This window comes from Falco biarmicus, chromosome 10, assembly GCF_023638135.1.
Source record: "Falco biarmicus isolate bFalBia1 chromosome 10, bFalBia1.pri, whole genome shotgun sequence".
Classification (NCBI taxonomy): Eukaryota; Metazoa; Chordata; class Aves; order Falconiformes; family Falconidae; genus Falco; species Falco biarmicus.
The window spans coordinates 15,250,027-15,363,159 of NC_079297.1; the positions used below are offsets into that span (position 1 = coordinate 15,250,027).

The 113,133-nt window shown below is 47.1% G+C and overlaps 5 protein-coding genes across 13 annotated transcripts; 2 read left to right on the top strand and 3 right to left on the bottom strand.

Annotated features, from left to right (window-relative positions):
- The first annotated feature begins 1,162 nt into the window (after positions 1-1,162).
- On the top strand, positions 1,163-60,812 carry ZBTB46 (zinc finger and BTB domain containing 46). Of its 7 annotated transcripts, none has more exons than XM_056353570.1 (11): positions 1,163-1,273; positions 1,759-1,939; positions 8,414-8,541; positions 10,332-10,471; positions 18,168-19,137; positions 35,644-35,925; positions 42,050-42,222; positions 43,383-43,434; positions 43,528-43,839; positions 50,151-50,326; positions 55,613-60,812. In XM_056353570.1, exons 4-11 carry the CDS (start codon positions 10,418-10,420, stop codon positions 55,997-55,999), a joined length of 2,406 nt encoding a protein of 801 aa, XP_056209545.1. In that variant the 5' UTR covers positions 1,163-1,273; positions 1,759-1,939; positions 8,414-8,541; positions 10,332-10,417; the 3' UTR covers positions 56,000-60,812. The 7 variants fall into 7 exon arrangements, with proteins under 7 accessions (XP_056209545.1, XP_056209549.1, XP_056209544.1 ...); XM_056353569.1 differs by having other exon boundaries at positions 1,172-1,619; positions 1,730-1,939; XM_056353568.1 differs by having other exon boundaries at positions 1,172-1,619.
- A 530-nt stretch (positions 60,813-61,342) lies between these two features.
- Positions 61,343-68,249, bottom strand: SLC2A4RG (SLC2A4 regulator). The gene is made up of 8 exons (XM_056354994.1): positions 68,049-68,249; positions 65,684-65,865; positions 64,333-64,442; positions 64,004-64,248; positions 63,299-63,399; positions 62,931-63,186; positions 62,715-62,794; positions 61,343-62,621 (listed from the first exon to the last, which is right to left on the bottom strand). The coding sequence occupies exons 1-8, from the start codon at positions 68,172-68,174 to the stop codon at positions 62,510-62,512; spliced, it is 1,212 nt and encodes a 403-aa protein (XP_056210969.1). The 5' UTR covers positions 68,175-68,249; the 3' UTR covers positions 61,343-62,509.
- A 4,230-nt stretch (positions 68,250-72,479) lies between these two features.
- On the bottom strand, positions 72,480-80,598 carry LIME1 (Lck interacting transmembrane adaptor 1). The gene is made up of 6 exons (XM_056354374.1): positions 80,278-80,598; positions 75,945-76,097; positions 75,405-75,456; positions 75,221-75,308; positions 74,633-75,051; positions 72,480-74,266 (listed from the first exon to the last, which is right to left on the bottom strand). The coding sequence occupies exons 2-6, from the start codon at positions 76,058-76,060 to the stop codon at positions 73,871-73,873; spliced, it is 1,071 nt and encodes a 356-aa protein (XP_056210349.1). The 5' UTR covers positions 76,061-76,097; positions 80,278-80,598; the 3' UTR covers positions 72,480-73,870.
- A 135-nt stretch (positions 80,599-80,733) lies between these two features.
- ZGPAT (zinc finger CCCH-type and G-patch domain containing) lies at positions 80,734-88,558 on the bottom strand. Its single transcript, XM_056354373.1, has 6 exons — positions 87,543-88,558; positions 86,741-86,874; positions 85,804-85,962; positions 84,633-84,764; positions 83,404-83,821; positions 80,734-82,940 (listed from the first exon to the last, which is right to left on the bottom strand). The coding sequence occupies exons 1-6, from the start codon at positions 88,187-88,189 to the stop codon at positions 82,802-82,804; spliced, it is 1,629 nt and encodes a 542-aa protein (XP_056210348.1). The 5' UTR covers positions 88,190-88,558; the 3' UTR covers positions 80,734-82,801.
- Positions 88,559-88,814: 256 nt separating this feature from the next.
- On the top strand, positions 88,815-101,328 carry ARFRP1 (ADP ribosylation factor related protein 1). Of its 3 annotated transcripts, XM_056354623.1 has the most exons (9): positions 88,831-88,892; positions 90,285-90,384; positions 90,777-90,864; positions 91,339-91,421; positions 91,870-91,951; positions 92,448-92,518; positions 98,837-98,937; positions 99,054-99,093; positions 100,431-101,328. In XM_056354623.1, exons 2-8 carry the CDS (start codon positions 90,292-90,294, stop codon positions 99,073-99,075), a joined length of 540 nt encoding a protein of 179 aa, XP_056210598.1. In that variant the 5' UTR covers positions 88,831-88,892; positions 90,285-90,291; the 3' UTR covers positions 99,076-99,093; positions 100,431-101,328. The 3 variants fall into 3 exon arrangements, with proteins under 3 accessions (XP_056210596.1, XP_056210597.1, XP_056210598.1); XM_056354621.1 differs by lacking the exon at positions 99,054-99,093 and having other exon boundaries at positions 88,815-88,892; XM_056354622.1 differs by lacking the exon at positions 99,054-99,093 and having other exon boundaries at positions 88,824-88,876.
- Positions 101,329-113,133: the final 11,805 nt, after the last annotated feature.

Sequence of the window (113,133 nt, forward strand, 5' to 3'; positions counted from 1 at the left end):
ATCCAGCACCCGCGGATTTTAAGAACGATTCCACTGCTCGCCACAGCTATCGTACGATCAGCGCTGACTTCCTCCACGCTCCAGACCTATCCTGTCCTGTTAAGCTCTGTCCTTTGAAATATAGGGCACTTTCTGTCAGATCCTTCAGCACGACAGCCAGAAGGGCAAAATCCTGCCCTTTGTGGCAACAAGAGGTTTTTCATCCCCGGATTTGACGGCCGACAAGGAACCGTGATCTCCATTTCACAGCGGCAGAACCTTTCTCCAGACCTCCCAGCCGTGCTCTCCAGCCATTGAGCCGGGCCAGCGCCCCGCTACCCAGGCTGGTCAGGGGGCTCTCAAGTCTGCAGGGCTGCGATTTATTTTTTTTTTTTCCACTGGGGGTTGCGTGAAATATGACTTGTTTCTTAAGAGAGTGGCGAAGTGGTTTTTTTTTGGCCCCTGCGAGGTGCCGAGGGGGCTATAGTGCGGCCCAGGCAGCGGCCCAGCCCCGCCGGGAGCACAGACTCCCGTGAAGAGCGAAGCCCCGGCCTTCGCCGCGGCTGATGCTCGCCCCGGCCCGGGCGCGGCGCCCAGGGAGGCCGCGCTGGGCCTGAGGGGACGCACCCCGCCGAGGGGAGCCCGCCGGCCGCAGCGGCGCGCCTCCTGCCCGGGCCAGGCGCACCTGCTGCCGCGGCAAGGGCAGGCAAGAGGCGCCCCGGCGGGCCCGGGGCGGCGACCGTCGGGGTGCGGACCCGAGGGGCAGGAGCGGGGGCACCCCCGCCCTCCGCCTCAGCCCTGTCACCGCGCCGTCCCGTCGTGCCCCGCGCAGGCGAGCCCGGGCGCGCGCCCCCACCCTCCCTCACTTCCGGTGTCCGGCAGTGGCAGAGCCGGCGGCGGCGCCCCCGCTCCCCCGGCGCAAGGGGGGGGGGGGGGGGGAGGGGGGGGGCGTAGAAAAGGGCGGTGCTTACGGAGGCCCGTGGCTCCTGCCGCCCAATCATCGGGCGCCGATGGGCGAGAAGGGGCGGGGAAAGCGCCGGCACGCGCCGCACGGCACCACCCCCCCCGCCCGCCGCGGGCTCGCGCCCCGCGCGCCCGAGGGAGCGGCGGGAGCGCGCCCGGGCGCCCCCCCACCCCCCCCCCCCGCCTCCCCCCTCAGCCGGCTTCTCCCCCCCCCCCCCTCCTCCGCCCTCCTCCCCCCTTCCCCTCCCCACCCGGGAGGAGAGGCACGGAGTGACCGACGGAGCCAGAGCTCCGGCCGCTCCGAGACCCCGCTCTCCTCCATGGGGCCCAGGTAAGCGCGCCGCCCCCCGCCCCTGAGGCGAGCGGGGGGTCGCCATGGCCGCCCGCCCCCTGAGGCGGCAGCGCCGGGCCGCCCCCATCCCCGCGGCCGCCCTGAGGCGAGGCGAGGCGGACCGCGCTCCGGGGGCGGCGGGGAGCCCCCCGCCCGCTGCTTCCGCACCGCCGCCTCGTTTATTATCAGCGATATTATCCCCCCCAGCCTGGCACCCTCGGCTGGGGCAGAGCCTGCCGCCCGCCGCGGGGGGAGCGGGGGCCGATCGCGCCCTGCCCGCGGAGGGGGCACGGTGCCTTCTTTGGGACGCGATGTCTTATTTGGTGTGGGTGGATGGCTTAACTTGGTAAGTGGCAGGGTTTAACCCCCCTCCCCCGGCCCTCCCCTCCCCTCGCTCCTCCGCCCGCCCCCCCCCCCCCCCCCCTCCCCGTAACCTCCAAAAGGGGAATTTTCCAGCTGGTAATTTCTGCTGCGTCAACACCCAGCTCAAGGGAGAGGAGAAGAGACAAGGGGGCATTTTAACAGCAGCTCCACTTGCGAATAGCCAGCCTCAATCCCGGCTCCAGCATTAAACCCCTTTCCGCCCCCTAAAAACCAGCATCCGTGCAAGTTGGACCAAGAGTTTGTCAGGAGTGTGGTTCAAAACTGCTTGGAAAAAGGGATGAGGTAATAATACTGGTGAAGCATGTTGTATTTCTCTCCTTCTGCCGGTCTCTCTTTCTCTTTCTCCCTCTCCTCTCCCTCTCTTTCTCTCTCTCTCTTTTTTTTTTTTTTTTTTTTTTTTTTTCTCTCCTTTAAAAGCCAGGCCTGTTTTGGGTTATTGTCTCCCCCTAAAGCCAGACATAGATCGCCTGGCCTTGCCTCCATTTTAATTGCAGGCTGAAATGGGAGAAGTGACCCTTTTTTTTTTTTTTAAAAAAAAAAAAAACAAACCTCAACAAGCAAACAAAAAAAAACCCTTGGAAAAAAAATACTGCTGTTCCTTTGGGGGATATAGGTGATTTTTCATAAGGCCGTAACAAGTGCAAAAGTGGCTGGAAATGTTTTCTGTCATGCTGGGAAACTAGTGAGGTGTCCTCCTCCCTGCTCCCCCAAAGAAAGTGTGTGTAAAATTTGGCTGTGGGAGGAGGAGAGGTGCTGCGAAAGGTGCTGGGAAAAGAAGGGGTTGTGCTGCTGGATTGCCTTTGTGTCTCTGTAAATAGACATGTCAGTTCCCAAAGTAATACAAGTAGTGTCTGATAACTCAATCCCAGATGACAAATAGAGAATGGAGCAGATTTTCAGGACTGTAATAGTGGGAGGATTTCTCTTTTGAAACAGAGGAAAAAAAAGAAACGTTGGTACCTCCTAAGGAGGTTCTTCACCGGCGCTTTATTGTGAAGCAGAGCGTTCGGATGAAATCCAGAGATATAAACTGATATTTATTTATTTTTGCACCTGACATGGGAAAGATAAACAAAGGAGAGTTTAACAGCTTTTTAATGAATTCCTCATGCTTTTTATTTTGCAATCTCAATGATTCATTTGGCAGGCTTTACAGGACCGGATTATTATCAGCATTGTTTAAAGCCATGCTAATTAGGAGATGTGTTTAGCAAACAGTAGTATTGTAGACACCTGTACCAAAGTTCCTGCATGCATTTTAATTGCATCACTGGTATCATTTTTAGCATTTAGTCACTATAATACAGATCTAGGTCTCAGTTCTTGAACTCGATCAAGTACTTATTACAAGTGTGGATTCTCTATGTACATAGAGCAGCCCTGCTACTAATGCACTAAATGTGTTTTCTCAGAAAGGAGGGGGGAATATTTTTTTTTTTTTTTCCCCTGTGGGGATTAAAAGGAAAAGCTGCATTATCCAGGATCGGTGAGAAAAATGAAATTTTGAGGAAGAAGCTTGATGTGGCTGGATAGCTCTTCCACTTTTATCAGTACCTTGCTTGAACATTTTATGTTTTTATAGCATCTTCTGATTGGAAGTAAAATGTGACTTTCCCCTTTTAAATTCTGTCTAGCTTCTCTTACTGTTTGTCAGGTTTTATATTTTGAAACCTTTAGTGATGGAAAAAATGGGTGGAGTGTATTATTAGTCACAATATTTTCAACATGTGGCAAGGAATTACCGCTTTAAGGTGTTTTTGGGGAACTGACAAGAAATGGGCAGAGAAGCCTGCCCCATGGGCTGGAGGGAGAGCTACAAAATGGTATTTAGGGGAGCTCCCAGACATACGTTCCTGAAAAATATTACGTGGTTTGGTATGTGAGTGGGATAACTGTAATTGAAACAGAAAACTAGTCTTTTGGTTTTGATGCAGCCTGTCCAGGAGGGGGAAACTCGCTCACAGCTAAACTTCTCTCACAGTAGTTTTCATAGACTTATCATTGGTGTAACTGAGTTAATTTTAGTGTGATACCAAAAAATGTGGTGTTATAATAATTCTAACATTCGATGTTTATTCATATACTTTAATGCTGCTTCATTGTGGAGTGTGTAGGATTGAGCCTTTGAAAACATGACCTGTACATGGGGTTCTTGGAGACTGAAGAAAATGGGCCAGTTTCTCCCCATGGTCTTGGTTTTCTGGGACAGTTGTACAACAGTGGATATGTTCTTCACAAGAGGATTTTTTTTTTGTTTTTTAATAATTGGAAGTGCTTAGAGGAAAACCAGTTTAGCAGTTTCCCCCCCATCCCCAGCAGTCCTCTGTCAAAAGGAAAAATGCCTCATGTTTGAAAGATGTGTTATTTGCTGTTAATATGCCTGCTTTTCCTCTCTTAACGTGTGGTGTTGCTGTGAGGTTGAGCATATTCTTTCGTCTTTGCTATCCACTTGTGTGGATTTTTTTTAGATATGTGTTTTTGAAGTTTCTATGCAAAGTTTCCTGTCCTCCCAGCAGTGCAGCAGCAGGCTGATGCCCAATCCAAACTGTTATTGCTTGCTTTCAGAGCAGAATTATTTCATAAACAGCTTAGCCTTTTCCCAGGACGTTTTTCCCTGCGTGTTCTTGCCAGTTTTACTGGCTGCTCTGTAACGCTCTCTAGACTCCCCCTAAACTGGTAAAAAGCATTCACAGGGGTTTTCCTTGCTCCTGTGTGCTTAGTTTAATGGGCAAACAAAAGGGCAAGGAGAGGGCTTAGTTTAAGTCTTTGAAGAGCTACCTGCAGTTGTAATGGTTATCCCACATGTCTGTTATAATTCCCAGGAGCCAGCAATTTGTGTCCATTCCTGGCTGTGAGCATACCCTAGAAAATTCTGACACTTTGGCACAAAAGGATTAATGCCGTGTTTATATTTTGCTTTTGGCTTATGACTGGCTAGAATATTTTTAAGTGCATGGCTCTACCTGTGTTTTATGTGTGTGATATTTGAAACTTAAAATGTATTAATAGTGAAAGCATGCATGCTGTAGGGTTGTCTGTAGATAGCAGGGGTCACGTTAGGCGAGAGTACAAGGACCTACCATGGCTGTGAGACAGAGGGAGGTGTTTGGTCTGCGGGAACTGCTGGGATCCTACTCCAGACCTAAGGATCCCCGCGAGCGTTTTTATGGTATTTTGGTCAAGTACAATGACAGTCAGGACTCCAGTGTTAAAATTTGCTGCTTCAAAACGTCACTTTATTCCTTCTTGAGGACTTCTTGTTTCGCTAGGTGATATGTTTGTGTTACAGCTCCCTTAAATACAACCTTCAGTAGTTGGTTTCCTCAATTCCCTCTAGATCCTTAGGCCTTTAGGCGGAATGAGATATAAAAATGTGTGTTGTTTGTTGCAAGACTTCTTTCAGTTGAGATGCAAGAGGAAAGAATCTCAATTTCCCTGAACAGTTCAGTAGGTTTCTGGTTCTTGTTGCCTCAGTGTATTTGGATACACGGGGATGTCCAGTTTGGAGGGATAGGTGCTTGGGATTCAGTTCCCATCCTGCAGCTGTTGCCTGAATGTGCAGGCATCGTAATGGCTTTTTGTTGGTCTCCTCTTCTGTGAAACAGGGGTGCTGGGGTTTACTCAGCTCTTTCAAAGCATTTTCTATTAACACTGATGAAAAATCATAGTTGTGCCAAAAACGCCTACTCTTGGTAAATGAGTCTAATGGGAAGTCCTCCCTGAATTTCCTACACAGTGTGGTAGAGTTCAGAGGCTCGCGGGTGGGGTTTTGTGTCCCTTACCAAGTCAGCTGTGGCGCAGTTATTTTCTGAACAGTTGCTTTAACTTTCTTTCATACCCATGTATTTAAGAAACATCAGACTGCTGTTGAAACGTTGGTTTTGAATAGCTTCTGAGTGCTTTGCAGGCAGGATGAGATCCTTGACGGTAATTCTAATTAGATGGAAATGTGTTCCACTTTGCGGTGTTTTGTTGCGCGGAGGTAAGGGTGTACATGTGCATTGGAGCCGGTGGCGCAGCTGCGGGGAGGAGCGAGGAGGGCCTTGCTGAAATGTAACAGGTAGATGCTGAGTTAGAGGTGAAAAGCACCTTTCTGCCTTGCTTTTTGTGATGTGGCTCCCTTTTATTTCAGCCCATACGGTGATGATCCCTTCTGTCCCGTTACTTGCTTGGATATGCACTCGGGAAGAAAAATATTCTGCAAATGTTGGAAGTTGCCTAGTGTTCACTTTGTAGTAAAACTGAGTTGGGGTCTCCTGTAATGGAGGGAGGTAATGAGGCGTCAGAAATATTTTACAAACACAGCTACTAGCTCGTGTGTGGATTAAAATAAACTTAGTAACAAGAATGTCAGAGTGTGTGCCAGGAACTTAGCTGCTTAAGAACCCTACTTAGAAAAGTGAGTAGGGTTTTACATATTAAGGAATATGTTTATGTCTGTGTATACTTAAATACCTTGTTATCTTTCCTAATTATTTCCTCATCATGTGTTGAACAAACTGCTTATTCCATCCAAGCGAGTTTGCTTCCTGGTATTTCTCACCTTGCGAAGAAGACCTCTGCAGAAAGAGTTGTTATTTCAGGCAGTTAGCTCATTCTCTTTGAGGAAGGGGTTCAAGAAATGTGCACCTTTTGCACTGATATACCATTGGAGGAGATACCTTCCTGACTAGTGCTCAAATCGTCCTCTGAAACAGAAGAATTGATGGTCTGTATTAGCCATTCAGTGCTCAGAATACCCAAACCTGAAACCAACTAATTTAAGTACCGTTAAATGAAGTAGTCAGGATGCAGTACTGCTGAAAGCCCTGCCACTATAGTATTGGAGAATGAGGTGTTGGCTAAATATAAAACTAGTTTATTGACTTCCTTCTTATTACCACTGTATCCTTCTTGGCTTTGCTCCACTGTCTTTTTTTTTTTCTTTTTTTTTTTTTTAATAATAGTTGATCAAATTGGGATTCTGAGATTTACACTAAAAAGTAAAAAGGGATACTTACCCAAGGCACTAAGTGTTTGTATTGCAGATTACACAAACAAAATTAGATTGTTCACAGAGTACCTTGTGTGTTATCTTTAGTTTTGCACTGGTTGATCTTTTCCCTTTTAGATTATTCCTGACCCCTTATGTCTGTCTCTTAGGTGCTCTTTTGGTTCCTCCCACTGCTATACTTCTCTTTAAAAATTACCTCATGATTCTTCCTCCTTTGGCTCCCTCCCTTTCTACGTACTGAGTTTGGGAACTTTAGCAAAGATCCCCTAGTTAAAAATCCAAAAAACAGTGAGAAAGTTTTGGGGGAATCATTCTTCAGGGCAATTCCCAGTGTGATATGCTTGCAGTTCTTCAATACTTTTTTTTTTTCTTTTTCTTTAAGGTGCTTTTTATGTTGTGTCTTGACTAATACGTGCACAAGGGCAAAGTCTTTTGCTTAGCTTTCTTTTGTGACTTTTTTTTAAGTGGAAGCTTAAGATCTTGTAGGAGTTAATGGCACTTGGATGGGTAAGTGTCACAATAGCCACAGGCATTTGGATTTTTTCCAGTTGTTTTTTAATCTTTACTAGAGTAGCAGATACATGTGTAGCTAAATTCTTGTATTTTTTTGGTATCACTAGACTTGTCAAGCCTGGTACCCTGTAAGGTACTTGTTTTGTAAGTGCTGGCTAGCTCTTCCATCTTTTGTGTTCTGCAAGGTCTGTGGCATCGTTCTCTTGGTGCAACCAGATGAGAGAGAATGGAGATCAAAAATAGGAGAATGATACAAGTAACTGTTTCGGTACTGAGATGTAGCTTTTCATGATGGAGAGACAGGCACATGGACATAGTTGGAAGTTACGGAGAAATGAATAAGGGAAATGCAGAGGAAATGCAAGTGCAGTAGAAATATTACTGCAAGTAAGCATTTTGAACTAGAAGCTTGCAGCTAGTGCCCTGTTGGAAAGGTGCATCCTGTTGTATTAGCAAATTGTAACCAGTTGGAATATTGTCTTTTGGAGTATTGTCTTTTGGGCTGTGTAGATTTTACAGGCATGGAAGATAAGACTTTTACCTTCTGTTAGGTATTTGCATCTTTTTTCTGTATCTCTTTGAGTTTTCTTTTTCCAAAATACTTCAGTTTTTGTAAGAGGAGCAAACTGCTTAGTACCGTTGTGCGTACTGCTTTTTAACTTGAAGGTAACACTGACTTTTGAAGACTGCAATTCAGTCAAGTTGGCTGGGAATAGAATTCAGATATCTTTTTTTTTTTGTAATGTGGACACATAATTTTCCTGTAACCTTAGGCAAATGTTTTGATTTGGGGGGGAATCGCTGTAACTGTATGGTTAGATTAATAGTAACCCCATTTAAACTGTGGATGACAGGTGCCACAGAAACATTACCTGAAACTTTTATGATGTTAAGTAGAACAATGTTAATTGTTTGGAATCCTCGTATTTCTGGGGGTTTTACGGTGACTTTATATATACTGGCTCTTTTTAGTGACTTCTTCAGAGCACTTCTGTCTGGAAGCATAGTCAGAAGTTGTTAATAGTCTTAAAATTTGTGTGTTAAACTTCAGTTAACACAGGCTAAATCATTTTTCCTGTATGCTTAGTTATAGAAATCTGTCTGAAGATTTCTTGTTGGAAATGGCAGTGTTGTAAATGTGCAGTTATTTTAACGGCTGCTTGTAATTTTGTGATGCTGAATGTTTTTTCTATGAAGTTAAAGATTAGATTTTAATTTTTGCCACCTATTTTTTCCATTCCCAAATACAGGACATGTGATGAACCTTTTGGAGCTTGTTACCAGGGGCCAGTCTCCTCTCTTCATTAAAACATGCACTGTCCTGCTGTGAAACATTGTGACGTTTATTTTTGCTAACAGGAAACATTTTCAAATATTGGTAAGTTCTCAGCATTTAAACGTATTTTTTGTGATGTGGTAAGGGAAGGAGGAGTAGCTGGAGATAATGTCATGAGGGCTTACTGTTCTTTATAAATTTGGGCTTAACATTGATAACAAGGGCTCATTTAGGAATCTTACCCAGCTGCAAAAGCTGAAGAAATACCTCTGGCTATTCTGCTCCTACCTTGTGGTAGGGGTGCCTCCATTAATCATGGTCATTTGGTTCTCATCTTGTCGATTAGAAGAGGAAAACAGGTGCAGAGCTCAAAGCAAAAAGAAAAAAATGCAGAGCAGTACAAAATAATACAGGTCTCAGCTTTACTGTTCTCACCAGACTATTCTGGCTCATTTTGTGCTCTGGGACAGCAGCATAAATGAGAGTCTTAACAGTAACAGCCCTAAGTCTAAGTGAAAATACGTATTACTTTTACACTTCACTAACAAAGTAATTTCCCATGTGTCTGTTGGTCTGGCTCCTTCGCTCTCCCACTTTATTTTTTTTTTTAACTGTCTAAATAGCAGGACTAAAAAGAACTAGCCAAAACAATTGCTATGGAGAAGCAATCAGAATTAGAGAAAGGCAAGACTTGGCACTCTGAAATAGAAATTGAGAACAAAGTCAATGGTATTTGATTTAGTTGGGTCGTATTTGTTTTCAAGATTTTCAGTTCTGCGTGTTGCCATAAAGAATGCTTGGATTTTCCTTATTACTTCTTTTATTTGTTAGATATGTTACTTCACCATATATTATGACATAAGTTTGTATTGGAAAAGCTTTCTTAATTTTTATCTTCTGATGTTTTCTTTCACAATCTGTTACTACAGAAGGTCGGTCTTGAAATCAACAGTATTGATTTATAGGTCATTTTCGTTAAGAGAGCTAATCTGTATATTCAAGGTGTCTGAAATGCAGAGATGAGAAGTATATGGCAAATACTTTGCTGTAATGGCTAACAGTATATAAGCAGTATAAAGTTTTGAATAAAGCATAGTCAGAAATTTTAGTTGAAGTTAAATGTTGCAAATGTAGTGAATATGCTATTCTGAAGAAAATAAAGCCTGTTTTATATAAGAAAAGCAAGTGTACAAGATGATAGCTACAGTGGATACATCCTCACTGACAAAAGACCTTTGTGTAGGTGAACTACTTCTTTGTACCTTGTCGTCAGAAACAATGTTTCATCTGAGAAGTCTACCTGGGAATGTGCCTTACTACACATAAGTATCTATATTTTACACAGAATTTTCAAAATCTTGGGGCTCTTTAGTCCCTTAAATTAGTATGCTGTTAGCTAGCTGCAGCTGGCAACTGAACATTTCAAGAAGAAATTCTCTTGAATATTCCATTGCAAACTCCTGTCAGGAGTTGTATTGGTAGCTTTTTAACCTTGATATTTTATAGGTCAGATAAGGTGAATTAGTGCCCTTCGGGCCACAAATGTCTCTTCAAAAAGTCATTAAAGTGAGAATGTTTTGAAAAGCTACCAAACAGGAAACCCCGTTTTTTCAAGGATCTGTTTGAAGTTCCATTATCTAAAATTAGACTTTTTTTTTTCCCCCCATACTTTTAAGAAGTAACTCTTGTTTTATTATTGCAAAAATGTAACCAGGCTTTAATTATCTGCAGTGTATTGATATGTTTTGAGTTAAAATTTTTTTAGGGTTCATTAAGTCATAAAAATAGGGGTGTTATAACTGAGCTTGGAGGGAAATGACTTAAAAATGCACCAATCGTTCAGTAATCTTGTAGTTTAATGCTAATAACTTCTGGTTTTCTTTTTGTAATAGTTCTGTCTTTCTCCTACAAGAGTTCACACCAGTGCTATCAGGAGGTCACAGAACAGTGCACTACCTGTGCTGCCCTAGGGCTGTTGATGTCCTCAGCTGTTGTAGGAGAAACACTAGACCTGGAACCCAGTTTGTTACTGGTAAGAAGTAATTGTCTTGGATTTTATTTAATTTTTTAACATAAAAATATTTTCTGGCTGCTTTCACTAACAAAATCAGTAAAAATCTCTTCAGTGCTTATTACTTTAAGAACGCTGTAGCAAAATGCGCATCTCTGGTCTTTTTTGGGTTGTTTTTTTTCCCTCCTATTTCTAGCTTTACAGTTTCTAAATTGCTAATTCTAATTTCTTATTGCCCTCCTTCCAAAATGTGGAGGCTAAGAGTTTTCCCTTAGCTTTCACTTTCAGACCTGATTTTCTCTTTAACTTCTTCAAGTGCTGTCAGAGGTAATGAAGGTTCATAAATGGATTTTTCCAAGATACCTTCAGAAATCCTGTCTTTTGGCTGCACCTTCGCAGTGTTCAGCTTCTACACGCTAACTGGCTGGCCCCATAGCATCAGGTAGACTGTTGGTAGGTCAAAGTCCACAGCCAAATCTTTGGTTTAAAAGTTTTGGAGTAGAGAGTGAAATGTTTAATGATAGCTCCCTGTTATTTTATGTTCTGCTTACTGGAGTTAGGTTTTGATTATGGTTCATGTTTGGCTTGAGGAAACTAAATTTTAACAATACGGTGAATGAGTAAAGCGTGTAGTGTTTTGCACTTGTTCTTTTTGCTGAAATTGGCCACCTTTGAATTCATAATTGCATTGAATCTATGTATTTTCATGGTAGAAGCAATTGTAAAATGATGATATGGTCTTAAATATATTTCCTGACTAAATGTAACCTGGACAGACGGGGAGTCGAAGGCTCTTTGCCTGCCCGGAGAACTAGGAGTTTGAGCAAGTGATTTCCTTGTCAGCGTGTTTACAGCTGCTGAAGGTGCAATGCTTGCCCTGCTGCTGCTGTTTGAACTTCACTTAAGGACTTTCTGGATTTTAACTACTACAGAGATGCTAAATGGAGATGTTGTTTTAATGCTGTTGATGATGGGATAGTGTTGGCTTGAAATCGGAGAAATTTTAGTGAATCATCATCAGGCAGGTGTTAATTAAATATTGGTAGGGGCTTGGTTTTTTTTTTTTCTTTTGCCCTACAATGAGAATTGAGTGGGCCTCTCAAACTTGATAATAAAAATATTAACTAGTATTTTTCTTAAAGTTCACTGAAAATCATTTGCCTCCCAAATTCTTGCCTTTTCTGTAATTCCGTAGTATTTCTTGAATTGAATGACAGCACACTTATTTTCTTTCTGTGACTCTTAACTCGTAAGGATGAACACACGCTGTTGGGCTGTAATTAAACATTCTTATCCCCAGTCATAAAGGAGAAGTGGTCCACTGTTGTTTTCATGAAACTGAGTTGTGAGTAACCTCTTTGGCCCAAGGGTCTGGTCTGGTCTGTTTACAAACATCTGCCTGTTTCTCTCTGAATTCAGAGTTGTGGTTGGAATGACCAACTTAAACAGTGAATGATCGGTTTCATGAGTCAGAATAGGGTAGAAGAGTTTCTTTTTTGGCAAACTGTTCATAAACTATTACTTGCATCTAATTTGAACAAAGCTGAACATACAAATATAATTTTGGGGTATCTAGTGTCAAGAAATGAAAACTTTTCTAGGATTGCGTGCTCTTCTTCCTCAGACACCCTCATGATAAAACACTCTGCTTCTGGGGACTTGCACTTGTAAAGCTCATGAGCAAAGTCTTTGCGTGAAGTGTTCATCCTTTAATATGCCTAGTAGTTTGCCTTTTCTCTCATTTAGGAGAGTAAGTATAGGTGCTGTCCTTTTCAGTTGCTAAGGTTACATTTGGGTTTCTTGTTCTCCCTTCTTTTCAGCCCAGGGCACAGGGATAGGAGGAATCCTATGCATTTCTGTTGTCTCTAATGGGATAAAAATGAAACTTGTATACACACTGTGTCCTGGGCAAGGAGGCGTTTCAAGCCCAATCTCACCTTACAGAACTCCTTTGCAGAGGAATTTTAAAAATGTTGGAATGTCTTGGGAGTGGAGACATGGACAGAACACAGGGGAAGCAGAGAAGTGGGGTGTGTTTGTTGGTTTTTTGTATAATAAACCATTGGAGTGAATTTGAGTTCTTCTTTAATCTTGTTTTTACTCTTCTCTGAAGGGGGAGGGGGGGAGGAAACAACACATTTTTGGTTACATTCCAGTTGGCATGTTTTCTCTGGGGAGCATAGAGTGGCTGGTGGAGGAGTGCACTAGTGATTATTTTGGTACTCTGTAGCTTGTGTCCTTAATACTCAGTGTAGAAACATGTTTAGAAAATTGTACAGATTAAGTGTCTTGTAGTTTAAAGTTTGGTTCACTTATGTTCTGAGAGCGCAAAAAGTAGATAAACAAAAACCCGCTACCAACAACAAAAATCTGAAAAACCCCTCTAGTCCTTTTTTTTTTTTTTTTGCTTCTTCCTTTTTTCCTGTTTTCTTTCTGAGTGAAGGGAGTTTATTTTTGTCCCCGCTATTTCCCAGGGGACTGTACTATAGAGGGTTTCATGTGTGTACTTCATTTCTTGTCTGTGGCTTTTTGTCAAAAATAAAATAATGCACTGAGTTTTAGATGCAACGCATTTGTACCTCTTAATTTTATGGGTGTTGAGATTTTGGTCAGGAGACATTATGGGTATGTATGCGAGAGGTTGGCTTTGTAAGTATTACTGGTTACTCTTTTTAAAACCTTTCCTACAGTACGTGAAGATTGTGTTTGTTTAGACTCTTGTCACCAGGTGATATTTTCATGTTCAAATAACTGCTGGTAGTACAAAATAAACAGTTTTCATATATGCTGTCTTTGTAGAACTAGATTCATTCTAGCTAGGGTTAAAGATTATATAAATTATTAATGCTTACTTTAAGACCAGGCTTTCGAAAAGATGAACAATAAAAAGCTGGCCTGTATCTTAACAGAACTTTGCATGAAAGTGGTTATTAAATCTGCTCATGTTTTGTTCTTTTTGCTGGTACATGCAAGTGTTGTTTGTTTAGGGACAATTTTTTTTTTTTTTAGTTATTTTTGAAAAAGTAATAGACTTGAATTACTGTACTGTCTGCGAATTGACTTATGAAGAAAGACTGATCTGCTGCAGTCTATTTTGTGGAATATCTACAGATAAGCTTTCATGGTTCATTGGCTTCTTGGAAAGCTGTGTGGTGGCCATGTGCTGTCATCACAGGCCCAGGCCTAGAGGGTTTTAGTAGGTGCTCAACATTGAAATCGTTCAGTGTACTAAAAAGCCAAATGAGATAAAATAAAAAATATATCATTGACATTCAAAGTCTAAAAAAATCTTCACAGTTTATTCCATCTTCACCATGCTTCCACTAGAAGTTGGAAGGGTACTGCTTTTCTGAAGAAATCTTTCCACAATGTTTTTTAAGTGGAGATAAATATTGTTACCAGGAAAAGGGGAAAAAAACCCTCAACAACAAGCCACAAAACAGCACGTAAAACTGGAACACAAGAGCACAGGGTTTTGAAGCTTCCTGAATTTTTAACTACTAGCAAATTGCCTTAAATTTAACTTGGATTAATTCCCTAGTGATCCTTGACATTAAACGGATGTGCTGGTTTGACATGGGTAGACAGAAAACTAATTAATTCCTCTGAATTTGAGGCATATTTAATTTTCTCCCCCAAAGACCTCTCATTTGAAAGGTACGATGCTGTAACAAATCTTGAATGTGGAATGTGGATAAGGTAGCAGACCTTTGGACAGAGGAAGATGAAGACACCTACAATAACAATTGCTGGTTTGGAAAATGTTAAATTTTATTGATTAGTCTGAACATGGGAGTATCCACATTATTGCTTGCATACTTGAAAGTGCTACATGTGCCCACTTGTCAGTGGAAAGGATGCTGCTCTTTGGGTGTCTTCCCTGTTCATCTCTCTCTCTTTGTACTTAAAGTACATTGGAACAAGGACAAGTTGTCTTCCCTTTGTGCAGAGCAATGTATGTTGTCATTATTTTTATTTGTTTTCTTATATTAATCACATTTTAGAACATCAGATACTTTTGCTTTCTTGTCCAAGAGGTACCTACACACCCTCTGCTCTTGTCCCCAGTGTCCTTGGAAATGTGGGCAAGGAAGGTACAAGGACTGTGTGATCTTATTGTTGTGACACGCTTTTGTTCATCCATGGCTTGCCTGGAGCGTGTCTTTTGTCAAGACTGGTGGGTGGGAGGGAGGCCAGTAAGGAATCTTGCATACAAGATTTCTGTGTGTTTAGTAAAAGTCTCTTGGTAGGAAATAGTGTCAGAGAAAAGCTGTTTCCTAGAGATGCTAGCAAGTGCTTCATCCATAAGAAGCACTAGATTAGTTCAATACCTGAACCTCAAACGGTCATGTCTAAAATCAAAGGTAGCAAGAGGCAAATATTTCTATCTGGGTTGCTGCCATAGGAAGCTTAAACAAAGGACAGGGTGTACCTAAAATAGGCTGTTACCAACAATGAGGGGGAGTCCAGCCCACTGAAATAAGCTGAATAAATATCTGAAATGATAAAGAAACAAAATCTGTGAAGAAATCTGTGCAATTTCCAGGTGAAAACATTCAAGAAGAAAAGCTGCTGTTGTATAAATTCACAGAAGCAGGTGAAGACATTGACAAATACTCCTGATGCTAATCTGTATTAAATTGAGGAAGAGAAAATTATCCTTGCAGGAGATTCCCCCACCCCTCTTCAACCAATTCCAGGGAGTGATGCTTTAGAATATAGATTGCAATACCCATGGAGGAATAGCAAAAGGAAATGCCATCTCTGAAACCTTCTGATTGCTTTGTAATTGTGTGCTGTGAGGTTTTCTTGTGTCTTCCTCTGAATCACGTGGATCTGGCAGCTGTTGGAGACAGGATTGGTGATGGACAACTTGCTTTATCCTATGTGGCAATTCATGTTTCCTGAGGGGACTAAGCTGACTCTTCAACTCCTAAAAGTAGATACAGTAGTGGTTTCTGGAATAAAGACAAAACTGAACTGTCATTCTGCCTTAAGAGGTGGTTCTCTCAAATATGAAGATGCTGGGAAGCGGTGGCAGCCACCTTCAGAGCCTTGGTTAGAGAGCTGCTGTGCTGCCTGGTTCCATCACAACCTTTTCAGACCAAAGACATGAAAAATCAATTTCATTTTATTTTTTCCTTATTTCTCTTGATTCTTGGTTTGATTTTTATTTCATTTTTTTGAGATAGAGATGGTTTCTGTGTGAGAATTTGATTTGAGGTCTCCAGGCAGGTTTCAATGGTAAATAGGTAGTGTTACTCAGATACTGTAGAGCTACACTATTATTGACCTCTTCCAGTTCAAATAAAGATGATCAGCTTCTTTGTGCGTTCTGTGCTTAATTCTGTAGAAAAGCTGTATGGATTTGAAATAAATGAACACCAGTTTGGACTGACTGTGTTGCAGGAAGATGGTCCTTCCTCTCTTGAGTGAAGCAAATGCTTCTCAATGATCGGGGACCAGCTGGTCTTGCAAATTAGCATTTCTGACACTGCCGAAGAGGCAGCTCCACTCTTGCAGAACTGGAGAAGCTCGAGCAGGCAATCTTGCGTAACTTGAACTTCTGAATCATCAGGTGGCTCTCTAGAAGAAAAGTCCTGTATCATGTATGGTCTGTGGGCTGCGAGGTTGTTTTCCAGCCAATGGTGTTAGCTAAACTGTAGCTATTTTTCTCCTGGAGATGATAATAATAGCACAGACTAGGGGAAGGGGGCAGAGGTCTTGCGGATCTGTATTCCGCAGTACAGGAAACCCACTTGCATTTGTCAGGAAACTTTCTTAATCATAGCTGTCCTAGGACTGCTGTGAGCAGATTTGAACAGATGGGACTGAATTTGTGTTTGAACTCCATGTATGTTGGAAAGTTGCTTCAAGCTCTCATCAGTCTCCTTAATGATAGTGCTTGTATTTAACCATGTATGCTTCAAGACCATAAGACCTCAGAAGTACAGTGATTTTGGTTTTGATATGTGTGCTTGCCCATAATTATATTCAGAATTTGGTCTTGCCAGCAGATACCAATTTTACAGTTGTACACTGACATGTGGACCCACATACCAGTTTTACAGGTGGAACTTCTTATATTGGAACAAATTTTTTGAGAGAAAGGAATGTATTTTTATATATATATATATATAAAATCCTTTATATTGTGTGGCACCTTGGCATTCTTAATTAGTTGTACTATTAAACCACTGTTACCCGGTATATAAATATTGATAGTAAGTTCCAAATAAGTCATAAAAGCTAGATAAAATGGCAGAAACTAATGCCAAGGAATTTGTAAAGCTGTGGCCACAAAGGTGAGTGTGGACCTGCAAAGGTAGTAACTGCTGAGGTACGGTGTTGCAGAGAACACTTCATCTGTCTGTTCTGGTGCTTCCAACATCCACCCTTAACGCCTTGGGTGTTGTGAACTTGAAGTTATCTCGCTTGAGAGACAGAGTGTGTTCATGTGCCCTATACCAGTGAAGTGTCACCTTGGGAGGCAAAGGGCAGGGAGTTTCTGCTGATGCTGAATGGCCACCAGATTAACCTGTGTGGTAGGAGTGACTTGCTGAACGCTGCAAGAAACGTACCTGTGCGCTTGTCCATGTTGATGTATCACTTCTCTCGTATTTGTACTTTGCAGGTGGGATAAAATTCAATCTGAAAATATTAGTGCCACTGATCACTGTCAACATATTCCCATTTAAGACCTTTTTTCTGTTTTGGGGTGTAAGAGGAGGGTAATTTAGAGCATAGCTTATAAGACAGGAGTCTCTGCCTTTATGCTTTAATGCTCCTGTCATTAACTAGCCTTTTTTTGGGATAATACTGTCAAATTTTATAAAAGATGATCAAAAGTCCTGTGAATTCTCTGCTTGGTGGATGCTTTGTTATTCTGGTCATAAGCATTCTTTCTAAACGTGAACGTTTACGTGATTATTGGAATTTCTCTATGCAGTATCATAGGGTGGTTGTGAGGTGAACTTGGAGATGTAAAACCAAGGAAATAACACACTTTATTGCAAAATTTAAATCTTGTAGCTTATAAGTAGTTAAGATTCAAATAACATTAATCTCATAGTTCTGATCTCTTGCCAGTTTAGTTTGGGTGGGGACTTAGAATTCTGTGATCTGTGGTCTTGGATTTGCCTATGGCTCTTCTGACTTGAAAACAGTATTTATAGCCCCTTAACGGCAATATAGCAAGGGAAATAGCTGGTTTCAATTGGCGTTTGCTGTTTGAGGATTTCAGCTATTCAGTGTGCTACATGTGCTTGTTCCCTTGAGAAAATTGTGTTACAGAGCGCTCTTCAATAGTTTGTCGCCATCAGCATGGTTTCAAGTGTGTAGTACCTTTTTCAAAACCAAACTTTGCTGCAGTCGAACTGTAATCTGACAGCTGTTTTACTCAAGTAACTTAAGACAGGTTTTCTTAGAAATCTGTAGTAATTTAAAGAAATATTTCTCTGGGATGTTATGAGCCACTGGAGGATTGAGCTTTGAATCTAGTCCCTTTTAACGTAAATTATTTGAAGTCTGGTAAAAATAAGCTGCATTGTGTAGTGAATGTGCAGTCTTTCTAGACAGTAGTTGTATTTTCTGGCATTCTTTCAAGATGAACCTGTTACTTAATTTGATACAACTTGGGGCTTGTCTCGGTCTTTGAAAAACACATCTGTATGCTTGTATTGGATTTTGTAATACTGTCATTTCCTTCCCAATACAGGACTTGTGGAAGAGGAAACACAAAGATTTCCAAATGAATAACCGAAAGGAAGATATGGAGATTGCTTCCCACTACCGTCATCTGCTGCGTGAGCTTAACGAGCAGAGACAACACGGCATCCTCTGTGATGTTTGCATTATAGTGGAGGGGAAGATATTTAAGGCTCACAAAAACGTCCTGCTTGGCAGCAGTCGCTACTTCAAAACGCTGTACTGCCAGGTACAGAAAACATCTGACCAGGCCACAGTCACCCATTTAGACATTGTAACTGCACAAGGCTTTAAAGCAATCATTGACTTCATGTATTCTGCACACCTAGCACTGACCAGCAGAAATGTCATTGAGGTGATGTCAGCTGCTAGCTATCTGCAAATGACAGATATTGTACAAGCCTGTCATAATTTCATAAAAGCAGCTCTCGACATAAGCATAAAGTCCGATGCCTCAGATGACCTCGTCGATTATGAACTCGGAGCCCCTTCCAGCAGTAGTACGGATGCTTTGATTTCAGCAGTCGTGGCTGGCAGGAGTATATCTCCCTGGTTAGCTCGGCGAACAAGTCCAGCAAACTCTTCTGGAGATTCAGCTATCGCCAGCTGCCATGAAGGAGGAAGTAGTTACGGAAAAGAGGATCAAGAACCAAAAACAGACAGCCACGAAGACATTTCATCCCAGTCTCTTTGGTCTAGTGACATGGGCTATGGGTCTTTACGTATTAAAGAGGAACAGGTTTCACCATCACATTATGGAGGGGGTGAACTGCATTCTGCCAAGGATAGTGCAATACAGAACACGTTCTCGGAACAAGGAGTAGGGGATGGCTGGCAACCCACTGGGCGCAGGAAGAACAGGAAAAATAAAGAAACTGTGCGGCATATTACGCAGCAAGTGGAGGATGACAGCAGGGCAAGTTCTCCAATGCCATCTTTTTTACCCGCCTCAGGATGGCCATACAGCAGTCGAGACCCAAGTAAGTCGTTCTTCCGATTTTTGTGGCTGAAATGAAAAACATTGTTAATTACATCTGTTTATGGTGTCATCTTTTCTCTGAAAAACATAAGCTTGCCAGAGACTGAAAAATGGTAGAAACCTGTGTTGCCAGCTATTCAAAAGAATCAAGCACTGTATGGTTCAGGAGCCTCAGTCTCATGGTGTTGCGGGCTGGTTCTCCTCTGAAAGAAGCTGATAGTTTTGTTTTGGCCTGGAATGTAGGATGGTCTAAATCACCCCCAAAACACCATTATAATTGTCGGAATTAATGAGAGAAAAGGTTGGAATTTGTTAGCAGTTGTGCAAACTGATGTCAATGTTGAAGAATTTTCCTTGTGCTGTATATTGATGATGTAATTAGACCACACAGGTGTAATGATCCTATCTTCAGTACTTCCTGATGTTCAAGTGTCACTTTTTCATGTGTAAGAAAACCACCATAGCTTGTTGCTGGTAATTGCAAGACAAATGTTTGGTAATTCGTAAGAATAACATGGTGTTTTGAGGTACTACTGAGGCTTAAAATGTGTTTTGATGTGTGACTAGGTGTAGTCTTAGCTGAGTGGCTGCTTTTAAGGTGTATAGCCAGGGAGAAAAATGTTGCGTTGACTTCTTTTGAATCTTCAGTAGTTATTTTTCTGTCTCATGATAACTGTCCTATTTAATGCATTAATCACTGGCAACTAATAGACCCAGGAATGTTACTGATACAGGGGTTTGGGTGTTTTTTTCGTAAAGGACTTTAAGGGAGTGTGGTATTAAACTCTCTCAAGCTGACTTGAAGAACTCAGTCTGTGCTGTGAGTTAGCCTGCATTTCATTGCATACCAGAATCCAAGTCAGCCAGGAGAAGGGTGTGTGAGGTTGTATGCCCTTATATTGCCAAATTCAGATGAAAAAAGCAGTATAAATAGTACTGAATGTCTGAAGAGTCTTTATGGGCTGGAAAGGGATGTTTAAATTGCCTACATACTGAAGTTTAAATGTGATTTTCATTGAACGGGTAACTCTTTACAAATGTCTTTAGATTTATTATGTTTTACAGTTATCTGCTGCAGCAAGCTTGCATGTAATTATTCTAATTAGCTGATGATAAAATCTAAACGTCAGTTAGAAGAAAAATACGAGATAACTTGAGGTAACAGTGATTTATGATGAATCCTGGTTTTATAATGCATGTATTTTAGGATTGTTTTGAATGAAGGTTCAGCATGGACTGCCTGGTATGCTACTGACACGCAAATATTTTTCACTTTCACGGCATCCCATGAAAACGACTCAATCACTTGTATTGTCTGTGGGGTGTGTGGGGTTTGGACAGGTATAAGAAGTAAACCACACATGTTGGAGTGATGGGGAAACAGGACTACAACTCTGATCGTCCTAGCAAACTGCTTAGAGATTGAATGCCTTTACATTACTGAAAACAGTGTGAAGTATAAGAGATCATATTAACAGGAAGCTGAATGAAGTTTAGATTATTTAATTCTTAATTGTTAAGGAATTAAATAGAAGTGGCCTTTTTCTTTGCAACTGTTTGCAGATGGGAGGAAGATGGCTTCGGGCATTGACTCAGCACAGTGCTGAGACAGCACGTCAGCAGGCACAATCAAGTTACTTGTTCCAAATCTTGCCTTAAATGAGGTTCCCAATAGAAGAGGTGTTTCTAATGATGGGAAAGGGGAAGCTGAAAGGTGGTGGTTGGAGGAATAGTTTTAATATTCCACTAGTGCTGGTAAAGCAAAAGGAAAAACTGAATAGCAACACTTCTCCTGTCCAAAACGAGAGGAGTGCCAGACCCAAACAGGCACAGGGCCTGCATACGCTGGCAGTGGCCAGCCGGTCTGGCTGCTGCTTGGAGAGCACTGTGTGCAAAGTAGAAGTACCCATGCTGAGCAAGGGGGATAGTTGGAGACTGAGCTGCTCATGGTTTCCCTATACTGGCCATCTGGAGAGGTGAGCTGAGATGAAATTCTCCTTTCTGCCCTGCTAAAAAGGGATGTTTCTCTGTGCTGTGGGGCCTGAGATTGTGGGATGGGCACATATGGACAACGATAGGGACTGTTTCTATGTGCTTCCCACAGGCAGGGCTCCTCCTGCTTAGATTTTAGGTCGAATTTTCTTGTCTTTTCGGTTTTGGTTTGGGGTGTTTTTTTGTATGATTTCAAAGGATTTGGGATCTGTGCACGTTCAGCTTAAGTTAACACTTGGACATCTCGTCAGCAGCGAGTCTCTCGCATGTTTGTGTGCGTAGTTGTGTGGTTTGAGTGAAACCAGAGTTGGTCACTCTGAGGTTGCCGCTTTTTCAGCGTGAAGTAAAGCATCCCTGCTCCCCCAGACCATCACTGTCATGGGCCCTATAAGCAGTAGGGTCTTTTGGTCTCACATTAATATTTCCCATCTCCAGCAGGTGGAAGCAACCCTCTTGCGAATTGCTCCATCTCCTAAGTTGCCAAGCTACAAGGTTCTGCTTAGGTTGGTTTTTGGTACCCCAGGTTCTTCCCTTTCCTGCTAGAGTTCAGAAGTAGTTTAGAGGCGTTGCAAACTTGGCTCCTATGCACGAAGGAAAACTGATTCTCTTGTGTGAAAATGGGTAATGGCAAGTGTCTGCGCTGTGTAATGAGTGTTTGGGATGTGTTTAAATTGCAGCTGGAAGTTGTCTTTGATTTAGTAGTGTCAGGCTTCATTCTTTAAAACAGACTTAATAGTCTAGGGCTGGTTTTTTACCTCATTTATTTAGAAGTGTCCCTATCAGTATTGTTCATAGCCAAGATGAAAAGGTACTGGTTTGCCAAGGAAATGGGTGTTGAATGTTCTTTCAATAAGCAGCTAAGAGGAAAAAAAGTTACCTAGAACTCTTTGTTCTTTGAGGCTCATTCATGTTTCTGATCTAATCAGTTATTTTAAGATGCTCCTTGTTAAGTCTGAAAGCCCTCGCTGTGGGATAATTTGGGTACCATTTCCAAATGCTTCTGTACTGGAGGACTAACAGACTTTCTGGCAATGCAAAAGCTGATGAAGAAGAGTCCATCTTAAAAGTTCCATGTTTGTGCAAGATACTCATTACATCTTGCTTGCAAGCAGCATTACATTTCAGCAACATGCAAGCAACGTTTTGGAAGGCGGATCTTACAGGTAATCATTGCATCACCCTTTTAAATCAGTGATTATTTGGGGCAGTATACTTCACAGATTAAAAATACTCTCCTATTCCTGTATTATACAGGATTATGTAATTTATGTTTTAACAAAGAAGCACATTGCAGTCACTGAAACTTTGATTTTGAAACAACTAACAATTTGTTTACACTTAGTAGTGGTGCTTCTTTCAGTGGGAAACATGTTCTTATCAATACAGGTAGGTAGGGTGTACCAAATTGTCCCGAATACATAAGTAGATGGTACTTAAATATGGATCAGTGGGGCCTCAAAAAGACACAGATATTTTTTAAATTTTTGTTTTAATTGAAAGGATAAGAAAATTCTTTCTGAATCAGTTGATTCTTTTCCAAATGCTGGTGGGGTGCTGCTGAGAGTCTTTGAATTTGTTCGCACTGTGGATTAAAAATAAAAAGGAGTGTCTGGAATAATCTTATTAATGGTACTCTAACATCATGGAAATAACAACTGAAGCAAGATTCTTAGTGTCTGCCATGCAGAGTATATCTTCTTCATCGAGAAAGAATGATCAAATAGGATTTGCAAAAGAATGCAAGCTAAGTTGAGATGCTAGATTGAGAATGTGATTAAGCTCTCAGTTTCTACAGGGTGGTGTTAGTCAAGCACAAAGCTTGATGAGGACCATCTTTTCAGGCTAGTTTCAATGTATTAACTTGGATACTCTGTTTAGCCTAAAACACATTCATTTTTTTCTGTCTCATCCTGTTTGGGTTGTTCAGGATGTCAGTTTGTCATTTCTTGTATGAAACGTTCGTATATGTTTTCCTCACCAAGCCACATTGCCTTGGAACAGCAATTCTCCAAAGTAAACTGAAGGATGGGCTTTTATAAATAATAACTTTCTTCATAACTGAGCCAAGAAGAATTTCCTCCACAGACTTGCCAAATAATAGGTCTGCCTTTTATTTTAACCTTTTTTCTTAAATCTTGTAGGTTTTCTAAAGAAACATACTATTCTTTGTTAGTCTTAATGTCAACAATGCTTATGAAATTCAGAAGTAGTCTTGTGCCTTGAGCATCTTTGTTTTCCTTAGGTTGCAGTTTCTTTAATATTGCTGGATAAAGTGTTTACAGGATTACACCTCCTGAGTGCATGGACTGCAGGATCGGGTGGTATTTAAAAGGCTCTTGCCAAAGAGGGCAGTTACCTTCACTAGAAAAGCTGTTAAGATAGCAAAACGTGGCTGGTTTTGCCTCTTCATATAATGGAAAACTCTTGTCACTTGGAGGGTGTCTTTTGAAGAATTTATTGATGGTTTTATTAATGTGTTAGTTCAAGCATAGTAGTTATGATTCAGGAATTTATTTTGAAGGAAATACTCCCCCACATCTTCTGAGTGTTTGCACCCTAAAGCTGCAAGTGAATTTCTGTGTGCCAATTGACTGTGAAATGAAGCTAATTATTTTTAAAACGGAACAGTCATTTTTAAAGACACTGCAGTTTGGGAACTTTTTGCTTTACTTTGCTTACATGCAGTGAAATGGTTGCATTCTGTAAGAGCAGCTTCAGGACTTAAGTAAGCCCAGAGCAGTGACCTTTGTGGGAAGCATGGACAGGACTTCACTATATCCTTCTGAATTTGCAGAGTTCTAAGCTGCTTCCAGCACTTTCCCATCAAAATCTTTAATTATGCACAAGTTTCCTCCCTCATGGTGAGGAGACATTAAAGTTCATCATTTTCCAATGACACAAGCTGATTTCGGTGCCTGCTGCAGGGAGTTGTGCTACTGGCTCTTGGTGAAGACTGGAGACAGCTGGTGTCATAAGCAGTTTCCTATCCCTTTTTCTGTCTTGGTTTCTAGAGAGTAAATTATGATTACACGAGTTGTTGGCAAGCACAGATGCTTAACAGTTGGATCATACAGTGAGCTTACATTTCAGAAGGCTTCAGAGGGAGGCAAGAAAGAGCTTGGTTTAGATGAACTCTCGAGTATTATTTTGTGCAGGTGAGGTCTCTGGGCCTGTCTGAGTGCAGGTAGGTGACTATGTGGATTGTCTTATTATGGAATGATTTTATTCTTGCTAAAAAAGTCTTTTTCTCAGCAATCTACTGAGCTTCCTGTAACTCCTTCACATTTTCAATGCAAATCTTCAAATCTTTCCTTGTATTATTATTAAAGAAAAAAAAACAGTGTAAATTTCTTTTTTTCTGTTGTGATATTTGGCAAGCATGTTAGTCCAAGCAGTGGAATAGAGGTCTTGCGTAACGAGAAGAGGGGGAAGAATGAATGTGGTGCTTGTATTCAGAAATCAGGTGTTTAAGGAACTCTTTAAGATTTTTGTTCTGCAAAACCTGTGTCATAGTTCTGGCTTTACATGATGCTTTATAAATAATCAATTTACCTGTCCTGAAGAGCTAGTGTTTAAAAGAGAAGAAAAAAAGGTCTTCAGGCTAGTACTGAGGGTTAATATTGAAGAAATAAAATGCTGCGTGAACAAGCTTGGAAAGAATGAGGCTTTGCCATTGATGACAAGCTGTTTGGTGTGAAGGATTATGCCAACATGGAATGGAAATGGAGAAAGGGAAGGAGAGGTGACGGAGTACAAGAGAGAAGAGAACAAGGAGCAGAAAGAGGGATAATAGAAAAAGGGAACTCAGAACAAGTTCTGAGAACAAAGACGCTAAATTTGGTGTAGGAAAGGTGCTATCTGAGACAGACTGAAGAGGTGAGGTAGGAAGGTTAAAGCAGATGTGTCTGTACCAGGAATACTTGTTGCATGTTAAGGCACAGAGAAGAAAAACACACATGTTTTTAGGCTTTTGTACCCAGCTGTTCCCATTAGACATGGATAAACCTTACTGAGGCTCTGTCCTGTCTAGTCGTTCTTCACTCTTTTTAACTTCTGCAGCCCAATGTTAAAACTCTTTTGCTCCAGCTTGAAATGCACGTAATAGTGCTCCCACATGCTATTCTGCCTTGCCGCTCTCCCATTAGTGGCACATTGATCCATCTATCTGGCCTATCCCAAACTTCTTTCCCTGCTCCTCAAAAAGCATATGAAAAGCATATATTTTTTTGAGACATGGTATCCCATACTTGATATAACTATTCATCTTACATAAAATAAAGATATATAAGTAAATCATAGATTTTTGTGGGATGAAAATGAATGTATTGAAGGAGATGCTAAGGGTAGTCTTAGCAGGTAGATTGAGAGCATGCAGTGTTGAAATGATCTGCCTAGTGTGGCAGCCAAAAAAAATCACTGGGACAGAATACAGTTGTTTGCTCTTCCTTTAAATGGATTTTGCTTTGAAGAGGTGGAGCTTCCAATCCATCTGCCATGGTTTGAGTTCTGGTTGCAATATAAAAACTTAAGGCAGGTGTTTAAGAATTTAACGGCCATGAATGAAAACTAAGTTGGTTAAAACTTCAATCCTCAGATTAGTATCTGATGTCCAAAACCAACATGGGCTTAAATTTTAACAGCTTTCCTACTGTTAGTTCATTATTTAGATCATTCTTTTATGCTCAGATTTGGAAAGATCACTTTTTATGGAGGATAGATGTTTTGGATCAAAATGTTCAGCTTATGGGAGTTCAACTTACGTTGGAGTATTTTTGAGGGTAGGTAATAGTAAATTACAAATAACCTGCCACTTGGAAAATTAAGTTAATTACTGCTTTTTTTCCACTTAACTTTCACAAAGTTGTAGTTATGCTGCAAGGTACTAAAATTTTCTTCGCTACGATTGAGGGGGGGTTTAATGATGTTTTTGTTGGGGAGATATTTTGATTCCTTAAGCAGTGGTAATCAGCAATGCCAGCCTTTCTTTCACAGCCAGACCTGGAGGGGTTACAGATTTGTGCTCTAATGCCACCCCCAGAATTCTTTCTTAGCGCCAAAATCGGCTTAGCCCATGTTCTGCATTCCTCTGGCTTATGGAGCTGCCCAGGTTTCTAGACTGTCTTTGGTACTCTCTTCATGTGCATGAAGTATTCTGTGTACTGTGTGGAGGCGGCTGCTAGTTGCAGCAAAATGCACCACCAATGGAAAAAACAAACAAACAAACAAAAAAACCCCAAACCAAAACCAAAAAACCAACCCTCCCTGACCTCTGTGTCCATCTGCTGAATTTTGCAGAAACTTTGCAGAGTGCTCAGTGAATAATTCATGTTCTCTGTATCACCACAGTTTATGGGCTAACAAAATTATTAGGATGCAGTCTTTGCAGGAATAACTCTTTCGAGTTTCTGTTATTAAAGGGTTAGGTCAGGTTATTTTCAAGTTTGGAAGTGAAAATCATTGCTTTAAACCCAGACACTTACTCCCTGGCTACAGCCTGGCTTTAAAATGGTTCCACCCTAAACCAGCTTTAGCTCAAAGCTCAGTGTCTGTTTCCTTTCCCCACCCTGCATTCCATTTTCCCCAGGCTCCAAAGCTGCCCCCCCCCCTCCTCCTCCTGCTCTTCCTCCTCCCTATGGTAGCAGCCTTGATTCTGTTAATCTGCTTTAACTCCAGAGATCAGAGGTACTTCCCCTCTCTTGAGTGCCCTTCTCACTATTTTACTGGTTCTGTGTGCCAAGGTTACACTAGGCTCATCTTTACAGAGATCTCAACCTTTCAAATAGTTGGTTGGCTGTTTTTTTTAACCTTTTTTTGTTTCTTTACTGAAATTACAAGTGAGAAATCAATAAGGCTACAGAATTTTAACATAAAAAATTCCTAATCCTGCTTTGCAATCATCACTGGTCAGGACTTTCACTTTCCAGCTTTCCCATTTGAAGTGCTGCTTTTGCATTAAAACATAGTAGGAATTAATGCTTTAGATGCAGTGTCTAGGAATCAAAACCAAAAAGTGACTTTGCTGCATTGGTCTTAGATTGTTTGGTTTTTTTGTTTACATTTCTTACAGGCACTTGTTTCAAAAGGTAAATATTTGTTCTGAGGGTTTTCAAAAGTTGTAACTCGGCATCCTGTCATATCATGAGTACTAGTGTTCATATTTAATGTGATACCTGAATGTTATATTTCTATCCCTTCATGTTTGTGTCTATTAATGTGCAGATGTGCAGCGAGAGGCTGTCTCTACACTGAGGAGCAGCAGAGAATAGTATCAGTCCTTTTACTGCTTGAGTTATGAGACTTAGAAAAAGAGGTTAAGCTTACAGTCAACCTTAGTATTTTTAAAGTGATAGTCTGTTTGAAGTTACTGTACAATTCTATGCTTATTTTGAGGAAACAGGAGTGTGGCTTAAGGTATTTCTGCACTGCCTGGTCATTCCTGCTCCTGCGGGGATGACTTTTATTATTCTGTTTTTTTAAAACAATTAACTTATTCATTTTAACTATTTTTTTTTCTTTGGATTTGGGTGTTTTGTTGTATCTTGTTTTGGGGAAGATCAGTTCGTTGACCAGGTTTACACTGTAGCCCTACAAACCATTGAGCTGAGGTCACTAACAGGTAGCAGTGCGCAGTAGGGTTTGGGGCCAGGAGCTCCTTTAGCTGACACAGACCATGGAAAAGCCTCTGCAGAATTTGGTTGAATGTTAGGAAAAAAAAAAATGTTACAAGAAAGAGATAGAAATTGGTCTTATTTTTTCCCCCAGATACCTGGAGGAGTGGAGGGAATTTTCCAGTTGATATTTGGACACTGATTACTGTTTTGAAAAAAATAGAGGGATGGAGATACACTTGTGCTTTTAGAATACCACTGCAGAACTATCAATATAAAACCAGGTCATATTTGTGTAGAACAAGCAAGTCTTGCTTTAGCAAGACTATTCTAGAGGTATTGAGGAGGATGTTGCTGCTGTTGGTAAAACGTATATGGTGAACATCATATATGGTGAAAATCATATTCAAGCCTGTATGGTGAATGCTGCCTTTCAGTTGGCATGGACTCCCCCAAGCACTCCAGAAACAGTAACAGCATTTATTACAGTTTTATGCAGGATGGTGTTTCTCAGCAGCTCAAAACCCGACAGTGCAGGACAGTGTCCCAGGTCACCCTGCTTTGAGGCACAGCTGAGAAGCTGTAGTAATGCTCAGATCTGGAGGAGGAGGGGAAGAGGGGAAAGCGCAGCCTGAAGGAGACCATGGTTTTGGTTCCATAAGGATTCAATTAAGATATCTTAAAGTCTTTAACATAAAGGCAGTTTTTAATGATCATATATGTTGTGGTTAAATAGCTATGTTTGCCTTATAGTTTCCCAAGTTATGAAATTGGAGCTTATTTTGAATGCTGCGCACATTTATTATATCCACATGTATGCTATTATGTTTGTAAAATAGTGCTAATCAAAACCAATATAGTTTATGGCATCACTTCTCTATGTAAATATTACAGTATGTGAGAATGCTGGGTTTTGCTTAACAAATAGCAAGTTGTAAAACACTTGCGAAGGATTTCTGTTAGAAAGCAGGGGGTATCTGAAATACAAGCTTCAAAGGTATTTTTAGCAGTTCGTAGAAAATTGTCATTTTTCTACCAGCCCAGACACTTTTTTTTTTTTAAGCCACTAGGAAATGAAAGCTTTTTTTTCTCCCTGTGAGTTTAAAAATTAATTATGTCTTTTGCACCAAAGGAGATCAAGCCAAATCTTCCTAAACTTATAGAAGAAGCATCATCCCTGGAATTTTAGATTAAATATACTGTCAGGCAGATCTGTATAGATACTTGACACAAATAGATAGATGAATCTCAGAAAACTGTCTTTGATTTCACCTAAGTTTTTTCCAGGAGAGTTCGGCTCGGGTCATAATTTGGCTGTGTCCTTGAAAGAAAAGCTGAGTTTAAGTGGCTCCCACTTTCCCTTGGTACTTAATTGTACCCCCACGCTCTCCTGCAGTTGTTCTGGTGAAGATGTCTGTGCAACCATGTAGTGAACCGGATTGGGGAACTGATCTGGGTTTAAAAATAACTTTTTTTAATAAACCAGTTTATTTTTAATGTATTAGTTCCTGTCTCAGGTTCACCTTGCAACTATACACGTAGTGTTGGTACAACTGAGGGAGTAGCAGGGGAGGATGCAGGAATGGACATTTGGGGTGGGAGAAGCTGCTGATGTTGGGACCTCTTTCCTCACCCCCTCTCTGCCCTTTCTGCCTGTCATGTTATAAACAAACAAAAAATTGTGTTTGCCACTGCACTAAAAATTACCCAGCTGTGTGCAGGAGATTCTAAACAACTACTCCAGAAAGCACGATGCCTGCATCCATCGCAGGTAGCTTCCAGAGCCAGTGCTCTGTACTTCGTTGGTTAACAACTTGGGTGGTGGGATGGAGCGAACCCTCAGCACGTTGTTTGGATCACACCAGACTGGGAGGAATGATTTGCTGGAAGGCAGCGGTGCCAGACACAGCATGGATTCAACAAAGACGAGTGTGAAGTCCAGCGTGTGGGACAGAACAGCCCCGTGCACCAGTGTGGGTTGGCAGCCAGGGAGCAAGAAAGCAACTTTGCAGAAAATGTGTTCGGGGGAGTAATGAGCTGAAGAAGGAAGGGTCTGCGTGCCCTCGCAGCTGCGAAGGCTGGCTGCGTGCCTTACAAGGAGCGTACGTAGCATGTCAAGGGAAGTGAGACCACACTGGGGGTACGAGATCCTGTTTGGGGACCTCTAGGCCAAGAAGGACTTTGACAAGTTTGAGCAAGCCCAGCTGAGGCCATCAGGGTGTTGTGTACAAGGAGAGGCTGAGGCAGCTTAGTTTAACCTGGGAGGAGAGAAGGAGAGTGGATGGAGTGTCCAGAGCCAGACCCGTCCCAGATGCATATGGAGAAAGGGTGAGAGGTAATGGACACAAGTTACAGGAAGGGAAATTCTCATGGGGTAAAAGGAGGAAATTCTTTACAGAGTGGTCAGATGATGGAGGAAGGGCCGGGAGAAGCTGTGGTATCTCTGTCCCTGCAGATACTCAGACCTTGGCTGTACAAGCCCCTGAGAAACAGGATCTAACTCTAAAAGTAGCCCTGAAGTCCCTTTGAATTTATTTTTAAAAATGGTTCCAGGTAATACAACATTAACGCTGTCACAAGTCAGGATGGCTTCTGGCTCACTGTCTGTTGGTGACACCGCTTAAGATACAACTCCAGTTGCTGTTGTTTTCAAACTGTACTCCCCTTGATCCTTGTCTTTCTGACAGCAGAATGGGTGCACCTGAAAGTTTGTCTTTCCTTTTGTTCACTTTTCCACCCTAATTTATGTAAAGACAAGAGTATTCTCTGCACTTACAAACTTTGCTTTGTTCTTAAATGTGTTAAAAAGAAAATGAGCAGTATGATTTGCCAGCCCCGTGCCAGCTTCACATTTGCCTGTAGGAGGGAAAGTATTTGATGCACTTAACTGGGGGTCCTATTCTTTATGACTGTCAAGTGCGCTTTATAAATAAGAGTAGGATATAAGATTATTGAGTGTTTCTTTTATTAGTTCCAGATAGTTGGGATCTTGCTGTCACCCCTAGCTTTGGCAAGTGTCCACAAAATGCAGGCAGCCAGAGGCTTTGTCTGGGTTTAGTTGAGAGTGTTAGTGATGTTGGGTTGATAGTATGCTGGTGAAACTGGCAGGACGATGGTGTTCATTCTGCTGAAGCACCTAAAGGCTTAAAATCTGCTAAAACAGGTGCTGCAGCTGTGCGATTGGGTGAGCTGTGTGGAAAGGGTAAGGATGCTTTCCATGATAGGAGGTGCCTTGAATTGCCGTCATCTTTGGAGGTAGTGGGGACTTGTAAAGAATTTACTCCAGATGCTGAGCACTGATAACCTCCTGTTCGGAAAGGTGTGCTTGGAGGAATGGCTCATGCTGCGTGTAAAAAAAAAAAAAAAAAAAGTGCTAAATTTTAAGGGGGGTTGAGGATAGGTTGAAAGGGCTCCTAAAAGCTTCCTGAAATTTGCCAGGCATGATGGAGAAAACTTGCAGAAACTGGCTTAAAGCTTTGGCTGTGAATGATGAGCTGAGTACTGTTGCACGCCCTTCAAGGACCGCTGTGTTTGCTGGCTGACTTGCCCCACCTCGCTGGCGGCTGGGGCACTTTGATGAGGTAGGCAGTCGCTTGGTGGTGCATGTCGTGTGACCTCATCATCCTGGAAACTCAGAAGACCAAGGGAGAAACATTACTGCTTTGTATTTCTGCCAAACAGAAAGAGACTTTGAAGAGAAGATGACAGACTTCTTGGATCTCCTCTTACCCTGAGACTGTAATGAAAAGAGCAATATTGAGGAATAGCGACCTGGCAAAACGTTGCCTTCAGTTCTTGGGGAAGACCTTGTTTCTGCTTTGAATGCTTTCAGCAGCAGAGGTACTCGTGTATGGCTTTTATTCATGCCTTTCTCTCTTCTTACGGGTTAAGTCCTCCGGCTACATGTTTCTACCAACTCTGTATGTGAGAGAGCAGGAATAAAAGTTGAAAGATGAAAAAATTATTAAAGAAACTCCAAATTACAAAAGGGAATAATAGCATTGGGAGTCTGGAAAACAACAGAAAAGACCACTGGGGGTTTACAGAGAAGGTAAAAACACAATACAAACAAGAAATAAGTGGTGTGAGAGAAGCAAATACTGAGAAGGTAGTTTGGTAACAGCAGAGTTTAAGCTGTAATGAGGAAAAATGACTGTAGCAGGGAGAAGAAATAAAAGGAAAAAACTGTATTAAAGTAATTAAGGTACTCAAATGGATTCTTTAAAATGGAGGAGCTTTTCTAGGGTCTTTCTGAGATGGCATGTGTGGGGTTTTTTCAGTTGTTTGGCTACATTTAATGCTCTTTACTGCCAGTTTTCTCGTAGATCTTGGAAAACAATTTATCACGCTAACATTTAATTTGGATACTTTAGGTTGCATCACCTTTCTCTCTGCTGTAGCCCTTGCTGAGGGGCTGGCAGATGTCTGCAGTGCTACTTGATTTTTTGACTAGTACAGCTTGGTTTTCTCATACGCATGAAGTGCGTTTTGTTGTGCCATGTTCAGCTGGGCTGTGTGGTCTCTGTGAGAAGGTGCTCATAATCGGGCTTCCTGTATTCCCTTTAGATAAGAACTTTACCAGTTAAATGTTGCTTTCAGAGATGCATGGAAATACTGTTGCCAAAGTTGTAAAAATGGGCCCTGTGTTTTATTTGAAAATAAAAGCTAATAATAAAAAGTATTCATCCAAGTCAACAAACTAATAAAGCTTTTCTAAAGCTTTTGTGTTTTGGAAAGTAGGCTGGTGTAATAGAATAACTGCAAAATAATTATTTGCTAAAGAGACTAATGAGCTCAGTTTTTTAGAGCAGCATTAATCCCATGTTTAACTTGCTGCCCCGACCGGGATTTCCTGCGCGCGGTGCCTGGAAGCTGTGCAGTCTCGGGGACTGTCTCAGCGGTGTGAAAAATGAGATGTGGGGGAGTTGGATAGAGCTCTCGGGCTGCCACGTGATCCGTCGCCTTGAATAATTGCAGAATAGAAGCTCATTTACTAAAGCTTGGTTTACGTACTGTTGAAGCACTGTAGTAAACAGTTTAGATTACTGGGAAGTGGCAGATACTTTTGATTCATGTAATTCTTTGACTGAATCTCGTTAAAAGAAGCTGTATTCTGGAGAAAAGAGAGAAGTGGTTTTGGAGGCAATGTGAAGAGGGACTTCATGCATTTTTGGGTTTTGGTGCACTGAGAGTATTTTAGTGCTTATGTGACTAAGTGGATATTTATTTTGCCTTAATGTGTATTTGATTAGGTTACATCAGCTATAAATACTGGAAGCTCTAAAGCCTCTATTTCACTGTCTGTCTCTAATCTTGGCTTTTGAGGAACATTTAATGTCTTGTTGTGGTTACAATTAATCTCTGTGTGTTTTAGCAATTAGTGTTTATGTGCAGCAGGCAGTAACAGATTTTGGCAACTGTCAATCAGCATCTGTAATTGGCTATGAAAAAGGACAGGGCAAAAGGCAAGGTGATTTACTGCCTGTGTGGTTATTTGGCAACACCGTTTTGTTGACAAACACCCTTTCTGGCCCAGGTTATTTGCAGTGATTTGACGTGTAGGTGGTGAGGAGCAGAGAAATAGCAGTGTTAGCATGGCTTTGATTTGATAAAGCCGTCTGTTAACATTACCAGTGTAATGGGCTAGAATTTACTTACTTTGCCACCTTTTGTAACAGCTGCTGGTTTTTAAAGTCCTGTAATTTCCTTTTATGCAGAAATGTTAGTTTTAAAAACAAATGTCATTTGCTATCTAGAAAAATTATATTACCTGTTAGTTGCTCACTCAGTAGCAGAGGAATGACAAAATACATAAAAATCTGAAGCGACTGAATCTTTCTGCTTCACTAAGATTTAATAAAACTGCTAATATAAGGTTATACAAGCAAAACACAGATGGAGGAGGGAAAATCTCTTTAAAAGGGAGAGCATTTCTGAGAGTTCACATGGTTACTGCTGCTGTGTTTATAGCCCCCAGCCTTGGGTATTCCTTACGTCTCCAGGGCGTAGGAGTACCCTGCTAGTGATTGTTTTTTCATTATTGTTTGCTTTGAGTCTTTTTGTTTTTTGAAGGAAGTGGAAAAACTTAACAATAAGAGGTACTGGCAGTACAGCAGAGCTCAGTAAAGTGAATCTGAACGTGTTGAGGAACCTGTTGTGCCCTGGGCTGGGACTGGGGAGTTCACTGACTGCCTGGCTCCGTGGGCTTGGACACCTTGAGCAAGTCACCGCGTCTTTCTCTGGCGGTTACCACCTGTAAAATGGAGATAAAAATAACGATCATTTTCCTTTAGCAGTTTTCCAGGTTACAGGAGATAGGCGCTGTACCAGTGTCCTCATTAACATTTTTAATAAGGCTATGCAGATTGATATCTTGCCCTGGTTTGAAGCTGTTGAATGCTGCAACAGAGTGCTGGCGTACCACACTCTTCCTCTTCCCTTCTCGTAAGCTCTCCTGCTGGGAAACCTTCTGTACGGGAATAAGTTTATCGCTGTGGTGTATCTGATGAACACCTGGATTCCTTGCCCTGAGAAGTGCAAGGTGAATTTGTGCAAGCAGCAGAGTGTTAGTTTTGTACCCGTCATACCACTGTTTTGAACTGTAATAGTTGCATTAAGTAGACTTAAACGTATTTTGAACTAGGAGGCAATAAAATGTTCAGGATCTGCGAAACAGCTTCCTCTTCCATCTGATCACTCATTATCTATGCCTTTTCTTTGGATTTGGATTTTTTTCCCCACTATGTCTTGATAGTAAAAATGCTACAAAGGCATCTGTTTGCTGGGAAGCTTTAGCCCTGTTTACCAGGTACTCAGTTGGGTTTTGAGCATGTCAGCTGTGTTGCTGTGGATTCTGGAGTAGGTAATTGCAGTTGATTTTACACACTTTATAAATAGGGCAACAACCCTTTTTGTAAATAACTTTTGTTTTGTGTGAAGAATAGAGAGGAGCATGAGAGTCACTTTCCTTTACATAAAACTACATATGTTATTTAAAACTGTAAGAGTCAAAGTTCAAACAAGGGAATCTTTAACTAGGCCTCCCCAAAAATACAAAAATAAAAAGTGTTTTGACAGGGAGACATTAACATTATGGTAACTTTTAAATTTTGTTTTGAGTTCACTGATGTTTTTGTTAGTAGTTTGTTACATTTTTATATAGCTGCTTTGTAGCTACCTGTTGTAAAGTGGCTGATCTGTGTCTTTGTATTTTAACTGTATCACTGCTGTATAAAACCTACCCTGTGATACATGCTGGGAACCACCCATTACTGTGTATTTTTCAGGTAAGTGACCCCGAGGGATTCATACTAATTATCAGTCCACTGTTACAGGCTGTTTATTACTGGATCTTTGAAAACTTTTATTATGGGGAAGAAATGAAAGAATAAAAATTTGTACTGCTGGTGTATAATTATGGAAAAAAACAGAACTTAAACACTGGAGTGTAACTTCAGTACTAGCAGACTATCCTGAAATCTTAGTTTAAAGTAAAGAAACAAAGTTTTATCCAGTTACTAGTTGTAGGGGAGGTTGCACACATCTCTCTCCCTCTGCCCTGCTATTGTGGTGTGTGGTGCTGAAGTTAAGACCAGGTAGATCTTAAAAAAAGATGGGGCAGAAGCGAAGGGTGCAGATGGGCACAGGCTGGGAGAACAGAAAGCCCCAGCCATGGGGTGGGTATGCTTTCTGTTGAGCCTCTGAACAGCCAAGTTCATCTTGGGACTTCGGGAAAAGAAGGGGCAAGAAGCAACACTCTCACGTGAAAAGTGAGAATAAGGCCAAACGAGGTGGTGATAAGTTCCTGGTTCTGTTATTTGGATCCATGATTAGGCAGACTTGTGTGGTTGGTGTGCCACATCTCAGGGGATTTGTTTGCACCTCTAACAGCATCTTCTGTCACACAGGTGCTGAGGTGGCAGTAACAGAGCCCAGCAGCTCCGACAGCAGAGTAGAGCGGTCAGACCCCTACCCAAACGTCGACGAAGCCCTCGTCGGCGGGGAGGCCAGCTACATCTCTCAGCCCTTGACTCCCGAGAAGGAGGATGCGCTCCAGGCTGCCACCGTCGCCAACCTGCGTGCGGCTCTCATGAGTAAGAACAGTTTGCTGTCTCTGAAAGCCGACATGCTGGGAGAGGATAGTTCTCTGCTGTTTGAGTACTTACCCAAAGGCACGCATTCCCTCTCTCGTAAGTTTGTGTTTTTATATTTTTTGTTTACTGATACTTTAAGTGAAATCTTTAGTGAGAAGAAAATACAAGTCACTGTCTTGTTTATTACTACTGATAGGTTTATATCAGTTTTAAATCCTTTTTAGTCCCACCTCCCTTAAAACTTGGAAACCTGTGTCTGGTATTGATCCAACTTTAATGTTAACTGCTGAAGGCATGGAAGAAAGTGTTTAGTGCATATGTATGTAGCGCTTGGCTTCAAATTCCTGTTTTATTTGTTTGCAAAATGGTACTTACAAATGAAATCCAAAGTATTTAAGTCCTTATGGTAAAAGAAGTAGCACCAAAGGTTTTGAATCCAAAACTGACTAATGTTGGAAGTCTTGAGTGTTGCTTCTATGTCTGTAGAAACGATTGTGAGTTCTGTAGATTGCATGATCTTCTTGCTGTTTACTTTTAGACCTATGTCCAAGTAATGAGCAGCTATTGATTGCTTTGTTATACTTGCACATGGAAACAAATGTTATTCTACTGGTGATTTGTTGGAGACAGCTGTTGTGTACCATTCTGTGTGGCCAGTTTACTTTTCAACATACTCTTGTATTTCCTTCGTTGCAATCATAGAACACATTGATTCGCTAGTGCATAAAGAAAGAAAAATGATTAATGGTGTATTTTAATAATAATCTCAGAAGATGGTGATATAATTTGTGATGTAAAATAGAGCAAGCAGTGGCTGAGTACTACTGTTTGTTTCCATCAGAAAAGGTTTATTTTAATCTATTACTGAGAAAATTGACTGATTAAATAGAATGAAATGTCCACTTAAGGTATTTATTATTTTATTTTATTTTTACTTTCCTATGGCAGAAGGTAGATAATGTTTAATGGTGGTAGATTCATAGAATATGTCATAGAATGGCTTGGGTTGGAAAGGACCTTAAAGATGACCTAGTTCCAGCCCCCCTGCCACGGGCAGGGACACCTTCCACTAGACCAGATTGCCTAAAGCACCGTGCGAGTGGCCAACTGGTCACTTGAGTTGTGTGATAAAGGGGAGTAGCTGCACAATGTAATGTCTGTCTTAGTATCTTATTTTGCTACTCGTGTCTGAACAGTGGAATCATTTTTTTTTTTTTTAATATCTAAGTTCAGAGAGAAACAATACATTTTTTTGTACCTTATTCTGCAGCTTAAATCTTTAGGTGGAATTGCTGATGCAAAGTTCTTCTTTCTTCCGCAGTAGTTCACTTACTGAACGATCTCCAATTAAGTCAGATTTAGACGGTTCAAACCAGGCTCCTGGGTTGAAAATCCCTTTGTTGCAATGAAATAACAAAGATCCTGTGCAGCAGTTTAGTTGCTGGGCTCGCATGCAGTGAGAAGAGTGCCCTCAGCTGGCACCGGAACGGGTGGGAGCATAGACTGATGCGCAGCTGCAAGGGTGATTTATGCACCGCGTGTTCAGATCTGTGACTCGTGACAGGTGAAATCAGCGGTTTCATCTTCTGTCATGATAAACTGGAATAACGACAGGGCAGCCCTCTATCAGTCATCCTTCTCTTGGTTGGAGGATTTTACGTTTTACTTAAAAGCTGCAGCACCACTTGGCGTAAAGACAAATGAGTATAAAGCAGTCATAAATTTGGGGCTAGAAATTAGAGATTGCCTAACCAGCGGAGAAGCGGAGTTCAGTAACAGGCATGGTGTAGGCAGAAGACCAACTGGGTTTAAAATAAAGCTTGGTAATTTAGAAAAGGGGGTGAATGATAGCACGTTGTGGGGTGCCATGACTCAGGAGGTCCTTCCAGCCTGTATTTGAGGTCCCTGCTTTCCAGCTCTCACTGTTGCTTGAATTTCATTCAGCTAAGCCTCAATAATCTTACCTTTATGGAAGCAAAGTGAATTGCGTAAGACAGAAAGACGACTGCTGGATTAGTCTGTTGCTTCCACATCAGCAGGTGGATGTGGCTGTGGCCTGGTAAGGGGGTTTTTACAGAAGCAAGGAGTTAAGGGACCTATTTTTCTTTCATCTTATTCAGATTCACAGATACCGATTTACTTTAATCACTTAAAAAGATGTTCTGATATAAGACTCTCTTGCTTCTAAGCGGTCATTACTGAATATAAGACTCTCTTGCTTTTAAGTGGTCATTACTGAATACAATAGGACATCAAGTTTAATGAGAATTTTCAGTGTATAAAGTGACAGTAAAGCAAGTGGTAAGAATTGCGGAGATCTAAAAGCACGGTCTAGGTTGGTGCTAGCTTTGTAGGTGTTTTTCACATTTTTCTTCAAACACAATTTGAGGATGTTGAGTCATTTTAAAGGCCCGGGTTATATTTAAAAAAAAGAGGGGAGTAGGCAGGAGCACAGTGAAAAAGATTTCTTTTCTTTTTTTTTTTTTTTTAAACCATCTGTCTGATGAAAAGGAAGCGCACTAATTTCAAGAATTTTAAGTGATCGATTCCCCTTGAGTTAAAAAAATGTGAAGTGTGCTTTTAATCTTAACTGCTATCACTGGATTGCCTTCGTATTCTCTTACAGAGCACTACAGTAAGTAACTGACTCAAGGAGCAGTGTTCGCATTCGCTTTTCTTTTGTGGAGGTAGAGACTTGATGGAGGCGGGCAGATCCGAAGAGTGTATCATACATGTTTAACATTCTGATGAGCCATTTCTAAAGGGGATATTAATCTCCAAATTACTGCACACATTACAAGTTTTCATTTTTTCTTCCGCATAGTTCATACTGTTGTAAAAGTCAATAGAGGATGCCGCAAGGTTTTAGTTTTACCTTGTGTTCTTTTTTCGTAATTCATTGTATATTGTAATGATTGTATGAGGTTTGAAATCAGTTGACATTCTGCTGATGGAAAAATGACGCCCAGGATGTGTGTGGGGTGTTGTATCACTATGATGTAGTCAAACATAAGTACAGCATTTCTAAAGTTAACCGGTTCAAACTGATTTAAAACTAGAAGGGGATATTTAAATACCTTGCCGTTTGGGTAATACAGTTGCCAGATAACCTACAGCTGAGGAGCTTTGAGAATTTGATGTTCGTGGTATATAAGCAAAATTGACATTGTTCATGTGGTTGTCAGAAACCTAAAGAACATGGGGGTTTTGCAGGGGGGAAAAAAATAAGTACTTGCGACTTACGGGTAACACAGAGGTAGTCTTGGGAACCACTAGTTACAGAACCTGCAGTTTGTTGTTGGGGCTGTGTTTCAGATAAGACATTATAAGAGGTTCATTTTTTCTTGTCTTTACATGTTTTCGTGGTTTGCCTGTAAAAGCAGGTTATTCTTCTCTGACTTCCCACTTCAGCAGTGCTGTTCTGCTGAGCTCCTTGGTTTGATAATGTGTTTCTTACTTCGTTTGTAATACTGAACTTTGGTAGCATTGTTCCGTACAGTTACAGCACATCTACAAAAGCCTCAAAGGCTTAAGTTGAATGTTTTTAGCTGGTTTTGCCAAGAATAATCAAGAGAATGAGAATTTTAATATTCATTAGAAAATGAGTTGGTTAGTTTACAGCCCTGTTTTCTTGTAAAAAAAAATAAATAAAAATAAAAAATGCAGAAAACTTTTAGATTTTGGGGTGCCAGCTCCCTTAAAGGGTAACTCTTCCACATTTTCAGAATAGTACGTTGCATACTTTTTTGTATGTCTAAGTTTGGCTTTTCCTGTTTACCCTGTTGCAACTGAAACTGTTTATAGAAGCAATTCCTATGAAGCTTGCTGTCCAAGTGATTACATGGTAGACAGAGCCCTTTTCTTCTGGGCAAACCAGCTAATACGTTATTTTTAGTTGGTGGTTCATTGGAGCCAATAATTTATACTTGCACTGGATGCTAAAGGAATACATTTTACACCGTGGTCGACTTTCCCAGGAGAGAGTTAAAGGTATTCAGTTTGGTGTGGAATTTTTCTATGTGTTAAACGAAGATTTGGGGGAGAATAGATGCAATTTTAAATGAGATATCATAACCTTTGCCTTTCTTTTTTCCATACTATGCTATATTCATATAAATACTGCATTCACGTAAATACTGCTAAACCAGTGCATCATCGTCTATATGCAAAGCTGATTGAAGTGCTTTTGATTTCTGGTTTAGAAGTTAAAATACTTTCATTAAAATTAATTTCAATACAAATTTAGGAGGGAAAAAGGTTTCTCACAGAACTAGTCAGAATGGGACAAAATGTAAATTTGGGTGCTGTTTGCGTTCTCGTGTACAAAGTATGGGTCATTGATGTGGGTTTCTCATGTTACTTGAAGTTGTTGAAACCAAATAAATATTAATTATTGTTTGAAAAATCATCTTTGTATTTTGTGTTGTAAATCTTTGTGGCTCACATTGGATTATTGAGTTTGTTTCTCCTTGCTCTACTTCATTGCTCATTCGTTAGCCTTAACTTTTGCTCTAAGCAGTGCATTGTTTCTCTAGGAACCTGTGTAACTCTGTAGAGGTGTTTAATAAGGAATTGATCAAGCCAGACCCCACTGGCTTATCTCTGCTCTACACTAAAACACTGTTTGTTTAAGGAAGCACAACCCAGAGATGCCTCTTAAGTCATCCGTGGTTGCAGTTTGTAGCTTCAATGTAAACAGGGCATCTTGAATCAGTTTGGGATGTTCAGGGGAAAAAAGGAACATGTGGATGACTAGGCAGGAATTCTGCTGCAGACGTGGAGAGCTGGATTCCTGCTAACAGTTTCTAACAAGAAACACTAATGAGTTTGCGTTTTCCCTTATTTTTTCCTGTCTTTTGTTTACGGGTTCTAGCGTTTTGCTGTCTTGCCTTTAAATTGCGACAGCTACAGATGAGCACCAACAGAATGAAAACTTCAAGTATTGTTACAACACTTGAATAGAGTTAATGAAGTTGTGAAAGATTTCAATCGGCGATCAAAGTGGAGGAAGGTAAATCAAACATCCAGCTTGTGGCACAAGAGCAGAATTTCCTTTGATAGCTGATAAAAAGTTAGGTTTGGGATTGTTCGCATTTAGAAACCTTTGTGTGGTTTCACTCGAATGCTTTGTTGTGACCCAGATCACAGTGTATTGTATTCGGATGTAGTATAAACTTTGACTTGTTATTTGTAGCTGCATTAAAGAGTGTGGGTTTTTATATCCATAAAGGTTTCAATCAGATTCTTTTGTGTTAGAAATAAAAAAGCCTTTAGGGCATAAAGTGCTTTAAATATGAATTTGTTTACTCTTATGCCATATTTGCTTCTGGTTTTGCCTGCTTGCTTTTCAAAAATAATGACGTGCTCGGTATGTCATTCCAATATTCAGTTGAGGTGCTTGTTAAAGTTTAAGACTTCGTAATGTACACTGATCTTGATAACACAGCCTTTATTTGTATTTAGATTTGTCATTGATTATCAGTGCAGTTTCTGGAATATTGTTTGCCATTTGGCTGTTGCTACAGAATAGGCAAGAGGGTACAATTCTGCTTCAGCTGGACAAGTAATGTTTTCCTTTTTAACTATGGTAGATTTGTAGAATGTAACGACTGTCGGGCATAATCGAACAGTTTTGTGCAAATACTTGAACTTCTGTGCTTGCTGTCTGTAGAAGGAAGGGAATACTTTTTTCCATCTTTTGTAAAGCACTTTGAGATCAAGGAAGTACCATATTAAATAAAACACCATGGTCAGATCATGAGATCTGAAGCTTTAACATACATTTTCAAGAAAGTTAGCAATAGAAAAAAGTTTGTGCGTATGTTACTTAAAGATTGAAATGTATGTGTTTGAAGTGGTGCTTCTCCAAGAGGTGTCTTTCAGAAATGGGATTGCTCTGGATATTTGTGCTGGACTGTGCTGCTTTCTCCTGACAGACTCCTTAGTGACCTGCCACGCAATATTACTCCACTACATACATCGCGTACAGACGAGGCATTTTGGGTGGGGAGGCTGGTTTAAAAAAAAACACAACCACAGAACAAAACAAAACAAAAAAAAAAACAACCCAAAAAAGCCTGGCATCACTGTCCTGCTGCATTCCCTCCCACTGACAGAAGATAAGCTGCGAGTGCTGGTGCACTGCCTTTGCAAGGCCTTTTTTAAAACCACCAGCTGGTGCTAGTTCACGTGGGTGAGATTCGTTTCCTGTGTTCCCCAGGGCCTGGCACCAACTTGAATCGTTCAAGGGGCGAATGTGATGGCAAAGTGGAAGCACCATCTCCCCCGCTGCCTTCATCACACCTTGCCACTCAGAGCCCCCCTGAGATCTGCTCTTCTGGTGAAATGTCACCAGAAACCATGATAAAAGGAGAGGTGCCTTCCTCAACCCAGGTAAGATCATGGGGGGAAAATGCAAAGACATTTAAATGCAAAGGTGTCTGTTTAATCAAATTCTGCCTGGCTAGGAGTACTTTGAAAGACTGTAATTCCTTATACTTTGATCTGTTCGCTTTTCTTTTTTAAAAACTATTTTAAAACTAGAAGTCTGTTGATGTCAGGGCTGGTGCTGTCCTAATTTTAGCCTTTCTGCCTTACCTCAACAGAACTTGCATTCAAAAAACAAGTGATTTTTATTTTGGGGTATACATGTCCTTTTTATTGTAAATCGCTTTGTTTGCAAAACATTGCATACAAGAACATAATATGGTATAAAGGTAGCAGAGATCCCAGCTATCCGTTGCCCGGTTCTGGTGTTTTGCATTTGGGTTTGTTGGAACTGTCTGAACAGGGACAGAAGCAGGCTGGCTTTCTGTGTCACGGGAGGCAGGAGTTTCAGGTAAGATCCATAGCTTCCTGTGGCATTTCTTATCCTTAATTAAAGGTATAGGTAGAAACACAGTTTTTCCTTTGCAGTCACCTTAGAGCAAAGTGAGCTGGCCAGAGCGGCTGGTCGCTGCTTGTCCTGTCTCCAGCAGACCTGCCCAGGCTGCATCATGCCCCTGCCTCATAGAGGGTTGCCATCTGCCGCACACTGGCATATTGCAAATGGTTTATGAAAAAATATAAATAAAAGCAGATTTTTATTTTTAATTTGGATCAGCAATGCCAGAGCGCGTTGCATAAAGGGAGCTACACAGAAGGTGTTTGTTTTCCATGGGCTTTTCTAGGTGGAAAGAAAAGGTCGCTGTGTAGGGCTAAGGGAAAATTTTCCAGCTCTGTTGTATCTGCTAGAAATTTTCTATCCAGTGTTTCCCGTTGGCCTGAGTGGGAGCCACAGGCGCTTGGTGAGCCTGGAAACTGAGTCGTTACCCAGGTCCTCAGTAGGCATGTTGATTGCTGTCTTCAAAACACCAGATCTTGCAAAATATGGCCCAGTTAACTTAGCTGCTTTGACAGTGAAAGCTTTGTGAAGGCAAACAGGGCTGCCAAAGCAAATGATGAGCCTCCCTTAAAGGAGTAAAGGCAATGATAAGATGGGAGCCTGAGCACTAACTGCAAAGATGTGTTCTTGTAAATGCTTGCCTTAACTTAAATGTGCTTTTCATTTGCAGGCCACTTACGATGGATTTTTAGCACTTTGGCAGTTTGATAATTCTCATTCAGGTAAGGGGAGAGAGAAAAAAAAATTTCAACTATCCGTGTTTTATACCCAAAGACACTAATTTGTACACCTGTATGTGTGTGTTTCTGTTTCAGATAAGAATTTCTCGAGATCTGAAGACATGGACATAACCACTGATGGCCTGTTCCTGGATTCAGCCCTAGCCAAGAGGCTGACCTGTGGTTTCTGCAGGAGGGTTTTCCAGTGTGCTGAAGAGCTGAAGGAGCACATCCACAAGCATGCTTTCTCCGTGCTTCTCCCGTTTGACCTGGCAGACTGCTCCCAGCCTGGCCTTATTGACAGCGTGCCTCCTGGCCACCTTGCCCGCTTCCAGTGCTCCAAATGCCCTGCAAGCTTCACTCTGAAATCAAACATGGATCGCCATGAAAAGACCATCCACTTCAACTGTAAGAAGATGCAGTGTCCTAACTGTGACAAGCTATTTCGAGACAAGACAGACTTAAACCGGCACCTTATGTCTGTGCACTCAAGAGAGCGTACTTTTGTCTGTCTCTCCTGTGGAAAGGGCTTTGGTACACAGAAGAACCTCACCAGCCACGTGAAAGCGTGTTACCTGGGCTCTGCCCGGCTGGTCGGGTTTGAGCTTTTGGACAGTGTAGGACAAAACGAGGATCCGGAGGACGCATAGATACCATTGTGTATACGAGACGCTTCCTTAAAACTAGGAAAAGCAAATTGTTCCATTGTCCTCATACTGCAAATAAATGTGCCGCAGGTGTAATATAATAGAGTAATTCCCCAAAGCTGATCAGGTTGATAGTGTGCTGGTTCCAGATACTGTGTAACTGCAGCCACGGTGCTGGTTTTCTGCAAAGATAACTTTTGTCAGCCCATAATAATGGGCGCTTTGGCTATCTTGCTGGTGTGATCCTACTGTGTGCTTATACTACCTTAAACTTATTTTTTTTTTTTATCAGTAGATCTCAAAGTGCTTTATAAAAGAAACTGTGATGTTTTCCTCTTATTCCCTGGAAAAATAACATACCTCAGCTTGTTGGGCGTGTTAGCAATAGAATTAATAATAGAATTCAGTCGTCTGAGTTCTGGTCTAGTGCTCTGTCCATTAGACAATTCAGGCGTTTCAGGCTTTTATTCAGTTTGAGATGAGGAGCTGTGAAAGCATGGGGTTGCTCAGTCCTGTAAGGTGTTTGCAGTCTGGTTTTCTCTGTCATCTAAGGGATAAAAATGTGCTGCTTGTTCATGTGTGCAACAGGGTGTGTAATTTGGGCTTGAAAGTTGTTGCGAGGCCTATTTTATTGATACTATGTTCGAGTACTCTTAGGACTTTTTTGAAATATTCTGGAGTATGGGTGTGGTTTTCAGGAATTCTGTAAATTTTGCCGATTTGTTTGTTATACATAATGTAATTAAGTTAGCCAGACTGAATGTATGTTGTTGAAACGGAGGAGAGGATTCTTTACATAGAAGGTTGAACTGAAACTTAGGGTGCGCGTATAAAAATCAGTAGTGGTTGTTACTGGAGGGTAGAAACCTTACTGTAATGTCTATTTTATTATATAAAATTCATTTATTTTTTTAAATATTAAATATTTCTGTGTCTCTTGCTATATATTTACATGCAAAACCAGATTATAGTAACTGTGAAATTAAAATAGCATAATTACTTGTCGTGCTTCCCAGCTGCTCTGTGCACAGCACAGCTTGTCAGCAGCTTGAGCTTCAGCGCTGTAGGACTGCTTCCCTTCATGTGCGAGAGAGGCAGCTGAGAAAGCGAAAGCAACTTCTAGAAATGATCTTTAGAGTTCTCCAGAATAGTTCTTCCTCATAAGATTGTTGCATCTCAGGGAGGCAAAAACAAGCAATATGTGGTTGTGCACAAAGTGGACTTGAGCAGGCTGGAGGTCTCCAGTGGAGAGTTTCTGGCAGAGCTGTTCCCCGTGGAAGGCTGGGTGAGGGAGATCATCCAGGTCCTGCTGCCCTTGCTTTCCTAGAGAGGGAATAGTTATATTCTGGTGCAGCACTGCTTTTCCCACTCCTGCTGTGAATGGGAGCTTCAGGGATACGGCTCCATGCCGGCGCTGGGTTTTTGAGGGTAGGGGGGCTGGAGATTCCCTGCTTGGCTTAGTTCTTCCTCGTTGGTTGAGCAGGATGCGGTCAGAGTTGAGTCTGTGTTCCTATATAACCAGTGTAGGATGCCATACTTCAGTCATTATTTTTTTTTTAAATTTTTTTTGCAAAGTCACGTTCTTTTTTTTGCTCTGGTTCCCATTGACATCCTTGGTGTTGTGGATCACAGCTGTCTGTGTGTGTGTGTGGTTTATAGTCTGTCAGCTTCCCTTGCTACAAATATCCATTTATTTGCCTCATGATATATTTTGCTCTTCAATAACCAGCAAGTGAGGAAGGAGAAGGCCAAGCCAGAAGAGAAAGCTGTCACCAAAATGGGGAATTTGGGAGCAGCAAGGTAGGATTTGTCTGGAGTGGAAAAGTAAGATGCCAGCAGAAGTAACTTTAGCAAATTTTAAAAGGTTTAATTCATGTGGTAATACTCAATGACATTTCATATTTGTTCTTTTGTTTCCTCTCCTCATATTTGAGAATTTCATTCAACATGGAACTCTTCTTCTATAATCAGGGCAACTCCTTCTCTCTAATAGGGGTTTAAGTAGTGTACTTGGCCTGTACGTCAGAGTGTTTTCTGACTTCAGCACTGAGACTTTCCCGTGTTTCCCTTCAGGATCAGGAGTAGGTTTTTTAAAATGTTACAGCCATAGGGTATAACATAGCAGAGGCTTACATGGTGGAGAAAACTTTTAAAAAGTAGGGTTGCTGTGTGAGAAAATGGCACAGGAAGATGATGGGAAGTGTAAGTTTGGCGGTTAAATTGCACCTTACTATTCATAAACTTAAATATATTTATGAGGATTAAGTGGATGAGAATTCTCTTATTTGTGAATTCTTTGTAATAACCAAATGAGTGTAGTATTTCAGTGATTATTAACTACATATCAGTTTACAGAGTTGACACAAAGCAGCTGTACCGGGCGGTGTATCACTGGTGCTTTTCCTTCTCTCAAGCCAGGGATGTAGGAACCTGTTTTCATTTAACAGCCTCAGTGAAATAAGTGAAGTTACTTGAGATGACAATACCAAAGGCTTTTTCCAAACCGTTATTGTGTTGGTTTTAAAAATGCACATCTTTGTAAATATTTTAGTGAAGTACATAGATTTTCACCATGGCCCTGTGTATTACATTCTCCGTTTCTTGGTGCTGCTCTTCCTATAGAAGTGTCCAATAGCTCATTATCTGTGGCGCTGCTGTTGATGGTCTTGATGATCTTGTTAAAGATTATTTCTTAGGACCTTAATGCTGCTATACATAAACTCTACAAAATACTGTCACTTAGACAAAAGATTCTACTCGTTCCAAAATCGGTATGTTGTTCGTTGAATATACATACTTGTGGGTGCGTATATTTAACAGTACTGTGAAAATGTTAACTCTGCAATACAGTTGTTTTTTTTAACAATGCTGCTGTTTTTCAGGTGTTTACTTTTGTAGATGCAAGAACTAAATATATGGCTATTTGGTGAAAAAATAGTTTTCAATAAAACGAGAGCTGCAAAAGTGTTCTGTGACTGTTTTTAAATAGAAGCGTTCTGGAAGTTGAACATGTTATTCTCAAGCGATTTAAGCTGAATGCAGGCAGAAGTCGGCATGAGGGGTCTTGAAATTGGAAAGTGTTAGGAGTATGTTGTTGGAAATCCATGGATGTGTTGGAAACACATGGTGCCATCCGGAGTTGCCTTTCCAGCTCCCACAAGAGCTCAGCCAAAAAGTGAAGGGATGGGTGCGGACGGTAGATGAGAGGCGGCATCTGGTCATTTAGGAAATGACGGGATCAGGCACAATCTGGTGATGTAGGAAGTGAGGGATTTTGTGGTATTCTCTTCTCTAAAGCACTTTCGCTTTGTAATCTTGGGGTGTGGATGCTGTCAGGATCTCTGTGGCAGTTTTTTCCTGAGCTGCAGCCACCTCGCCAGGCGACTTGTCCTGCTGGCTGTGGGCTCCGCGTGCGGCTTGTTGGTGGTGCTGGGTACTGGATGTGTCCCCTCTTGACTTCTCCTGAGCAGCTTACACCTTGCTTACCTTGTCTAGACTCCATAGTAAGAGGTTTATAGTGATCCTGGGGAATGTAAGTGTTTGGGCTATCGCTAATAGTCGAGCAGTTACAAGAGCAGACAGGAAACGTATTTATCATAAATGGCTTTGTATCGTGACGTTGATACTCGTTGGGGAAGAAAGTGGGCTCCTTGCCTCTGTTTAGACAAGGGGGTCTGAAATCCCGAGGAGAAGATAAAGCAAAAAATACTTTCCCTGTAATATAAAAGAGAAAGAGTTTTCATATTCTAGGTTTTTTTAAAAAAATTCAAAATCTTGTACATCAGAGGGTAGGTGTGGGGTAGGGGAAGGGCTGGGTTAGCAGCCCGAGCTTGCGCAAGGCTCTGGGCATGGGGCCATGTTAAAGTATCTCCTCTGGAACGTTCCCAATGCAGTGCAAGTGCATAGTCACTGAAACCAACCCATCAAAATTCTGCCTGATCACAGGGATTAATCTTTACTGATGGGTGAATAAAATATTCTTTAGTGTTCACTTTCCCTATTGTCAGTATTGCAGCCGTGGCCCAGGTGAGTTGGCTTTTTTTAAAAAAAAATTTTATTATTATTATTTATTTTCCTTTTTTTTTTTTTTTTTTTCCCTTGAGCTAAAAAATTCCCTTGACAGCTTTACAAATATGCTGGAAAACCCGCACCAAACCACTAAAAAAAAAAAAAGAAAGAAAGCACCCGTAGGATGGGCCAGCACAGCTGCTGAGCAGCACAAGAAAAGAATATAAGAATATTAGATCCCATTCAAACTGCTAGTCAAAGGAAGTATTTTTTCCACAAAGTTACCTGTGTGGAGGATGTTTTTAATTCCAAGTAGTCAAAAGAAATGTGAAGACAAAATTCCTATCACAGCAGCTTGAACCATGCTTTTAATCTGCATTAGAACAATAAAAAAACTTGTTAGAATACTTTTTCTAAGCTGAGGTTCTGTTGAAATGCTTCTTCTGATCGTGAGGGGTGGTGTTACTTATTTAATGTAAAGATGTCTTCATAATGTCGTGTGGTTCGCACTTTCCCGTGATTAACAAATGTGGTTAACTTTTCACCTTGTTTTATCTGCATTGCAAATACAAAACAAACTTTAAAAATGGAAGAAAAGCAACAAAAATCCCACAAATTTGGCATCGAACAACACCAATCGCGTGAGCCTACTGACTTTCTTTAATAAACACTGGTTGTACATAGCTGGTTTGCAGGGTGCAGCGTAACTCCCAGGGTGTTACCTGCAGTACACGGGGGGCATGCACTGTACGTCAGTGAGTAGGGCATTTGTAGCAGATAACATTTCAATAAGCACCTAAAAATATTGCAAAATACTCAGTATGTTAGAAGCTGTGTAGTAGGACTGGTGTTATCCTTATTCCCCCAGCTCTCCTGCATAGATGTTTGCATTTACCAAGAGCCATTTACATCCACATAGGATACTTCAGGTGATTAACTAGAACTTGGCTTTCTTTTTTTTCCATTGTTGTTATGTAAACAATATATTGTTTTGAGAAATAATGCTAATTAGGAGAAAAAGTGGGTGAAAATTAACATACTAATGGAAAGGAATCGAATGACAAGAAGGTGGAGATTTAACATCCTATCCACGTGGACAGTCACTTCCAAACTTCTGGTGGGTGGATGTCCTCAGGGAGTAGCAAATACTCTGTTTTCACCTGCTGTGGTTTGCATATTGCACTTTCCCTTGGTTTGGAGGAGGAAATGCCACCACAGCTGCCGTGTGCGTTCTTCTGGCAAACGAGACCCTTGGGCTGGCAGTGCTGTGCGTCCCCTGGGGCCGCTTCCAGCGCACGTCTGAGGTGACAAGAAGAAAAGAATCAGCAGTGTCAGAATGGCTTCAAAGAACTCATCCCTTTTCAGCAAAATATGGTTGGGGGGGACAGAAAAAAGTCCATCAGGAGCTATATACAGCTGCCTCCTAAGGAGGCTCGCAAGGGTCCTGCTGCAATTCGACGTTACGCATCCTTTTAGATTTCTGTGTCTGTGCTGCAATGGTTACGCTGGGTGAGAGTTGGATAATGCAGAGCATGTTTGCTGTAACTGTCCTTTTTTTTCCTGGGTAATCCTTGGTTTCTGCATCTTCTTTTGAAATACTCCTGGAGTGTGTGATGATGTTCTTGCATCGTCCCATAACTAAAGCGCGTGGCACTGTCGGGGTGTTACAGCTGTGGTCTGCTCTTCACGGCTTGCCGCTTCCACAAATGGTGGTGGTAGAGTTTTAGATCTTGGTGTTTAGGATAATTCACTGTAAGTCAGAATCACAGCAGATTGTTAGTCCTCTTCAGCTGCCGTTCAGCAAGCGCTGGGCAGTGTTACAGACTGTTGCTAAACATTTGTGCGTCGGCTTGTTCAAAAGCTGCTGTTATGAGGGTACTTCAAGTTGTTAGTTTTAATAATACAAGTGCATTAACATAGTATAAAGGTTTTAAAAAAGTGTAGGTGGTTCAGAGGTGAGAGTGTGATTTCACATTGAACTACTTTAATAGTGACATAGTGAGGAGACTGTCCCATTGAGAACGTTCTGAGCGTAATCTGTGTGTTGTGCTTCCTCTCTTCCAGTCAATGAGTTCACAGTCATCAGGAAGAAGTTCAAGTGCCCGTACTGCAGTTTCTCAGCCATGCATCAGTGCATCCTGAAGAGACACATGCGATCCCACACGGGAGAAAGACCTTATCCCTGTGAGATCTGTGGGAAGAAGTTCACCCGCCGGGAGCACATGAAGCGGCACACCTTGGTAAGAGCCCTGGCCGGGCAGCAGTGTGGGCAGCGGGTGCAGGCAGCACATCTGTTCAGCTGAAGGATAATGGGCTTCCTCCAATTTACAGCTGTATTTTGTTTTCCTGCTGGTCTAACAACTTCTCCAGGTTTTTTTGGTTTATTTTTTTCCCCTCCCACCTTTCAAAGGCACAGTGTTCTGCAGCCGGTTTGTGCAGAGGGAAGCCACGGCGGCTCTCCTGGCTCCACCGGAGGGTTTCCGAGTTGCTCCCCCGGCAGCCAGTGCTGCCTGTGCCAAGGGCTGAGCCGGCCTCGCAGTGCCAGCCTTGCCCTCCGGCACAGCCGCCTCCTTCCCAGCCACGCTGGCTGCCGGGGGGAGCCTGGGCACTGAGGACAGGAGCTAAAATAGCTAATGCTGCCTTTGGGGTGGAAAAGGAAATTTTTTTTTTTTTTAATAGGTTGAATGATTCGGTGCAGGAAGCTTTAAAATGCGTTGCTCAGCAAGAAGAACTCAAGGCAAAGCTGCTCTGATCTGGCAACGCTTAGTTATCAAAAATAATGTTATGCCTTATTGAAGGTGGTTGCTCAAAACGAAATAGGAGGCTGGCTGGTGCTGTTGGCCGGCCTTTTACAACTTCCTCTGAAACAAAATTTTTAGGTGAACTTTGATTTACTTATAAGGGGAGAATTAGTTGCCATCCTAAAGTGGTTCCTCAGAGCTTGGTATAGAGGTGGTACGGTGGGTGAGCAAATAGTTTCTATGTCATTATTTCAGTAATGCACACCAGCAAGCTCTGTTGCCCCTCTAAATAAGCTTGTAGTGAAACCCAGATTATTTTTTTTCAATACTGGGGATGGCAGCTGTGAGGTTCTAGTACAGTGAGATACTTAAAAAAAAAAACAAACAGTCCCAAGAGTGTTTACAGTTCAGTGACTAAGAATCGATTTGTTGAGGTCAGTTAAATAACTCTCCCCATATTTATTATCTATATATATCATATGTATATTATCTATTAAATTTTGGATGTAAAGAATATCTCACTGGAGGAGGTGTGCTTCCGGTAATTAATACCTAATTTTCCTGGTTCTAATTCTCAAAAACCCCACAAAGAACCTGAATTCCCTCATCCCAGTCCTGCAGGCGTTGCGTCCCCTTCATCCCTCCTGCGGTGGCGGTTCAGCAGCGGTGACGCAGCTCGGTGCAGGTGTAACGAAATGGGCAATTCCTCTTCTTGCTCTGTAGATTTCTGCCCTGACGAGAATCAGCAGATCTTTACGTACCGTGGGGAAGGCAGGGAAGTGCCCTGTACCCTCAGGAGTGAAAGTGAGCCGATCTGCAAATTCGTTTTAGTGCTGCTGAAGCCGTTGTGGGTGACCGACACGGTTCTGTTCTGTCCCAAGTCCCATTAACGCACCCAGGGAGATGGAATCGGTGATTTGTGGATACGTACCAGGGGGCTGGTGTGTGTGTGTGTCTGCCTGCGTCTCTGTACGACTTGTTTCACGTCAGGAATTAGCTAGTTTAGGAAATACCGGCTGGATTACAGATTTGTAGTGCCAGCTCCTGAGCAAAGTGCCACCCCGACAAAACCGATTTGTTTTCATTTCCAAAGAGCCATCAGTGACTCCAGGGCACCTTGGAATGGATGGTTAAAGAGAAAAGGACAGGGATTTGGGGGTTTTTTGGTACTGTTTGAAGTAAGGCCCCAGAAAAAAATCCAGTTTCATTATTTATCTGAAGATTCTTTTGAAATGAACCTACAAAAAGGGGTGTTTTCTTACATGCAGATGCTACCGTGCTGATCATGGTTTACAACAGCAGTGGTGCGGGCTGCCCGAGGCGCTCGTGGCCGGATGAGCTGCTGGATTCGTGTGCTTTGCTTGTCTTGTTGTCTTATTTCGTCTGAAGTTTTGGGGCTTAATTGTGAACTCTTCAGCTAAATCTGTAAAGATGAATGCTAGTGTGCATCAAATAAAAATACATGTTATAAAAATAAGGTGTAGGAGAAGGAAGTAGGTTTAACACACCAAACCCCTTGTTTCTCTCAGTTCCTCAACTGATAACCACAGACATAAGGGGACTATTTTAATTTAACTCAGATTAAAAAGTGTACTTTTATAGTCTTGATATAACATTTAAATTTAATAGAAACACTTGTTTTCTTTGAATGGGAGTACTAAAGTAAAAACAAGAGTTTCTTTCTAAAAACCTTTGCACTTGGAGTGCTATTTCCGTGGGGTGGCAGAGCGGAGCTGGGTTTCCCACACCGTCGCAGTGACCAGGCTGTGTCCAGAAGGAAGCACTACCCCTGTGATACCCACCAGGTTTTCACCTTAAATGAAAAGAATTTGCCCAAAAGGGTCTTGATTTTTAATTTGAAGTGACTTGTCTCTGTACATGCCGAACTTTCTTACCTGGTCTGCCACAGCATCGCACGTGACGTGCAAACTGCTTAAAACTGGTGGGATACATTTAGGTGGGAAAGCGCAGGTTGGTTGGCATACTGAGCTGCTGTCTCCTTGCTGTAGCTTTTTAAAAGAAACTTTTTTTTTTTTTTCCCCCAAGCGCATGAGAGCCTGGTTATTATTGGGGTGTTACCCCCACTATGCAGCTTGCTCAATCCCCGCTGCTGTTGCAGAAGCGGGTGCCTTTTCCTGGGAAGAGCCGCTGCCCGATGGGAGCGGGGGGCTTACACAACACATTGCTGTGGCATTCCAAACCCCCCCCCCCCCCCCCCCCCCCCCCGTCTCCTGCCACCCCCCCTCCGTGCATGCCTGTTGGGCTGAGTGCCCAGCCATCTGCTGGGGGACTGCCCCCTCCCCCCCGGCGTCCCGTCCCTATTGCCTTGGGGTCGGGGTTCTGCTGCTCGGGGGGCAGAGCCAAGCGGCGAGCTCAGGGCTGCTGCAAGTGCACAGGTTTGAAGAGCTGTTACTGGTTTTGCAGCAGGGAACACCTCGTCATGCCAGCTGGTTGCCTCCATCATTCCATTGTTTTATTTCTCAAAACTTTCCCCCTTTTTTTTCTTATTTTGTTTTTTTTTTAATTCTTCTCAGAAATTTAGGATGTTGATGTTGTCAGCACAATGTTTTCCCCTCTCCCCCTTGGAATATTGGTATTTAGTCTGTTAGTATGTGGTCTTTCCAATGGCATTTTCAGATACCGAGGACCAAACGCTGTTTCTGTATTCAATAATTACTAATTTGGCCATAAGAGAAGTAAAACTAATGCCTGCTCAGCTGCATCCAGTAATGTGGTTCACTTTGAATGTGCCAACTGAACTGTCAGTGCTGGCAAAGAGGGGGAGAGTGATCAGGTTTCTAACAAATACTTATCGTTTTAGTACCTGCTTCATAATTCCTTTTTTATATGGCTCTTTTAGCCCTTATTCTGTGCCCTTGACCACCTTCTGTGATCCTGTTTGGCTTTTGATGCCTGAAAATCATTCTTCTACCAGTTAAAAATGAGTGATACCGATAGATCCTGTTATACCTATAGATCCTGACTGACAGCCATGTCCCAACTGCTTCTGTAAAAGCTTACATGTAGTTTAAAAAAAAATAAATATAATGGCTTTGCTTGATGCTGTTGAACACTACATCACGGGGACTAGCTTGGAGCCAGGGAAGCCTGAAGCCGGAGCACATCAGAGGAGCTGGCGGGCTTTGAGCGCGGTGGGGACCGGTGCGGCACAGAGCTGGAGCGAGCATCATGTGGTAGCGAGGGCTTGAGGGGGTGAGGCGGGTCAGTTTGTCCTCATCCCACATCCCGTTAACTTGGCTGGCTGTTCGGATGAGCGACGAGCGCGGGGTTTTTGGAGGATCCTGTCTGAGAGCAGGCGATCCTGTGCTGAGGCAGGAGCAGGGAGCTGGCCTCTCCAGGTGCTGGGTTAAAATAAAAGGAAGGGCTTTTCCATGCAAGGTGTGTTTAACCAGCAAAACCTTCCCTACAGCCTGTTGGGAGCATGAAAAGAAATAATTAAAAAAGTAAAATAATTAGGTGCTGGCGATATGTGCCCAGCGGCTGTGGTAGCTGCTGGTCTGCATGAAGCAGCGTGCTCAGGACCACCCTGGATCACTGGCCACTGCGTAGCATCATACAGGGTGGATCCTCCTCTGCTTCTGCAGGTATCTCCTGCTGAGCAGTGCCAGTGACTGGGCAACGCGAGCTCCTGGCCTGTCCCTGTGTGGCATTAATGTATAATATATATATATACACACATAAAATTTTTCTTTATATATAGATATATATATGTTTAATGTTGGTCAGCCCTGAAGTAGTCAGGTGGTTGGGCTAGATGATTGTTGTAGGTCCTTCCAAATGAACTATTTTATATATAAATTGAATATATATCTGCATTTTATATAAATTCTTTATGTATAATGTAAATGAAAGTACCTGATGAGGCTCCTTGTGGTGGGATTGGGGAGCTCTGGCTGCACTGGCTGGCTGTTCCCTTTCAGAGAGGAGCAGGTGAACATTCTGGATGAGCTCCTTGCCTTCCACATGTGGCAGAAGTAGCCAGCAACAGATTTCACCTCTGATGAGGCAGTTTTGTGCTTCTCAAAGTAGGTGATTTTGCTCATTGTGTAGTGAAGTTTGAATCTTGGGAGTGATTTCTGGGATCCTGCAGAGCATTTTCCCACTTGCAGCTTATTCTGTAAGTGCGATAGCTCCCTCTGTGTGCCTGGCACGCTTGGACGTAGGCTGCAGCGTGATTTATAGAACAGAAACACTTGTGACAAACCATTTTTCAGCCACTGGAGTAGGCAGGATTAAGGTTATAGAAGTACGTTCAGCTGCACTTCTTGAGAGAGATTGGGTACATTAACAGTGCTCCTACTCTGGGTCTTGGCAGCAGTGGGATCAGGAGGGAGATGGCTGAATTAACGTGATGTTAACAGCAGTTTGATCGTGGGTTGGTTTGCTCTGGTCTGAAGAGAACTGGGGCTTGGTGGTGGTGGGGTTTTTTCTTCCTTTTTAAGATCCTCCTCGTGGTGGTAGAGTAATGCAACTGTTGCACCCCAGAAGAAATGAAAAGGGGAGGAAAAAATGAAATGATACAAGTTCCTCTCAAAACTGCTAGTTTGATAATCAAAAGGCAGTCTTGAAAGGATTTTCTACTGATTAATTTTGTAATTAATCACAGCGGGTTTGAGTTCACGACAAGAGCCCACGACAATCTCAGGTTGCAGTCGCAGGCTGCGGTGGTTTTGCCTTTGCAAAGGATGGGGGAGCGAGTCCTTCCCTGCAGCTCTCCATCCCTCTCCCTGGGCATTAACTTTTCTGATCATTCTTCTTTTCCAGGTCCACAGCAAAGATAAAAAATACGTCTGCAAAGTGTGCAACCGAGTGTTCATGTCTGCGGCCAGTGTGGGGATAAAGCATGGCTCTCGCCGCCACGGAGTTTGTGCCGATTGCTCTGGGCGAGGCATCGCTGGTCACCTGGACCACAACGGGGGGGAAGGGTCTCCAGACGAGTGCTACCCCGGGGAGGGGCAGTACATGGAAGACCCAGATGACATCAAAGTGGAAGGAGACGAGGAGATGGGAGACGACGACGACATCAAGTGGAAGGATGACGTGGGCATGTCACAAGATGACGTGATTTTAGATGATGACAAAGATGTCGACTCTCCACAGGAGCAGGACAACTCTGGGGAGAACGACAAGGATTTTACCTGGATTTCTTAGGGATTATTTTTTTTTTTTTTTTTTTGGTTTTTGTTTCGCTCTGATATTTGTAGGGGGAGGGAGGGTGGGGGAGGAAGGAGTATGTTGGGAAAACTAAATAGCCTTGTTGTCGTCCATGTGTGCAAAATAACTCTTGTGTTTTCTAAACAAGTCCTTCTCTGTTCCACTCAGATACTGTCTTAGCAGTGTCGCTTCCCTCGACACGACTGACTTCGCCTTCCCCCCCTCTCCCTCCGGGACAAGCCCGGATCGCGGTCGCCCCCTGGACCAGCCGGGCTGCACCTGGGCAAGGGGGACCCTGCGGGCGCGAGCGCTGCACCGCGGGGGGGCTGGGGGAGCACGAGTCCTCCTACCTTCCCACCCTCGACCAATGCCAGGGAGATTTTTGTGTCCGAAGCAGGTTTTTTTTTTTTTTGTGGTTGTTGGTTGGTTTGTTTTTGTTGTTTTGGGTTTTTTTAACACCTTGTCTGTGTGCTAAAATCCCAGCAGCAGTGGAATTACAAGCTAACGTTGTGAAGGCAAATTGATGTGCGTGTTGGAGGGCTTCCCTTGATGATAACAGGCCTTTTGCAAAGTTATTTGAAGAGATTTTTTTATTCTTTTTTATGGAGCCAAATAGATCGAAAGGCAGGTCAGATTACAGCCTTACAAATTGTTTTCTTAGATACTTAGCTTCCAAAAGAATTGCCATCAAAGACAGAAAGACTATGACGTTTCTTGGACCTACTGGCGTCTTACCCGTGTCCCGTCTTCCAGTCTTGGTTATCCGCGGTTGCAGGGACGTGTGTGTGGGTGCTCCCAGAAGTGCCCTTTGCTGTAATGGGGACAGATAGTTCTTTACCTGTCGTTGTTCTCTGCAAACACCTTCACTTTCCTCCCTTTGCTCAGCTGCCTTTTTTGTCAATATATGCAAACCGTAGCAGAACGGAGGCTTTTAGCAAAGTGCAGGATGAACTGGGAAGGGTGAGAAGCCAGGTTGAGGAGACCCCAGCTGGCTGGAAATCTTGCTGCTCCTGTCCGGTGGACTTTGCTGGGGCCAGGATTCACCTGGGTACATTGTTCTTCCCTGCTAATTTAAAATTTTTCGTGCATCACTCGTAGGTGTAACCCCTACTGAATTCACGGTGAAAACCTTCAGCTGTAGCTGCACTGGTTCCATGTACGTTTTTGAATAAACCTTTTTTTTAAAAAAAAAAAAAAAATTAAGAATCAGGTTTCTCCCAGTATCTCCTAACTGGCTCTGTGGGGCTGCTCCAGGTAGTTGGATTTTCCTTGTTCATATCGGCCACTGTTGCCTTCTTCCAGCTACACCTGAATGACAACAGCAACAAAGTGCGTTGGAACTGTCTCGTTCCTGAGTAGAAGCTTCTTTAACCCCTTCGCCTCTTTGCTTCTGGTGCTTTTTTTTAAATAAGAATAATAATTAAAAAAAAAAAAGCTGAAGACCTCGCTCTTCCCTTGCCGTAGAGCAATTGTCTACGCTGTCTGTGACGGTGGTTTCTTGAAACCTGCCACCGCCGCCTGCCCGTTACCAGAAAGCCAAACGATAAAGGTGCTATTTACCCCGCGGTGGGACAGGTGAGCTCCGGGGGGGTGTGCGGCGCAGGGGGGGCCTCGCCAGCAGCGTGGTTCCACCCAGCGGAGCAAGGAACAAGGATTTTGTACAATAAACCCCAGTAAAGCAAATAATCTGGAGGGACTGAAGGTGTGCGGTGCCGGGGTGCGGCAGAGTGTGGGGGGAGCCGTGGGCCTGGCACCGCCGGCGGCCGGTTCTCATTTGTTCCCTGATTTAAGGTGCATCCCGGGTTTATGGTGTTCGACCCCCTTTGCTGCGCCTCAGCCCCTCGCCAGCGCTGGCCGCATCTCCCTGCCTGCGCCCTCCCGCATCACGCCGGCGATGCCCTTCACTGGAGCCTCCGGCCGCTCCCGACCCCTGCGGTGTCGGTGGGGGGGGACACGGGTCCTCAGCCCCTCCGCTGGGCTCGGCAGGGCCAGACCCCTGGGCTCAGTCAGGCTCGTTGCTTCTAGCCGGTGCGAGTGGGTGACCCTCTTTAAATACCGAACAGAGGCGCAGGGTCCCCCAGAAACTCTTTACTTTAATCCTAAAAATCTAATTCTGCGTTTTGGCTCCTTGCAGAGCCCTCCTACCATGCAGAAAAAGGCAGAACCCCACTGTTGTGCAATTAGACCTTGATACAGTCATTTCCCCACCAGCCGTAGCAGTTGGGGGGTCCCGGCGCAAGGTGCCCCCCCCCCCCCCCCCCCCCCCCGCCCCGACCTGCTCCCCCAGGCACGGTCTTTGTATTTATTGTCATTTATCCTGTAAATATGGAGGGGGGAGGGGGTGTCTGAGGTCCTGAACTTGCAGCATCACCTGTTGCGTGTAGACAAATAGATACAGTACTGAACAGGTATCTGTAGCTTTGCTTTTTATATGTAAAAAAAAGCTATTTTAAAGAATTTCCAAACCTGACCCCTTCACAGCCGCTGGGTTTTGGTGACATTCCGTCTCGCCCATCGCGGGTGCCGGTGCATGCGCCCACTGCCCACCCCTCCTGGGGGGAGCGGAAGCATCACTCCGAGCCCTCCTCTTCCTCGCTTCTCCCTGCCCTCGCCCTTGGGTGACTCGGGTTTTGTGATCAGAGTGACCGGGTGCTTAGCTTTACCTTGCAAATTCCTTTGGGAATATTTTATATTCTTTTCCTTTCCTTTTTTTTCTCCTTTCTTTTTGAGGGTGGGCAGTAGGGCAGGTGGCTTTCGGAGGTGCCTCCTGGCAGAGCTGCTCTGAAGCTCTTTGAGCTGAGGATGCAGAATTAAATTAAAAAGGAGAGAAAACCAGAAACTCCACGTAGAAGCTAACTTTCACCATGTTACCATTATTATCTGGCACATGCTTCCATATTACTAACATACACTATATATACCAAATAAAGTCATTCTAACACCTGATGTATATTTGAAGTGCTTTGTTTTGATGGAGGTGTGCAGATTCAGAAATGTAGGAATTAGTCCTTACATTTCCATGCTCCGGTGGATGCTTTGTGAGGCTTGGGTTCGAAAAAGGAATTTGGGCTTTTTTTTTCTTTTTTTTTTTTTTTCTTTTTTTTTTTTTTTTTTTTTTAAATGCTGAAACTTTATAAAACTTCATTAGTTGCTCTGTGCAACTGCAACCCTCGGGCTCCTCTCCGGGCACGTCTGGGATCTACTGCCTATGCAAACTTTTCAGCTCTTTGAGATTCCAACAAACCCCCAGTAATTTTTGCCTGTGCTGTCCAGCGCTAGCTTGAGTAACCTCTAGCATCTCGTCTTTGTATTTCCCTTCAGGGCTTTGTATACTTCACTGAGGTTCCCTTTTTTTAATTTTTTCTAAATATACGTATGTGTAATATATATATATATATACAGATTTAGTTTAAAGAAAATAACTCCCTTATTGGTAAGAAAAAAATTGATACACTTGGTCTCGGTAACTTGCAACTAATTTTTTTAAGTCGTTGTATGTACTTGTAAATGTTCCTCCCGGAATTTCTTTGTTGTCCTTGTTACTTTTTTTTGACACACGAGAGAGTGCCAGGAGTAGAAAGAGCATTTCAAGCCGTGCTTGTTCTGCACGGGATGGGGTGCTCTGGCATCGTCCTGCCCTTCCCTCCGGGAGATGTCCCGCGGGATGGGGGTCCTGCCCTGCCCTTGCGTTTGGCCAGTACCTTAAACAGGGGACAAACAAGGCTCGTGCGTGGCCTTCTGACAGTTTAGTTCCAAAAAAAATAAGTGATTTAAATGTCATGAAGTCCCCAGGTTGGTGTGTTTTAAGGTCACCCCAAAGCCCCACAGCTGGGAGCGACTTTGCGGGGCAGTGGGAGCGGGATGCGTCGCGGGGAGGTTGGCGGAGCCACTGTCCTGCTCCTTTTCCTTTTTATCCCAACTCAGCGCTGGGACTACACAGGGAGCAGTTTTCTTAGGAAAGGAAACCCGCCCTGGCGCTAGGGCCCGTTGTTTCTTCTCTCGACTCATGCCTTTAAATACTCCGCTTTTCCAAAGCGAAAGCCGCGTTGTTGGGGGGCTGGCGCGCGTTGGGGCCAGGGGCTGGAGCAGGGGCTCGGCTCATGCCCCCCAGGTGGCCCGGCTGCCGCTGGGGCTGAGCCCCCTGGCACCCCCACCTCCAGCTTCCCGTTTTGCACATCGCCCTTTAGGAAAGAAACTCCATGAAAATAATGCAAAAACTGGAATTTTTTGCAATATTATGAAAGATAATCTTATTTTAGCTCATTCTGTGACATGTGCAACTCCTAAGAAAGCCATACTTAATGGTTCTTTTTATTTTTTAGATTCTATATTGTGTTTTGAATTTCTGCCTTTTTTTTTTTTAGTTCTGCATAGTAAGAGTGCTGTGTGTATGCTTTCATATATATTTATTTTTCAACGTGCTTTAAACCTGTCTACACAAATAAAGCTAAACAAGAAAAAAAAAAAAAAGGACAGCGTTTGAAGACGGTTGACTATTATTATTTTTTTTGCTGGGAATATTCTATATTATACTGACTTTATATTAATTATTATAAACCTGTGTTTGTATTGAAGATGTGTTTAATATTTCGGGGAGGTTGAGGAGATGTAACCAGAGGGCAGTGGGAGAACATGGCTGTGTTGTACTGATTTTCTGTAAATGTAGTTCAGGTAACTATGACCTTATTTTCTAGTCGCTCTCCCAGTTCCGCGGCTGCCTCTGGGTTAGAATTACTTTGTGATGGGATTTAGCTTAGACATACTTGCAAAAATCAATCAGTTTCAATAAATTGGGAAATTGCTGCTACAATTCCGGCTGGAGGTCGGTGCTTGGTTTTGTTGGGGTTTTAATGTGTTGTTATTTCTCTGCTGCTGGCGGAGGGATGGGGCGATGGCGGGGCCGTGGGCACCACCCAGCTGCAGCCCAGCGGTGCTGCAGGGCCCAGCACCCCACACTCCCGGGTGCTGGGGGGCGGCCGGGGGGTCCCTGCACCCCAAAACCCCCCTCGCCCCGCGGGAAGCCCAGCACACCCCAGCTGCAGTGATGCCCCTTTGCCTTTGCCCATCCCAAATAGGTGCCTGTGGCTCCTTCCCCTCCCCCCCCCCCCCCCCCCCGGGTGTGAGCATTGGGGGCAAATTTCTTATTTTTAGGGCTTTATTTGAAATTAAATTAATCCCTTTTGCCCAGCTCCTGGGGGGATGCACAGATGATGCCATCCCCAGGGGCTTTGGGATTCAGGAGGGGGGTGACAGCACCAGGTCCGGGGGCTGCCCCCCACCCTGCAGAGCCCATCGTAAGTAAAGAACCGTAATAATTGGGGGCAAATAAAAAAATAAAAATAAAAAGAAAATCCAAATATTTATTTTTTTTTTCTTCTGGATCTGACACGTCACGTCCCCGTTGGCGCCGTGTCAGGGACAAGCGGGGGCCCAGCCTGGCACAGCACCAGCCCGGCCCATGGGGCCGAAGCCGTCAGACCCCCTGCAAGTGGGGGGGTCCCTGATAGGAAGGGAACCCTCCTGCCAGGCGGGTGCCTGCCCTGGTGCAGCCCTGTCCCCATCCCACCCATCCCTCCATGGGGAGGGGTGTGGGGGCGGGCTGCCAAACCCGGTCCTGAGCCACTGGCTGGGCAGGCAAGTGATGGGAATAATGGGGAGAAAGGGGTTGGGGTGGGTGGCTGGAAAGGGGGTTTGAAGGGAATAAAGCCCCTTAAAACCCCCCCAGGGCTGGAGGCATCGCAGAGCCGCAGCGCTGCAGCCAGTGCGTTCTCATGCCCTGGGAGGGAGTATTTAAAAATACGAATTTTCATATATTTTATTTAAAAAATAAAAACCACACGAAGGAAAAAAAAAAAAAAAAAAAGAAAAAAAAGAGGAAAAAAAAAAAAAAGAAACCTCTTTGTGCAGTTTGGCTTAGTGCAAATGGGCGCGTTCCTGCAGGCACTTCCCGGAGCATCGCCCCGGCGGGAGCAGCTGCTCCCCCGATACGAAAAATAGAGAGAAACGACGATACAAAGAGTAAAAAACCCCTGGGAGGGGGGTAAGGGGGGGGGGCAGGCGCCCACCTGTGCCCTGGGCACTGGGGGTGCCCCCCAGGAGCGGGTGGGGGGCAGGAACGGACACCCCCTTTGCCGAGCCCCCGCCGGCCGCAGGCACAGCTTATTTGAGCAATGGCAGCCCCCCGGCCCCGGGGGGGGTCCCCAACCTGGCATGGGAAGGGGGGGGTCCAGGAGCAGCTGGCCACCCCCGCCAGCCCCCCGCCGCGGTGCCGGGAAAGGTTGGAGGGGTTGGATTTAGCTTATTTTCAAAGGGGAATAAAAAGGCCAGGGGGCTGGAGGGGGGGGGGGGGCACAAGCTCCGTGGCAGGGAGGAGGAGGGGGCTGTGTGCATAAAGCTTTTGGGGGGGCCGTTCCCTGAGTCCGGGGGGGCCCCGGGGCGGCGGGGGGGGGCGCGAAGGCACCTCAAGTGCAAAATGTGCAAGAAGGAGGGAGCACCGCGGTGGCGGCGTCAGTCGAGGAAGCGCTGGCAGGCCTTCTTCCAGCGGCACGCCGTGCACCACATCTCCCGGTTCTCCATGCCGTACACCTTGCGGCACTTCTTGGCCTCCCCCCGCGGCCTCCTGCGGCAGAGGGACACGTCACGGGGGGGGACACGACGACACAGGACACGGACGCGAAGGGCCAGGGCAGGGGCGCGGGCAGTGGTGGCTCACCTGGGGACGGCGGGCGGCTTGGGTGGCGGTGGGGCGGGCGCAGTGGGGGGCACTGGTGGCCGGTGGGGGGCCGGGCAGCCCTGCCAAAGAGAGGACACAGCCCCCGCTGCGGCGTCAGGGCTCGCCGCAACCGACACCGAGCGGCTGGGGAGGCTGCAGGGTGGTGGTGATGGGGGGGGGTGCAGCAGCAGCCCCTCCATCCCCGCCCCCCCTCACCTGGTACGCGTGGTCAGTGTGGACGTGGCAGAGACTGAGAGGGGCCGGGGGGCTGCGGGGGGAGCCCAGCGCCAGCTCGGGCAGCGGCAGCGGCGGCCCCTGCGCCTCGGGGCCAGGGAAGGCGGGCGGCACCGAGGAGGTGGGTGAGACGGGCGTCAGGCTGGAGAGCCCGTCTGTTAGTGAGTCCACGTCCACGTCCAGCTCCGTGTAGTAGAAGTCCTCCTCACCGTCGCTCTGCTCAAGGTCGGCTTTCCGGCTGCAGGGAGAGCGGGGTCCGGCTGGGGCGGCTCCCCCCGCCCCCCAGGCAGGACCCCGCAGGGGGCACTGGGGGGCTCTGGGGGTGTCGGGGGGGACCCCCATGCGCTTACCCAAGGTGCACAGTTCGGATGTGCTTCTGCATCCCTGAGGAGCTGCTGAGGACTTTGCCGCAGCTCTTCCACAAGCACTTGAACATCACCTTGGTGGAGTTCTGCCGGAGAGAGGCGTCAGGCCGGCAGCCCCGGCCCCGGCGTCATCCCCATCCCCAGCATCACCCCCCTCTTCTTCCCCACCCCCAACCTCATCCCCATCCCCATCCTCACTATCCCCAACCTCATCCCCATCATCATCCCCACGCCCAACGCCATCCTCATCATCATCATCCCTGTCCTCACTATCCCCATCCCCATCCTCACCCTCCTCTTCATCCCCAACCTCTTCCCCGTCATCATCCCCATCCTCATCCTCACTATCCCCCACCTCATCCCCATCCACGCCATCCTCATCATCATCCCTGTCCTCACTACCCCCATCCCCAACCTCATCCTCCTCTTCATCCCCAAGCTCATCCCCACCCCCAACCTCATGCTCCTCTTCATCCCTTGTCCTCACTATCCCCCTCCCTGACCTCACCCTCCTCTTCACCCCCATCCTCACCCTCCTCCATCCCCATCCTCACCATGCTCCTCCTTGACCCCATCCTCCTCTTCATCCCCATCCTCGCTCTCATCCCTCCCATCATCACCCTCCCCAACATCACCCTCCTCTTCACCCCCACCCTCACTATCCCAGCCTCATCCCCAACCTCATCCCACCTTCCTCTTCCGCGGGATGGGCTCTCCAAAGACGAAGTGGGTGCCGTCAGGCTCATCAGGGCCCTCGTCCGGCAGTGGGGCAGGCAGGAAGGTGCTGGGGACGTGGCTGGAGAGGGGGGGCGACGGGGTGGAGGGGGTGGAGCGGTCGCTAGGGGGGTCCCAGCTCCAGTCCCCGCTGGTGTTGCTGCTGCTGCTGCAGCTGGAGGACATGGCAGGCGCCTCCTTCCAGACCTCGCCGCTGGGCTCTGGCGAGGAGGAGGAGGAGGAAGGTCAGGTCCTGCCGTGGGATGTGTGTCCAGGGATGGGGGGGGACAAGGGCACACTCTCACCTGGGGCGGGGGTGGCCGGGGGGTGACCAAGCACCAGCGGGCTGGTGGAGAGGCTGGTGAGCACCGTGGCCGCCATCACCTCATCGATGCCTGCCTTGCCAGAGAGCTTCCTGCCGGCGGGAGCAACACAGGGGCTGCGGCGAGACCAACAGCCCCCCAGGACCCTCTGCCCCTCCCCATCACCCACCGAGGTGCCAGAACCCCCTACCCACAGCAGTCAGGTCTGCACTCCCCACAGGGCTGACTTGGGGAGGGGGCACACAGGGGGCATAGGGTCACGGTGGCCATGCCGCGCTGGAGGCACCACCACCTGCGAAGGCACCCATGGGTGCCCCCCAGCACCCTGAGCTGCTGGGCTGAGCTGGCATCGTCCCAGCAGCCAGACTGGAAACCTGGCCGGGCAGTGGCGCAGGCAGCAGTGCAGGCAGCAGTGCAGGCAGGCAGCCAACGCGCCGTGTTTACCACTCGGGGGGGGGGGGGGGGGGGGCAGGGGGGGACGAGACACCCTACACGCCCGTGGGCAGCCCCGCACTGGGGGGGTACCGGCAGCTGCATCCTGCCCCGAGCACCGAGAAACACGGGGTTTGCTCAGCCGGGGCCAAACAACTTCCTGAAGGGGGCAAAAAAAAAAAAACAACCAACCAACTATAAAAAAAGATTAAATTAAAAAAAAAAAAAAAAAAAAAAAAAAAAGAGCAAGAGGTCAGGAGCAGCAGGAGCCATTTTGCAAACCTCTGGTGCCACGGGACGGATAAATACAGCGCTGGTGGGCAGCAGCGCTGCCGGAGCCCTCGAGGGCTCGTACACGGCACGTGGCTCCATCACTGGGGCTGGGCAGCGCCCGTGGTGCCGCAGGGATGGGACGGGACGGGACAGGATGGCACAGGATGGCATGGGGTGACGGGATGGGATGGGACAGGACAGGAGGGGATGGGATGGGACGGGACGGGATGGGATAGGATGGGATGGGATGGGATGGGATGGGATGGGATGGGATGGGACAGGGTGGGATGGGACGGGACGGGATGGGACGGGATGAGATGGGATGGGACAGGGTGGGATGGGACGTGATGGGATGGGACGTGATGGGATGGGACAGGGTGGGATGGGACGGGACGGGGTGGGATGGGACGGGACGGGGTGGGATGGGATGAGATGGGATGGGACAGGGTGGGATGGGACGGGACGGGGTGGCCGCCCACAGCCGGAGCCCCCGGCGCCGTGGCCCAGCGGCCAAAGTCCTCCTCTCGCAGCCGGCGATAAAACAGCCGCTCGCCACGCGAGGCTGGTGCTGCAGGAGGTTTCAGCGCGGGGGCGGCCGTCACCCCCCCCCCCGCCACCGTGGGCCTACCTGTGCCGGGGCACGGGGATGTAGGGGGAGTGCAGCGCCAGGCACCGCTCCAGCCCGGCGTCCAGCACCCGCAGCATCGCCTCCTGGCTGGCCGGCTCCCGGCGCGGCAGCGGCTCCCCCGGCGCGGGCAGCCAGCCCTCGGCTCCCGCCGGCAGCCCCCGGCCGCCGCAGGGGAGAGCAGCCTGCGGAGAGACAGCGCGTCACCGGGGGATCCCCTCAGCAGTGGATCCCTGGGGATAGCCCCCCCGAACAAGGAGGGGAGGGGAGGCAGGCCGGGGGAGCTGGATCAGCGCCTCCAGGCAGGGCTGTCGTGGGACCCTGCCGGCTGCTCGGTGGGTCCCTCTGGGGTAGATCCCCAGTGGATCCCACCAGGTCACGGTGGGGATCCAGCTGGGGATTTCCCCAGTGCTCTGCAGAGGCGAGAGCAGCCAATGTCCTCTGGCCAGGCTGCTCCCAGCGCTGTCACTCGCCGGCTGAGTGTCAGCAGCCAGCAGATCCCTTGCCAGGCAGATCCCCAGAGCCACAGTCAGGATCCAGCGGGGATCTCCACAGAGCCAGAACACCTGACAACCTCCAGCAGCATGGCTCCAAGGTGGCAGCACCCCACATGCCACGTGACAGCACCAAGCGGATCTCTCCCTGAGCAGATCGCCCAGGATCACCCCACAGAGCTATGCAGACCAGCAAACAAACTCTCAGCCCTGCCAGGCCAATTGCAGATGGCAGCACCCATTGACTGAGTGCTGGGACCAAGTGGATCCCGCTCCAGGAAGAGCCCTGGTGATCAGGTGATCTCCTTGGGGCTGGGGCTCTGTGGGGATCCCCCAAGAAGCAGGGAGCAGCCCTTCCCACAGGGCTGACCCAAGTCACAGCACTTGCTGGCCAAGTTCGGTCACCAGCTGGATCCCTCCACAAGCTGTGCCTGGGCAGATCACCCAGGGCTCAGATCCAGTGGGGATCTGCCCTGAGCCTCATGAAGGAAGGTGCCTACTTTGCGTGCTCCTCAGGGCTGCCTCAAGACAGCCGTGCCCATTGGGTGACTGTCAGCACCAAGCGGATCCCTCCAGGGTACATTCCTGGGAGATCCCAAAGGGCTGGGATCCACCAGGTTTCCTCTTGGAGTTGTGCAGAGCAGGGAGCGGATGGGGTCTGCTCCAAGAGATCACCGTCCTCTAGCTGTGTGGCAGCACTGAGCGGATCCCTCTCCAGGCAGATACCCAGCAGGTCCCCCGGAGTCAGGCTGGGATCCCCCAGGGATCCCCCTAAGCTCTGCAGCAGACTGCTCTGCTCCGGGCCAGCAGCGCTGCCTGCCCATGCACCGGCACTCAGCAGATCCCCAGCAGCAATCACCCCACAGCTCCTTCCAAGCAGATCCTGCCGGGATCCTGCAGGAATCACCCTGCAGCTCTTTCCAAGCAGATCCTGCTGTGATCCTGCAGGAATCACCCTGCAGCTCCTTCCAAGCAGATCCCAAGCAGATCCTGCAGGAATCGCCCTGCAGCTCTTTCCAAGCAGATCCTGCTAGGATCCAGCAGGAATCGCCCCACAGCTCCTTCCAAGCAGATCCCAAGCAGATCCTGCTGGGAGCCAGCAAGAATCACCCTGCAGCTCCTTCCAAGCAGATCCTGCTGAGATCCAGCAGGAATCGCCCCGCCGCTCCTTCCAAGCAGATCCCAAGCAGATCCTGCTGGGATCCAGCAAGAATCACCCTGCAGCTCCTTCCAAGCAGATCCCAAGGAGATCCTGCTGGGATCCAGCAAGAATCACCCTGCAGCTCCTTCCAAGCAGATCCCAAGCAGATCCTGCTGGGATCCAACAGGAATCATCCTCCAGCTCTGCCAAGCAGGGTGCAGTGCTCACGAGTGGGCTGAGCAGATCCCTCTCCGAGCAGATCCTGAGGGATCCCCCCACACACCCTGGGATCACCCAATCCTTGCACGAGCGGGTGGCTCCAAGGCAGGAGCATCCCCCGCACGGAGCGGACCCCCCCGGCTGCGGCCAGATCCCCCCCGGGCCGGACCACGGCGGGAGAGCCCAGGGAGTAGATCCCTACCATGGGACTCAGTAGGATCCTCCCCCCACCCCCCCCCCACGCCCCCCTCCCCTTTTCAGCCTGGCCCAAAGCGCGTTGGCACCGGCGGACGGATCACACCGGGAGGGTGGGGGAGGCGGCGGGGGCGCGGGGGGGGGGGGGTTGTGTGTCCCCCCCCGCGCCCCCGCCGCCTCTTCCCCCCCCCCGAAGTTTCTCTCCCCGAGCGGCGCCATTTTAGCAGCGGGGAAAGTTTCGGGCGGGCCGCTGTCAGCTGTCACCGCCCCCGCCTCCCCCGGTTCCCACCCCGGTTGCCGCCGCCGCCGCCCCCGGTACCTTCGGGGCGGCCCCGCCAGCACCGTCACCGCCGCCGCCGGGCTCGGGGGGAGGGGGCGGCGGCGGGTCGCGGCGGCGGCGGCGGGCGACGGGCAGCGGCACCGCGGGCGGGCGCGGCGGCTCCATGCGGGGGAAGCGGCGGCGGCGGCGGCCGGGGCCGGGCCCGGCGGGGGAGCGCGCTCCGCCGCGCGCGGCCCGGTGTCGGCGCCGGCCAGGCCACGCCCCTTAGCCCCCACGCTATTGGTCAATCTCCTCAAGTTGGAACGAGAGCGCCGCTTTCCTCGCTTCGTATTGGTTCTCGCCCTCTGTCACTCAGCCCCGCCGCGCCACGCCCCCGTCTGAGACACGCCCACAGCGCGACACGCCCCCGCCGGCAGCGGCCATCTTCGCGCGCCCCGCCCTCCCGCCGCTCCGCGCGCGGCCCGCGGGGCCCCCCGAAAAAACACCCCCCCTCCCCCCCACCCCCACCCCCGCCCCCACCCCGTTAACCCCGGGACTCCCCCAGCCACGGGCGGCCCCGCTAAAGGCGCTTCCGCCTCCCGCCAAACTCCGGGGGGGTCCCCAAAAGTTGCCGGGTAGCCCCCAAAAGTTCTGATTTTATTATCATAAAGCGGAATTAAGGGCCCCTCCCCCGAAAATACGGGGCTTACCGCGCCCGGAGGCCCCCCAGAACTCCTGCGGCTCCCACGAAGCTGCAGGGTGAAAACTTCAGGCGTTATAACTTGGGAGGGGGGGTCCCCAAAATTTGCCCCTCCCCTCCGAAAATCATAGGGCTCCTGAGGCGTTACAGGCGACCCCCCGAAGTCGCAGGGCTCCACGCAAAGTTACACTCCCCAAAACTTTCGGGGGTCCCCCAAAGTTCCCCCCCGAGTTCTAGAGCCGCTGGAAGCCTCCTGCGGGGCTCCCCGGCAGCCACAGACCCCCCCGGCAGCCACAGCCCCCCCGGCAGCCACAACCCCCCCGGCAGCCACAGCCCCCCGGCCCGCAAGCCATGGTGGTTGCTGGGGGGTCGCGCCTGGAGCTCGCGGTGGGGGGGCGGGTCCCAGCGGGAAAGGGGTCCCCAACCCGTGGGGAGGGGGGGTCCTGCCCGGCACCAGGGAATGCTGCCAACTGCCACCAGGGCTGGCTCGGGGAAACTGGGGGACTGGGGGGCATGGGGAGTATGGGGGTACTGCGGTGCGTGGGGTACTGGGGTGCACTGGGCGCATTGGGTAGCGGGTGCACGGGGTGCATAGGGTGCACAGGGTGCCCCTAGGTTCCCTGGGTGCATGGGTACTGGGGTGTAGGGGGTACTGGGGTGCAGGGGGTGCACAGGGTGCATGGGGTACTGGGGTGCAGGGGGTACTGGGGCGTACAGGGTGCATGGGGTACTGGGGTGCAGGGGGTACCCTGGGTATGTGGGATACTGGGGTGCAGGGGTTACAGGGGTGCGTGGGGTACTGGGGTGCATGGTGCACTGGGTGCAGGGGGTGCTGGGGTGCAGGGGGTGCTGGGGTGCATAGGGTGCCCTTGGTGCCTGGCATGCATGGGGTACTGGAGTGCATAGGGTGCCCTGGGTGCGTGGGGTGCATGGGGTACTGGGGTGCATAGGGTGCCCTGGCTGCATTGGGTGCATAAGGTACTGGGGTGCACAGGGTGCATGGGATGCTGGGGTGCATGAGGTGCCCTGTGTGCCTGGGGTGCATGGGGTACTGGGGTGCTGGGATGCTGGGGTGCATGAGGTGCCCTGGATGCTTGGGGTGCATGGAGTACTTGGGATATGTGGAGTGCACAGGCTGTGCTTGGTGCATGGGGTGCAGGGTGCACAGGGTGCCCTGGGTGCGTGGGGTGCATGGGGTGCTGGGGTGCATGGGGTGCCCTGGGTGCCCGGGGTACTTGGGGAGCCCTGGCTGGTGCCTACCGGTGCCCGGCTCCTCACGCACCCGAAGCCTGCGGGGCTGTGGGCGCCGGGCGCTGGTGTGGGGCCGCCCGGGCGCTGCTGCTGTTTGATTTACCCACCCGCAGCCTGAAGGCCGGGACAGAGTCCGTGTGGCTGTCCTGGCTGGTGGCCCCCGCCTGGCCCCCCCGCGCTGGCCAACACCGGTGATTCCCATGGCTGGGGGGCCACAGGGGTGTTGGGGCCAGGGGATTCCCTGCCTGAGGGAACCAGCGTGGTCCCCAGCGTGGCAGAGGGGCCAGTGTCCCGGGGTGCTCGGCCGCCCCTTGTCCCCTGCCCTCAGGGGTGGCTGGAAGTGCCACCTCCACCCTGCGCCATGCCCGGGCCCAGGCGCTTTCGTAAGCGTGAAAAAAATAAGCGGCAAACCAGGACCCCCCCCGCACATGCCCAGCCAAATGACCCGGTGTCACCCCCACGGCCACCCACAGGGTCCCCTTGCATACTGCAGGACGGGGGGGAGCCACCAGCATCCCCCTGGGAACAGTGGCATCCGCGGGGACCCCAACCTGCCCCGGCCATGCCAGGAGTGCCAGGAGCATCGCGGGGGCTGGCGGGGAGCATGGGAGGAGGAGCGCAGCCAGGGCAGCCTTCGTCCCCAGCGCCGGTGGCCTCTGGCCTCGCCCCCCATTAGCATGGTCCCGGAGGGATTCAGGAGCCAGCCCCACCACGTGGGCGCGGGCATGATGCCTCGCCTGCCCCCGGGGTTACGAGACTCAGCCCCGGCTGTGCCGCAGCGGGACCAGGGGTGGCTCCGTCGGCTGCCCCCCACTCTGGTTTAATCGTTAACGCCGGCTGAAGCGCTGAGCTGGCGGCTCCAGCAGCTTCGGCGTTGTGCAACTCCTGCAGCATCGCCTGCCCATTGCACAAGGGCTCTGGTGCCACCAGCCTGACCCCCCTCCCGGGCAGGGTGGCTCCGCGGGGTGCCAGCCCAGCGCCGCATCCCTGCGAGATGCCCCCGTGGTACTCAGGTGCCCTGGCCAGGGCCAGGCTACCCCTCTGCCAGGGGGGTTGCAGAGGGAGTCAGGGCCAGGCCCGCACCACTCGTCTCACCTGAGCTGCCCGGCCGCTTGCCAGGAGGGCGCAGTGCTGCAGGGAGTACGGGGCTATGCAGGGGATACAGGGCTGCAAGGGGTACGGGGCTGCAGGGGGTACGGGGCTATGCAGGGGATACAGGGCTGCAAGGGGTACGGGGCTGCAGGGGGTACAGGGCCATGCAGGGTGTGAGCCTGCCCAGGGTATGGGGCTGCACAGGATCCATCTGGCATGTGGAGCCGGGTGGGTGTGGAGCTGGTTTGGGTGCAGAGCCATATGCTGCATGCTGCCATACAGCGTGCGGAGCCATAGGAGCTGCAGAGCCATATGGGGTGCGGATCCTTACAGTATGCAGCACCATGCAGCATGCAGCACCATGCAGCACCACATGATGTGCAACACCATGCAGTGCACAGTACACCGTGCAGCACCATGCAACACCTCACAGAATGCAGCACCGCCCGGCGTGCAACAGCATGCAGCGCGCAGTACGTTGTGCAACACCCTACAGTGCAGCACTGCGCGGCGTGCAACACCAGGAGGCATGCAGTGCATTATGCAGCATGCAGCGCAGCATGCAGCACTGTACAGCACCGCTGGGCTCCTGCTCACTCCCCCTTGTGGGAACAGCATCGTGCAGTGCTGTCCCTGCAGCAGCGGCCCCTGGCAGCAGGATGGGGACCTTGGCCTCCAGCGGGCTCCCATGGGTGGGGAGGAGCGGGCAGCCTGCAGCTCACAGGGCCCCGCACCCGGGGGGGGTTCCCAGCCCTACCCACCCTCCTCGCTCCGACACGGACCGTGACCTTCCCAGCCAGACCACGAGACCCCAGGCGATGTTTCGGGATGGATCCATCCTGAAGGCTTTGCGCCTCCAGCCGAGGGTGCGTGTGGCCCCGAGGACTGGGCAGTTGTTCCCTTCGTTAAACTGACCCTGGCTCCCCCGAGTGCTGCAGGCAGTGGGAATTACAGGCAACTGGGCTTTTCCTACTGCTGTTGGGGCACGTCTGGGAGATGCTTTGGCCACCCCCAGCTCAGCGGAAGCAGCTTTCCCTGGCGCAGGCGCAGCCCAGTGCCATGCTGAGCCTTCCCCAGGGAAGCGGCACGGCCATGCCCACATCCCACCTTGCCCCAGGAGCAAAGCCGTTCTGGTCCCGCAAGGATGTGATGCTCTCACGCCTGGGTGGTGCGGCCCAAACGCAGCTTCTGGGGGACTGGGGTGGTGCAGGAGGGACCCTCGAGAGCTGCGGGACAGGATGATGGAGGAAGGGAGCCAGGGAAGGCCACGGCCGGGGCAGCCCACGCAGCACAGCACGGCCGGCAGCAGAAAGAGCATCGGCACCAGCCGCCCTACGCCATTTTCTATCAGCGCCCTGATCTCACAGGGGGATGGGAGCAGCTGATGGGGCCGACTCCTCTATCTCGAGCGGCTGTGGTTTGGCACCGAGTGTGGGGCTGACAAAGTGGCACAAGCGCCCGAGCTGCCTCCCAGCTTCAATGTCTTCAGTCTGCAGCAGGTTTTGCCGAGCGCCTTGTTTTCGTTTTTAATCTCGTGTCACCTGCCGTGATGCAGGGGCGAAGCTGCCGATGGCAGGCACGTGGCTTCCTGCCCGCCCGCCGCACCGCACTGCACTGCCCGCCAGCTCTGCTGCACCGCGTCACCGTGCCACCAACTCCAGCAGCCCCTGGCCACCTGAGTTACTCCCAGGGAGGCGGCAGTGGGACTAGGGCCACCATCGGTGCATAGCCTGGGGGGCCCCAGGCACCCCCTGGGGCAGGGATGCCCAGCGCCCCGTTGGGGAAGGAAAGGAGGAAAGTTTGAGCCCTGGGATCCGAGGGCTGGGGGCGCACACCCAGCTCTCCCACAGGTTTTTGGCACCCGTTGGGGCTGTAGCACCCACAGGAGCGACATGGAGGTGAGCAGGGCAGCAAGCACCGTGCAAACGCTCCCCAGCTCCGACCCCCCCTGCAAAGCCCCAGAGCAAGTCCCTGCTCTGGGACGGGCCACCCTGTTTCAGCAGCTCTTGGAGGCTGCGCATCCCAATGGTGGATAAAACCCGTGGAGGGGGCGGCAGGCAGGTGCACCCGCTCACAGATCCGCTGCACCCAAAGCCGCTCTCCCAGCACCAGCCCCACAGCATTGCTGCAGCAGCAGCAGCAGCACCAGAACCAGGGGTTTAGAGCCAGTTTAAGAGCATTCTCTCCTAAGGACAACCCACTCTCAGCCTTTTAATGGTGTTTGGGAGATGGCTGCTCACAGGGACACCATCACACGTGTCCGAAAGTCTACACTGCCTTGCACCGAGGCACAGGGCTGGCCCCAGGCCCCCACACCAGGAACCCTCAGTGATGGGAGCAAAGCTGCTCCTGGCTTCCTGGGGGCTTCCCCAGGCAGATGGAAGAAGACAGAGACCCTCACTTATGGCATAACCCTGTTGATGAGGGCCTGATCCTGCAGCCCAGGGCCATGGGGCTGGCTCACAGCCCTGCCACCACCAGCCTCCAGAACAGGACCGGTCCTGAAGCAGTTCCCATCGTGGTGGCAACACCGGCCCTGTCCCACTGGGCTCCCACATGGCACCCAGCACTGCAAACTGCCCATCTCGGGGCATCCCAACATCAGCCTGCTGGCACCGGTGGGATGGGTTTCAGCAAGGACACTTAAAGAAAAGTAACATGAAATACACACAGAAAGCACTTGCAGGGCTGCAGCCGCCCTGGCTGGCACTGGGCTCCTGTGTGCCTGTCCCTGGGGGGCTCGGTCCCCTGGAAAGCCAGTCCCTGGGGAACCCCAGCCCTGGTGGCTCTGGCTGGGGTGGGACCACCCTGCGGTGAGGACCCCACTCCCAGGGGGATGCTATAGGTTGGTGATGTACACCTCCAGCCCGTTGGCTGCCGTCCTGGCAGAGGCTCGCCGGGACTCCCCTGCCCAAATGTCGCCAACACTTTCATACAGGTTCTCGGGTGCACAGGGCTTCCTCGGCTTGTCCCGTTTCACCACCTTCTTCCAGTTAACGTCCACAGCCTCATAGTCGGGGTCGGGGCTGCGGCCCTGAGCAGTCCAGGCTTTCTCGCTGATTGACTCATAGCAGGGGTCAGGGGGGCTTTGGGCTGCTGGAGACCAGCACCTGGCTGGGGCACCCTCCTCCTGGTGGGGGGGTGGCCAGCCAGCACCCCCCTCCCTCAGGGATGATGCAGGAACCTGGGTTCTCTTCTTGGTGGCTTTGCACACTGTTGAGTACATCTCTTCTAGCTGCAAAAGGAAGATGGAGGGTCACAGCAATCCCTGCCCATCACTGGGTATCCCCATGCCCCCCCAGCTTCCCACAGCCACTGGGAGGGTCCTGGCAGTGGATTAAGCATCGGGGATCCTGCTTTTTGAGCAGCTCAGGGAGCCTTTTGCAGGGTGTGGAGAGCAGCAGTATGGGCATCGCCTGACCTTGGGGTCTGGGCTTCATCCTGCACCCCCCTCCAAAAGCACTGCTGGAACTGCAGTTGCCTAATTTACAGCCTGCTCCAAACTCAGGTGTTACAGGGAGGCAAGGTATGACACCCCCCCTGTGTGCCCCATGCAGCACCAGCCCTGTGCCCCCACCCCACAGCCCCCCCACAGCCATACCTTCGCCTGGGGGGCATGGCCTGTGCCGTCCCAGTACTGTGGTGCTCCAGGAGGCCCCGCCACAGCCCCATCCTGCACCTCCACAGGCACCGTCTTCTTCACCTTATGGACACAGGCATAATCGGCTGCCCCGTGCCCAGCCCGTGGGGGGGACACCTGGGTGCCGGTGGGCACAGGGGCATCCTCGCCCCCCACCGCCAGGCACTCGTAGACGGTGTCTGGCACCGGCTTGCACCGTGGGGCAAAGAGCAGGTTGGAGTAGGTCTGGTCGGGGGCCGGGGAGGCAGCTGGGGGCTCGGGGACGGGGATCTGGGGCAGCTCACGGTGCAGGAGGACGCTGATGCCAGAGCTGTGCGGGGAATCAGTGCTGCTGGGGGGGGCTGTGGGACTGGGGAAATCCAGGCTGGCCGGCCGCTGGCCTGTGGGGACAGGAGAGGAGATGGGGGGATGCTGGGGATGCAGCAAGCACCGACCCCTGTGCCAGCAGCACACGGGTGCCATGGCACGTCTGTGCATGCCACGATGCGCTCACCGGGCAGCACAGGACTGCAGGCACCCGCCAGCCCCCCCGGCTCGACAGCCACTCACCGTCACCCCTGGCCTTCACCCGGTACAGCTCGTGCAGCTTCGTGTCGGACTTGCTGAGCGACCGCAGCTGCGTCTGTCTGAGCAGGGACTGCAACAGGGGGATGCACACCCTCAGGCTCATGGCTGGGAGCTGGGGGGCCCAGAGCTCCCCTGGGGCTGATCCTGCCCCCCAGCATGTGCTTACCTCGTCCACCAGCTTCACTCCGTCCGGAGGGACATTCTTCTTCCTGCCCCTTCTGTGGGAAGACGCGGGGCTGAGCCCAAGGCAGGCGGCCAAGGCAGGGGTGAGAAGTGGGTGCCCTGGCCACGATGGGCATCACTGCTTGCCCCTCACTGGAGCAGCAGCACCCCCCCAAACCCACAACCCTGCTCCTTCACCAGGCCCACAGAGGGCCCCAGGCTGGCTGGGGAAGTCTCAACTGCATTCTGCACTCCACTGAAATGTGCACCACTGCCATCCCCCTTAACATCACCCATCCTGCCCATCCCACGCGCAGCTCAGCACTCCCCAAGCTGCTCCTGCGAGGCCTTTGGGCACAGGGGCTGTGCTGGGGTCAGCAAGGCACCGGGGAGCAGGATAAGGCCAGGCAGTTGTGCTGGGGCTGCAGCCAGGGGCTCGGGGCAAGCAGAGAAGCAAGTGCCAGAACTCCCAGCCACGTGTGCAAACGCCACCGAGGGACCCCCAGCCCCAGTGGCAGGAGGGAAAGCAGCGAGCAGGGCGTACCGTCTGCAGGCAGCGCACAGGGCGCCCAGGTAGATCAGGATGCCGAGCAGGAGCAGGGCAGAGCAGGCTGGCAGGAGTGGGGTCCCCACCGGCCCCTTGCCACCGGCTGCAGCCATGGGGAAGCTGCTTCCAACACCACTGTGAGGATGAGCTCTGGGGAGAGAAAACAGGAGTCGGGGTGCAGCCGGGTGCTGCTGGGCTCACCCCAGCATGGGATGGTGCTCTGCAGCCCCCAAGGCTCACTGGGACCCACACACAGCAGCCCTCCCCAGGCAGGGGTTCTCTCTGGATGCTCTGGAGGGGGACATGCACCGGCAGCCCCATTTTCTGGCCAGCCGCTGCCCTCCCCGGGGTCACCGTGACACCTCCCCTGCTCTGCCCAGCCCAGTGCAGGCACCCTGCTGCGGGTGCTTTGCCACCCCCTGGAAAAACTTTGGATTATGGTTCTGTTTCAAAAAACACAAACCCAACCCAACCGGATTCATGCTCTCAAGTTGCCACCGAGATGTTGAAAAGGAGATGCCCAGGGGCCCTGAAAACTCTCTGGAGACACCCCAAAAAGTGCCAGTGTGCCAGTGCCAGTGAGACACTGCCCCAGGCTGCGGAACGGGGTGGCACTGCTCCCCAGCACAGGACATGGGGTGGCCCAGGCAGGACAGATGACTCCGCTTCCCGGAATCAGAGCGAGCTTCAGCCTCACAGCTGCCTCTCCCTCCTCGCATCCCAGGCCCAGCAGCTCGCACCGGGATACCCTCCTTCCCTAGTGGGTCTCCCCCTCCAAGCCCCATGGTATTCGGACCCATCCACCCGCACCGTGAGACCTGTGGAGTCACTGAATAGAAAATCCTGGGTGGGAGCAGCAGTGCTGCTGGTGTCACTGGTGTCGCCCCGTTTGCAGCACCGTGCATGGTGAGGTCCCCAGGGACTGAGCCCAGCCCAGCCCTGCAAACCACACTGTGATGTTTCTGCTCTCACAGGAACCCCAGTCGCTCCCTGCAGCATCCCAGCGCAATCCGCACTTGGGCCAGGAGCTGTGGGGTCGCAACCATGTGCCCACCCAGCCAGGCCGATTCTTTGGCACAGGCATACACCGAGCCCCCTTCTCCGCCACCATAACCCCAGTCCTGTGGCCACCCTGCGCTGTGACGCCCAACCTTTCCCCCGTTTGCCTAAAGAAGAGGCCGTGCCTTGCCCAAAGGCAGCCTCTTCCCTGCACCCCATTCAAGGAGCAGCCTCCTGCCCCGCAAGCTAAGGCAGCGGCAAGGCCAGAGCGAGCGGTCCGGCACAGAGAGCAGGTGTTCCCCAGCCTGTCAGGGTCCCAAGCCTTTCCTGGGGGTGCTCTTGGTGACACCCCGTCCCACCGTCCCTGTCCCTGCCCAGCCGCCAGCGTGCTGCAAAACCCACCGCAAGAGCTGACACCGCTTCACCCGCGCCGGTGCCAGGACGGCAGCTGCTGCCGGCTGCGTGCATGCCCCGCTCCCCTGTAGCGGGGGTGCATGCCAGTGTCCGGAACGCGCCTGGTCCGAAGGGAGACCACTTACCCTCTTACATATCTGAGCCCTGATGACAGAGGTGGGATGAGCCCCGGCGAGAAGCTGCCCTGCCTTGCACCAACCTCGGGTGCTACGGCAGCTCCAGCCCCGTGGTCAGCAGGGGGGTCTGTGCCCACGGAGGGACCGATCCTGCTGCCCTCTCCCTGCCACCGTGTCACACGGCAGCATCTCTGGCGCATCTTCACTCCGATAACTGGCAAGTCTCTGCCCACTTGTAGCACCCTTTTATCTGAGAGCTTCCCATGCCTTTGGAAACTTCTCTGACTGAAGCCTTAACCCCCAGAGAGCAATTATTTCAACGTGGAAAGTCAGACAGAGAGGTTTCAGGGACTAACCGGGCTGGACAGACTGGCTTAGATCAGAGCTGGGAAGGGAAGGCTGTTCCCTCTCCAACGACGTTTTAATTAGACAATGCTGCTTTTCTGTCTGAGCATACATTAATTATACGGATTACTTGCAACACAGGCATTCGCCTTAGACAGTCCTCACTGAACTTGCTCAGCTCATTACAGCGACCGGATCGCAGGCTGCAGAAGCGATTGTGTTCAGCGCAGAACCCAGCGGGCTGAGGTTTAGCAGACAAAATTATAATGAGGTCCAGTGGCCGGGAGCTGGTGTTAGGTCAGAACTGAAGTGCGAGCTTTTAACACGCTGAGGCGGGCACACGTGGGGCAGCTTATCCCACAGCAGGTGGATTTTCCATCTGCGAATTTTTAAGATTGAAGAATGAAGGGAGAGGCCTGCTAAGGTGAAATTAAGACAGAGAAATTCTTCTGACCTACTTTCTGTTGTGCAGGAGACCAGTGGTTTTTATAGCTCAATTTCTGAGCTATAAAAATGCCCCATGCATGCTCTTTGGTGTATTCAGGCTCAGCAGTCAGTGGGAAAAGCTGTTTCTTGGGACAACATTTTGGTTCTCCCAAAATTACAAATCTGGGAGGAAACCCCAGCACCTGGCTGAAGCTGCTCAGGTAGGACCGAGCAGGTTTGCAAGGCAAAGTCTCAAACAGACCTTCCGAAACCTACACCTGAATTTCCTGCCAATAAAGTTATCGATGTCCTGGTCCTGGGGCTACCCTCCGGGGCAGGAGACTCAGCAGACGGCATTTCGTAACGTGCTGGCTCTGCAAGCCAAGATGGCTTTGAAGATGACAGCAGTCACAGCCACCGCGTACGTGCGATGCACACCCACAGCCCACCGAGCAGGGAGTAACTCCCATCTGTGCCACCCAAGCACAGGCACAGTAAATGCAGTTGGTCTGTTACTACAGGACGCAGGGGGTGTTTTTGCAACTCCCAGAAAAGGCACAAGTTTCTCAACTGGGCTTCACAAAAACAAGATTAAATTTACTGTAAAACTAAGCACTGCTACTGACAATTTCACCTTGCTTCCGATTCATCTACCCAGATAAAAACGCACACAGCGTTCTGTGCAGGGTGACAAGAAGGTTTATGAAACTACTAAAAGCATAGTTGCAAGAAGCCAGGACAAGCACTACAAGCCGATTCCCATCAGTGACTGCGACCATGGCTGCAGCAAACGCAGCTCAGGTACCCTGGGGAGTTGTACTGAAAAAAAAAAACCCATCTCAAGAAGCAGAACTAGATTTTTTTCTTTTGAATTATGAAAAGTGAAAGCCCCATAACAGTTAGTCAACAACACTGCATCTGCCCTAGACCGTGGGATGCAATTAGTAAATTTTAAGACTGTTTCAAACATGGAGCAGGCATGATATCTCACCTGCTTCGCTCACATCTCTGCAGCAGGGAAGAGATTTCTTTGTCAAACTCCTGTGGAGGAGTTTCATTTAGAAAGGACCAACTATATTTCTAAATTCCAGACCCAAACATCACAAAACCTGGACACACTTCTAATTATAATCCTCATCGCTACTTATATGCTGAAGTGGCTTTTGAGAAAACAGAATTTTAAAACCTTAAGGTAAGCGACCCGCCTGCTCACGCCATGTGGCCTTGGTCAAGGCTGACAATTCAGCACTTTTCTTTCTTCCTGCCCTTCTGTGATTGCTGGAAATGCACTCGCTCGGGCAGAGAAACGCCCTTCTTAGCAGAAGTCAAGAACCTGCTAGAGAGATTTTCTGCAGACCTGAGCCACAGCAGGACCAGTGGAGACCGTGGTGCTGCTGTTATGGAAAGCCAGATGACAAAACACAGGATGGGCACATTATGGAGATACGTATCTTCTCAAGAATCACCTGCCTACCAGTGGTGGTCTTGCTACAAATTCAGTAGTTTTAGATAATTCCAGTTTAGAGGACAGCGTTTCAATGCCCACACCCTTTTAAACCTCCCCACCTGCAGGCAGGAGCTCAGCCGTTCCCCAAGAGCCGTTCCACACGCAAGCAAAAACTCTAGTCCGCCTCCCTACACCAGGAAATTCTTCTCTTGAAAAGAAACAAGACAATGCCCTACACTCAACAATTCAGTCACCATGAAAGCCATCTGTAGACCCAAGCCCTGGGACCCCAGCAGCGTTACCAAGCTCAAGCACCTTTTTCTCCTTTCTAAGCCCAGAGCACCATGCACTAAAAGCGCAGGGCTTGCAGCTCCTCGCAGCCGACAAAGTTTAACCCAGCCGATGCTTCCCCGCTGCCGAGAGTTACAAACAGGAATCCTGCCTGTCCAGTCTAGCTGGCTGCAACAGCACCTCCGACAGCGCTGCGACTTCTATATAGATCAGGTGCTTGTAAGTATTCTTCAGCCCCTGGTTTAGCTGCAGATACCCAGGTTTGCCAGCCAGGCAAGCAGACAGCACTTACTTTGCAGAAACTCAAGAGCCGGTGAGTGTGAAGAGCAGGGATCTGATCATGCTCTCTTCCTTGCCAGCCCACCTGGAGGAGTTAGTTCCTTTTCTCCCGCAGAGTTATTCCTAATTAGGGGGTCCCGAGTATTTCAAACATCTTGATCTGAGCTCTCCCACTCCCCTTTGGCTCCTTCTAGAGCAGGCACCACGCAGCACACACCACAGCTCGCTTCCTGGCACTGCAGAGGTGGTTGCTTCACCCAATGGTAGGCTGGGTTCCTCCCCGCCTTAGCTGGGTGCAGCGCGGCAGACAAGCTCCGCAGGCACCCAGTGCACAAGAGCACCCTCTAACATGCTCCGCTCCCCACTAGCTGGTTTTAGCTGCAGCTCTCTGCCCGCAGGGAATATAAGGAAAGAATAGGTCACCACAGATCATCACCACCTTGCAAAAGAACAACGCCTTACAAGGACAGAGGGGGAAAAATAAAAATCAACTTTATTCACAGGGACGTGAACTGTCTTGGGTGGGAGGCAGCAGCCATTTGAGTAGGAGTCTGACAAGTAAGGCTGTGGAAATCCCAAGGAAAGGTCAAAACACGACTTAGCTGAGACACAGGGCTAAGAGACCCAATTCTGAAAGAGATGACGGTGTTAAATAGCATCAGAGAACACAACAAATCCAAGAAATTTCTCAGCCCAGCTCAGCTCAGCTGTCATGGGCCACTTCAGCGAGCACCCATGCTTAGCTGGGCACATCAATCCTTGTCACCACCCAACGTTTGAGTGTGGGAAATAAACACTCATTTGCGAGGGAAGGGCACTGAGCAACCATCGTTAAACCCTTAAGTTAAGCCGAGTGTGTGAACATGAACTGAGAACAACGAAGATGATACAGCTGATTTAGTTAGAAACTGATAGATGCTGAAGTGCTCAAGGCAGCCCACGCCACCTTGCACATCTACACAGTGCTTATCATAGCAGGATCCAAGCGCTCTTCAGGAGAGTCACTTGTAACAGGTTTCCTGAAGACGTTAATCTTGTTTACTTTTGCTGTTACTCTGTGTTTTCTGAGATGTGTCTGCAGCAATGCTAAATCCCACATGACTTGAACAGGTCTGATCGTATCTCCTTCAGCCTTAGATTTTCTGGTTAGTTTGGCAGCCTGACTCTACCAGTAGGCGCAGCCCTGCCCAGGCCAACAGCTCTAGAAGTTGCTTGGGAACAGATAAAAAAGGCGGTACTAAAGATGCAAAACTTTTCATTAGAAAAATGACTCAGAAGAAAAGGAAATAGATAAATTAAAAGAAAAATGTGTCTTTAAGATACTGGCATGAAACTGCAAACAATTATTATTTTTTTTCTAAAAGCAATTACAATGCACAAGTCCCACCAGAAACGGAGTCTGACAAACCACCATCTCCTCTGGGGCAAGGACTGCCTGCCGCCAACGCAGAATATAACCTAGGGAAAAGACATCCTTCCTGTCCAAAGACTCTCCACGCTGCAGGGAAGGGCACTTCTCTTGCTTGGCCTGCTTCCAGCATAGCCTGACGCTCTCCCACAGGCAGGGCTGCATGCTGGGCACATACAGACCTCCTGATCTTTGTGCTCATCCAGCATCTGGGCCCTGAGGATTTTCAGTAAGAGGACCTGCGTTTGATGAGCCATCTAGGACAGAAAAACTCAAGTAATGATGGCAAAAATCGTAAGGTTCCCTGGGGATTTGTTCCCAGCTAGGAGGTTTGAGGATCCATTACTCTGCTGTGTTACACTCCCCCAGCTTTGGCACGCTACTTGCGGAACCACGCAGCTTTCCATGCCAAGTCAATGAGTTAGGCTACAGCATGTCCTGGGATACTCTTACAGTCAAACTGATGAAACCTGATGCGTGAGACCACTATTACCAACCTCCAAGCTGCCAGCTTTCTGTCTATTCTTTACACCAGGGCTACAAGGAACTGCTCCCCAAAGCAATGGGTTCTCAGACAAAGCCCACAGCAAAAACCAGAAGGTAGAGAGCAGCTGAAGCAACTTGCCTTTGTTGTTTTCACCCAGTACAAGCCTTTTCTGCTTCACCAGAATGTGCTCGGGACCCTGCCTCCACTTGCATTCGTCAGTTGGCTGCAAACGCAAGCCACAGTTGATGGCAGGATGTGGGGCTTTCAAAGCCCCTCCTCAGCCAGTTCGCAGCCAGCGACGTTATCACCCAAGTAGCTACAGACTCTGGAAGGAGGTGCCACCACAGGGATAACAGAGGAAAAAAGTGTGCAAGAGAACAGAGAATCGTATTTCTTGTAGCTAGTCCTTATACAAGGCTCAGGCTTACTGAATGCTTGCAGGGCTGGACGGATGCACACCTCTCCCCCTCCCCGCAGAGCTCAGAACCACCTAGTTTTAGAAACTGCTGCTTTTCAGCCCAGTTTTCAGGCTGGGCAGCCTGAGGCCCAGAGGAGCAGGATGGCTCAGCCAGGCTCTGAGGCCACGAGCACCGGGCCTGACTTGGAAGGACAATCACTGCAGCCAAACGCCTTTCTCAGAGACTAGAACTCAGTCATCTTCTTATGCGTGTCTGCTTTCTTCTGCTCCCGCTGCAGGCTGGCTTCCTGGGCCTGCAGCTGCCCCAGCTGTTTATGTGCATTAGCCAGCTTCTCCTCCAGCTGAGCTGTAGCAATGCTGTGCCTGAAAGCAAAAAGTATTACAGCAATGTCATCCTGCACGGTAAGATCAAAGGACTGTCATCACCCCAGGAGGGTTTGCCCTTTCCTGTGGGATAAGTGCAAGTGACCTGCTGAAAGCCAGGAAGAACCCGATGCTCAGCACAGTCTGGGCTAGAAAATGTACTCCTGCGATGCTCAACAGCAACGCGGCAGGGATGGCCATGAGAAGGAAAGGACTCCGGTACCTTTCTGCAGAGAGCCCCCCTCTGCCACAGCCTGAATTCCAGCCAAAGAACCCCAGGCGCACCTGCCGGTGTCCAGACTGGTGTGAAGCACACACTAAAAGTCCCTCTCCCCCACTCCCCCTTAGGTCTCATCCAGATGTTTCACTTGTTCCTCCTATACCTCATTTCAAGGCCACCCCTTCCCAGAAGTGCCAAGAATCCTCAGCTCATCCTGCAGTCCCAAACAGAATGTTTTCCTACCGCCCAATGTTGCGTGCCAGGGCCTGCTGGATTCCTCTGATATCCTTCTGTGTTTGTTCAATCTTCTCCATCGTCTGGAAGAGGTGGACACTCAGGGCTTTCTTAGTGCTCTTGCTAGCGTGGTAGATCTCTTTGCTGTTCCTCTCTGGCATTGCCATCCCTCCAGCCTTCTCCCCGGTACTCTTCCCTCGCAGTTTTTCATTCAAAAAGTCAAACACATTGTGGGAAGGCTTACGGCTGCCCGCGGGGGACTGTCCACAGCTGTTCCCCTTTGCTCGGCATTTCCTTGATTTGCCTGGGTCCAGCTTCCCCTGTTTCTTTTTCTGAAGCACCTCAGCACACTGGTCAAGGGACTTCCCTCGAGGAAGTACCACAGCCTGCACTGGCTCCACTCGGCCTTCAGAATTCTTCCCTAACCCTGAGGAGAGACACCAAGAGAATACTGCAAGTGAGGACATCCCCTCTCCAAATCACCTCCCACCACAAGCTCATGTTGACAGTGACAAGCTTAGAACAAGCAGACGGGCTTCTGAGGTACAGAGGGCCCCAGCTACCACCCAAGTCAAGGGGAGCGGCGAAGGCCCCGGCACAGTGGATGCAGACGCTACGACAGGAGCCTTCTACAGCAAAAGATACGGGATAAAAAGCCCGAGGCCATTCATCAGGCCAGTTTCTGTGAAACTAGGTTCAGCCCTCACATTCTCAGCTTCTCAAGCCAGGTTCTTCCTAAAACTGGTTTGGTTCCTCTGGGAGAACTATAGACAAATGCAAGCAGCAGACTGCCCTCCTAAAGCCCCCAAGGCTCAATACAATTTGTGTAGCAAGAAGCTAGTTCAGCAGGCTTTGAAGTCTGTGTCTTGAGCCAGGAGATGCTTTAACGCAGACATCAGAAGCTTCATAGATCAGTTCCCTTCTACCTAAAGCCTTTGAACATTTCATATGACAGTTCTCATGGCTTTAATCATGAACTTGACCAGGGCTCCAAATGCCTCCAATTTTTGCTATGGCCATACAGGGGCTGGTGCACACATATACCTGTAGTTCAATTAAGTTATCCCTTCTTGCCTTCTAACGCAGCTGTGATTCATCACACAGCTTGAGCCTTATCTGACAGGCCCTTCAGCACAGAGAAGTTACAGGTCTACCCAAAATCTTATTTTTCTTAACTAGTTTTAGGATCCACCAAGCAGTCAGGCTCTCACAGCAGCAGGACCGCCTTCTCCCCTTACCTTTTCCAAATTCGTATCCCATCTGAACAAGCAGTTTGGAGCCAATACCACGAGTATGGGCTTCCCAGCCACCAAAAGAGGAACTGCATGCAGGAGTCCACTCCCCGTTCTCTGGAACTCTTGAATCTATCACTGTGGCACAGAATAGAAGAAACAGTGAAACACAAACCCAAAGCTTCTACACAAATGCTTCATCCGGGGCACCCATGGCATGAAAACCCCTCAGGAGGCAGTACAATATACTTCTCCCACCCTAGAATCACTCAAACAATCCTCCAGCCTTAATTAGTTCCTATTGAGCTGCCACTTTTTATGAACACTGTATAGCGAGTCACTTAAATGAGAGCTCTCACTTGATTCAATGCATATGCCATCTCACACTTCCAGGCAGAACCATCCAGAAGTTTTACGCTTCCTTTCCTTCCTTCTAGGATGGTGATACAGGCCGACATAAACCATTAGAGTAAAATTTGGCACAGTGGCAGGTAATACTTATTCTGTGCCTCTAGCTCATGTCTCTGGTATGAAGCTCCTCTAGGCCACAATGCTAATGCTGTGTTATTAGGATCTAATAACCTCTATTAGGCTAAGTGTAAAGAGCTCTAGGACTCAACTTTGTCCCTGTGACGTTAACTGTGCTACTAGCGCAGGGACAGAGTAATCTCAAAGAAGTCACTTGGGCTCTCTCTGTGTCAGCTTTCAATAATAAAACAGGGCATGGCTGCTCCTGTGACCTCATCAAGGCACTGGAAGGATCAAACACGCAAAATTACTCTTGTACTCTTGTGTCATGGAACTCCACAGAGCTCCCAGAGATGAGGAAGTCTCCCGATTCACTCGTCAGCCAGTCACATAAAGAACAGACTCAGAGCTGGGAACTCAGCACTAAAACATCACACCCTGTTCTTTCACGTGTTGGAAGTTCCCATAGAAACCTTCAACCTTTGCTGGCCCAGTCATCTGCATAAACCAAGTATTTTCATTTGCAATTGTAACATAATAGCTAATTCCCATTCTCTATCTTTCAGCAACACATAAAGAGATTAGTTATTCTTTCATCAGAGGTGAGACACTTTTAATGAAAGCTCCAGGAAAGTAATCCAGTAGGTCCCAGAGAAAGGCAGATGTAGATCACAAGTCACTTTTGCTCACACCGTCCCCGCTCTCTTACCTTTAGCATAACCAGAATCATCAACACTGTCTTCATCAGACTCAGCAGATTCGGCACCATCTTCACTTCGCAGCGGGGGAATGACACTATCTCCTTCCACAACAGCTTCCTTGAGCAGCAGGGAATCGAACTTCACAGTGTAGTAACCACTGTCGATGTCTACAGAAGGGAAAGCAAGGACAAGAGTTCCCGTAAGTCTCCAATGCGCAGCTGGCAGAGGGCTTTCAGAAACAGAGTTGGCTCCAGTGGAATGACACAGGCAAGGGGGAAGGCACAAGGAACGTGTGGTTTAAAAAATGCTGGCTTATCTTCGTGCTTTAGATTTCTGTTTCGGACAGAGAAGCACCCACTGCAGTGAAAAGCTATTTCCACAATGCCTATGTTGATACTTAAAGGTTTATTTCTAAAAATGAAGAAAGATGGGCTGTTGAGAAATGGAATTAAAGAGGTTAGACCTGCTCCTCTGTGACCTAATAACAGTCAAAGAAATATGAAAAGAGAGAATAAACCCTCACTCTTCCCAAGACATGGGGAAGCTTGTATCAGCAGGTGATAGGCAGGGCCAGCTTCCATGTCTTTTGGTTAAACAGGAGCAGATTATTGCAATTCTAACCTAATATGCATGCAAATTCCTGCAATACCTGCTTCTTCCCTTCTGGGGCAGATAATGACCACATAGTCATATCCCTTCCACATTCCTGCTCTGTATGTCTCCTTTTTGTCTAACACTTTCCTGTTTTCCAGACTATTCCCTTCCCAAGCCTGACAAAATTCAGAATGTTTTCTCAGCTATGTCAAGATTTTCAGTTTAGGGCTGCAGCTACATAGCTGATGTTTTTCTGTCATTAACCAAAATAGTCAAGTCTTATATTCACATAAACATCAGCCTTCATATTCCACACAGAATCCTGGCAAAGCACACTCAAACACGACTCACCAGTTATTTTTGCAGTGTACCATATTCCATCGCTGTGTTTCGCCAGGCAGGCTGAGCCCACCTCCAGCGTGCTCAGATTGGGCTCCTGAAATGGCTGAAGCTCCTCCACAGACACCACTTGCCCGTGTGAAAACCTGCCAGAGGAGGCAGAAGAAGAATTATCTCCATCTCATTTCAGCAGGCTTGAAATAAAAATTGCTTCCTGCCTTAAAGGAAATGCGAAGAAGTTGTCAGCAGTGATGTCTTCACCAGTAGTTACAGAAATTTTATCGTGCATTATTTCAATTACACAGGTTATTCATTTTTCACCTTAAAACATTATTTATATCACGTAACAAAGACCGCATCCTACCCCAGACTTAAGCTCTCCTTCCTAGTGACACATTCAGCAAAAAAGTTCACAGGTCTTTTGAGATAAACAGGGTCACACTTTTGTGGGTCTCTGGGCCAACTTCCTCCAAAGACGGAGACTCTACTGCAATGTATGTACTATTGACAGACAAGCTTTGGTGTTTTATTTTAAAATACTTAATTGGTTATTAATTTAGCCACTCGACTGATTATGTAAAATCTCTGCAACTTTCCCATGGGATCTTCCATTTAATCTCTGCATTTGCTAAAGAAAACAGCCAAAGGGATGCCATGCTTACCATAACACATTTTTAAAACATAAACAAAAAGGCAAAATTTCATTGGGTAAAAAAGCCAAACGGTACAAACTCAAAGGTTTAACTCTTTGAGTGACAAGGCCGTTAGCTATGGGAAGGACATAAGCCCCCTCCCACCCCTTTTTCTTTTTTACCGACAGTTCTCTTTAAATCTGCATTTGTCATCCAAGAAGAACGGGCACGGCTTCAATGACTTGTGAGTCGGATAGAGATACAGCACTCTGACTCCTGCACTGCCGTCTTCTAAGTCCTCTGTCCCCACAATCATGGCATTATGGTACTCCAGGGTCCCCCAAGAGCTGTAGTAGGGGGCTTTAACCTTCATTCCGCTCAATTCCTCCTCCCCCTCCTCTCTGTCAGACTCCACCTCTTCTTCACTGTACTTTGATTCACTTTTGTCATCAGTTTCTTCATCTCTCTTTGATGATATCTCACTGTTATTAGCTGAAGGCTTCTCATCAGTTCCAAGCTCAGCAATGGCTTCCTTAAAAGCAGCATACTCCTCATCCTGCGCAGAACTGTCTGGGTGGGTGTCCTGCTCCAGAAGGCCTACTGGAGAGGATGAGGAGGAGGCATTTGTATCTAGAGTAGCCAGAAGTTTGCTCTTTCTAACAGACACCAGGCTGGACTCGGTCAGTTCTATCAGCTGCTTCAAATCTTCCTGCAACTGAATCAAGTCCGACTGCTGTGAGGGGTCCAGGCCTGCCCCTAAAGCCAGCTCCACTTGCTGCAGCTGGGCATTGTAGCTCTGAATTGCTGCTTCCAGACTCTCTTCATCCATTATCAGCAAAAAAAAGGTGTGTTTAACTGTGTTCTCTCCGGGAACTCACAACACATTCGAAATGTTTACTTAAGACGAGCAACTTTTTGGATAACAAGCCCTTGTCTGCAGAAGCTACCATCCACCCCGCCGCCTCGCTTCTTCCCTCGGAAGTAACCAGGTCGAAGCTCCTGCAGCAAACGGGCGGCGACAGGCGATGAGGGAGGCCAAGGGGAGGCCAGGCCCTGCCCTCCCCCGCCACGGCGCCCGCTGGAGCGCGCCGGGCTCACACACGGTACCGCTCCTCCCGCAGCCTGGTCACTGGCGGCGCGACCCCTCCACCACAGGGCTGCCAGCAACTCCCCAACTTGACTCTGTCTCAGCCGCCCCACTCACCCCTCAGCTCCCCCTTCCCCTAGAGCGCCGCCGCCATGACACCCACCAGCTTCCGGCCCCCCGCGCCCCACTTCCGGCTTCCCCGGCCAGCGCGTTACGCCACTCAGCGGCGAGACCGTCCCTCTACTGCGCTTGCGCACTCGGTGTCCCCCGGCGGGCCGTGCTGCAGGGCATTCTGGGATTTGTAGTCCGCGCACCACCTCGCCATTCCGCCCGGCGCGGCGCGAGAACTACACTTCCCAGAGTGCCCCGCGCGGGACGGCGCCGGCGGCCCGGGCCGGTGGGCAGCGTTGAGGAGCTGCCTGGCGGGAGGTGTCTCCGGTAGCTGGTGAGGGGCCGCGGGTTTCGGGCGCGGTCCTCCGCCTTCCGCGCCCGTCGGACGTCAGGGGCCGCGGCGGGGCCCGCAGGGCACGGCTGGGCCTGGAGCGGGCCTGGGAGGCGGCACCGGCCCAGCCCGTCCCGGGACCTGGCCGCGGGCCGTGAGGGGGAAATGGCGGGGAGGGTCGGTTTCCCCCTGCTGCCCTGTCAGACCGTGGCAGGGGGAGGAGAGGGGGATCTCCCGGGTCTAGGGGAAACGAGGCGGTGCTTGGGCATGGCTCGGATCACCTGCTGGCCCCAAGGGGGAGCGGGCCGGAGGGGGGGGCCCAGCCTGGGCCTCTTGCAGAGCTGGGGATGAAGGGTCCCCACTCGCTCGGCCTGTACCTGTGGGGAGGCAAAGCCCCTGTGCCCCGAGGTGTCCTGTCCTCACGCTGAGTGCCCCAGCCTGAGAAATCCCTTACTTCTGGTCCAGAACGCTTTTTCCTTTCCTGTAGGTAGCAGCGTTTGACTTCAAAGTGATTGCTTACCTTCACACTTGCTTAAGGACAGTTGCCTCTCAAAGTCTTTGCCTTGAGGTTCTCTTTGTGTTCAAACGGGAGAGTTGTTGCAATGTTGTGTGAGTCAGCTGTAGTGCTTGGTACCAGTACTTCCTGCATCTTGGCAAGTCTTCTCTGCCTTGGTTGCAAATGTGCCAACAGAAAAAGTGTGGGTTTCTGCAGGTGTCGGTGTCGCCTTGCCTGATTCTCAGTCTTGTGCTTTTGCCTAGCTGACTGGCCTGTTTTGTCTTCATGGCATTCTAAGATGACAAAACACTTGTATGGTGGATACTGTAACAAGATTGTTGCTGGGTAAGGCTTAAATTAAGATAAGTAGGGGGTCTTATGCACCTTTTGGATACACTGCACTCTTGTTTGACTATTAAAGCTCCCATGATACTGTTATATGGATCAGGAACAGGGAGTGGGGGACCAGCCTGTACATTCTTGTTCAAAATACCTGTTCTGTGTATTTGTATGAAGTTGGCTTCATTTTCTTTGGGTCTTACGTGTATTGCAACAAGCATTCAAGCTCTTCTTTGGCTCTCCTTTAAGCCCCAAAGCAGACAGGGTAGTTTTCCAATGAGGGCTGAGTTTGCAGTGGATGCTGGGCACTATGTGCAGAAACAGAGGATAGGCTTTTTGGAAAATAATGCCTCACTTGTATGCATTTGAAAATTTCATTTTGAGCCATTTGTGTGGTCTCTTTTGGATCTGTGATTTGTCCTGGGATTGCCTCGCTATGAGAGTTATTGACAAAATAATAATATCATTTATCTGTCTGGTGTTGGGAAGAACTTGTATTGTGGAATGAGAGACTTTTGGAAGTGACCTGTTTGTTAATGATTTCCTTGTACTTGTTTCAGGAGCAGGATGTATACTCTGCTGTCTGGACTCTATAAATACATGTTCCAGAGGGATGAGTACTGCGTCTTGATCCTTGGTTTGGACAATGCTGGTAAAACCGTAAGTGCTGTTTATTAACAACTGTGTGGAAGGCACACGCAGTTCTAAACATCCTCCAGAGATAAAACTTCCAACAGACAGGTCAGTCTTTCTTTGGCTGTATTGTGAGTTATTTTAGTGATGTTACACCAAAGAATCAACTTTTCCCTCTTACTTAAATTTAGCATAAGCTTTCAGGGATGTAGGTGAGGCTTTGTTAATCCCATAATCACCTGTGATCATCCCTTCTTCCCTTGCTAAAATAGGGACCAAGAAGAGTGGTTTGTTCCAGGGTTAGGTAGGGCAGTATCTGTTGGAGAGGATTCTGCAGAAATGAAAAAGCAGGTTTGGGTTAGCATTACCCCAGCCAGCAAAATATTTGAGAGTAAATACTTTTTCTTATTCCTTTTCAGACCTTCCTTGAACAAACTAAAACTCGATTTAACAAGAACTACAAAGGGATGAGTTTGTCCAAAATCACAACCACTGTAGGCTTAAACAGTAAGTAAATCTGTTTGGATTTTTTTCAGCTTTCCTGCACAGTTAGACAACAGTTGGTTCTTGTTTGAAATATTTAAGAATTGACAAGGGCAACATAGTTGTAGAAGTAGGGATCATATCTCCAAGCTCCCCACGTCCTTCTGTAAGAAAATAAAATAGGCTTTCTTAGCTTATGAGGAAAAAGCCTTGAAATGTTAAAAACCCAAGTATCTCATCTCAGTGCTACGCTCCGAGGTTAAGCTAAATTTCACTGGTTCATGGGCCTCATTCTGATATTATTTGCACTGATATGACTCTGACATTAGTGGTCACCCTTTGCGAAGGTACTGTTCAGTTGTAGAGTGTAGCCACTCTATGTGATTTGTTCCTCTGGAAGACTGTTCTACCCCAGATTTCTTAGAGGGATGCACAGGTGTTTGTGCTTTAGGGACTGCCTTTAGTTTTCATTTGATTATCTTTTCTTCTTTCCCTTAGTTGGTACTATTGATGTTGGCAAAACTCGGCTAATGTTCTGGGATCTTGGTGGACAGGAGGAACTACAGTCTCTTTGGGACAAGGTAGCAGATGTTTTTTGGTGGTTTTTTTTTCTTTTATAAATATTTTGATCTCTTAGAATTGAAGCAGTCTGATCATTTAGTAACCATACAAGCTTATTGGTATTTAGCATCAACACTTTTCCAGACATTCAACTAGCAAGTTTAGCAGTGATAATGCTTAATATTTGCATTATTATTTAAAGGCAGCAAATTATCAACCTGTATCTGGGGTTTTGTCAGCAGAGAGAAGCTTTTTCACCTGCTGTATTCAGTAGGCCTGCAAACAGAACAGGCAATGTATTCTCTGTGCCACTCTTCTCTCCAGACAAATAATACAAAGACAGCTGGTACTAATTGGTTGATTTCTTCCATGTTTATCCACATTATACTGAATTAAAAAAAAAAAATCAGAAAGAGGAACAAATGGTCCTAGCAGATAGATACACTAATACTTGTGTTATCCTTTCAGTATTACGCTGAATCTCATGGAGTGATCTATGTTATTGACTCCACTGATGAGGAGAGGCTCTCGGAATCTAAAAGAGCTTTTGGTGAGTACCTTGTGTTTTAGCTGTACTGTGGTGTCACAATGTACTGTGGCACAGTTCTCTCGTTACTGTCATGACTGTTACTGTGTCCTTGAAGTAAGCTGTGTGGCCTGTTGGTGACACATCTGTAGCACTTCTGCACTTTTTTGTTGAAGTCTGTCTTGTCTGTAACACAGGACTCTTTTGTTGCCTATAATGATCTTGAATCTCTTTCTGTGCTTATGCTAATGATTTTGAAATTTTTATTTCTTATTCTGTATTTATCACCTCATTAATTTTCAGCAACATGCTTGTTGATCAAAATAAAGTTTGGAGTTTGATCTGGAAAAAAATTCTTTGAAGAAAATAGATCTGGAAGTTTGTATCTAAGGAAACTAATGCAGGAAGGAGCCTCTTGCTTCAGTCCCTGTGTCCAGATAGTCTGTCAGGCATTTGCACAACTTTTATCTTCCTGAATTTGCTAAACCTCTGTTTTTGTTTCTGTTCCTTTGCTTTGTAGAAAAGATGATTACTAGCGAAGCTCTGGAAGGGGTTCCCATTCTGGTGTTAGCTAACAAGCAGGATGTAGAGGTAAGATTATTGCAGATTTACTTCTTACGTGTGTGAATAAGCCTTGGAAAGGTGAGCTCTGCATGCATGTTAAATTTGTTATACATTCGTGGTCTGATCCTGTGGTGCTTTCCCACTGCTGTAAATAATTGCTTTGAATTTAGTTTTTATTTTTTTTCCTTTCTCCTCCATGCTCCTCCAAAGCATAAATCGGCTTACTACAGGCACATCAGTCTCAGCTGTTTTGAGATTTGTATGTAAACAGAACAGACTATGTAGCTGTGGTGGGTCTTTCTTTACTGTGATTTGATATCTTGATACTGTTTTTTCCTGTTGATCAGAAAAAGAATGTTTAGTGCACTTTGTTTATGGTGCTCTACTGTTACTGGGAACAGCACAACAAATGTATGTGAAGCAATACTGCCCATTTCCCATAAACAGATAATATCTAATCACTGAAACATTCTGTTTGTCCTAGAACATTCCATCTATGACAGCAGTGAATGGCAAGGAATGCCTTTTCTTGGTAGTATAATTTGAATTCTTTCTGGTACATCCAGAAATGCAAAACTTTTCGTTTGTATTTGACAAGTCAGTGGGCACTACAGTGTGACTGTTTAGGCAACGCACCCAGGCCAGTCTTCATCTCCCCCAGCACAGGAAAAACTGAAGTGCTCCCCCAGCACGTTTTCCTCCTCCTTTCCACCCGTTGTACCTGCAGTTCCAGTACTGCAGTTCGAGTGATTAATCTCTAGATGGAGCCTGAGATCTTCAGTAGATTTTGGAGTACCAGCCCTGGCAGCTGTGATCAGTATCTGTTTAAGTATGCAAAAACTTCCCAGCTTCTCCCCCTGGACTTTACACCTACTTCAGTGAGTGTACTTGTGGGAAATACTTGAGACTTCCATAGAAATAATTTTGGCTTTGAAGGAGGGTTTGGTTACACTTTGTGTGTATGACAATTTTTTTTTGGATGATCATAAGATTATCTAGTTATAGAAATAAAAGACATGTAATTCCATTTAAAAGACAGTGTGAGATTGAGACAGAATGCTCATTTATGGTCCTGACTTCCCTGTGATCTCTGGTATGTGGGGAAATTGACTGTCTTTTCTGTGTGGAAACCAAAATATTAACTCTTGTATTACCACACAAGACTACAGCTTTACAGCAGGGAGCAGTCTGCACTCCTGCCTTCAGCTGTTGAGAAATAAACTATATGCAGTGACCTGGAAAGCTGTTCCAGTTTTCCTTATGGCTGTATATGCATCTTTTGTTATGGGCGTACTGCAAATGCCAGCTCTTCTGGCACCCTAGCCAGACTAAAGAAATAAAAGTTGGACAAGTGGACTTCTTTATATGGTTAAAGGAGTTATTTGAAACAGGCTTTCAGGATAAAAACTATGACTGGCCCCTTGCCCTTTCTGGAGGGTCCAGGACCAGCTCATAGGTGTAGGACATTTATGCAGTCATAGAACAAGAGCTTAGCAAAGCCGTACCGCCTGGAGGTATGCCTATTTTTAAGAAATACCTATATTGTATATTTAGAGATCTACTGCTAGAGTGTGACCTTGGATATGGACACAGAGCAGAGAGACATCAATGCTATTAACAAAACATTAAGGGGACTATAGCTTATTTTTGAGTAATTATTTAGGTTCACTTAAGCAAGGTTTAGAAAACTAGAAGGCATGTTTCTCTTCCACTGATCTAGCAGAATCAAAGACCTCTGGAAGGAAGTTGAACGCTACAGAATTATCATTGCTAGAGATTTTTCTGCTCTGGATCTCCAGACATACAATCGTAGTGAGGAATTCTCACCAGTATCCCTCTGTTGTTAATGTGGATCATGACAAGGGAGGATGAGCGGTATCTTAACCTTGTTGGTATTTGCAGATGAAAGATGATGATTACATCTTGAAAGGCCAGCAGAAGACTTGTGGTGAAATATATCAGAAGTAGTACATCTGAAATAATTATTGTTTTTTTTCAAGTTTACATTCCTCACAGTAAGCTAACAAAAATTCTGACTCAATGCCTGAAATTACATAAAGTGTAAGGATTTTTTGGCCCTGATGCTAAATTCCTCAAAGAAAAGCATTCTGCTGTTAATAGGCACCACTACCCTGGGGTAAATTGCCTCCACTTAGCGCTGCCAAGCACGAGCAGTATTTGGCCATATCAGGAGATGAAACACAGTCATGGACTTCAAAATACCAATTCTAAATACTGTGTATGATCTTTTTTTTTGTACCAGGAGAATGCTCCGTGTTTAGCAGGGGCATCAAAACTGAATCATTCTGTAATTAATTAGAGGACTGGGTCAAGTGTATGTTGTGGGAGGGAGTTTGGTATGTTTTATAAAGGGATTATTGCTTTATAGGGGAATTGAATGTCTAATATATAATAGTTCATGTGGACTCCCTTGCAAGTCAGAATGCTGCTTTTGAAACTGCTGGGCACTTTGGCTCAGCTACTGTTCACTGCAGAAAACGCTGCAAAATAAGAATTTATATTTGCTATTTTGATGTTAAAAGTTTTATAAAAGCTATATATTTCTGAACTGTACAATGAACTGTTAAAACTGGAAGATAGAATGGTTTGTTTTGGAACACTATTAAAAACACTGGGAAAATGGAGCTGAAAAAATAGCATATGAAAATTACTGGGTGTTGTATGATGTCTTTGGGAGGAAGTTTTGCCTTCTGAATATTAAGGTAAATTTTGGAAATTTAATTTGAAATCTCCAGAACGTTGGAAAGCCTATTCATGTATTTGAAAAATGAGAGGAGTCATGCTGAGTAGCAGCATATATTTGATGACTCATAGTGTTATCTGTTTTCCATACAGTTGTTAGAAAATAAGCCTTGTGCGTGATGACCATTCTAATTTCCAGCTTGAGATGCCACAGCTTCCCTGTAAAATTAGTTTCAGCTTAAATAAGCTCAATTTAATTTAAACAAGCTCTAAGTTGTAATTTAAAATGAGCTTGTAAAAAAAGGTGGCACTGAACATGGGTCAGCTTGGTTAGACTTCTTATTAAATAGTTTTACTTAGGCTATCCACCTTTCTGTTGTTTATATTTTAATTCCATTCTGCCAATTGATTATTCTTGAGATGGCTGCAGAACCTATACGTCAGGTTTTATCCTGATATGAGACCAAGCAGCAGCACTGTATTTCCTGCAGTGGATCTGGCAGACGAAAAAAGATGCAATGCAACCTTTTTTGCCTAAAACAGCCACTCATGCTTTTCTGCAGGTGACTCCAGAAATGGAGCCTTTGCAGCTTGATACGATCCTAGGTGTACCATTCCTGAGTCTTAATTTGGGTAATGCTGTTCTGAACCCTTCATAAAAGGAATTTTGTTGTGCAGGCGGGTCAGTCCTGGCTAGAACAGGCCTTGAAGAGCCTTCATGAAAAGATGGGTTTCAGTGCGTTCTTTTGGGGAAGTTGAGATAGAAGTATGATTTGTCAAGTTGTGTGGGTTTCCTCTGAAATGTGTGGTAGATAACACTGCTCCAGAAAGGTCATCTGTGGATTTTATTATTGTGATGGTATGCTGTTTGTGATCAGGAATCCAGCTTCCCTAGTTTGCTCTTGATTTATGTGGTTTCAGTTGTGAAACAGAACACATCTGTAAATAAATATTTTGTAATGTCGATAGGGAGGTGGAAAAGAGGGGAACTTGGAAGCCGCAGCTGACATTTTCTCCCCAGCACGAGACGCTCAAATGCTCCTAGTTGAAGTGACGGGTAATCTGCCTCATCCTCTGCTGTAGGACGAGATTCCAGTTTGTGGCTTCCCCTTGAACACTAAAACAAGGCTTCTCTGAATAGATAGTTCAGGGGTGCTATCGCCTCTCATGTGTTAATGTATTTCATCCCAAGGGGAAAAAGATGTTCCTCAGAACAGGGGTAGTATTGTGATGCAGTGACATCCTGTTATAAACAATGCAAATGGTGCAAGGCCTCCTCAGAAGCAAAGCTCTCTGAGGCAGATTTCTGTGGGGAGCAATGGCTGGACAGCTCTGTGGAAGTTAGGGCAGGCCACGATTATACCAGAGCATGAGGAAGGGAAGTTATTATCTTAAAGGTCTTTTCCAACCTAAACAATTCTATGGTTCTGGAAGCTGGGGGAAAAAAATGCCTACAGCAGTTGTAAGCTGCACTGGGAAAAGTCAGCTTCTCAAAGGCCTTAAAGATGGATGAGTTGAAGGAGGTGGAATCCCTGTGCTGCTGAGTATGTGCAGGGGTATTGGTCTTCTGGTGGGTTTTGTGAAGTCTGTTGCCTGACTGCTTTGCACAGGCCTGTGCAAATAGAAATAAAGGACAGCATGACTATGCTCTGTGCTGTTATTTCCTACCTTGAACACTTTCTCTCAGATATATTTTAATAAGATTGTAAAATATACCATCATTTAGAAAAGGAGAAATTGTTATACTATGATATTAAGGTGTGATAAGCCTGAAGCATATTTCAAGAAACATTCGCTCAGTTTCAGCAGCCTTAGGGATTAACCTTCCTGCTGCCAAGTCAAAAAAAGGTGATGACATGAAAAATAGCTCAAATTACTGACATGCAGCTCTTCTTCCTTCGTAGTAGTTGGGTAATTGACTTACCTAGAGCTCTGGCTTAAATCAAGGGGCAGTTGCACCTGCCTTTCTTATTTGGCAGTGAACGTTACACCAAAACTAAAGTAGCATCTTTTACAAACTTGTAAGGAATGGTTGTTTGGTAGTAATTGCTTGCCCATCTTCCAGACCTACTGGTATGAATTCCAAGTCAAGTCTGACTCCCACTAAAGTTAGTATTAGATTAGGTTTTAAATTGATTTAACTATTTATCCTGTGGATGACAGCTCATATTTATAAATTGCAGATTTTTAATTTGGCAGAAATGGTGAAGTAAGTTTTTAGGGCTTTGGTGCCATGAAGTAAGTAATGTTTCTGGATACAGTTTCTAGCTCATTGATTGAAACTGCGAGTTTGAAATGCAACGTAGGTCATAAGAAAGTAGAGTCATCAGAAGTTGCACAACTAATGGATTCTAAGCCCTTCACATGGCAAATTGCAAGCCTGGATTCAAGAGCAGTGGGTGAATTGGGTGTTGTTAAAGTGCTCAACCCATTTCTTAGTACGTCTGACTTAAAAGCACTGAAACCTGCTTATTTGTCACATGGTCATCCCCACAGTAGTTTCCTGTAATTTCTCCAGAACCTGTATTTTGCAAAATGGATAGCTGGTATCATTAATTTCCATCTTCCTGCTAATTTAAGGGACAGACTTGTAGAAGACGACAGACTTGTAGGAGACTGAATTCCTGTTTGCAAGTAGTCTGTTCTTTCAAAGGCTACATCCACTTCGACTATTCCTTAAGACTCACAAGGGTCTGGTTTGGTATTTGAGTAAACACTTGCCCAGAACATGTATTTAAGTCTCAAGGCCACCAGACTTTGGTGCCAGCCTGCCTGGCTGGTGATTGATACTTCTACTCCATCCATTGAAGGTCCAAAAAATGTCTTTGCAGAGAGAGGAAGAAAGCTGGGCTTGTGGCTAGCTCAAGTGCTGAAATGGCATGTCCAAGGCTTCTGAGGAAAAAGCGAGCACCGAGATCAGAAAAGGATTTAAAGGCTGGTGATTCTTCTTGTCCCTGCTTCCCGTGTTCAGGGAGGAAGGCACAAATCTAGACTTCAGTAGGGCAGGGGTATTTTTGTTGTGTTTGTAACTTCAAGAATAAAAGTTTTGTGGTAACACTGGGATTTATGTCAGGAAAGTAACGCACTGGCTTGCTGGGATGTTTATGCATTTGTGTAGTTTAGAACCATTTCCCAGCAATCTCCTAGCAGCCTTATAGAAGTGCAAGAGCTGACGGTGATAAAGAGCAAAGTGACACCAGGCATTAGAAAATGTGCTGCATTCAGTGCTGTCAGCATTTTTTCCTGCAGGTGAAATGCAATCAAGTGCAGGGCAGCCATGCCTTTAGTGTCAAGGAATGTGCTGAGAGCTTAGGAAAAATCAGCGTCCAAGCCATTTTCTGAGAGTGTGCATGTAGGGAGACATGATCCAGGCCACTGGCAAAGAGTCAGCTGGGATTCTGGCAGGTTACACCATTTTAAAAGGCTTTGTAAATAGACATACATACATACATAGTCTTCGGTGAAAAAATAATATGTTCATTTTTTTAGAATGTAAAGAAGTGAGTTTGCTCTGTTAGTGCATGAGGGGGGTTTAACCTAACAGCATTGTACCATCCTCACTGATGCAGAGCTGTGGATGCGGAAGAAGGTCATCATCTCCTGTGGCATAGAAATCAAGCTCTTCTTTGCTTTCCCTTGCAGACTTGTCTCTCAATACCTGACATCAAGACAGCGTTTAGTGACTGCATTAACAAAATTGGGAAGAGAGACTGCCTAACGCAAGCCTGCTCTGCTCTTACTGGGTAAGCATGAGACTGGGTGGTGTTTTGGTTAACTGAACAGCTGCAGGGCACCGCACAAGCAGAGCAGCGCTATAGGATCTCATAACCCCTGAAAGGGAGCTGTGCTTCCTTCCCAGCAGTGACAGACCTTGTCTGTGAACTTTGGACTCGCACCAGGTCAGTAACTTCATCTGTGAATCCTGCCTATGAAACATGCTGAAAATGTACCGTTGGCTGAGAGCAGTGGGACTTGCAAGCACGTGGAGTTGTTGATTCTTGTCCTTTATCGTGCCTTCTCCATACACAGTAACCTTTGCGGTCGTTGGCTTGCTGCTGCTCCTGGCTTTTATGTCAGTTGAAAATGTAGCTGTTTATGACACTGCCAGAGAAAAAAGTGGTTTCATTGGTAGTGGTGTAATTACGCTCTTGCTTTCATATTTCTTGGCGTGCAGATGAGCTTTGTTACGTAGATGATACAATCTCCAAGAGTGTTTGTACACTGGGGACCTCTGTGATTTAAGATACAATGACTAGGCCAGATCAAAATTTGGGACACTGGGCAGCCACACACCACCCAGCTGCGTGCCATGACCTTGACCAGCCCACTAGATTCCTGATATCCTCCCTATTGCACATTGACTCTTGCAATACTTTGGTTATGCTTTCAGTTCTTTGAGTGAAAAGTGCTCTTTGGCATAAGTCAAAAGTACTGTTCCAGATGGCTAGAAATACTCGTCTGAGTTACTGCCCGTACTGAATCCAGCACTTTGAGATGTCTTGTTTTTTTAATCTAGCAAGAAATCTGTTTTATTATACAAGCTACGGCAAAGGATAAGAAAAGCTTCTTAGGCCATGAGAAAAATCTCTGTTGACTGCACTGCTAAGAATCAAGTGCCATGAAGCAGGTGAATGACCACAAGAACAATGGTTAAGCATTGACTGGAAGAGAAGTATTAGATAATAATCTCATGAAATGACACCTTTTCAGTTGTTGTGGGTTTTGTACAAACACTTCTAGTTTTGATCTGTGTGGAATTCCCTTTCAAAATTTCTGTTTGAGTTTGCACTAAAACGGTAAGTTGTGGAAGTCCTGGTGGGAAGCTGCACAGCCCACCGATTTGCGGTCCCAGTGCAGATGATTACGGAGCTGGAGCCGGGATTGGAAGATCTGATACAACTAGCCTGAGGCTTGTAGCAAAAGAAGCTCAAACCAGCTGTCAGGTGGTGTGATGCTTGTTCGTTTCAAGGTTTCCACAGACCTGATGACTAACTAAATTGTATGTAGTCTTGTACAGACATCAGAAAAAAGAGATACATACTGAATTGAAGGAAAACAGATCCCCATTGTTTGTGTGTATGAGAAGCTAATCTCGTAATGCCAGTAAATAACTGCAGCGTGAAAGCCTTCACTTGCTCTCGTAAGGGCTCGGTTACGGACTACGTGAGCTACATTTTTGTTCTTGGTTGGTGTGTTTTAGGTTTTCTTCTTAAATCTTCTCTGCTTATTTCCTTAGCAAAGGAGTGAACGAGGGAATTGAATGGATGGTGAAGTGCGTGGTGAGAAATATACACCGGCCCCCAAGAAAGAAGGACATCACGTAAGGCATGCGAAGTCAGCCATGGAATGGACAGTCTTTTTTCACACAGTTTTGTGTTCCCTTTAAAGAAGGTGGTCTACTGGATTCCTATTACACCTGATTCTTTACTAAGTTTGAAGACAAACATTCTCTTTCTGTGTCTAAAAAACTTGAGCAAAGAATTCCAGCTGGGTGGGGGGTGGGAATCTCTTACATTAAGTATTAAGTCATTGGCCTGAGAGCATAGACCAAGTGGTAATCTATGCATTGTTGCAGATGTGAAGGACTTAATTTTCTACTGTATTACTTTGTGATTCTTGATTTGTTAGTCTAAGAGGCTGGAGGCCAGTGACATGAAGGAAATCCTGATGGAACTGTGTAGGTGAATACGAAAGGGGAGGGAAAGCCTGGGGAATCGCTGTCCCTTCTAACTGGGAAGTCACTTTGCTGCTCCAGCCCCAGGATTACCATAGAGGGTGTTACTGGCCCTGTTACGCTGCTGTTTGTATAATGGGGAGAGACAGCGTGGATTATAACTCAATTTTCAGTCGGCATGTTGATTTGTAACTTTTACCTGTGGTAGATGCAGATGTGGAAGCCAGCAACTGCAGGAGGTACACTGTTTAAAATGGGTATTCTTAACAGGACATGAACTCCAGGAGCACTGCCTTGCTTTGACTACCAATCTCTCTGTTGTGCATTCTCTTTAATTGTAAGAATAATTGGTATCTTCTGTAACTGGAATGAATTGAGGCCTCTCTGTGATCTTTTTAGGCTGAAAGCTGAACCTCTAGGCAGGGAGAAATCAGTATGCAATAAAGCTTCCTACTTTGAACTTCTCTTGCTGAAACAACAGATGTTTGGAAATGGTGGTACTTAGCCCGCTGTTTTTTTGAAAGGCAAGAAAAAAACAGAAAGGCAGCTGTCCAAGTCATATAGTGCACACTTATGTAGCCTACCCAGCTAGTAATTCTGCTGACATATCACTCACATTTCTCCAGATACTTCTTTTTACATGTGTTCTACAGTGGTTTGGCAGTGGGTGGTGTTGTCACATGTTTTAGTTACTCCTAGCACTGGTGACAGTTCTGTGGTAATTGATCACAATAACTAAGGGGACATTATTCGAGCTGTGTTTGAGCAAGTTAGACAGTAGGGTTTGTTTAAAGACATCTTCTTACTTGGCATCTGTCAAAGAACTTTCTACTAAATTTTCTGCATGCAGCTCATTGCAGGTTTTGGGTGTTTTTACAAGAGAACATAATTAATTCCCTCTCATTTGGGTCAAAGGGTGAGGGCAGCTGGACTAATGTTATTAAGCACATGAAGTCAGTGGAAGTAGTTGCACACTGGAAAGCAGAATCTTCTCAGTAAAGCCAGGATAGGGTAAGGCTAGGCAAACTGTCAGATATCAAATCCCTTTCTCATTACTTGCTGTTAGAACAGGTGGTGTAACACAGTACCTGAGTTTGAATTCAGATGGTGCCAATGTCAGTGCCATATCCCAGAAGACTTAAAATGCAGTAGATCTAACTCAGACACCATTGCATTGGGCTCCTCTGGACCTGGTGATCCGTCTCAGGTTTCTTAGGCTTCTTTGAATGTAGAGGATCCCTTGAAGATCACTCACCTACTCTAAGAAGCAGCACTTTCTTTAGGGTGCTGCATGTGATGTAGGGCTGAGTGTTTCAAGTGTACCCAAGTACTGGATACCCAGTGGCCACTGGTGGTAAGGGACACCTCTCTCACTTGGCCATCTCTGAAAACCTGAGTATTTTCAATGTATCTTTGTGGTCCTGGCTCTTCAGTTGCCAGGGTTGGTGTTAACAATTAAACTGAAGATGTAAATCTGTGACTGGTGGACAAAAGTACCTTGCTGATAGATGAAACGCTTCAGTCGAGTAACTTGAAATGTCTCTTTAATGGGACACCAGGGGTTTTCCAAACTTTCCACATACTCTTCTCATATCTGTTCCTCTCCCTATTCCCTAGGAGACCAGGGAGGAAAAAACCATTCTGAGCTTGAGCCCATAGCTGTTCTCACATAGACACAAAGACTGTTTTGTGTCACATATCAGCAGGAGATCTTAAATTAAAGCAAATATTTTGACTTCAGAATTCCCAGTTTCCAGAGTGGGAGAGTCTTTTACTCAGAGAGATGCATCTGCTGTGATAAGTATGAGTATGCTCTGATGTTCACAAGAGATCAGGGAGGATTTCTTTGAAACTGGCAGTGAAAAGTGCAGTATCACTCACAGTTAGCTTCTAGAGCAGTAACAGCAGTTACAGGATGGGGCACACAGATGCAGCTGTTTGGCACTCAAAAGTCTGTTTTAGGAAAGTGTGTCAGGTTTTTCCACCATTATAGATAAAGTGCACCTACCTGATACTTTTGACAGATTTCCTGAGTTCTGGGGAAGCCCAGCAGGTAAGCTGTTGAATTGCTTTGGTGCGTCCTCCATGCTGCAGCATGACCCAAACGAAGGAATTCAGTTTGATCAGCCTACAGGTGTAAGATAAAGATCTTGCTGTGCAAGCACAACCTGAAGTTAGATTGTGCTGTTCGTACCACGTACAGTTACTTTTCACAAAGCACAAAGACAATGGAGTGTTGCCAAGCCAGCTGGGGTTTTTGGTTGTGTCTGCTTCTACATGGTCATAAACGGCTACACAAGGACACTGGTGAGTTTCTTCTTCTGTTGGTTTTACTGCCGTTTCAGTCTCTATAAGCTGGTCTGTTCTGCTAATGGTGCCCCAGAACGGACCAATGGAGTAGGACTGAACTGACGTGGAAAAGCATTCTGAAAAGGGATGGCAGTCAATGCATAAGCTCCACTAAAAAAAAAAATCCCACTGGTGTAGCCTAAGACGATAATGCTGGTAGCTGATAACTCTTTTATATTTTGACCAGTAATTAATCAATAATTTATCATGTTTTAAACTTGCGCTTTATTGAAGTCCTTACAGGAGGCACAAACTTCTATTTAAAATGCTTTTGCATTGCAAGTAACCCCTCTGCAAGACCTCCAGCCAAAGCGATGGCGTTGCTGACTAGTTCAAATGCAATCGGTTTTCCAGATTTTTAATACATTTGAGATGGACCTATTTTGCCCTTGCCTGTTTACAGCAATTTATTTCTCTGAAGAGGTGCTTTATCTTTCCAAGGTGAAACAGATTCATCATCTGTACTTAGTAATCACTTTTTCCTTTAGCAAGCTTTACACTGAGGTAAAGCTAAGTGTCTAATAATCATGGTAGTTATTCTGCTTGCCTTATTTGAACATTGGCAGAAGATTAACTTTCTCTCACCCATCTGGAATTTTCCTGCTGTGCAAACATGTATTGGCTTTTATCACTGAGAGGCAAGAGTGTTCCTTAAGAAAAACAAAACCCACTTCTAATGCTTTTGAATACTCTCTGAATTACAGTGCTCTCCACGTGGTGACCATTTAATCTTCATTTGGAACTAGGGAAAGACGCAGAATAACCAAGTTACAGCACCTTTTGCTGGTACTGCCTAACCACGTCCCATCCTAGCGTGAGCCGACAGTGATGTTGCCTTGCTGCAATGGCTTGGTGGTCTGTTTCTCAGTGATGATGTCCAGTCTTGTCCCACTCACCCCGGCATCCTATCGCACAGAACCAGGGGAAATACCAGGACAAATCAGACACAGCTTTGTGCTAAGATCAACAGCTTCTTTAAGGCTCTGGCCTGTTTCAGAGCAGAGTGAAGAAGCAAGCAGAAGGCATGTATGGGGTGTATGCCCCCAGGCGTCCTTATTACTCTCTGCTAAACTGAAATCAGCCTATAACAGAGAAGTGGACTTACTTATTATCTTTTCCAGTGCCATAGGGTTGTTTGATTCCTAACTGAGCTATTTTTAGTCTCTTCACCCTTAAGATCCTACTCCTGTACCACTGATACATGCTATAACATCATTTGTGCACCAACACGTCCACCACATCCATCAGTGCATTTAAGGTAAGGCTCTGCCTTTACACGGATTACAGATGGCAATCTTGAGCAAAAGGGCACTTTACTGCAAATCTGGAAGTTTGCTTCTCATCCTGATGATGTTTTAGCTAGGCATGAGACAGTTGGGTTAGTCATGAGTTCCAGAAGTGTGTGCTCATGAATAACTGGCTATGAGGTACTGTTGTGGGTTTGGAAAATGTAAGGTTACAACAGTCCTCAGCTAAAAACCTGGATTAAATTACGTGCAGGTTTCTGAATTGATTTAGGTATTTCGTTATTATTTGAAACAGTATCCTTGGACTTCTCTGATGGCAAGTGGTATTAGTTCAAGGAGAGAACTTCTAGAGGCATCTGCTAAGAAAGGCAAGAGTGGTATTGTCACAGGTCTTGACCATTATCCCTTTAAATTAAAAAAAAAATCTGATTAATGTAAATGGTAACTGGCTGGCAGCCACAGATGTGGTGTCCACACGTAAAGGAAAGTGGATTCTGCCCCTGCTTGCAGCTCTGCCTATGCTCCTTAGCTTTTACCAAAAGAAGTGCCACAGACTGAGCTTGCCCCCAGTCATGGGGCCATTTTCAGAGACTGAAAGCAATTACTGCCAAGCGTTTGTTTGTCTGTAGGTTTCCCAAAAGCAGCCTGGACAGTCAAGAAAACCAGGCTGAATAGACCCTGGCACAGAGACAGGATCCTTTCTCAAAAATCCCTTTTGGCACAGTTTTGTGGTAAAATCTGGTTTGAGTCTATCTCCAGGGAGATGAGAGGCAGCAGAGAGGTGGGCCCTCTCACCAGGACAAAGGGTGGCAGGGAAAGCAGAGCAGGTGCTTTTTCACACTGGAATTTTGTACAAGTTGGAAATCCCACACAAAACATTCCTGGTGTATAACGCATTATTTTGTTTGCTGGACCTCAGGCATTTCCTGCAGCGTCGCCCTTTGTTTATGTTTCTTTGCTTCTGAAGTTCCTTAAGGGCTCTTTTCTGCTCCTCTGATAGAACCAGCTTCTGTGACAATGGCTGGGGGCTTTCCATTAGTTTCTCTCTGCATGCTTAGGCTTTTTTATATACAAAACCACTTCACAAGGACCTAGTCCCAGCTGTCAGTAGTGCTTGCTCTCGTACAGCTTCAGCTGCACAACCGAAATCTGATCACAAGCCTTCAACCGTGCCACTCATTACCTCAGAAGGGAGTGTCGATAACATTTTCTGATGAAAGGAAGAAACAAATTGGTACTAAAACCAGTCAGAACGTCATGTAGGAAAATGCCTGAGGACTGGCGCAGAAAACTTGGACAGCAACATCACTGGGGACAGAATGACCTACATTTCTTCCATAAACTGGGTGCTTGTCAAGTGGCAACAAGGAGAGGAGGAACATTTGCAGTAAATTACTCACTTGTGGAATTCTGTCTGACATTTAAACACGTAAAATCACTTTCTGGAGGCAGGAATCTCCTCATTCCTTCTTGGTTGCACTGCCTTCCCTTAAAGCTGCTGATTCCAAATGAGTGTCCAAATTTCAGCTTTGTTAGCAGTGTCCTCTGTTGAATACCACGTTTCCCACATCCTTTTTTGAGGATGTCTTTGCAGCAGTCTCACCTTTCCCACAACCATGTTGTCACATGCTGTGAGAAGTACTTGTGATGATGAGGCAGTAGGTATATTTGCTTAGGAACTCACAGGATGAAGCATCCTTTCCTTGAAATAAAATCCTTGCTGGATGAATATCTAGTATTTACTAATGCTACTGACTCATGAGCAGTGACTTCTTTTTGAGCATGTCTATAGATGGTACTGGCTTTCCACCATCTGCAGATGTACTACCTAAAACATCTTCCATCCAGTTATCTCTTAACAGCTGCTCCCTGCCTCTGTGGCTGTGACAGGAGCAGGCACACACCGTGGAGGATTCCAGTGCTTAAACTCATCTGCTTAAACCCTTGTTCCTCACGGACAGGATTGTCTGTTGCTGACTGTGTCTGGGATGCGAAGCACAAGCAAGCAGCTATGCACAGCTGTCGCACTCGGTGCTGCCCTGTGAAGGAATTGCCCAGCAGCTGCTGGCCCATGACAAGCACAGCATTACTCAGTAAAAGCTTCATCATTTGAAGTGCATGTCCTTCAGCTGAATGGATGACATTTGGAGGAACTAATTCAAACCTCCAATCCAGTGCAGCCTGAAGGTATCTGTTCAGTGTACACCGTAAGTACTGCTCTGAGGATAAACTGAATTCACTGTAAAATTAAGTGTATCCTTAAATGCTTTCCTATAACAGAAATGTTCAGTTGTTCCTGTTGGGCCCCTACTTGTGTTCCAGTTCAATTCATAGCCAGGAACTCCTCTGCTAATTCTCAGAAGTCAAATAAGTTGATACCATCTCATCTGTATATTTCCTTTAGCTGTTTTTTGACTCATAGTCCCACAAAAAAAAAAAAAAAGAAAAAAAGAAAAAAGTTCTATAGGACAGTCATAAAGAGGAATAAGGAATCTGTTGTTCCCAGAAACTGGTATTACAAATAGCACCTCCTCACTGCCTACCCCTTTAAACAGCAAGTCAGATGAATACAAAATACAGGCAGCCCCTGTATTTTGCAGCGAGATTTTGCTGCATTTTGTGACCGAAGCCCGCTGCTTGTTTAGCTTTTCTATCAGGGGAACAAGATGATCTGTGAGATACCCACGGTTATCCTGCCCTGTTGAAAGATTTTGCCCCTCTGACACAAGCAAGGCTTATTTTCACAAGATATTTGCAGTTAGGCATAATACCCACATATATTGACCGCCACGCTTTGAACAGAAGAGCTTTGCCCTGGAGGTGAAAGCAGTGCAAGCAAAGGCAGCTGGCCAGATGTGGAAGGGGGAAGGACAACTGCCGAATCGAAAGCAACTGATCCCACGCAGCCCCGTCCTCTGCAAGGATTAAGTTCTCCCGAGTCTGCACCCACATCCTCAGCGTCGTGGAAATTTTGACAGCTCATCTCCATGCCATGAGAAGAGACAGGATCACAGGATAGAGTGCACCACAGACTGAGAGAGACCTAGGAAATGCCCCGCGAGTACAGCTGTTGCACTAAAGGACAGGAGATCTCTGTAAACAAGAGCTGCTGAATCACAGGCTAGGTTGTTCCTGCGTGACATCACATCAGTGCACAACACACGAAAGTGAGTGAAAGAAAAACTGGAGTTTGGTCTTGTGAGACCTGGTTTGTTCTTTCAGGTTGAGAGTCGTGACGTGGGAAATGTACACTCCTTATCTTCCAAGTTTCCCAACTTGTCGTAGTCTTAACTTCTGGGAAGATCAAGAGAAGTCCAATAAATCACGGACCAAGCTCCAGTATCACAGAAGGAAGTACAGAGACAGGTAGACACCAGCATCAGGGAATCTGTATGTTCTGACTGAGGCTGAACAGGCACGTGGGAGCGTGTCCCGGAAGCCAATGTGAGCTCTCCAAACCTTCACCTAGTCCCTTACGCTTCATAGTCAAAAATGCCCTTAAGTCCACACGCCTGAGGCTCAGCAGCAGCACTCAGACCACCCAGCGCACATCCTCGCTGAGCTCGTGTCCTCCTAGCAATAGCTGGGAAGTCGTCATTCCCTGCACTTCCATAGAAAAATGATCGAGTCTCCTGGCTCCAGTCCCCTGGGTTACAGCTAAGTCACAACACAGCTAGAGCTCCTCTGTGCTCAGAGCAGCTGGGAAAGCCCCAGACCGAGCATGGGACACTGCTGGCACCTGGTGTGGTGGCAAGGGACACCACACGGAGCAGCCAGAGCCTTGGTTCTCCCCCACATACGTACAGCACTATAGGGTCTCTGATTTCCAATGCTGCTTAGTCATCTGGGCACAAGCAGGCTGTTCTAGCCCTCTGCCTAAACGCTGTGTTAGATGGAAAATGCCGTTGTTTTTAAAGAGTAAGCAAACAGTTGCTTTGGAAAGACTATTTTATGTTGACCCAGACAATAATACCTAAAGTGCTTGTGGTTCAATGAACAGCGAGGGTGTTGTGTAAGGATATTATAGCTGGAGTCATTGCAAGCTTCCTGACCGTGTTTCCCAGAAAACTGATGTAAGCTAAAGGGCACCAGAAGGTTTACTAATATTTTAATCAAGCTAAGAGGCAGCAGTGGCCAGACCTGAGCATTATAGACCTTGGGAGCAGATTCAGGGGAGCCAAACAATGGCTGAACAAATGGGACAAACAGACTTCTGATGTGACCCTGTGGCTGGATGGATTCCTGTAAGTGACCTTTCAAGCCTCTCGGGGCACAAGCAAGCTTTTCTGTAAGGACAGTTGTCCTCCTGACACTTGCTGGGAAGCAGACGCTGGAAATTAGTAAAAACTATACAGTGTTGGTTTCTGTAACCGCTACAAGAAACTGGATTAATTTCATGCTAGTATTTTACCTCCCTTTTTAACTAGCGATTCGGTGCTACAGCACTGCCTGGACAAGTCTGCTGGGCACTAAATACTCCCAAGTAACTGAATCTACTTTGGGAGGTGGTGGTTGAAAGGTACCGTCACCTGTCCTCGCCCTGCTCAGCGGCAGGCAGCAATCATCTGCTTATTTTGGAACAAGCTTACTGCAAATAGCTCTGAACGCTTGAAATGTGGAACCTAGAAAGCTCACTATATTTTACAAGGGGGAAAGAAGGGCCCTTTGGTGACAGACAGAGGCAGCTGGGCAGTGAGGGAAGGGGTGGGGGGAGCGAGCCCCCAACCGACACTGCGCCCGAGGCCAGGCGCAGCTTGGAAGCGGGGACCCTTTTGCAGCACTTGTAGGGTCATCAGGCTACCAAAGTGTTTGAGCTTCTTTAATAGGAGTAACACTGATGAACCAAAATGTTTCCTTTTCATTAATATTTTTCACTGAGGTTTTCATGTTTTCATTGGAAGGAGTTATTAGTCGGACTCTGGTTTAGATCATCATGGGGCAAAAATTCTCATTTCATTAAAAGACATGAGGAAAAGTGGTTAGGAGGCAGAGTTTCACCTAGCTCTGGCTGGATACAGATCAATGGTTATGAGCCACACCTGGCCCAAGGGCACTTGGTCATCTCCTCACCTGGCATGCTGAACCAGCACCAAACGGGGCCGCCTGGTCCTCACCACTCAGTTCCGCGTCCGACCAACCCAGGCTGGGAACGGGTCACGTCTGCTGTGCCTCCTCTTGCTCTTTCAGATGTCCTGCTCCCAGGAAGCTCCTTGAACACAGAAGGGAGCAGAAATTCTAAACTGAGGAGGGGTAGAACCGAGGGCAGGGGCACGAGGTGAGACCCCTTAGGAGAAAAGCGTCTCCCTGGTCCCACATGCATAGCCAAAGCGGGTGGCACCGGAGCCCAGCTGGCGTGCTGTGAGAGGACACCTGCCACAGGCAGGGTGACGAAGCTCAATGCCAGCATGCTCACCAGTGACATGGAGCAGGTCAGTGCACCTCAGTAACTGTTTTCTGTAAAAACAGGGATGCAACAACTTCTGCTTCTCCTGCTGGTTTTGAGACTTCACCCCCTGAAGGCTCAGACAGAAACAAATGTGTACGAAGACCTGCAGCAGGGGAGGACTGGGAAATAGCAGCAGGATGAGGGAAAGCCGGTGCTGCATTGTGGAAGGTCTGGGTCTGGCCTGGCAGCATCACCGGCGCTGCGATACCAGGCAGGGGCTGTGGCAATGGCTTTGTCCTGAGCATCATGGCACCTGCTTCCCTGTCTGAGTCAGGGGTCCTCTCCCAGGTCACATTCTCTGGCGCCCCAGTTCAGGTACCCCTGAGCTGAGCACAGGCTGGTTTGCCCTGCGTGCTTCAGCTCTCTCTGCTCCCGCTCTTAGGCACAACTGAGTTCGTCAGTCTGACCTTGGCTCGCTGGACGCAGCCAGCGCTCTCCAGCTGCAGCCGTGGCACCGGAGGAGGTGGCTCCCATCATTGGGTCACTACAGAAATAGCACGTGCAGCAGCAGGGGATGAGTCTCAGCAGGGAATGCAACACAAGGGATTACAGTCCGAAGTAATGATCATCATTTCTTCTATGATCAGAAGAAAAAAAGATGCATGCCTCCAAAGGAGACAGCATCGGTGCCTCTTTGGAATAGCGATGGATGAATTCGGGTGTGTTAGCGCTTCCGGAGCCCTGCCTCGCAGTGTCGGGAGGGCTCAGCCCGCTGCTGAGTGACATGGGAGGGCAGGGGGCAAAGACCCTCCTAGCAAAACAAACAGTAGGAAAATCTGCAGGCAGAAGGGTGAATTTACCTGTCTTGTGACTAGGTTGTAACCCCAGGGCCAAGGGTGGCTGGAGTCTGTTTCGACAAGCAGGATTATGAGTCTGCACTGGTCACATGCCCCTGCATCCCTCTGCACACCTCGAAAAATCCCCCCTCGGTTTCCTCTCGCGATCCTGGCTCTCCGCACTTGCCATGCTGCAGTGTGAGCCAGCTTGCATGACCTCACCAGAAAAACTCCCGCTGACTCCTTGAATGAATGGTAATCACACCTGCCCCGTTTCAAACCCTCGGGTGCTGGGCCAGCACACACGCTGTTCTCATTGCACTGAAGCGTAACGTGTCCAAACTGCTCTCGCGGGAGCATGTCGGCTCCTGCCGATGGTGGTTTCGTGGTTTTGAGGACCCGCTGCCACCCTGAGTCATTGCCACACCTGGCTGCCGTGAGCGGCGTCAGAGTCAGGCCGTGGCACAGGCGTAATGTGGCCGTGCCTCAACAGCTTAAATAAACTAGTTATTTTGGGGGTGTTTTTTCCCCTTATCTTAAGGATTTAACAGCACAGGGAAGCCCAACCCAAGAACAGCATGGGCTTGGTCTTTTTATGTAGTGCTCATAGCATTTGGGAAAATTACCTTCTGTGAAGTAAATATGTGTCATCCCCAGGACAGAGCCACATCCACATTTAAATGTTACTATGTACTTGTCGTTAGACACAGCTTATAAAGAAAGCAGCCATTTAAATTACCAGGAAGAAACTCGCACTGCTGACCGTTCCTCTTCTCTCTCCAGGCTTCGGAAACTTCAGTGAAAACCAAAAGGGGTTTTTATCTTCTGAAGTTATTTCACCTTTTCAGCTAATTAAGCTGATGATCTACCCGAGGTTGGTCTGTGACCGCCTGCTATGGTCTGAGTGCGAGGCACCGGTGTGGAGCAGGGGAGGCGGGCAGGGAGGGCTGGGGCCAGCACCGCGGGGCTCATGCAGGCTTTTCCAGCAAAGCCCATTTCCTGGAAGCTGGGTGGGACTCGTGCTGGGGTGTTTGGACTCTGTTATAAAGGTCAATATTTACCAGAAAGATCCCCTACTGTCACACTGTCTGCAAGCCCACGCAGAGAAGCATTGCTGTGCAGAAACTCCGACTAACTTGGCGTGAGGCGAGGGCAGGCTACAGCCAGAGGGAGACCTGGGGAGAGGGCTCGCACGGCTGAGAAACAGCCTGCAAACAGCACCGCTGCCCAAAACGCCACCTGCCTGGAAGGCGGCATCCCAAAGGGATGCTCCAACCTGCCTGTGCTGGGCAGCACCCAAATGTGCACCGAGCCACCACCGGGTCTGAGCATGATAACAACACACGGTGCTCACGAGACATCCTGGAAGAACAAGCCATGCTGGCAGCACGGGGCTGGGAAGCTGCTGGGTGGTGCAGGGCATCGCCTGCCTTCCCAGACCCTCGGTCCTGGTTGCACTGGCCGGCGGCTGGGGGAACCTGGCAGTGCAGAGCCCACCTGGCACAGGCTGGGTGATCCCGTTACTGTAACCATCCTCTCCTGCTCCGGTGAGCTGAGGTCTGTGGTCCCCACTGTGCTGTGGCATAGCACACAGGTGACAGACACCCATCATCGGACATGATCGGCCCCTGCTCAGTGCTGGGGGGCCACAGGGGCTCAGCAAAGCATCACTTCTCAGGAGGATGGGAAGGAGCCAGGCGTCTCTCCCCACCCCTGTACCACCTGCACATGGGGGTGTTTGACCTCTCGGAGTCACGGCAGTGGGACACAAACTCTTGCAAACCTGTGGGCTGGAGGAAGCCTACAACAGCATCCGCTGCATTTGCTCTGTGTGAAGGGACAAAGGATCGGTGCAGGCTGACATCCAGATGGGACAGAGCACTCGCGATATCAACTAAAGCCTCCAAAACAAACCCAAAACCCAACCCCAGCGCCCCTCTTATGCACTGGCATTCAGCAGGAAAGATGTTTCCTGGGCTCTTCTCCAGGCCAGGGCAAGCACAGCAGGGAGGACATGTGCTGGGAGGAGCAGGGGATCACGGCCCCATCCATGTTTATCAGCTGGTGGGCTCTGGCATCGCTCAGTGTGTAGACACGGAGAGCTGAGCCCAGGACTGAGCACGGCTGAGCCACAGCTGCTCTGCCAGTGCCTGGTGGGATCCGGACTCCCACGGAGCCCCCCGCCACATCACAGCCACGAGCAGCTGCTGGTGGGCAGCCACGGCTCAGCCAGGAGCCTGGGGGCTGCAGCTGGCTGCCTGTGGGTTTGCTTGCACCACTGGTGGAGCCCCCAGCCCACCCCCCAGCTCTTGCCTTGCCGGTGAGAAGGGCAACGAGCTCCAAGGACAACACGAGGCATCGCGAGACCCCAAGCTCAGCTGCAGTACCCCAAGGGCACTTCCATCTCAGGGCTGAGGGCTTTTATCACAAAAAATACACAAAAAAGG

Bases quoted from the DNA above. Each gene is read 5' to 3' on its own strand.
- ZBTB46 (XM_056353570.1), top strand. From the start codon at position 10,418: ATGTCCTCAGCTGTTGTAGGAGAAACACTAGACCTGGAACCCAGTTTG. The intron at 42,223-43,382 runs GTAAGATCATGG...TTTCATTTGCAG, and splicing joins AGGTGCCTTCCTCAACCCAG to GCCACTTACGATGGATTTTT. The intron at 43,840-50,150 runs GTAAGAAGATGC...CCTCTCTTCCAG, and splicing joins AAAGACCATCCACTTCAACT to TCAATGAGTTCACAGTCATC.
- SLC2A4RG (XM_056354994.1), bottom strand. From the start codon at position 68,174: ATGGAGCCGCCGCGCCCGCCCGCGGTGCCGCTGCCCGTCGCCCGCCGC. The intron at 64,443-65,683 runs GTAGGCCCACGG...TCCCGCCGGCAG, and splicing joins ATCCCCGTGCCCCGGCACAG to GAAGCTCTCTGGCAAGGCAG. The intron at 64,249-64,332 runs GTGAGAGTGTGC...CCTCCTCGCCAG, and splicing joins CCCGGCCACCCCCGCCCCAG to AGCCCAGCGGCGAGGTCTGG.
- LIME1 (XM_056354374.1), bottom strand. From the start codon at position 76,060: ATGGCTGCAGCCGGTGGCAAGGGGCCGGTGGGGACCCCACTCCTGCCA. The intron at 75,457-75,944 runs GTACGCCCTGCT...GTCTTCCCACAG, and splicing joins CTGTGCGCTGCCTGCAGACG to AAGGGGCAGGAAGAAGAATG. The intron at 74,267-74,632 runs GTATGGCTGTGG...TTCCTTTTGCAG, and splicing joins GCCATGCCCCCCAGGCGAAG to CTAGAAGAGATGTACTCAAC.
- ZGPAT (XM_056354373.1), bottom strand. From the start codon at position 88,189: ATGGATGAAGAGAGTCTGGAAGCAGCAATTCAGAGCTACAATGCCCAG. The intron at 86,875-87,542 runs GTAAAAAAGAAA...CTCCTCTGGCAG, and splicing joins AGATTTAAAGAGAACTGTCG to GTTTTCACACGGGCAAGTGG. The intron at 84,765-85,803 runs GTAAGAGAGCGG...TCTGTGCCACAG, and splicing joins TGATTCTGGTTATGCTAAAG to TGATAGATTCAAGAGTTCCA.
- ARFRP1 (XM_056354621.1), top strand. From the start codon at position 90,292: ATGTATACTCTGCTGTCTGGACTCTATAAATACATGTTCCAGAGGGAT. The intron at 90,385-90,776 runs GTAAGTGCTGTT...ATTCCTTTTCAG, and splicing joins TGGACAATGCTGGTAAAACC to ACCTTCCTTGAACAAACTAA. The intron at 98,938-100,430 runs GTAAGCATGAGA...TTATTTCCTTAG, and splicing joins GCCTGCTCTGCTCTTACTGG to CAAAGGAGTGAACGAGGGAA.